The 140,205-nt window shown below is 43.6% G+C and overlaps 12 protein-coding genes and 1 pseudogene across 21 annotated transcripts; 7 read left to right on the top strand and 6 right to left on the bottom strand.

Annotated features, from left to right (window-relative positions):
* Positions 1-4,756: 4,756 nt before the first annotated feature.
* On the bottom strand, positions 4,757-6,386 carry LOC127755244 (uncharacterized). The gene is made up of 2 exons (XM_052280903.1): positions 5,327-6,386; positions 4,757-5,213 (listed from the first exon to the last, which is right to left on the bottom strand). Exons 1-2 carry the CDS (start codon positions 6,280-6,282, stop codon positions 5,045-5,047), a joined length of 1,125 nt encoding a protein of 374 aa, XP_052136863.1. The 5' UTR covers positions 6,283-6,386; the 3' UTR covers positions 4,757-5,044.
* Positions 6,387-30,685: 24,299 nt separating this feature from the next.
* LOC127755049 (uncharacterized) lies at positions 30,686-34,095 on the top strand. Its single transcript, XM_052280682.1, has 3 exons — positions 30,686-31,123; positions 31,235-31,786; positions 33,470-34,095. Exons 1-3 carry the CDS (start codon positions 30,725-30,727, stop codon positions 33,701-33,703), a joined length of 1,185 nt encoding a protein of 394 aa, XP_052136642.1. The 5' UTR covers positions 30,686-30,724; the 3' UTR covers positions 33,704-34,095.
* A 3,087-nt stretch (positions 34,096-37,182) lies between these two features.
* On the bottom strand, positions 37,183-39,010 carry LOC127754920 (peroxidase 1-like). The gene is made up of 2 exons (XM_052280526.1): positions 38,662-39,010; positions 37,183-38,174 (listed from the first exon to the last, which is right to left on the bottom strand). Exons 1-2 carry the CDS (start codon positions 38,887-38,889, stop codon positions 37,395-37,397), a joined length of 1,008 nt encoding a protein of 335 aa, XP_052136486.1. The 5' UTR covers positions 38,890-39,010; the 3' UTR covers positions 37,183-37,394.
* Positions 39,011-45,695: 6,685 nt separating this feature from the next.
* Positions 45,696-56,095, top strand: LOC127754493 (uncharacterized). Of its 2 annotated transcripts, none has more exons than XM_052280046.1 (27): positions 45,696-45,934; positions 46,037-46,145; positions 46,235-46,356; positions 47,701-47,817; positions 47,922-48,059; positions 48,205-48,899; positions 49,268-49,389; positions 49,522-49,613; positions 49,689-49,944; positions 50,035-50,086; positions 51,253-51,401; positions 51,474-51,544; positions 51,633-51,806; positions 52,094-52,162; positions 52,280-52,384; positions 52,461-52,550; positions 53,039-53,114; positions 53,193-53,289; positions 53,376-53,445; positions 53,539-53,718; positions 54,185-54,307; positions 54,395-54,478; positions 54,566-54,750; positions 54,841-54,979; positions 55,066-55,170; positions 55,295-55,399; positions 55,477-56,095. In XM_052280046.1, the coding sequence occupies exons 1-27, from the start codon at positions 45,839-45,841 to the stop codon at positions 55,588-55,590; spliced, it is 3,735 nt and encodes a 1,244-aa protein (XP_052136006.1). In that variant the 5' UTR covers positions 45,696-45,838; the 3' UTR covers positions 55,591-56,095. The 2 variants fall into 2 exon arrangements, with proteins under 2 accessions (XP_052136006.1, XP_052136007.1); XM_052280047.1 differs by having other exon boundaries at positions 45,697-45,934; positions 55,066-55,125.
* Positions 56,096-56,549: 454 nt separating this feature from the next.
* On the bottom strand, positions 56,550-59,535 carry LOC127754496 (ADP,ATP carrier protein ER-ANT1). The gene is made up of 3 exons (XM_052280049.1): positions 58,743-59,535; positions 57,475-57,843; positions 56,550-57,385 (listed from the first exon to the last, which is right to left on the bottom strand). The coding sequence occupies exons 1-3, from the start codon at positions 59,046-59,048 to the stop codon at positions 57,071-57,073; spliced, it is 990 nt and encodes a 329-aa protein (XP_052136009.1). The 5' UTR covers positions 59,049-59,535; the 3' UTR covers positions 56,550-57,070.
* A 202-nt stretch (positions 59,536-59,737) lies between these two features.
* On the bottom strand, positions 59,738-66,178 carry LOC127754495 (auxilin-related protein 2-like). The gene is made up of 8 exons (XM_052280048.1): positions 65,345-66,178; positions 62,964-64,350; positions 62,742-62,877; positions 62,517-62,614; positions 62,264-62,329; positions 61,972-62,061; positions 61,053-61,229; positions 59,738-60,224 (listed from the first exon to the last, which is right to left on the bottom strand). The coding sequence occupies exons 1-8, from the start codon at positions 66,010-66,012 to the stop codon at positions 60,186-60,188; spliced, it is 2,661 nt and encodes an 886-aa protein (XP_052136008.1). The 5' UTR covers positions 66,013-66,178; the 3' UTR covers positions 59,738-60,185.
* A 12,141-nt stretch (positions 66,179-78,319) lies between these two features.
* LOC127754756 (pentatricopeptide repeat-containing protein At4g14050, mitochondrial-like) lies at positions 78,320-84,805 on the top strand. Of its 9 annotated transcripts, none has more exons than XR_008012892.1 (6): positions 78,320-78,654; positions 79,468-81,421; positions 81,961-82,085; positions 82,156-82,206; positions 82,505-82,572; positions 83,997-84,800. XR_008012892.1 is itself a non-coding variant. In XM_052280322.1 (3 exons), the coding sequence occupies exons 1-2, from the start codon at positions 78,330-78,332 to the stop codon at positions 81,372-81,374; spliced, it is 2,232 nt and encodes a 743-aa protein (XP_052136282.1). In that variant the 5' UTR covers positions 78,320-78,329; the 3' UTR covers positions 81,375-81,421; positions 82,505-84,803. The 9 variants fall into 9 exon arrangements, 3 of the variants coding, with proteins under 3 accessions (XP_052136282.1, XP_052136283.1, XP_052136285.1); XR_008012893.1 differs by having other exon boundaries at positions 84,326-84,798; XR_008012889.1 differs by having other exon boundaries at positions 81,956-82,085; positions 82,505-84,805.
* A 9,269-nt stretch (positions 84,806-94,074) lies between these two features.
* LOC127754977 (translationally-controlled tumor protein homolog) lies at positions 94,075-96,302 on the top strand. Its single transcript, XM_052280590.1, has 5 exons — positions 94,075-94,218; positions 94,540-94,613; positions 95,314-95,442; positions 95,530-95,687; positions 95,926-96,302. Exons 1-5 carry the CDS (start codon positions 94,191-94,193, stop codon positions 96,041-96,043), a joined length of 507 nt encoding a protein of 168 aa, XP_052136550.1. The 5' UTR covers positions 94,075-94,190; the 3' UTR covers positions 96,044-96,302.
* Positions 96,303-97,880: 1,578 nt separating this feature from the next.
* Positions 97,881-100,212, top strand: LOC127755857 (uncharacterized). The gene is made up of 4 exons (XM_052281480.1): positions 97,881-97,913; positions 99,065-99,217; positions 99,404-99,610; positions 100,033-100,212. Exons 1-4 carry the CDS (start codon positions 97,881-97,883, stop codon positions 100,210-100,212), a joined length of 573 nt encoding a protein of 190 aa, XP_052137440.1.
* Positions 100,213-110,121: 9,909 nt separating this feature from the next.
* Positions 110,122-110,949, top strand: LOC127755856 (sex determination protein tasselseed-2-like; annotated as a pseudogene).
* Positions 110,950-114,793: 3,844 nt separating this feature from the next.
* Positions 114,794-118,299, top strand: LOC127755311 (uncharacterized). Its single transcript, XM_052280965.1, has 4 exons — positions 114,794-115,178; positions 117,060-117,165; positions 117,250-117,460; positions 117,702-118,299. Exons 1-4 carry the CDS (start codon positions 114,847-114,849, stop codon positions 117,722-117,724), a joined length of 672 nt encoding a protein of 223 aa, XP_052136925.1. The 5' UTR covers positions 114,794-114,846; the 3' UTR covers positions 117,725-118,299.
* Positions 118,300-119,011: 712 nt separating this feature from the next.
* Positions 119,012-130,720, bottom strand: LOC127754137 (uncharacterized). Its single transcript, XM_052279611.1, has 5 exons — positions 130,483-130,720; positions 128,546-128,647; positions 120,265-120,402; positions 119,969-120,156; positions 119,012-119,637 (listed from the first exon to the last, which is right to left on the bottom strand). The coding sequence occupies exons 3-5, from the start codon at positions 120,395-120,397 to the stop codon at positions 119,230-119,232; spliced, it is 729 nt and encodes a 242-aa protein (XP_052135571.1). The 5' UTR covers positions 120,398-120,402; positions 128,546-128,647; positions 130,483-130,720; the 3' UTR covers positions 119,012-119,229.
* A 927-nt stretch (positions 130,721-131,647) lies between these two features.
* On the bottom strand, positions 131,648-134,337 carry LOC127753718 (WD repeat-containing protein VIP3). Its single transcript, XM_052279143.1, has 2 exons — positions 133,891-134,337; positions 131,648-132,504 (listed from the first exon to the last, which is right to left on the bottom strand). The coding sequence occupies exons 1-2, from the start codon at positions 134,236-134,238 to the stop codon at positions 131,881-131,883; spliced, it is 972 nt and encodes a 323-aa protein (XP_052135103.1). The 5' UTR covers positions 134,239-134,337; the 3' UTR covers positions 131,648-131,880.
* Between the last annotated feature and the right edge of the window lie 5,868 nt (positions 134,338-140,205).

Below are 140,205 nucleotides of genomic sequence, written 5' to 3'. Positions count from 1 at the left end.
TAGTGTAAAATTTGGTACCTCATAGGAACTAGGTACCAAGAGATATCAAATTTTCAATATAAAAAGTGGTACCTCATGGTACCTTCTCAAGAACTGTAAAATTACTCATTTTCGTAGTATATGTTAAGAGGCTTGCAAAGTCCTGCAACTAATTAATCTTGACAAACCTAACACCCAGCTATTGCATTAAAGTTGTAAACAGAAATTGTTCACGTGCAGAGGCAAAAAAAAAAAAACATCCAACGAGTTGATGGTTCCACATGAAGTTCTAAAATTTCATAACAAATGTTCTCCCTAGAACAATTCATAGCCAATGTTCTCCCTAGCAGATGCTTATATCTGGCAAAAGATATATGACAAATGGGCAGACACAGCCAAACCTCAAAACAAAGCACACGCATAAGAGCTTTTTTACGGTACATTCTACTGCTAGTATATACTACAGTATATTTGATCTGACGGTGTAAATTTATCTGATTTTCCTCCCAATTATACTGCAGTATAAATTGGATAGGGTATGTTTGTCTTTTTATTTTTTTGCGTGGGAGGGTATTTTTGTAAATTAATGCGAACTCACTTAGTCAGATCCGTTTCACCACATCGACTCAAACCGAATCCGCTCAGGTCGCATGGGCGACCGCCGCCGCTGGCTTCTATGGGCGCTGCCCCCTCCGCCGACAGCCACAGTCGCCGCCGCCACCGGGAGCCAAAATCGGCGCCGCCGCCATCGAAATCGATTCGATTTCCCTCCTCCTTTCCTCCTCTCGTGTCTTTTCCGTCCACCCAAAACCCTATCTCTTCCAAAAAAATCCTCAAATCGGCGCCGGCTGCTGGGTCTACGAGAGGGCGCCGGCTGCTGGGTCTACCGGAGCGCGCCGACTGCTGGGTCTACCGGAGGGCGAAGCCTGCTGGGGACCTTGCCTGCCGCAGCGGCAGGGGCAGCCGGCCGGCGGTAGGTGGCAACGGCAGGGCAGCATGCCGCAGCAGTAGCAGGGCATGGCTGTTGCGGGGCAGACCCTCTTGTTCGGCGCGGGAGCGATGTGCGCCAGGAGCAGCAACGCTGGAAACGCGAGATGTATCGAGAAGAAGCAGATGACGACATCCATAGAAAAAACTAACGAAGGAAAATTAATCCGGGTGAAATTAATTCTCTAATTTAAATGACCAAAAAGCCATTTTCAGACTTTTACCTAATACCAAAACTACCCTTGTATATACTGGTAGTATATACTAGCAGTAGAATGTACCGTAAAAGTCCTCACGCATAAAACAGTCGAAATTTGTAGTTGCCGTACTAAACACACAAAACATTGGATCATATAAAACATTGAATCCTTAAGGTACAAGGATACACATACCAAACGGGCAGTTGCTTCAATCTGTCCATGAAGGCTTTTGTGAGACAGAAAGAAGAACAAGCTTGCACACATGAAGCATAGCTCTATAAACAGGCACAAAATAGTGTCATAGATGACGAAAATGGTATCCTTGTTAACCCCCAGCACGAACACGAACATGCAGGTCTTGAGATATGACGAGCCCATTATCGATCACCAGTGTTTCACCTCCAAAGCAGTCGAACACTCTCGTCCAATTCTTCGTAACACCAAAAGCAACCCTGAAAACCAGAAATAAAAGGAAATGATCACAAACCACGGATCGATACTTCGATAGATGGGTGTTCTCAGCTTTCCTAGCTGCTAGCTAGTAGTAGGTACGTAGCCCCAAGAACTGAAGCAAATCCTGTCCTATCCCACGACGTCCGTCCGGTACTCCGGTGCAGGCATCGGCGCTACGCCTGCACCATCAGAGGCTACGCTGATCAACAAGCAGTCGCTATTCGCAGTGGATTTGGATGGAGGTGACATCCACCAATTAATGACCTAGCTACAGAATATACTCATGAAAAAATAGGTTTTTTTTTAGGAAATTTCATTCAAAAAACAAGTAAAAACTTTTGATAGATCTAACTGAGGAGGAGGACTAAGGTGGTGTTTGGATCTAGGGACCAAATTTTAGTCCATGTAAATTTTGAAAAAAAAAAAAACGGCCGAAGAACAAGCCAACCAACGCATACAACATACCAAAAAAAACAAAACCCCATCTGCGACATACTGGTGTGTATAGCAACCCCAAGAACTGAACAGAACGCAGAACGACCGAGCTCCTCGATCGTAGCTAGCTAGCTAGCGTTCTCGATCGACCGGTGCATGCGTCGGCGCCATCAAGAAGGTGCTCCGCCGCATGCACATCTCCTGATGTGATGCTGCTACATCGATCAGAAGCTACACGTACACTGTGATGAACAAGCCTGGCCTTCTTCTTGTTGGCGCAAGAAGCGGCCGGCCGATCGACGAGAGGTTCGCCTCTCACTCATCCGGACAACAACCTGAAGCTAAGCTTTCTCTGGCCGGGTTTGAACCCTATCTAACCGCGAGTGACCGTTCAAAAGCGAAACCAACCAAATCGATCCATCGAAATAAGGAGAAAATTTCCTCCAAAAGGAAGAACAAGATAGATCTAACTGGGGACCTAGCAAGAATCAAAACCAACAGATCGAAAGGGACACACACACACACACACACACAAAAACACACAAGAACAAGAGCCAAATAAACACACATGCGCAGTACTCAACCAAATTAAAAAACCCACAATGGCAAGATGCTACTGGAGACGTTGGCCAGGTTGAAGATCCACGACACCCAGTGCATGAAATCCGCAAAGGAGGCCATTGCGTGCAAGTGCAACGGGGGACGAAGGGGAGAGGATGGGGAGGCGCTAGCTATAGCAAAGCCCTGCCTAGATAGATGTTTTGGGTTTGGGGAGAGTTTGTGGCGGAGAAGGTGGTGGTATTGATCCAAGTCGAATAGCTTGAGAAAAAAGTCACATGCTTTGACGCCTGACGCAGCTGCGATTCCCTTCTCGGCTCTCCGCTCTGTGCGGCGGCCTGTAAAAAAGTCGAGCTGCAGCAGTGCAGTGGAGTGGAGAGGGCGAGACACAAGAATTTTCGAAGGCAAAGCTACTGCAACATTAATTTTCACAAGCTAGCGTCGACAGCTGCACCTCTCTCCAGTGCTACTGGCCATTTCTCTCTCTCTCTCTGACAGCCACTACTCGTACTCCTACCTGTGTGAGTGTGAGAGACAGACATGCTCAGCTCTCAAAGTCTCTCACTGCTGATGCATTGAGGCTGTATTTAGTTCCTGAAATTAGGGAGAAGTTCGAGGAAAGTTAGTAGTTTGGAAAAAAAGTTGAGAGTTTATGTGAGTAGGAAAGTTTTGGATGTGATGTGATTGTGATGGAAAGTTGAGAGTTTGGGAGAAGTTTAGGCTATGTTCAGATTAGCCTTAGAGACGATGTGACTAAAAAGTTGTGTGTGTGTATGAAAGGTTCGATGTGATGGAAAGTTGAAAATTTAGAAAAAAAAAACTTTGGAACTAAACACACCCTTAGGCTTAGGCTGTGTTTAGATCCAAAGTTTGGATCCAAAACTTCAGTCCTTTTCCATCACATCAACCTGTCATACACACACAACTTTTCAGTCACATCATTTCTAATTTTAACCAAAACATAAACTTTGCGCTGAACTAAACACAGCCTTAGTGTGCACTAAACAGGGCCTGAGTTGAGTCGACACGTTGCGTGAATAGGCGCGCGCGCACACACAAGTTCATCTGCCCGCCCGTGTAATGGACGCGCGCGGTGGGTTTTTCTCATCTGCCCGGCCCGTGTCACGCCAACATTGCTGCTACTACTTTGCAATATATCGGTGTACAACTTTCCACTTCCTCTTTTGCAATGGGAGTTACCTACTAGTAGTACTAATTAACTTCGTTTTAGCATAAGTTTATTTTTGGGTTTATGTATCAAACATTTATAACAGTCCATCTTATATAAGAATTTTATGAAGAAGGAAAAAAAATAATCACACATAAAATACTTCTTATGTTTTATCATATAATAACAATGTAAAAAGTTAATTATAAAAAAATTAAATAATATGAAGAGTCAAATGTTGTATCCAAATATTGAAAAATTAACTTTTTATGGGACGGAGATGATGGTACATTCTAGTGGAATTTGCATCTTACATTTCAAACCCTGTTTTTTTAAAAAAAATGTTCTTTTTTTTGCCTTTTTTTTGTGAAAAGCTATTCGCATCTTAGACTTCAAACCCTGTTTCCAAAAAAAAAAAATCGTTCCTTTTTTTTCCCTTCTTGTGAAAAGCTAGGTTTCTTTCTTTGTTTCAGCATTTATAGGTGACCGTAATGTAAAAGCCGCGGACATATATTTATTGGTGTGGATGACAGAAGTTGTGCTCTCACTATATCTTAAAAGAAAAAAAGGAAAAAAAATCATATGTTTCATAAAATAGTACTAGGAGAATGAAAGATTGCAATGGCATCTTATAGTTACAGTGAGTTCACATTGTGTTTAGCAGGAGCCATTTTACAGTTAATTAGTTCTGGTAATTTCAGTTCATTTTAGCTTGTTTGATCGCTTAGCTAGTGTTGATTGTTAAGCTGTCAACAAACATGCCTTCTCAAGCCATATATAAGAACAGTAAAATCCAAACCAATTCTAGTAACATAAGAAGTGTTGATTGTTAAGCTGTCAACAAACATGCCTTCTCAAGCCATATATAAGAAAAGTAAAATCCAAACTAATTCTAGTAACATAAGAAGCATAATATTCCTTTCAAACCAATTCTAACACAGAAGCATAATATTTCATTTCAAACATATAGTAAGCATAGTAGTACTAGCTAGCATGCTTATAGTCACACACAGTAATTAAGCATTACACTTAAGGTAGCTGCAATCATTCATAGTGGTGAGTACTCCAAAGTAAGGCATACGATTAACAGTAGTAATACTGATCAAGATCTACTAGAACTAGTGGATAACTGGATACTAGTACTAATAAAGGACGCAGAAGCACAAAAGCCGCAATGACAACAGAGGTAGTAGTCTACTACTGCACAATCATCTTCTACTACTAGCCGCTCTGCTCCTCCGGACCGATCTCATCTTCGATCGATCTAGTGGTGGGTTGATGGCGAACCCTCAGCTGACGAGGATGCAGATGAATGCGGGTTGCTGTGAACGTGGGTTGATCGTCCGGGGGAAGATGTGTGCTCCAGCTTATCCCTGCTGATCTCATCAAGCTCTTTCTTCTCTGCATCCGCCTTCTCAGACGGTGGCTGGCTGCTGCATGGAAAGCAAAACAAACAGCATTAAGATCAAGTGGAACACATCACATAGATCCATCACAGATTAAGAGCGAATTCAAAGGAGAGGAGGTGGTGGCTGGCTCATAGTACCTCCTCATCGTCTGAATCTGGGTGTAGTACGAGTAAATGGCGACAGAATATCCAAACAAGACAGCGAGCGCTATAATACCGAGCCAAATCACAACAATCCCAGCAACATCGCCGAAAATACCAGCGAAGAACAATGGTAAAACTGTGATGATGGAGAACACGACGATAAAAACGTAAAATCTCCCATCTCCAAGAAGAGCCCCTCGCAAGAGGTGCCGCGTGACCAAAGTGGTCGCAAAGAAGAGATAAGCCAAGATGGTATAAGAAAGATCACGCAGAACATCCTCCACAGTGGTGGCGTACGGGCACAGAATCATCCAAGAAACATAGGCGGTAGGAAAAAGCAAAGTAATTGAGATCACCGCCGCCGACGAGATGAGCACGGCGCGCGCGTACTCCTCCTCCTCGTCGTCGGCGAAGGCGGGGACGTTGTCGGCGGATTGCTCGGTGCCGTCGCTCCGGCGGCGCTCGGCGAGGGCGTAGCCGGCGAAGGCCGCGGTGAAGATGGAGTTGAGGTAGATTGTGACCGTCCCGATTCTTGTGCCCAAGACGTGGTCGGCGTAGTAGGCGAGCAGGGCGCCGAAGTAGACGTCGACGACGATGGCGCAGAAGCTCTTGGTGACGAAGAGGACGTTGGCGCAGAGGAAGAAGTAGGTGGAGAGGAGGAGGGAGAGCCTCCACACGAGGAGCGGCGCCGGCGCCTCGCCGGCGGAGAGCCAGAGGAGGATCGGCATCGCCAGCGCGAGGAGGAGTGTGAGCACGATCAGCGTGGCCTCCCGGTCCCTGCGGTCCCTCTCCGGGTCCTCGCCGAGCTTGCTCAGCTCGGCGCGGCGGAGGCGGATGGCGCGGCGGCGGAGGAGGTCGCTGGTGTGGCGCTCGTGCTCCTCCCCGGCCGCCGCCGCCGCTGCGACGAGGCTCGCCTTCTCCCCCAGGTCGGAGTGCTGGATCTCGGTCATGTCGGTGGTGCGCGGCGAGGCGGCGAGATTAGGGTTTTGCGCGAGGGGAGGGGAACTGAGGATGGGGATTTTTTTTTTTGAGGGAAGCTTCGCGGCTGTTTCGCTTCGACTGCACTGTCCTCCTCCTTTTCAGCCAGCCATTGGCCGCAATAAATGGGTTGGGGGGGGGGGGGGGGGTAGGATTTTCGGCTTCCACCGCGGGCGTCACTCATGTGAAGAATTTCATTCCAGTATATTTTTTTTTTTTTGAAAGCGCTTCATTCCAGTATATAGCTCCTCGGGCAACAACTGGAAGAAAAAAAATGGTGCTAATACTGTCGTAAGATCCTAAAAAATGGCATTAAATTAAACATATCAAAAGAATTCAATAGTACAGTATCAACCTATTAATTATAATTGACCGATATGGTTCGTTGCAACATTATTACCTTCACCAGCAAATTTGTACAATTAGACGCTGTTTAGATCCCACACAGAAATTTTACACCCTATCACATCGAACGTTTAAACACATGCATGAAGTATTAAATATAGACTAAAAAATAACTAATTATATAGATTGCGACTAATTTGCAAGACGGATCTTTTAAGCCTAATTGCTTTATGATTTGACAATGTTGTGTTACAGTAAATATTTGCTAATGATGGATTAATTAGTCTTAATACATTCGTCTCGTTGTTTACTCACGGATTCTGTAATTAATTAGTTTTTTATTAGTGTCCGAACACCCTATGCGACACCTTATATAATACCCGATGTGACACTACTACAAAAGAGGTTTTTTGCATACGGGCGTGAGAGAATTTCGCCAATCGCATGCGAAAATCGTCTGTGAAAATCGCCATCTTTGCATGTGGTCAGGGCACCCGCATACGAAAATCCAATTTTCGCATGCAGGCGCTTAAGCCGATCGCATGCAAAGAGAAAAAATCACGAAAAAAAATAAAATTCCAAAAAAACCTAGCCGTAGGTGGCGGTGCCGCCCCGCCCTAGCTCGCTGGCTGCTCCCGCCGCCACCTACCCCCGCTCCCGCCGCCCGCCATCCGCCCCGGTTCCGCCGCCCGCCATCCGCCCCGGTTCCGCCGCTGCCCGCTAATGATGACTTAATTAGACTTAAAAGATTGGTCTCGCGGTTTCCAAGCGGCTTAACTTTGGGTGAATTCATCTTCAGGCTCAGGTCAAACAAAGTAATTATTTAAAAGTAATCTTTTGCCAAAGTAATTTTTTACTCTTGTACACTCGTTTATACCTTCATTTTTTCCTTTCAGCTCACGTGATATGTGTGTGTTATGATCAAGTCAAGGATATACTCTCTCCCTCTCTCTCTCTCACACACACACACTGTACATTAGTTCGCACATCACTGCTATGTAAATTATTGAAGCGCGTCAGCTTGAATTGCAGTGAACAAAAGGGAAAAAAGAAAAAAAAAAGAAGAAGCACCACTTCGTTTGGTTACACTCTGAAATTAATACAGAGGAAGCACTGTTCAAAGCAGGACCCCATTTTTTTCGCCAACCATGCGAAAAGATCGATGCCACTGCTAACATTGCAAAATGCCATTTCACTTAAATGCAAAGGAGAACGCTAGCCTTTTAGTTTTTGTCTTTTCTCCAGCATATGCACGGTTCACTTAAATTCTGTTCTACCCTAATTTATATGTAAAATATTCTATATATGTCCTAAGGGATTTAAAAGCTAATGTTGAGAAATAAACTATGATGAAAAACCCTTAAAAATCAATTCTAAAATTAGGGTTTTGTAAAACAATGTTGGTTACAGCTGATAAACCAGAACTCAACACGATGAAGTGTTGATTTGGGGTTTGATATCCTACTAAAATGTTTGGTTCTACTAGATAGTAAAATTTGGCGCAAATATAAATAATCATGATGATACTATTTTTAAGTCAAAATAAATTGGCACCGTGAAAGGCATCAACCCAAATATGCTCGAAATAACAGAGGGAAAAAAGATTTCAGATCCTTGTGAATTGTAACTAACATCATTAGACGCTTTAAGGGGCCCTTTGAATCTTGGGATTGAAAAAAAATAGAGAAATAGAAAAACCACATGATTCTAATAGAAATATAAGTGTAAAACAGAAGATACAGGAATATCCGTTTGATTGGACTGCAAGGAAAACGTAAGACTTGAATAAGAGCGATAGACTCAAAGAAAAATTTCCAATAGCTCTTATTAAGTTTTTTTAAAAAAATTATAGGATTGTCTATATATTCTATAGGAAATTCAAAGGATAAGATAGGATTCACAAAACACGATCCACCACTCGGAATTGCCATTGGAGAAAGAAACTGATACGAGCTGTGTTTCTGGCATCCAAGGGAGAGGATGACATGATGAGCAGTTGAGCACATGATGGCGACCAATTCGTTCGTCCGCGCGCGTACGTCCGTACGTCCATCGATACATCCATCACACTGAAGTTCTGGAGCCTACAGGCCGGGACCCATGGTTTTTTAGGCTGTGTTTAGTTCCTTTCAAAGTTGAAAGTTTGGGTTAAAATTGGTACGACGTGACTGAAAAATTGTGTGTGTATGACATGTTGATGTGATGGAAAAAATTGTGAAAGGCCGAAGTCTGGGTTATTGCTCGATTAAACGAATTTATTTTATGTGGTAGTACGGTCACATTTGCGTGCATCGCTTTTCCGTACACTAGGAAGGTAGCCCGCGCGTTCACGCGGGCATGCGTCGTACGCTAAGTTTGAGACACTCATAAGAGCGAAATATTAGCCGGAGAAGATATCCACGGTTTCTCCGTTGTTTTCATTGGCATTAATTGTTTTTATAATTTTCTAACCTATTAGCTTTATATTCATGTTGTGATGTAGGAATGATTGCAGAGTACCATGTGAATAGGTAGCGTTTGTAGAAAGTTTAACAAACTTTTAGTATATAATAGATAGATGGATTATAATGTGTTGGTTATCTAATGTTTGATTTTAATTAATCTTAAACTTTGCTAGGTAGAAAATTAAAAGATGGAAAGTATATATAACAGATGATAGGAGACAGATGGAGGGACTGACGTACGTATGTTACGTAGGTGATGATTGGGAGAGGATGCCTAGGAGGTGGTGGGGTAGGGGTGAGATGAGATTTATGGATGGGTTGTTGGATTTTGTTTAAAGATAGATCTAATAGTGAAAAATGATGGATCCACTGTATTAAATAAAAATTAAAGTTTGGATGTTTTGTTTTTTTTCCTCGAAATTTCTTTGATTTCTCTAATTTATTAAAGCGTCGAGCAACGATTTAGGAGTGTTTGTAGTACATACGTATTTTCTGTCGTACGTTTTCCATGTGAACTTTACGAACGTACGCATTTTATCTCTCACGTGGCTGGGGATCAGGAAGGAAAGATTACTTTTTTATTTTTTTTAAGTATGATAATCTAATGGTCTAAAATATTAGGTCAGTTAATTTAAGTAAAAATAAATGTTACATTTTTCTTGGAATACCAATGATTTTCTCTAATTCATTGGAGTGTTATGTAGTGATGTAGGAGCGTTTATGGAATACCGCGTGACGGATTGGTAGCGTTTGTAGAAGGTTTAATAAACTTTTAGTATATGATAGATAGATAGATTATAAGCTGTTAGTTATTTAATGTTTGATTTTATTTAATCTTAAACTTGGCTAGGTAGAAAACTAAAAGATGGAAATAGTAATCGACGATAGGAGATAGGAGACAGGGAGGGACGGACGTACGTATGTTAAGTACGTGATATGATGATGGGGAGAGGATGCCCAGGAGGTGGTGGGTTAGGGGTGGGATTGGATTTATGGATGGGTTGTTGGATTTTGTTTAAAGATAGATCTAATGGTGAAATAATTTCTTCGATTTCTCTATTTATTGGAGCGCTAAGCAACGATTTAGAAACGTTTGTAGAAAGTTTGATGGATTTTTAGTATATAATATATTTAAAAAATTCAACAGGATCATAAATTAGATACTCCCTCTATCCCATAATATAAGGCGTGGTCAAAGTTAGCACGGTCATCAAAACTAATCTTTAGCTTATAACTTTTCATATACTATAAGATTTGTAGCAACAAAATTTTAACCATATGAAAGTAAATTTTAATTTCAATTTAATGATATATTTTTAACAAATAAAATTCATTTTATATTATACTAAGTGGTAGTCAAATTTTTAAATGTAAAATCTTAAAGTATGTGTGCGCCTTATATGGTAGAATGAAAGGAGTATATTTTCTTTTAAAAAATTAAAAGATGGTTTAAAGCACGTTGATTGGATATTTTATATTTTTTATTATGGATCCTAATTTTACTACATATCTATATTTGTGAAGTAATATACTCCGTATTTTATTTTTATATTGTAAAAAATAAAATAGACCGTCAATTTTTTTTCCTCCAGGCAGCAAAAGGAAAGCTTCGTTTTCAATAGTAATGTACGTACTCAAGTTTTTGTTTCCAATCATACGTACGTAGTACCTACGTAGGGAGACAGCCCATATGTAGTCGGAGGAAGTTATTATTTTTTAATAATAAATTTAATCTAATGGTGTAAAATAGTGGGTCCACAAATTAAGCGAAAATCAACGGTACGGTTAGTACGGGTCCACCAATTTAAGTGAAAATCAACGGTGAGATTAGATAGTGCCATGTGGCGGCTTAAGAATGTTTATAGGAGTGCCACATGGTGGCGTTAGAGCGTTTATAGGAAGTTTAATGGACTTTTAGTATATAATAGATAGATAGATAATAGATTTGCTAGTAGCCTCATGATTCACTAATTTTTGTGTACGTTGATGTAAAGAAGAGCTAACTACTAGTAGCACAGTAGTAGTAGTTATTACAGAACTTAATAATTTGTATCAAATCAAAGCACAATAAAGCTATTTTTAATTTGAACATGCATGTGTATTAGCTCTAAGTTATAGAACGAGATATTCGCCTATACATTTTTGCTTTGGTCCGTCCATTTCCTAGGGGAGGTGTACAGAAGATATCCAGCACACACATGCCAACTTTTTAAAAACCGATCGAGAAGAGATCATTCATATATACTCCCTGCATGCATGACGCAGACACATATCGTATGTAGAGCGACTGATCCCTGCTGCTGCATCTCTGCTGGTGCTGATGGATGGGCACACTACAGTGTTGCCTCCTCCTTGGGAACCCAAAATTTAAACTCAACTTTTGCTTCTCCTCCTCTCCAAATTTCTCCTCCCTTTATTTGTTGCAGGGAAGAGGCAATGCACGGTGCAGCTTAGCAATTCAAGCAATGCAATTAATGGATGGATCGATGGTCATGGATGATGGATGGATCGATGGAAATGGACGCCCTCGCTATCATGTGCACGCCATCCTCCGGTGGTTGTCAGAACACTTCACCGGCCGGAGACCCGGAGTACCCGTATCAGTATGACGAGAGCTTCTCCAGTGCTTGGAAGTTATCTAGTCCATTGATCAATTAAAATCTAACGGTCTACAAACAAAGGTTCGTTAGGAAAGGTAGTAAGAAAGTGGGCCAGGTACTTAATTTGTAGATTAGGTGGAAGGTTAAATAGGTAATTGTGTGCCTCTTATCAAATTAGATAACTAAGAGATGGCAAATCACGGTGTATGTATTTTTTCTTTTGATAGTATGCTATACGTATGCGCCAGGTTATGGAAATTAACTATGTTGTGCCACTACATTCCCAAATTTCACGTCAGTTGATTGTGGGGGAAAAGTCCACTTAAACGTGTGAATGCTTAAAACTTTGACAAGAAAAAAAAAGGTGAACACATGTAGATTGTGTAACGGGCGATAAATACCAGTTGATTATCTAGTATAGTCAAACAATACTAAATTGTTGTTTTATAGGAAACACAAGTTGGTTGATGCGTATTTTATTATTGTAAAGAAAAGAACAACGAATTTAATACACTGATCATGCATAATTAATGATAAACTAAGTAATTAATCAATAATTGTGTATTTCCCTTCAATCTATACGATCAGATTCTAGTATTGTTCCCAGATAAAGAAAATATTCTCATATCAATTTGTCATGCCTTATGCTCACACGAAACGGGAACAAATAAACGATCAATTTCATGCATGAGCCGGAGATGCAGGTTAATTTAATTTTGGTGAGCAACGGATGCCTGAAAAGTAGATGGATAGTTATGGCTAAGAGCTATTACTAAACTACCCATGTTTTTATAATTTTATTTACAAAATATTCTCATCGAATCAACGGTGCGTATTTACTGGAAAGGGAGGTACCCATGGTACCTCTCAAGCACACTAAAAGACCTCAAGTATGACAGTATCTCTCTCCCCCAGCTGGTCGATCGATTACAAGTTTGCACAGGCTAGCTGCGTCTGAAGCTAATTCACAAATATCGGTTTCACCAATCCGTTCCAAGTGAGGGATAATAAGATTTAACAGTACTTAACTCCGTCTGGAGATAATTTTCCATGAAATCAAAGTTACTCTTGAAAAAAAAAATCTAGTTTGACATGATTGGGATTAGTGTGATATCAGACTATCAGAGACAGTAATGGAGACTGAAATCGATCGTACAAGGATGAAATTAATACAGATATGTATTTAGTTGCCAGTACGTAGTACAATTTATCACTCTAAAGTTTGACAAGTTTAACTAGCTTAATTAGTAGTTGTTGTTTGGTTGGAGGCGCACTTGGAACAAAATTATCTTCAAATCATACAATGTCGACGAACTGAAATAAACTGTGCTAACATTTTCTTAAGGTTACTGAGGTGTAGTTAAGAATTTGATCATCTCGATCAACTAATTAATTAGACAAGTGTGTTCAATAATTTAAAAAGCTTAGATAAGTTATGGTAACTTCATTAATATATAAATGACGAAAAAAGTTAAGCCGGCAAACAACCTCATCAGATGGCTCGATCACTTAATCTTCTTCAACTGCATCTAGAGATGATATTGTTGGAGAGCAAATTTTCTTTGTTTTTGAAAACGATTAAGAAAAAGATGGATATGTTTCGACGCTTGGAGCAGTTCATGGTCGCATTGTCTGATGCAGCACTAATAAAAGGTTCCAGTCAATGAACTCAATAATTGGGATGCGACTACTACTGGATTCATTACTCACTTGGTTACTCAAGGAGATTATTGTACTTGTTATGTTACCAGCTGACTGCAGGTTCATGTGGATACTCATGCTGTTGAACAAGAAAACCGTGCATATACGCCTGATTGTTTTTTAAGAATGGATCATGGCATGATACTGGTTATACTCCCTCCGCATTTTAATGTATGACGTTGTTGACTTTTTGACAGATGTTTGACCTTTCGTTTTATTCAAAAAAAATTATGTAATTATAATTTATTTTATTGTGACTTGATTTATCATCAAATGTTCTTTAAGCATGGTATAATTTTTATATTTGTATAAATATTTTGAATAAGACGAGTGGTCAAACGTTGGTTAAAAAGTCAATGGCATCATACATTAAAATACGGAGGGAGTACAATAGAAGGAAACATACATGCTTCCAAAATATATATGAATATCGAATTTCCCGCTTCCTCCTAATAGTACTATCAATTGTTACGATTACAAAAATATGATTTACCTTTTTTTTTCTTTCAGAAGTTCACACAAGTTAATCGGTAAGCACTGAATAATCCGTACATGCGATATGCTTCTCTTTGCTTATCCATCTAGGCTAATTATATTCAGTCTGCACAAATTAAAGTGCAGCACAGCACCTATGCTGCAATTGCATTCATTGGGCATAACAGGGCCGGCCGGAGACCGAGCTGATCGACAATATCTGCCTACAGCCAAACATTAGTTGAGAAGAGTTTTCCTTCAGAGTTTCTCCCGTCTTACCAAAGTGCGCCTTCATTTTAGTTCACTGATTTTTATATTTTTTGGATCAAGATAGCTTTAGATTAGGTTAGGGATGTAGTACTAGAATATATGGTACTGATTTTTATTTTTTTTTAAACATCAAAACCGCTTTAGAGCGATGAGCATATGCATGCATGGTCAGAGCAATGCATTGTTGCATTGCCTGCAAACGTACTACTCCTGGTACTGCTTGCAAACTTGCAAAAGGAGAGGTTTGGAGAGGAGGAGAAGCAAAAGTTTTGGGTAGGTTCCCAAGGAGGAGGCAACTCTGCACTGCAGATAAAAGCACTTTCTGCATCAGCTCGCAGCAGAGATGTCTGTGCATGCATGATCGGTTTTGTTGGCATTGTGCACTGCATATCTTTTGTCCACCACCACCACCAGATATCACCTCATGCATACTACAGAAGTACTAATGATATGGACCAATGATATGCTGACTGCCTGAGCGGAGTATCAACCACAACTTAACATCTGGAAATGTTTGATGAGTTGTGTTTGAGAACTTGTTTCATACTAAGGCTGTGTTTAGTTTCACGTTAAAATTAGATGTTCGAGTAAAATTAGAAATTTAAAGAAAAAAATAAAAGTTTATGTGTGTAGGAAAGTTTCGATGTGATGAAAAAGATGAAAGTTTGAAGAAAAAATTAGAAACTAAACTCGGCCTAACTTATTGGACTCTTATGAAGTCCTAAAAGAAAAACTTACACTGGCTATTGTCACTTTCTTTTTTTTTCTAGGTTTTCAAGCAGTTCATATTTCAAGTTTCAACCCTAAACTAAGGTCCTATCATTTTTTAGCTAAACGGGGTGGCAAACTTTCAGGCAAAGGCCACATGATGATAAATTGGACATCAGCGCCTCTACTGGGTGCTTGGTTATATTGCACTTTGATTTGGAGGATTTAACTATTTACCACTATTTTATGTTTGTTAATTATCCAAATATCTCTATTAGATTTGCCCCCTTTTTTCACTCTTAAGATGTAGTTTCTTAACCATTTATCATTTTTCTCATGTGACGTGCCAACGTAGTAACCCTGGTGAAAAAGCGGCGTGGGACTCACTAGTCGGTCTCACTACTCTTCCCTTCCTCTTCATTCGCTCCGGTGTGCAACGTCTCATCGCTCCGGTGTAGAAAATCCAGCACTCTGCTTCTATGGTACATAGGTGTAGAAAATCCATATCCTCAAGGGGAAAGTATTTTCTACACCTCAGTTTAGTTAAGGTTATTAACCGAGCATACAAATTAAGTTCGTGAAGGAATTCTCTTTGAGAATAGTCTTCCTGAAGATCTAACTTAGCCAGTTCAAATGTTAATTATATATATAGTCAAATTTGTGCAGCTAGCGTTTGAAGATATCTAGCAACGTACAATTACTTTGCCGTTTCTAGGATGTATACATGGCAGGCACCCTTCACTCGCGCGCGGTCCAGCGACCTTGAAAAGTCCTGAACTGCACTATCTTTGTCACGAAATAAGTTAATCTAATAAGGATGTGTCATTTCCTGTATTATATCAACTTATTTTAAAATAGATGGAGTAGGTAATTACTTGGCTAGCTATTTCAAATTCAAACTCAGCCATTGATCTTCTCACCGACAGATCGATGCCAAAAACAACATATGTATACGCCTCAAAGAGACAAAAGAGAATTCTGCCAAGCTGGCTCATACGAAATACTAGCAACCAGTACTGATTCTTTTGGGACTATATATATACTGCTTGGTGTCCAGCCTTGTTTGCATGTGGATGATGAGAGTCAAAATGAGATGCGAGAGATCTAGCTAAACTGTGGGCCGGGCAGCCATTAGAACAAGTATAACAGGAGACTATAAACTAGCTACAAACATTCTTTTACACATGTGGAGCAGAGAGAATGTGCTAGCTATCTCGATTTACATACGCTTCCAGAGAATTGCATTCAATAGATAATTGTTAGAGATCAGAGAGGGTTAAAATAGAGACAACTCTAAGGGCTAGCTAATTGTTAGCTCTACTACTAAAACTTGTTTTTTGCGCTAGCCAGGTCTTATATGTGTAGGAGTGCCGGATAACAGCATGTTACCTTAGTACCTCAATAGGGGTAACGGGGTACCTGTCTACTGAGAAAAAGAAAAGAGATACTCTTCTATAACTACAATGTCAATGCTCTTCCTTATAGGGTGTGTTTAGTTCACGTCAAGATTAAAAGTTTGGTTTAAATTAGAATGATGTGATGGAAAAGTTGAAAATTTATGTGTGTAGGAAAGTTTTGATTTGATGGAAAAGTTGGAAGTCTGGAAAAAAATTTTGGAACATAGTAAAAAAAAATAACTTGTACCAATTGTATGCTCCCGGTCTGTTGCGTGCAGTCTTTGTACTAGTACTACCAGAAATTGTGCAAGGTTGAGGTTGTCCAATGTATGTGCTGGTAATGCTGTACACAGAGATGAAAAGCTGGCATATGATGGATGGATGGACGGACGGGACGAAGAGGGGTCGCCTCGCCGTCATGTGCTCGATCATCCTCCGGTGGTTAATGGTCACAAACACTTCACCTCCGGTAGTCGATCCCAACTGGTGCATTTAATTTGTTGTCCCCTTCGCAAAGGCGCCTGCAGCTTCAGAAGCTACTACTACGGCTAGAGTTAAGAACTCACTTTTGAAATACGTAAAATGGAACCATCCGATTAATTAAGTACTAGTTTTTTTCTCGAAAAAATAATCAATATAATTTTTAAGCAATTTTCATATAGAATTTGCTTTATAAAATATACATCGTTAGTACAAGAAACTTTCATGTGAAAAACTAGAAAAATGACTTGAGAAAGCTAGCAAAAGAACGCAGCCGTACAAATTGGTTTTACCGAGTCGTTTCATTTAAAGCGTGTACTGTAATGTTGATCACAATTCATGCACAAAGATGGATCTGCTGAAACCCTGATTTATTTTTTTTCCCCTTCCCAAGAAGGTTCATTTTGAATTGGCCTTTTCTCTCATTCTCTCGGGATAAAAGAAAGACAAAATTTGCTATAGGATATTCAAAGTTTGCAGTCTTTAGTGTAAGATACCCAAAGAACGTGTTGCACAGTGAGCTAGTGAGATTAGTGTTTTAGGGTTTTGAGCAAGGTGTGGGATAGGGAAATTTTCCGGGAAGCTTATCGCTGTCTCTTATTTCCATTCCAACTAATATAATAGCGCTGGGAGCATATGGAAAGAGAAACGATAAAACAAGATTTGGTGTTAACATAATTAATAAGAATCTTGAAAAATGGTAATCCCTAACATAAGAAAAAATCCACGACTGAGTAAAATACCAATCATCATCAATTAATTAATTGACCAATAATATGTTTAGTTATTAAGAAAAAGTGCAGCCCAGAACTAGGAACATCTCGATCGACCATCCATCTCCCTGAACAACTCGACAAGATGATCGTGTCCTTCTCGCCACTGCCCTCGCCGTGTGCTCTCTCTACTCGCCAATGGCAACCTCGTCGGCGTTGCATGTACTCTTCAACTACGATGAGTCCGCCGTACGTGGTGCTCTTCACCGGCTAGCTAAGTTCTCAAATTGGGGGCACTAGCTTGATGGGAGATGGTAGAGGGGGTCGAACCCCATTGACATCAACAACGTCACTGAAGTAGTTACTCGCCGGTGTGCCGTTGGCCGCGTCATGCATGGTCGTCCCTTGCTGATCCCCTCACAAGCTTTCTTTCCTCGTACATGGCTCCAGACTCTATCACCATCGCCATTGCCGTTGGCTCGCGGCCATTCGAGACATTGATGTTTGACACATAAAGGCAAAGTCGTCCGGCCTGACTGTTGGATTGTGCCTAGGCCTTTTCCTTGTTGGCACAATATGCCAGCCCGGTACGACCCGGTCCGACGATCAGGAATGCAAAATAGACTTATTCTAGTCATAAGAGATAACAACTCAACTAAACTTCTGTCAGGAGCAACGACACCATATTCCTTCTCTAAACAAAGCACGTACGCAAGCAAGATAGAGGCTGCTTGCCATTGTCACTGCGAAGTGAATCTGGTGAGCAAGATCGACAAGGTCACAAGGCGGAGCAGAGGGCTCACCGAAACAAGAAGCGCTGCCATGAGCTGGACGACGACGAGGACCCAACGCTGCAGGCGAGGACGAACATTCTCAATGAGGTCCTCGACCAAGCGCTCGAGCTCGTCGAGTCGAGCTCTGGGGTTGGCGCCGTGAAGGGCGGCCAGCGAGCGGTGCACAGTCTTCTCCTCTCCGCGGAGGTGGGGCAAGACCTCCTCCTCTTCACCGCGCCGCGAGCTCGGGGCCGGATCCGCCGCCGCGAAGATGGGGGAGGCCGACAGGGAGGGCAACGACTGTGGCAGGAGGGTGGGCATGGATCTGCCTGTGTCGGTGCTCGGGCAATCCCCCACGACGGTGAAGGAGGTGGATCCGACGACGGCTCCCGCAATGACGATGACGGCTACCGCGACACCAACCCCCTCCCCTCTACCGCCTGGCGACCACGGCGTGTGCTTCAGTAGGCGGCGGACACGACGAGGTGTCGCGACAGCCACTGGCGGTGCTTGCGGCTGTGGCGGCTGGTGGCACCATTTTGAACTTTTTTTATCCCAAAATTGTTTTCACTGTCGGTGCACTTTATTTTGCCTAGTGAAAATAATTTTGAGGATAAAAAAATTCAAACCATTTTTGCATAGCCTCGCTAGCAACTAATTTGCCGCTAGTGAAAACGCATTTTTTTTCACTGGCCTTTAGTCTCCGACGGCACCTCTAGCCGCCAGCGAAAACACATTTTGGCCACCAGCGAAAACTACTTTTGTAGTAGCTAGTGTATAATAGTAAAGATGACGAACTGTAGTAGAACATGATAAAGTGGCAATTATCGATCTATGATGTGGATACTAATATACGTTAGCAAGCACTAACTAGTACTAGTAGCTGTTCTAAAAAAAAGTACTAGTAGCATATACATTATAGATATGTTGGTAGTGAATAGTGATCTTGTCTCCGATTCTCCACATCAGATTCAGACCTCAAACTTCAAAAAAAAAAAAAAAAAAGATTCAGACCTCGATCACACAAAGCTCAAGCGTTGTACACCCATCTCCTCGCCGCTCCGATTCAGGAGAGGATAGGCTCCTCTGGGTGAATGTATGGTGGGGAACCAGCTGATGGCGGTGGCGATGGCACCGACGATGCGTCCACCGGTTCATGATTATCATCAGCTGGTGTATCCTTGCTCTTGGCCAGCTCTTGTTTCTGGTCGTCCAGTTTGTCATCAGACCTGCATATACATATATGGCAAGGAAAACAAAACATTACAAGTACAATATATATATATTCAGCTCCACCATCTGTACTGTGTACTTCTACATGGCAAGGAAATTTGAACAGTACAAGTAAGTTTCTTTTGCGAGATTGCACGTCAATTAATGTTTTAGAAGAAGCGGTTGAAATTAAAGTAATTCAGCTCCACCATATATATGTCTCCATAAAAAAAAATCCAATCCTGAGGATATGCACGTTATCCAGATGAGTTGTTCCGGTAAAAAAAAAATATCTCGAGGTACCGGAATCTCACAGTACCAAATTGCTTCCGATCATTGGATCTAACAATTCCCATCCTGTACAGCTAAATCCAAAGATCAAAAACGATTTAGTACCGTGAAGTACCGATACCTCGAGATATTTTTTGTTGGACTGGAGCAAATCTCTGTCCAACAAAAAGTAAGGTACCGGTACCTGTAACGTCCCGCCTTCCCCAGGCCAGGCCCACTTATATCTGATAGCTTTCATAGGTCATAGACTGCCCTCACACACCAACACATGTCTTTTCTGCACACTTTGTCCTCACTCGTGTGCACCCGGGAAGAATTTAACACATGTCTTTTCTGCACACTTTGTCCTCACTCGTGTGCACCCGAGAAGAATTTCCCAGTCGGTCACCCATGTCTTAATAACCTCTGCAGAGGGGGTACACTTTACCCACACGACATTACTAACCCGGGAAGAATTTAACACATGTCTTAATAACCTCTGCAGAGGGGGTATACTTTACCCACACGACATTACTAACCCGGATCATCCAGCCCGTGCAGAACGGCCACGACTAGAGACCTTAGGGCTTTCATGACAAGGCATTTCGAAAGCCGACACAGGTTCGCCATATGCCAACGAGAGGGGTCCCAGACCAACACCAGATTAGGTCCCAGACCATACTGTGCCAGGAAGCCCAGGGGTCCTCCCCGACACCACCCCGGCGAATCCACATGTCTCTTGGCATCAAGGCTCCCCTGATTAGCTAATTACTCAGCCAGGGGTGTCCCATTCCACCCATGTGGTCGTACTTGCCTTATGTTCGGATGAAATTCCAAGGAAACGGTCCTTAAGTGCAAGAGCGGGAAACCATACTCCCGGTACGTTCCCCGGTCCGCGATTTTGGAAATTCATTTAGTTCGCAAGCACCGACCCAGGTGTCGGGTTTTTCAAGTCTTTAATAAAACCCAAGTTTTACTCATCATTGGATATTTTAAATTTGAGGGGAGGTGTTCCGATGCCCGTGCCCGAAGGCCCATGCATCGAAGCACAACAGTCGACAAAGGAGGTTTAAGTGTTCAATAAATCAAGGAGGGTAATTGCAGCAATTAGGGTTGGGGGCCGGCAGGCTATCTCGCGAGCCGCGGCCGAATTACTTGTGTAAATCCTATTCATGCAAAATTTGTGGAAAGAGATACTTAGATTTAAATTATAGGTGCAAGATGATCAAAGGTGACTTGCCTTGCTCGAGATCTGGAGCTTGATCCTCGAAATCCTCGCACTGCGGATCTTCGGGCTCCGACACTACACGCGAAACGGGACAACTCAACAAACGGCGAAAATAAAGCCCTATTATTGACCTCTAAGCGTGCCATTAGATAGATCTCGAGATTTGAGGAATTTTGGAAGTTGAACGGAGTCAAACGGACTTACGGTTGGGAAGATATTGAATTTCTAAGATTATTGGATTTTTGGTCTAAAGGAAAAGGATTTATTTAAATCCTTTTTGAAAAAGAAAAGAAAAGGAAAAGAAGGAGGGAGGGAAATTAGACTTCCCTCGGGTGGCTAGGGCGCGGCCCGAGAGAAAGGGGCGGCTCGGCCAAGCTTAATGGGCCGGCCGGCCCAAGAAGGCGGCCCATGGTGCGTGCGGGCGGGGAAGGGAGAGAGAGAGCCGGTGGGCCGGGTCCATTCCGCGTGGTCCCGGGTGGGACCCGCTTGTCAGCGACTCGGCTCACCGTGAGCGAGGTGCACGCGGGCGTGCTAGGGTTTGGGGAGGGAGGCGCGACGCATGCGTGCGGTTTGCGGAGGACGTGGTGCGACGGGCCCACGCGCAGCCTCACGGCTCGCGGTGGACCGCGCGCATGGGGAGAGAAACGGAGGGGGCGGCTGGCCGGGTCAGCCGATCCGGTCGCGGCCGAGGTGGCGCCGACGTGGCGCCTACGTGGCTGCCACGCGGATCGGCGGGAGGTAGACGACGACGCCGGCCGAAACGGACGGCGGACGACAGTGGCGAGCGGTGGAGCGAACCACGGCGATACAGGCGAAAGCGAGCACACCGGGAGGTTGCACGGGACGAGAGGAGACGAGCCAATGGCTCGGATTCGCCGGGGGATGCTCGACGGCGGCGGATTGCGGCGGCGGCAACCGGCGGCGGGAGAAGAGGGAAACGGCGACGAGGTCACGAGGGGTCGATTCCCGACGGTGAGAGCATCTACGCGGCTACGGGAATCCGTTGCTAGCGACGGATTGGGCGGAGCTATGCCGAGCGGGGCCGGCGACGAGCGGCGCTTCCGAGCTCGGGCGGCGACGGCGGCGAGCACGCGACGAGCGATGGCAGCAGTCGGGGCGGCGCCAACTAGCTACGGAGAGGCTACTCGTGCTACTACCCGAGTCTAAGGGGAGGAGATGGAACGAGAAGGGAGAACGGAGGGAGGCACTACCGTGCGGGGAAGGGGGCGCAGTGACGAGAAGCCGACGGCACGGGAGTGATCTCTCCGGCCTCGGGCCGGGGAAGAGGAAAAAGACGAGCGCCCGGGGTCCCCTTCCGCGTCCTAGCGCGCACCGGCTCCTCCGGCACACGCGACGGCGGCGGTCGGCGAGAGAGATGGAGGGACGGCAATGGCGTGGGTGAAAAACGGGGAAGATTGGGAGGGGGAAAAAGGAAGGGAGGCGCTTGGGTTTATAGGGCGGCGATGTCGGTTTGGGGGAGGGGAACCGACATTGGACGGTCAAGCCAGCGAGCTGGCGCTCCGGCTAGCGGCCAAATCGGCGACAGGGAGGAGGGGAATGACGCCGGCAGAGGAAGAGAAAGAAAGAAAAAGGAAGGGAGAAAGGGAGCTTGTCCCTTGCCACTTTGGGAAAAGGAGGAGGGAGCGGGGGCGACGCGGCAGAGAGGGGGGAGGGGCTCAGCCTCCGGCCCTTGGAGGCACGCGCGCGAAGAGAGGTGGGACCGAGTCAATGACGACGGCGATGACGGCGGAGGCGGCTTGGAGCGGAGCGGCGACACGGGCGGCAAGCGCGGGCAGGTGCGGCAGAGGCTGACGGCGGGGGCGACCAGGCGGTCGGCCACCACGGCGCGCGGGCGGGAAGCAACGGCGCACGGCGACGATTTGGCGGCGTCGGCGGGAACGGCAGCGGGAAGCGGGAGGGAGGGCTCGGCTCCACGCGGCTCGCGCGTGCAGCGCTCGGGCAGAGCGGGGAGAGGGGGAGAGAGAGAGAGAGAGAGAGAGAGAGAGAGAGAGAGAGCCGGGGAGGGAAGGGGAGATGGGCCGAGAGGGATTCGGCCCATCGAACCCTAGGGAGGCGAATTAGACTTTTGCGGAGGGATTTGATTTGGGAAGGATTTGGATTCGGGATTGAACTCGACGATGGCTCGGGGATTTGAGATCTGAGATGGCACGGACACTAGACAACAAGAAAAGAAACGGATTTCGCAAATAGGATTTTTAAGAGCTAGTTTTCCCGCTAGGCGCCACGACAGAACGGGCGCTACAGTACCTCATGGTACCAAGTCGTTTCCGATTATTGGATCTAACAATATCCATCCTGCCCAACTAGGTTCAACGATCGGAACGATTTAATACCATGAGGTACTGGCACCTCGTGGTACTTTTTGCTGGACCGGAGCAAATCTTCAAGGAAGGAATGCATGCAAAACAGCAGTACAAGAAGGTTCGTAACAAGGCAACCAAAACATAGAACAACATTACTAGGGAAAATTGTTTTCACCCCTCGAGGGATGTCCCCTCATTGCTTGCATAGTTGCATGTCATCTGAGGTTATTGTTTGGTTGCAAGGATGGGATGGGATGGGGCGAACTCACTTTTAGGGGTGTTTGGTTAGGGGTGGACGGGATGGGTTGGTCCCTGGAGAGGAATATTCCTCTTAGATCCGGGATCAACCGAGCCGCAAATAATTATCAAGAAATTAAAAAATTGATAAGATAGATTAATATGAAATATATCGCTCCAAAAAATTATAAGTTAAAATTCAACTTCCATAAATTGTAACAAAAATAACAAATATATATATATAACTGCGAATGTACTATAACTATTTTCAGTTTAATTTATTGTTTTTGTTGTAACTTGTAGAAGTCGAATTTGGTCTTTCATGTTTGTGGAGTGATATATTTCATATTAATAGCTTTGGCCTAGGAAACAACGAACTAATGGAGCAGCAAACTCACGCGTAGGGCCTGTTTGGCACAGCTCCAGCTCCAGCGAGCTCAGCCAAACAGATTCAGCTTTACCAAAATTGGGAGTGGAGCTGGGTGGAGCTCTCTCACAAAATGAAATAGAGTTGTGGAGCTGGGTTTAGGCAGCTCCATAACTTCACTTCTGACCCAACTCCTGAAGCTAAATTTAGTTGGAGCTGTACCAAACAGGCCCGTAGTATGAACACAACACACAGTAGCAAATTTGAGTCACACACGCAAGAGATTTTGGCGACGAACGCCGGCGACGACGCCGCACGTCTGGCTTTCTGTATTGCCACACACACACACTAACAACCAAGTGATACACGACTTAAGTAGCCTCGTGTACGACTTGGCCGAGTCATACGTATGTATCAGCCATCCTCGCAAGTCACGTTCCAACGTGCTCCACTCATATGCATGCAGCTACCGATTCCACCGCGCACACCACTTGCTGATCCTATAATCTAGAGCTAACAACCTGAGACTCACTCCTACTACACATGCAACACACGAGCACATGCAGTTACTAGCTAGCTAATTGACCCATCTATGCTTGCACACTAGTCCAGTACATGACATACATGAATACTACTAGATGCCTAATACGTGAACACATCACATATATCTAACTAATACAAATTACCTTGTCAAGATTAGTGCTAACACATATCCCATTACCAGCATTTGTAAACATACGAGTATAGTAATATAAATCCACAAAATGTGCAATGCCAAGGTTAAAATATACATAGAATCTATTATATCTAGTAGTACCTCGTCATCATCATCACCTTGTGCTGCTGGTAAGAAGAGTAGAGTCGCAGGCGATATCCAAGGAGAACAGTCAAGGCAAGGATACCAATCCAGGAGACTACCATGGCAGCAACATCACCAAAGACGATGGAGAAAAATAGGGGCAAAGCTGCGACGACCAGGAAGACGGCGATGATAGTGTAGAAGTGGCTTTCCTCTTCGATTAGCAGCAGCAGGAAGCAAAAGACATAAAACATGACGACGATGGACAGGTCGCCGACGATCTCGTCGACGGGGAAGTCGGCGATGGTGAGCCACCACGAGATCAGCTCCCACGCGATGAACACCGTGGGGGCGACCAGCATCAGGAAGGAGAGCACGGCCATGGTGATCCGGCAGCAGCGCGCGTACTCCTCCTTGTCGTGACTCAGGGTGGGGATCTCGTCGGCGGATCGCTTGGCGCCGTCGCTCTGGCGGTGCTCGGCGAGCGCGTGGCCCGCCATGGCCGCGGCGGAGACGGAGTTGAGGAAGACTACCACCAGGCCGGCGAAGTAGGCAAGCAAGGCGCCGTAGGAGAAGTCGACGGCGAGGGTGAAGAGGCCCCTGCTGAGGGAGAGGAGGGCGGCGCAGAGGAAGAAGTAGGCGGTGAGGAGGAGGGAGAGTCTCCACACGAGGAGCAGCGGCTCGCCGCCGGCGGAGAGCCAGAGGAGGACCGGCGTCGCCACCGCGAGCAGCAGCGACAGGAGGATCAGCCTCGCCGACCGGGCGTCGCGCTCCCGTTCCGCCTTCTCCGCCTCCCTCAGCTTCCTCAGCTCGTCGAGGAGGCGGCGGCGGAGGAGGAGGAGGTCGTCGCTGGTGTGCGACTCCCCGGCCGCCGCTGCTTTTCTCCTATCCCCGCTCCGGTCAGCGTCGGCGAGGCTCGCCTTCTCGCCCATCTCGGAGTGCAGGATCTCGGCGGAGTCATCGGTGACGGTGGCGACCGGAGATTCGGCCATCTCGCTGGGGAGGGGCCTGCGCGGCGAGCCGGCGAGATTAGGGTTTAGGGTTTTGAGCGAGATGTGGGGATAGGGAAATTTTCCGGTAAGCTTTTTGCTGTATCTTATTTCCATTCCGACTAATAATAGCGCTGGGAGCATATGGAAAGGAAAAAAAGGATAAAACAAGATTTGGTGTTAACATAATTAATAAGAATCTTGAAAAATGGTAATCCCTAAACTAGGAATCCACGACTGAGTACAATACCAATCATCATCAATTAATTAATTGACCAATAATATTGTTTAGTTATTAGAAAAGTGCAGCCCAGAGGAACATCTCGACCATCCATCTCCCTGAACAACTTGACAGGATGATCGTGTCCTTCTTCGGCCTCGTCACTGAAGTAGTTGCTCGCCGGTGTGCCGATGGCCGCGTCATTCGTGGCCGTCCCTTACTGTTCCCCTCACCAGCTTTCTTTCCTTGTACATAGCTCCAGACTCCATCACCATCGCCATTGCCGTCGGCTCGCGGCCATTCGAGAGCTTGATGTTGACACACATAGGAGAAGTCGTCCGGCCCGACGGTTGGTTTGTGCTTGGGTCTCTTCCTTGGCACGATATGCTGGCCCGGCACGACCCGGTCCAACAATAAGGAGCTCAAATAGACTTAGTCTAGTCATATGAGACACGGCCCAAAAAGATGAGGGGCACAAAGTAGACTTATTCTAGCCTTATTCCGTACGGTGGAGGGCTAGGGAGCAGGCAGAGTAATCGATAGACGCGCCGGTTGAAGGGGTTTTGTTGCTCAAATTGCAACTAGGGTAGAATGGTCCATTACCGTCGGTACCGCGGTTACCAGTCTTACCGCGGCATACGGTAATAGAAAAACCGCAGTAACCTCCTTAAATTCAAATAAATTTGAAAAATAACTTAAATTTTTGCACGGTTTCGTGCGGGTTTTCACGGTTGCCGCGGTTATCGCGCGATAACCGTGCTTACCGCTGGGGCGCGGTAACCCCGGCCCTGACGGTTTGGGAAACCCGGGGTAGATAGAATACACTGTTTCAAAACATTTTGGGTCCTTCAAATATACCGGGCATGATTTTTTTCCCTCTTCGTTGAGCTTAAGTATAATATGAAACAAAGTACTCACTCTATTTCATATTATAAATTGTTTTGACTTTTGTAGTTAAACTTATTTAGATTTAACTAAGTTTATTACAATATTAAATTATTTTTTATTCAATATATTTTGATAATATATTTGTATTATGTTGCAAATGTTGCAATATATATATATAAACTTTATCAAACTTTAGAAGATTTTACTAAGAAAAAAGCCAAAGCAAATAATATGAAACGGGTGGTGTAGTAGTAGATTATCAGTTGAAAATCTATTACTACCTCCGTTTTTTTAATAGATAACGCCGTTGACTTTTTCTCACATGTTTGACTATTTGTCTTATTCAAAAAATTTATATAATTATAATTTATTTTGTTATGAGTTGTTTTATCACTCATAGTACTTTAAGTGTGATTTATATCTTATACATTTGCATAAAATTTTTGAATAAGACGAATGGTCAAATATGTGAGAAAAAGTCAACAGCTTCATCTATTAAAAAACGGAGGGAGTATCTATCTTCTATTTCTATTATATACTAAAAGTCCATTAAACTTCCTAGAAACGCTCTTAGACCATCACGTGGCACTCCTACAAATGCTCCTAACTCGCCAAATGGCACTATATAATCTCACTGTTGATTTTCACTTAAATTGATGGACCCGTTATTTTTACACCATTAGATTGCATCTATTATTAAAAATAATAACTTCCTCATGTACGTATGAGTTTGTACGGCCACTGCTTTCTTTCTGTACATACAAACGTTGTACGTGATTGAAAACAAAACTTTCCTAATCATAAAAAAACAAAACATAAAAAAGATTGAAAAAACATACATTCTTTAAAATCAACGGTTTTAAAATATGATTTTCTACAGTATAAAGATAAAATATATTACTTCACAAATATAAATATATTTAGTTAAATTAAGATTTATAATAAATATCCAATCAATGTTCTTTTAAACCATCATCTAAATCTATCTATTATATACTAAAATTACATTAAACTTTCTCTCAAATAAATTAGAGAAATCCTAGAAATTTAAAGTAAAAAAAGAAAACCATCCAACCTTCAATTTTCACTTAAATTAGTGGACCCGCTATTTTAAACATATATCTATTATTATATACTAAAAGTCCATTAAACTTCCTACAAACGCTCCTAACCCGCTATGTGACGCTCTAATAAATTAGAGAAATCCAAGAAAATCTGAGAAAAAAACAAAACATCTAACCGTTAATTTTCACTTAAGATGGTGGACCCATTATTCTTCACCATTAGATCTATCTTAAAAAAAGTCCTAAAACCCAATCCATAATCTCCTCCCACCCCAACCCCACCACCTAACGTATGTACGTGACCTCCTCTCCCCTCACGTACGTACGTACGTCTCTCCTTCTCATGTCCTTCCTTTAGTCGTGCCATTTACTTCCAATCTACCAATTTTCTACCTAGCAAAATTCAATATGTAAATAAAAGCAAATTATCTAAATGATTATAATTTTTACAATATTTATTTATCTACATTGGCCATGTTTGGATATACAAGAATATATCATTTGGAAAAAAAACTCCTATCTTTTACATGAAAAATAAAAAGTTATTAAATATTAAATTAATAATGTGTATCTGATCTTCACTCCTCTCTCCTTGCTCACTTTCTCCTCCCTATTTTTTAGCTCGCAACTCAGTATAAAAATAAAAAGAGTAAATTTCACAATATTATATCTATCTATCTATCATATACTCCCTCCGTCCCAGAATATAACAACCTAGGATATAACAACTTAGGATGGGATGAGACCCATGCTAAGACAATGTATATGGACATGAGCTAGGATGGTTCTCATCCTATCCTAGGTTATTACATTATAGGACAGAGGCAGTACTAAAAGTCTATTAAACTTCCTACAAAAGATACTAAGCCACCACGTGGCGCTCTAATAAATTAGAGAAATCTAAAAAATTATGAGAGAAAAGCAAAACATCCGAGATGAACCACCATACCTAAGGCAGCTAATGTGATTTACCAAGATCATCACGAGTGTCGCAGCAGTACTGATTTGCCAAGGTGAAGATGAATCAAATCATCAGTGTATAATGGTTTGTTTTGTTAATAACATGAAAACAAATTGAAGGTGTGATGATAGAAAGAAAAGAATCAAGCACCGAGGTTTGAACCATTGGATCCATCCTTTTGTTTTCTTATGTTAGTAAAAAAACCACATCTTTCCCACTCTCTTCGGTTCATCCCTTTATCTATGTACATACATATATATACGTGCATCGGTACGTGTATTGACACCCCTACACCATCCTAATCATGCAAGTCTCTCCTTCCTTCTGTTCTATCTCTTATTTTTATGCAATATTAATTATCTCTTATTTTCATGCAATATTAGTTAGACTATTAGACCAACTTTTATAAGAAAACAAATCCCTTTCACCTTCACCATCCTCCGTATTGTCATGACCATCATTTTTTTTAGAAATTTCTTTACTTTTTAATTTATTTATAATTTATAATTAAAGCAACCTATATTGCTCATATTTTGGCTATATATGAAAATATGTCGTATGACCTAGAACATATCCTTTATATGACAACCAAATAGTAATGAAATATCAATCTATATATTATATACTAAAAGCGCTATAAAACTTGCTACAAATGCTCTTAGTGGATTCCTGCAAAAACTTTATCTCCCCGCACGGAAAATGAGGTAGCTCATCAACGCATGGTTAGTTAAGTATTAGCTTAAAAAACTTGAAAATGGATTAGTATGAATTTTTACGATAACTTTTCTATATAACTTTTTTGTAAAAAAATGCACCATTTAATAATTTGGAAAGCGTGCATGTGGAAAATAAGGGAGTAGATGTTGGGAAAGCTGAAGAAAGAACACAGTGGCCACCACGTGGCACTCTAATAAATTAGTGTAATTCCAAGAAATTTTGAGAGAGAAACAAAAGTCTAACCGTCGGATTTCATTTAATCTTGTGAACCCATTTATTTTCAACCATGAATCATTTTGTAAAATACCCTTATCCCCTGCTGGCCCTACAAATGCTCACATACTCGGTTTGAAAAAAAAAAGTATGCACATATTCTGTTATCATGGCGCAACACACCTCTTCTCTATTGTAAGGTGGTTAATTGAGATAGAAACCTACCATTTAATATTTCTTGGATAAATGAGAAATATTAGGCATGTGCCTTCGTGTGGCTTCCACCACACATGCAAAGAAACGCAAGCATGTAATCCAATCCCTCCATGACTCCCACCCGTGCCCTCTAATCCCCTTCCAAATTCTTAATAGACAACCGATTAGAAAGAGACCTAGCTTAATGGTATAAATAAAACACATTATTAGTAATAGTAGTTTTCCATGATTTACTTAAAAAAAAAGAGACCCTAAACATTCGACAAAAAAATAATATTTAATTTACGCTTAATTTATTAAACATGATTTCTTAACAAAAATAAGTCTACCTTCTTTTTCGATAACGTGGTCAGATAATTACTCATAGGGATGAATTAAATATTTTGTTGCATAAAACAAACAAATAGCTTATAAAAATTATCAAAGCAATATGGTTGAAAAACATTCGTAGAGAAATACTACTTTTAAAATTTGAAACGTAGAATGTACTGTCTGGTTAATATTCTAATTTTATAAGTTTCTTAAACACAACTTACGAAATATGCATGCGCTACCTTGCTAGTTAGGGTAGAAACAGCAAACATATGCACGTCGCTGGCGGGGCAAACGCGATTGCGCGGGCGGCATACGCGCGAAGCTTCGCGTATACCAGCAGTGCTTAAGTCCAGTCCACCACATCACAGTCGGAGCTGGTTGGCGATTTTACTTTACAGTTCACACTTTTATTCAATCGAGAGCTCCTTGCTCCTTTAATTTCTATCCTAATCCATTAAGCGAGTGGTCTCAATTCGAGTTTCGAGATCCATGGAGCCGGCGTCGTTGTTCAGCTTCGTGAGCGCGATGATAAAGCTGGCGATGATGATCGCCACGGTGGCGAAGAAGGCTCGCCAGAACCAGACCAAGTGCATGGAGCTCTCCGACCGCGCGCGGCGAGTCGCCGGCATCCTGAGCAGCTACAAGCCGGCGGCCACCGGCGAGGCGGCGGCGACGCAGGACATGCTGGGCAGCCTCAACGAGGCCCTCGACGAGGCGCACAAGCTCGTCAAGTCCTGCTGCGGAGACGGCCAGATGTACAGGCTCGTGGGCAGCCGCGCGGTGGACGCCAAGCTGGACAGCGTCAATAACAAGATCAGCAACTGCCTCACCGACCTCATCGCCATCTTTGTGGTCGTGGATCGCAATCACCACCCTGCAAGCAATTCGGTACGATATATAAATATAGATAATCAAACTGGAGTTGTTTTCTTCGTTCTGCTGATTGAGTTGACCAATTAATCGGTCATCGATCATCGATCTTCTCCTTTGTATTGTTAGAACGCCGGCGTCCGCGAGGATAAGATGACCAGTCATCAGCACGTCGCTCCTGGTTATAGCCGCCCAAACAATTCAGAACGAATGAAGCAGAACACCGCCGGCATCATGTTCGGCAACCACACCGCTTCCGATCATGGCCGCCGCTTAAACAGTTCAGTAAGATCACTGAGAGTGATGAACCCGGCTCTCAGTCATCACCAGCTGGCAAACAATTCAGCGTGGTGGAAGCAGAGTGAGATCAACACCGGCGGCATCCGCACTGCTTCCGATCGTGGCAGCTCAAATTATTCGGTAAGATCGCTAGGAGAGAGCAGCTCTGCCAAGTCGTCCTCGGGAAGATCGTGGACAGAGATCAACTCTGCCAACTCTTCGATAGTAAGATCGCGGACAAAGATCAGCTCTGCTCACTCTTCGATAGTAAGATCCCAGACAGAGATCAACTCTAACAGGTCCTCGATAAATTCGGTGAGAGAGATCAGCTCTGCCAAATCCATCCACAAAGAGAAGATCGACCCTCTCCTTGCTCACAGTCATCACCAGGCAAACAATTCAGTAAGATAACTATACCATCTCCGTCACTCACTCTCTCTCTCTCTCTCTCTCTCTCTCTCTCTCTCTCTCTATATATATATATATATATATATATATATATGTATGTATGTATGTATGTATGTATGTATGTATGTATGTATGTATATATATATATATATATGTATGTATGTATGTATATATATATATATGTATATATATATATATATGTAAATATATATATAACCAAAAATTATTACTACCTCCATTCTAAAATAAACGCAGCCATGAGTTTCCATGTCCAATTTTGATCATCCGTTTTATTTAAAATGTTTCATGATTAATATTTTTTTTATTATTAGATTATAAAATATGAATAGTACTTTATGCGAGACTTATTTTTTAAAAAAAAATAAATAAGACGGACGATTAAAGTTGGACACGGAAACTCATGGCTACACTTATTTTGGGACTGATGGAGTATATTTTAGGACGGAGATAGTGGTAAATATGTAGTAATTATGGGTAAGTTTTCATGGCCCCTTGTTCGATCTGCCTTAGTATCAGAGTTTTTTTTTTCCTTTTGCTGTTTGTATATTGTTATGATCAATTAATATGACTTGCTGGAAATTGAACCTATTCTAGGCCATGTCTGGAAGATTAGCCTAGAGCTAATTTTGAGAGTTAATGTTTAGTCTTAATTGGTAGACTAAACATTAGTCTAGAGTGACATGTTTGGATCCATGAGTTAATTCAGGACTAAAAGGTTAAGAGAGAGAAAGAGGAGAGAGAGAGGGGGAGATAGCGCTACTTTTTATGGTCCCTACAGAAAATTAGCCCTATTAGCACCCTCTGTAAGTGCTAATGTTTTAAGGGGGCCTAATTCACTTTAGCCCCAAATTAGCCAACATGTTTGGATTCTTGGGATCTAATTCAGGGCTAAAAGGTGGGAGCTAATAATTAACCCTTAGAGCAGGTACAATAGCAGGCTATAAGCCAGCTACAAACATATTTTAAGGAGACAAATAAGGAGAGAGAATGGCAGCGGGCTATAGATTTGTAGCCAGCTGTAGCACGGACTCCAAGAAGCAGTGTTTGTATGATAGATGGGATCAGGTATTAATAGTGTAGTATATAACTATTGTATGAATGAGCTATTAGATTGGCTATAAATGAATTGGAGCTAGTAGTATATTAAACTTGCTCTTATAACCAAACAGGGCCCTAGACTGAGTTTAGTGTTTTGTTAGTTCAGCTTTGAAGACAAATTAATAATCAGCGATCTGTAACAGACGTGACTTTTGTTCTAAATCACTATAATAATTCATAAAAATCAACATATTCAATGTATAGCAGTTACAATTTTAATATTAGTAACAATTATAGCCCGTGACCCATGTAGTGTGCATTGGATGACAGATAGTACTACTTCCGTCCCAGAATAAGTACAACTGTGATTATTCGTGTCCAACGTTTGACCCAAAAAAAATAGTCATACATAAATTACTATTCATGTTTTATCATCTAATAACAATAAAAACAATAATTATAAAAAAAATTAAATAAAAAAAGTTCAAATATTAGACATAAACCGTACAAAACTTCATTTATTTTGGGACGGGAGAGCAGTACGCATTATTAATTTCATTCCTTGAGGCGTGAGTTGATTGAGCCTACCTATGATCTTCTTCTCTCTATTGTTCGAAGGTTAGGGTGAGCTACACCTGCAAGAACGGCAACAAGAGCGTGCAGCAGAACGGGGTAAACAGCCGCAATTCGATGAGAAGCGAGAAGGCTTCCACCGTGGCTACGGCTAGGCCGCCATTGCAGGGCTCCTGCTCTGACGCCGGCGTCGCGTGCTACCCGAACGAGCAAGGGCAAGGCTACGCTCTCTACCAATATTCCATTGAGGATGATCCAACCTCCTGCGCCGTAATGTGATCGATGTGCAGAGCAGAGGAAGCCATGAATCTAAGCTCCGGCAGAGGACCCTGCATCTGCATGATTCCTCGAACCGATCGATGAGGCTTCATTTTTTTCTCGCGTATTTCGGGTGCCCGGAAATCCATGGATTATGTGATGGTTCTTACATTACGCATGTGTATTAATCGCGACATCACGCATCCATTTGGGTAGTGGCATCTCGGGATTGTAATGTTGCGTGTTTGGATGTCCGTGTAATTTTTTCGCCGGACGCATGTCTGGTGTTGTTAATGACTGTAGGCTCCTGTAGTAGCAAATGACAACAAGTTTTTTTTACTAAAGTATGTACTATATGCCTATACGATTAATATCATTAAAGAAATGCTTAAGGACAGTATCCCGTTTGGATGATACCTCGAAAATATAGGCGATACCACATATGTATCATCCCATCCGTACTGTCGTATAACTTTCACCAGAAAAAAGGTTGTGGGATGCAATGGATTTTTTTTTTTTGAAAAGGATGCATTGTCTATCTTTTATTTTTGCGAAAATGATGCAATGAATTTTTTTCCCGGAAAATGATGCAATGAATTTTGACAGATTAGATGTGTCACGCTCTAATCCTTCTCGCTGAATAGAACAGGGCCAATCCCAGCATATATGTAGGCCGAAACAGGAGGAGTTACCGCGGCCATAAGAGCCCAATTGCTCGGGTGCATCAGGAGCTCCATCTAGCCCACCAAACAGTCATGGACCATATCGGCGTGACAGGCCGAGTCTGAACCTAATTCTCATCTGGACCACACAAGCCCGATCCAACTGCCACGAGACCCCAAGGGCCAAGGAGGGGGCATGGGGGGCTCAGAGTTTTATTCTCCGAACCCCCTCGACGACCTATGTAAAGATTCCAAAGGGGTTCAGAGTTTTCTTCTCCAAATCACCTCGCCCTATACACAGCCTCATGCTCGCCTCGTTGGAGCACCGCCGTCACGTGCTGGCCGCCTGGCCGGTCGGGGACGTCGGTGTGGTGACTGGTGACAGCGTGTGCGCATGATGAGCAGACAATGCGGCGGAGATGATGCAAAACCTGATTGACCTGGTATCATCCTCATCATCGGCTCACCGCATGCAACGGCAAGGCACACGCGTAACTATATCAGGATCAGTGGCATAAGTCTATTTGCCTCCCTCAACTCATGCCGCTGGTTGAATCGTATCCCTTAACCGCAAAACCGGGTATAACTCGTCCCCCAACTTAAAAAACTGTAGCAAATTGACTCCTCAGGCGGTTTTGTCCTACGTGGCACGGTTGACTTGGTCTTCAACCCATATGGCATCGACATGGCACTTACGTGGCACTAAAATAAAAACAAACCTAAGTGGCCCCACGTGTCAGCTACCCCCTCTCTCTCATCTCTCTGTCTCATCTCTATCAGGTGGATGGCAGTAACTGGCAGTGAGATGGAGCACGGGGGCCACACGCCGCCGCCCCCCTCTCCACGCCCCGCCCCACCCTCGACGTCCCCTAATCTCTCCGCCGTAACAGCGATGGAGATGCAGGCGGACGCTGGCGGCGACGACCTTGCCGCCATGCCCCCATCTCCGCTCCCTATCCTGACATCCCCCGATCTCTCCGCCGCAACAGCAATGGAGGCACAGCCTGGAGGAGGCCATCGGTTTGCACCAGGAGACACTGATGGGCCTCGTTGCCTTGCTCCAGCGCCACGTACCGACCTCATCCCCTCCCTCGACCATTCCTGTGACTTTCCACCGCATAACAGCAATGGAGGCGTAGGCAGACGCCGGCGGCGATGACCTTGCCGCCATGTGGGAGTAGCACCGGAGCAAGGAGGAGGCCATCGGCTTCCACCGGAGACACAGATGGGTGGCGGGCCTCGTCGCCTCGCTCCCACCTCGAACCCTGGCGCCAGCCACGGTAAGAGCCCCGCCGCCCTCAAGCCCCACCACCGCCACGTCTCCCCGTCACTGCCTTCGTCACCGCTGCCCCTGGAGCTCGTCCCCTTCGTCGAGATCGACACCACCACGCTCGCGTGCCGCCTGCAACAGAGAGCTCATCAGCGGGCATGTGCCCCCTAGAGCTCGTCCTCTTCACCAAGATCGACGCCGTCGCGTCGCATGCGCCTGCGAGGCTGAGCAGACTGCTCTTGCTGACCTAGCGGCGGCTCGACGGCCTCTGCCCGTGCTCCGTCTCACCATCGCCACCATCCACGAATCCACCGCCGGTTGCTGCCATCACCTGAGAAATAAAGGGTAAAGAGGGAGGAGAAACGGCAGCTAACACGTGGGCCCGAAATTTATTTTTATTGTTTTACTCATTGATATATGAGTCCCATTTAAGTTTTGTTTTATTTTAGTGCCACGTAAGAGCCACGTCGATGCCACGTGGAATATAGTCATATAGACCAAGTCAACCTGCCATGTAAGTACCACGTAGGATGAAACCGCCTTCGAAACCGCCTAGGGGGTCGATTTGCTACGGTTTTGGAAGTTGGGGGACGGATTATACCTAGTTTGGGGGTTGAGGGATGCGATTCAACCAGGGCTTGAGTTAAGGGTGAAAAATAGACTTATTCCAAACGTAAGAGCCCGAGCCAAGCAGTGCTAGGCCGCATCGGCTCTACTGACAGATCTCAAGCCCAACTGTACCACCTTCCTCGGCCCAAGGATGACACACCGTGTGAATCGTCTGGGCCGCATTGATCCCAAAGGGGTTCGGAGTTTTCTTCTCCGAACCCCATCCCCTCTCCCACCACTGCCGCCTCACGCCACGTAGCTCGTCGCCGGAGGGCCGCTGTCGGTAGCAAAAAAGCGCCATTGCGGACACGCAGGAGACAGCATTGCACACCCTGCATCGAGAGGTGCTAAGGTGCAGAGTACATCAGAATTCAGAACACGATCTCGTCTTGATGACTTGTGTTGAGTTGTGATCCAAATTCATTTGCACTTAATAAAGGCTAGCTTCTGCCGTAGCAGAGCGAAGGCTGAAGCTGGCCCATTGGGCTGTGCGCCTAGGGACGCCCGGGGGTGCGGGGGCGGAGCCCCCGCGGTACGGATCATCATCCCTTTTAGGGTTCCACTATATATATATACCTCTTGTAAGCCGCCGTGCGGTGATGTAACCTCACCTCAGATATAGTGAAGATATTTTGCTGGCTGGCGCCCGTGGTTTTTTCTCTCCTATTTTGAGAGGGTTTTCCACGTTAAATCTCGTGTCTTTTGTGATTGATCTATTGTTCTTTATCGTTTGTTCGCCTATCGTTTCCTAACAACTTGATCGTCCATCACCGCAACAAACGCCTGCATCTTTCCAAAGCATTTTTTATCCCATGTTCTTGTGCTGATAGAAGCGGTATGGATATAGGGCAGAGAATTTTGAATGCAAGAATTTTGAAGCGGTCGTCACCGACCCAAGGGGTTTCGGTGTTGAAAACTCCGACCTCCCATGATCCTTCTCGAATGAAACGAAATGTATATAAGTGTGCAATACTTGATTCATTATTTGATTAATTTCTTAGTTACATTGCATAATAATGCATTTAATGAAGAACAAAGTAATCCAAGCAAAACTAGTATACATCGATATGCCGCCACCACTCTACGCATACATCAGTTACAAGCATGATTAATTAGGGAACATGTAATAACGAGCTTAATTGCTTAATTAAGCTATGCTGAAGATTTGTTATTAGTTGATGACGTAGCACTTCTTCCTGATCTCGCCTTCGCCGCCGGTGAGCACGCCGACGCCGCCCATCTTCACCATCGACTCGGCAAAATCCCTGAAGAACTCGGCGGCGTACATGCCGGTGGCCTGCCGCCGCACGTAGCCGGCGGTGAACGCGTCGGCGAGCAGCGACGAGTCGGAGTGGAAGAGCCCCCGGCGCCTCGCCACCAGCCGGTAGTAGCCGGCGTCGAAGGTTAGGAAGCTCCCGGGGTCCATCTCCGCCAGCGTCGTGTTGTCGCCGGCGAGGCTGGTGCACCGCGACCGGAGCCGCGCTAGATAACTCCGGTCTAAGGCGGGGTCGACGTCGCCGGCGTTGTTGGCGCCGGTGAAGTTGTAGAGCCTGTCCGTGAACGCCGAGCAGTGCGCCGTGCCGAGCGTGTGGCCGCCGGAGAGCACGACGAGGTCCTTGAGGCCGAGGCCCTTGGCGGTGAACATCCGGGCGAGCTGCGTGATGTTGGCGGTGGGCGGCGGCAGCTGGGTGGTGGTGTCGTTGGCGGCGGAGACGCGGCCGTCTCGCCGGCCGAGGGGCACGGCCCAGTGGGGGCCACCGGAGAGGGCGACGGCGTCGCGGGCCATGAGCGCGAGCACGTCGGCGCAGGAGACGGTGCCCGGGCAGGCGGCGTCGAGCCTCGCCTTGATCCGCTGCACGGAGCCGAACCCTCGCAGCGTCTGGTTCGGCGGCGCGTCCTTCTCCGCCGTGTTGCTCGCCGTCGAGTCGATCAGCACCGACCCGTCGCAACCCTGCATCATCAATGCAAATAATGTTCGAATTCAGCAAAAATGTTGGGAAAAAATCTCTTACATTTTTTTTTACATAATTAAAAATGATTTACATCTCTGCCCTCTACTATATACTACCACCATTTCAGATTATAAGTCGTTTTGATTTTGGTTAAAATCAAACTACTCTAAATTTTATCAAGTTTATACACAAATATATTAATATTTATAATAGCAAATTAATTTCATTAAATCTATAATTTAATATATTTTTATAATATATTTGTGTTGGGTTGAAAATATTACTACTTTTTTTTACAACAACTTATAATCTGAAACGGGGGTATAAGACATATAGTCAATAAGTTTTGGTATCTAAAAATAAAGCCATAATTTAAGGTGATGGGTGTTGGGACAAGCTAACCCTCAACTCTCTCTAAATAAGTTCAATCCACATCGTTTTTCATTTTTGCATGCACACCAAGAACAGTATGATCAATGTGCTTACCCTGACGAAGCAGTCGTGGAAGTGGAGACGGAGGAGAGGGCCAGCGAGGGTGGGGGCGACGGCGAGGATCCTGATCATCTCCTCCCGCACGATCTCCTCCACCTTGGGGCACGTCTTGCCGTAGAACCCCACGTCCAGCTGCCCCGTCGCCGGCGAGCTGGACGACAGGATCACCGCCATGGCCAAGCTACTACAGATCACCACCAACATCGTCGGAGACGACGCCATTGATCCTACTAGCTAGCTAGCTTCCTATCAGTTGCAGTTTATGCTCTAGCTTCTTCACACGATTGAGCTCACACAATGGGATCAATGGCAATGGCAGGTAGCTAGCTAGCCTTGGTATAGCTCCTTATATAGGGGCCTACATGCCACCCTACCACCCCATTGACAGCCTAGTGATCACCTCAATCAATGGACAATGGTGGTAGTAAGTAAGTAGGCCATGGAGCCATGCATGCATGCATGCATTTGATTTGGTGAGCATAGGGTGGTTAGCTATCTAGCTAAGCTAGGAGTAGGTTGCTAGCCTAGTTCTAGTACCATTCTTTTGGAGGAGAGGAAGAGCAAGGTTGAACGTGGATTTTAATCCCTTGAGGAATGTTCCATCGTATACCTTTGTCAATCAAATTCAATGTAAATCGTTGTGGGATATTCTACGAAAATTTGACAATGTACAGTACAGTGATACCTATCGCTCGACCTAAATATCAAGTTCAAAGTTGATCTACATACTGAAAAGAAAAAAGAAAAGATAAATTCGAATGTGAGTAGTATATAAGTAGTATTGGTATGTTGGATTTGTCCTTTTCATTTCTCTATGTGAGAGTTGAATTTAGACTTAAAATTTTGTCTAATACTACATGTATGATGGCAAACGAGGAGAAGTCCCCATGAGAACTAAAACAAATTTCCCAAACAAGGCTGTTGTGTTGTACAATTGAGCCTTTTTCTTAAATTCCCTGGTCGGTGAGTTGACCTGTCGACAAGTTTAATGAATTAATTAATCTTGTCACCCTGGAATCAATAATCAACTCTTCCATAGTTCCATGTACGTACAAGTATAATTATTGTTCTGGAATGCCAAGTGAGATACAACTACAAGATTGCATTATGATATCGATGATCCTAGGTAGCCACCCCCCATGTGATTGTGTATTAGTCTTGTGGGTGTCGTTTCTGATTGAGTTTCAGATGGTTCTATGCATGAATGCAAGTATTATGCAAAGCATGGTCCTGATAAGCCATCTGGGTGTAGTAGTACTGTGACACTGCACATTTGAGCTGTTCATTCAGGCCATCCCCATGCATGTTACTTCCACCAAACCATAGTATACATAGGTCGTTTCTGTTGCCATCTGTTTGTCTGTCACTCTATCCATGCATGTAAGTTAATTAATCCAAGATGAAACCTGACCAGGACAAGCTAGTCTAGCTCCAATTAAGGTGATGCATTTCCTCAATTCATGGATAACTGTCACCTTTGGAACAGTTGAGAGAGAGAGAAACACTGGCAGTTACAAAGAGAGAGAAAAAAGTTGATTGAATTATAATTGAATAATGGATCATTGAACAGAATGATTGGTGGAAGATTCAGAATGAAGGAAAGTGGAGCTAGCTAGAGAACAAACAGGCCAACAGAGATCTTGGGGCCTGACAGTACAACAAGCAGAGAGGTAGAACATGCACATGAAGCAGCATCTTCACACAATCTGGAAACTTGCAGCCTGCAGGTAGTTGGCCACAGAAAATGGCTCAGCCTACCTGTGAAACTTCCATGAGAAACCATCCAGGTCACTGACAAATGGGTCCCACTGAAGTCATCTACTGGGTGGGCCATAGCTGTCAGTGACCCTATCTGGTTTGCTTCGGCATTGCATGTTGCTTGGAAGACAAACTGCAAAGCATGCAGCTAGCTCTTTGATCTCTTTGCCTGCCCTGTGAAAAAACTGAAAAGTGTTGTTGCTTGGAAGGCAACAGGCTATAGCCAACAGCACAAGACTGTCCATAAACAGCGAAAAGGCCAAAGGGTGTTCTTGATCTGAACACTGTTCATATGCCAACTTTGGTTGTTGGAGACTTGGAGTTGGAAAGAGAGCACAGGCGTGCTTAATTTGGACTGTTTGGTTGTTTGGATGTATTGTCAGGGAGTAGATTTTACAGCAAGTTTTAACTGTTTTTTCACCAATCTCTTGTGACAAGTTTTGTCCAAGCCAGTTCAGTTATATATGCTTCTGATCACAGTTAATCTGGTAACTTTGGTTGTTGGAGACTTGGAGTTGGACAGAGAGGCCAGGAGTGCTTAATTTCAGCATGTTGGTTGCTTGGATGTACTGTCAGGGAGTAGATTTTACTGCAAGTTTTAACTGTTTTTCACCAGTGTGGTGGTGTTGAAATCTTTTTGAGAAGTTTTGTCCATGCAAGTTCAGTTATATATACAGGGCGTAAGTTTTGTCCAAGCAAGTTCAGTTAAATATACAGGGACGTTAAGTTGGTAAAAAGAATGGCTGGATTTGGATGATGTGTGTATGTACCCTGGATGACTGGAATGACAGCATTTGATGATGAGACTAACAACTACGTCTGATTTCTCTTTTGGAAGAGTTTTTTGGAGAAGTGTTTTTCTTTTTTTGGAAGAGTAATTATCGATGTTGGTTTTGAATGTGAAGTTTGAACCAGTGCACGTTTTGAGGTGAACTCTAAAATATAGTGAGTGGTACTAGTCATTGTCTAAAACTCAAAGATGTATGAAATGAAACTGCATCTGATGCTAGTAGCCTCCGTTTCATATTATAAATCGTTTTGTTTTTTTAATCAAACTTCTTAAGGTTTGATCAAATTTATAGAAAATTTAGCAACATCTACAATATCAAATTAGTTTCATTAAATATAATAATTGATAATATGTTTATTTTCTGCTAGAAATGTTGCTATACTTTTTATATATTTGATCAAACTTTAAAAAGTTTAATTTAAAAAAAGTCAAAGCGATTTATGATATAGATCGGAGGGAGTATATTATTTTACATAAACTTTGATGAACAGAGAGCCTCCTTTTGCAAGGTTAGAATGCAGTTGCGACTCGCAACATTTAAAGATTCAGTGACCAGAAAAAGAGCATCCATTTGCATTGTAGGATCTCTGCTTGATCGATCGAGAATAAATAGCTCACCGCTCAGTCCACCAAAGAATACTAACCCTCGTTCCCCCATTGCCTGTCGGCGATATCTCCACCCGGCGTCTCGCCGCCGGCCACACACATCGGCGGCGCCGGCCCGGTGGAACGGATCTCAGCGACGCCGGCCGGATCGATGCGGAGTGGCGGGTGACGCCGCTCGTCGGCGAGGCGAGCTATCGCGGCGGCGGCGGCGAGCTTCTTTGAGCCTGAGAGAGGCAACGCGGCAACGGCCGTTAACTTGGCCCCACATGTCAGTGAGAGGAGAGACTCTTATATGGGCCATTCTGGGCCGCCATGGCCCACAGAGGCCTCTTCACTATGGGCCCTCTTTTCCTTTTTGTCTTCTCTTTTTTTCAGAGAAGTATCTCCATTGGCTTCAGACCTTCAGTGCTACTGCTACTGTTTCCCCCAAGCAAATTTTCAGAACTCGTGCACGTTTGCAGTGGACGATAGCCTTTGTCTAAATGGCTAACTGCTCGTGTTAGAGTGGCCGGGTGATTAAGATGGTTCTTGAACTTGATACAATCTTTCAGTTACAGATTGTTGTGTTACTTTACAAAAACTAGACGGCTAGAGTGTCAACTATAACCGTATGAAACTGACAAACTGTATGCATATTATGCACTTGCAATCAATTACTTCTTTCTGGAAACCTACTGAAAGTTCTGATGAATGGGAACAGTGTCCTAATCTTGCAGTAATCTGTAATCCTACACAAAGTTGTGCATATATACATACTTGGATCTTTTGGGAGAAGATGCTGTCAGTGTAAAGTAGCTCCAAACTTGCAATGCCAAAAGATTCAGTACATAAACTCTCTGCAAGATCAAATAGATATTGTCATATTAAAAATGAATCTAATTAAGCATCTGCAATTCGGCAGAGAAAATGCAGTAGCTGCAACCTGCAAGCCTGCAAACGAGCATACTGTGTCTTGCACTCTTCTTGCTCTTGCAGAAGATGTGACATTTGGATAGTTCATAGTTGGGTTATAATTCTGTAACTGCACGAACTTTCTGGCCCAAAACAAAGTCGAATCCCTGTCTATCTGGGCCAAAAATCCATCACATTCTCTCTATCTTCCCTTTCACTTTTCTTCAGAAAACGCATCTCCACAGTTGCACTCAAGCAAAGATTCAGACTTTCTTTCTTCAGATACCATGCAATCGATCAGCCTGCTTTTAGCTGGACACTTGCTGTCTGTCTGTCTGTCTGTCTTGCCGATAATTAAACTCTACTACTACACTTTGTAATCTGTACTTGTAAGACAAGGTAGCTACTTAGCTTAGCTAGGTTTGGAGAGAAATTATATATGCGCACGTTTTCTTTGACACATCCCTTTTGGGTGTAGCTATAGCTAGATTGCTGCTGCCTGAAAAGGCTGAAAGCTGATTACGACATGAGAATTTCTTTTGAAGAACCCCTTTTTCATGGTATGAGTGGACCATGGGACACTGCATAGTCACATTGCCCATAATGTATAGTGGAGTCCATGCTGCACACAATGCTATGTCATTTTAATAACCTCTATTTGTTCGAGATCATCCGGGTTTAAGTTCTTGACTGACTCTTTCTCGTGGGGATTCACATTATCATCTTTGTTCTCTGGTTAATTTAGCACTTTTTGTGAAACTTGTTTACAAAAAGAGCAGTGCTATACCTACTTAAAAAAATCTCACAAGCTCCTTACTGACAAATATTTCAACCATTTGATTAGTTAGTTAGAAGATAAAAAAATTAATATTTAATCACATCGTGACACGTGAGTGTTTGTAAACAAGTTTAACACAAATTGTATGCGTATCCTTTCCCTTTCTGGGAACACGTTTAACACAAAAAAAATGATTTGTGCATTAGGAATTGTGGTGAGAAAAAAAACAAGAGAAGTAAGCTGAATGTATAAAATGAAATTAAGTGAAGAATTTGGTAGTTGCAAATTGGTGAGACTGTGTGGCAACAAAGAAGATGGTTAGATGGCAACAATCAGTGGTCCATTGGAGTTTTGGGAGGGAATATGAGAGAGGTAATGTTAGTTTAGTAAAATGCTGATTCATAAGAAGCCATAGTGGTTAGTTAGCACAAATCGGGTATGGTTGACCTTACCATATCAGGTATACTGCCGCAATAAGAAAAGTTTCAAGGGAATAATCAACTGCCCTGCTCTCAGAAAGTTGATGCTGATATAATTTGTCGTAACCATTTTACTGTGGAAAATTTATCTTTTGCCTATAGATAGTCATGGAGTTACAACGGATTTGTACTTTTTCTTTTGTCCCAAGGGCAATGTATATGAAAAACATAAATACAGAAAATTCATAACTCATATATTTTTATTGATACTGTTCAAAAAAATGCTGGGAGTTCATTTTTTTTTCCTAACTAAATATACCACTTTTAGTTTGTAAAGAAGCTTAGATAAAGAAAGACAATTATACGGTAAGCAAACTTTACACAGACAAATAGCTCGCGCACCGTCAACAAACGCACAATTTTCGTCATATATTTTTCAGTACGATGACAAATGTATCACAATAGATTGATGAAAAACGCCAAGAGTTTTCATGTCAAACCTTCAATTCTTTATGTTCTAAATTGAACAAATAGGTACCCCTTAAATTATTCTACGCTTCATATGTAGCCCCAAATATAATAAAGAAAATACGTTGCCAAAAGAACTTGATAACATAACATGTAAGTAGGAGGTTTTTCAGAATAAATTTACACGGATCTAGATAAAAATAAAATGGATTTCATACAGAACTCTTATTTTCTGTTTTCATGCATACAATTTAAATAGTATAATTAGATTTGATATATAACCGTCAGCTTATATTCTCTTTTCCTCAAAATATAGCTATATTTAGACTTTAGCTTTGAATCTAGACACCTTTTATGACAGAAGTATTTTTTTTATAGATATATAAATGTAGATTATATCTCATGAACTACTCATACCGACAAAGAAGATTCTTTCACTCTGAGTAATGTCACAATTTATAATCTTTATAATTGACTTAGAAAAAAAGTACCCGTGCGTTTGTAACGTGTGAATGTTATTTTAATCTTATTATTGTTATATGGTTTAGTTAAGGTGAAATTCACTGTGAGAATTCGCTTGGATATATATTTTTATAGAAAATCATGAGCTGCAATTAGGAGTGCGATCATCTCAATTTCGCATGCGAGTTTTTAAAGAGATATCTTATACGACTCCTTTCGTATTTTAAAAAGCGAACGATCTTAAAGCCCGACTCAAATACGGAACCATAATTCCAAAATCAAACGAATTTAAGAACCGGCTCATGTATGAACAACGTACCAAAGTACCGGCAAAAATATTTTTAATTTTTATAATAGTAGAGATAGAGATAGAGATATAAGATAGAGAAGAGATAGAGATATAATAGATATATAGGTATGAAAGCAATAAAAAAATACGAATACGGAAAACAAATGACTCAAGGAGATACCTACAAATGTACCATTGTCCGTCCTACTATATTACAATACTTTTATATTTCACTACCGTTTTATAGAATGAATGAATTTTCAATCCATCAAACCAATCAATCAGATTACAATTCTAATAAAAAATATAAAAAAAACAGCATAACATCACGAATCCAACATGATAGAGCACGTGTCCTATTCAAGAAACAACCCCTCTCTCTCTCTCTCTATCTCTCTACCCCCCTGCCTTAAATCAGCACAATCATACACACTCATACGCCACCCAAAACATAAAAACGAAAAGAAAAAAAAAACCCATATATACACTAGAAGAGAAAAAAAATAAAACAAAAAATCTTATAAAACACGCCGTATCCTCTTCCCCTCCTTTTGACACCGAAAAGCCAAACAAAACCCATTTCCAATTCCAGACAAGGAAAAAAATAAAAAAAAATCCCTCCTTTTTTTTTCTCCTCCTCCTCCTCCTCGCGAGAGAGGAAAGAAGAAGAAGAGGAAGAAACCCTCGTCGCCTCCTCCTCCTCCTCCGCCATGGTGGAGACTCGCCGGAGCTCCGCCGCCGCGGCGTCCAAGCGCTCCTCCCCGTCCCCTTCCTCCTCCTCCGCCCCTCCCCCGAAGCGCCCCAAGGTGAGATGAGAGAGATACTTTCTTTTTCTTTCTTGATTTGATTCCTCTTCTTGATTTGATATTTTTCCAATCGGGGTGGGGTTTTAATCCGATCTGAATCAGGCGGAGGCGGCGCCCGCGTCGCCGACGGCGTCGGTGCCCGGGAGAATCGAGGAGGATTCGGCGGCGACCAAGAGCGCCGGCTCGGGCGAGGACGCCGCGGCCAAGAGAGGTGAGGGGGGATTTCCTTCTATTTTTTTTGGGGCGCGCGCGCGTGGGTTTGTTGGATCGAGCTGTTAGGGTTTTGATGCTTTGTTGCAGATCAAGGAGGGGATAAGGCGGCTGTCGCTGTGGTGGAGAGCTCGCGCAAGAAGAAGGAGCAGCAGCAGCAACAGCAGCAGCAGGCGACGCCTTGGGCGAAGCTGCTTTCGCAGTCCTCACAGGTACATGGGAAAAAAAATCTATGGGGTGTAATTAGGAGTATGGGTATTGCAGGGTTGGAAGTTAAAATTTGGGGCTTTTGGATGCTGAACTCTGTAAATATTCTATCTTGAGGATGCCTAGGGTAGAATTTAGTGTACATGTGGTGTTCTGTAGGAGCTTTTGGATGCTGTTCTTTGTAAAGGTTTAATCTTGAGGATGTTTAGAATGGAAGTTAGTATGGGTGTGGTGATTTGCAGCTTGATTGATTAGTAGTTTTGTTATTTACTTGTTTAGAGCTTTGCAGCAATAAGACTTGGCAGTCTGTCCTGTTGGCTGTTGCCCACCCTGAATTAGTTGTTTGATTGGTTACTGCATTGAATTTGTAATATGTTATCTGTTTGTGTTGTTTTACATATTCTAGTGATTACCAGTACTGTAGTAGCAATTCTTGGCATATGGTCTTCGGAACCTTCACTTTGTAAGAACGTAGGAAACTGGGATAATCAGAGAACATATTAGAGCTGGTTAAAGTTTTATCTTGAGAAACTATTTTGCAAGTACATTAGGTTGCTTAAGTTTTGCTGTTGTAAGGCAGAGGCTGGCATTGCTGTCATGGTCAAATCTGTGAAGAACAGTGAAGAACTGTTCAGATACTAACCGAGGCTGGGCTAACCTCAATGACAGAACACATGCATATTGAACAAGAAGATAAACAAATAAACAAATAAAGAAAAATATATTCTTTTCCAAGTGAGTTAAAACACATGCTTACTTCAAACTCCTTAGTGAATCGAGTAGCGGATTGAATTGCTCTTCTCTTTCCTTTAACCTGGTTTGCCATGCATGGATAGACTAATGGTTAAGTGCAGCAACTTCTCTTATGCTTTGTAACTTTTCACATGCATGGGCAATCTATGTAGTTGACACAGGTGACAGGACATGCTTGTCACAAAAAGTTTTCTTAAGTCGACTAGGCAAATCTGATGTTTAGGTTTGATTGTTTGGAGCTTCCACGTTGATAGATTTGATGTACTAGTATTAGCAATTCCAAATTAATGGCAACTTACACAAATGCTCTCTGAACTAGAGAAAGCCATTACCTTCTTGATGTACGCATCTCCCTGTTTTTCTCATGCAATGATACGGTCAAGGCTAGGGTTTAATCCAATTGATGGTACCGACATTTCACATTTAGAGATGCTAGTAGCAACAATTCAATCCTTTAACCGTCTATATTGGTTGTCTCCTTTCATTCTTTTTCTTGCAGATTTGTTGACTCTAAATTCCTTCTACTATTGTAATGCGCAATAATGCATGGATTATATTGTCACTCAATGCTGATACTAAATATGTGTGCACTGCAGAGTCCTCACCTTCCTATCAGTGTTCCTCAGTTTTCTGTTGGTCAGAATAAAAGCTGTAATTTGTGGCTGAAAGACCAACCTGTTAGCAAAATTCTTTGCAGGTTGCGGCAACTCGAGGCATGTCTTTTTTTTTTCTCTGGTGCCCTTTTTCTTTGTGCAATGTGCAGCAAAATTGGCAGCACTTGCTTATAATGTTTTGTTGATTTTTTATGTTCTTTCAGCAAGGTACATGTGAGCTAGAAGTTCTAGGCAAGAAGGGTACGGTCCAATTAAACGGAAGGTCCATAACTGCTGGCACAAAAGTTCCCCTTAAAGGAGGGGATGAAGTTGTTTTCAGTCCATGCGGCAAGCATGCCTATGTATCCTAATCTTCTTCTTTATTCATGCAATCATACAGTTCCTTTCATCAATTTTCCTTTCTTTATTAGTTTAGATGTGCACAGTCTGGAAATAGCTCTATCTATATTTTTGTTTTACCTTCTGCTTTCCTTCACCTTCCTACAGATTTTTCAGCATCCATTGAATGACAAAATTCCTAAAATGGTGCCACCATCTCCTGTCACCCTTTTAGAACCTCCAGTTGCTGGTGTCAAGCGTCTCCGGATGGAGAACAGAACAGGAGACACTTCAGCTGTTGCAGGGACAGAGCTATTAGCATCCGTATCTGATCAGTTGAAGGACCTATCAGCTGCACCACCTGCATCAGCTGGAGAGAACAATCAGAGATTAGTACGACCTATGGCATCATCCGCTTCTGATAAATCAAAAGGAAATGGCATCATCCCTGACAAGGAATGTGAGAACGGGGAAAATGCTAATGAAGTTAATTCTAATGTTGAAGATTCTCCATTAGATGTGGCTGCAGCCCCCGTAATATCTCCTGATGCTGTCCCGAACGACATCAGTCAACACAATGGCTTTGGATCTGATGCTCATCTTGGTGCTGAAATCGGTAAGATTGCAACTTATAAGATAAGGCCAGTTCTGAGGATGATTGCAGGAACAACTATATCAGAGTTCGATTTGACTGGTGATCTTTTTAAAGCTCTTGAAGATCAGAGGGATCTCATCAGGGATCTTAACTCTTCAGCCAGTTTACCTCCAAGCAGATGCCAAGCCTTTAAGGATGGGATGAAACAAGGAATTATTAGTCCAAATGATATTGATGTTACATTTGAAAATTTTCCTTATTACCTCAGGTAATATACTTTGGATTAATCTTCCTTCCTATATTCTTTAACTTTTATTCTGTTTATTTTGTGTTCTTAATATGCTTCATATCTGCGATGTTACATTGTTAAAAAAAAACTAAAATAGCATTCATTAGTTAATTCTTAATTCGCTATATTCTGTATGATTAGTTCATACCAATATAGCATTCATTAGATAATAGGCACAACACGGTTGATAAAGTAGTTTAAATGTAGCATGATATTCATTGCTCTCTCACATGTTCATATTCTTACAGACTTCCACTGACTTAACTTTAATTGTAGCATGATATCTGTTCTCTCACATGTTTGTGTTCTTGTATTCATGTGTTGTTCATCAACTCCATTTCATGCAGCGATAACACAAAGAATGTGCTCTTATCATGTGCATTCATACACTTGGAAAAGAAGGAATTCATCAAACAATTCTCAGAAATTTCATCAATAAACCAACGGATTCTATTATCTGGTCCAGCAGGTACCTTTTATGATCTCATTGCATATTTATTGTCTTCGGAGTTAAATTGAGGTCCTTGAAGGTAAGGCTGTGTGCATCCTTTTTTGCTGATTCTTGTAGGCATCTGATTTTTCTAATGCAAACATGCATCAGGTTCGGAGATTTATCAGGAAACATTGATAAAGGCACTTGCAAAACATTTCGGTGCTAGGCTACTTGTTGTTGATTCGCTTTTGTTGCCTGGGGTAAGTTATCCATGTAACTTGTGCTTAAAACTACTTGGTGTCAATTATTATTATTGAGAGCAAAATTCTCTTTAGGCGCCTTCAAAGGACCCAGAGTCGCAGAAAGATGCTGCGAAGTCTGATAAGTCAGGGGATAAGGCTGGTGGTGAGAAGTTGGCAATTCTTCATAAGCACCGCTCTTCCTTGGCAGACACTATGCACTTCAGGAGGCCAGCTGTACAACCTTCTAGTGTGCATGCTGATATCGTGGGTACATCGACTCTGCATTCTGCATCTTTGCCCAAACAGGAATCATCAACAGCTACATCCAAGAGCTATACTTTTAGAGAAGGTTTTCTACTATGATATTATCTCTTGTTTATCGATAGATCATTTTCAACTATGCTATACTTACTCGAACATGACTGCACTGCCATTATAGGGGATAGGGTAAGATATGTGGGTCCAGCTCAGCAATCGTCATTGTCGCAAAGGTATCTTACTGATTGTCATGCTCTGATATTTAAACCAAAGTTTATTGCTTGATTCTTCCTTGTCTTTCCATCGAAACCTCATTGATGCTATGAACATTGTGGATGTGCCATTAGGTTGGTTGTTTCTTTGGATGGTTTGGGAGAAAGATATTGTCTGTCCCCTACATTTAACACACAAAATAATTTTGATGAAATTCACGACCACATTCATAAATAAACAAATACAAATAAGAATGTTGGTATGCTAGAATACAAATACGAACATAATTTTACAACAAATGCAAATACAAATATCACCCACTCAATTTGGTTGTATAAAAATATCTATTTCCCAACCTAGAGTAACAAAGTGTGGAAATAAAAGAAACATTTGTTTTTAAATACCCAACTAGTTAGACAGAACTGAACAAATGCATGTCGCCTTTGATCAAATTCAAATTCAAACATGAATAGTTTTGGATGATATAAAATACTGAATAGAAAATCTATTTAGTTTTTCTGGCACATACAATTTTGGATAGGGGAAGTATTTTTTAAAAATCCTGACTGTATTCAAGTTCTTAGAGTAATTCCACTGAAAATACGGTTTTTTAGCTACTTTTTTCGGTGTTTGACATCCCTAGGTGGGGTTGTCTCACAACATTTTAGGCCACATGTCCACCTGTTCTTGACTAAATCATTTGTATTGCTCTCTAGCACTTCGTTTACAACTTTACATGCAATATTTAATAGTGAATATAATTTGTTATATTTAATCTTGGAGTATCGTAGCCAACAACCTAGAATTTACTTTCTACTTATGCTACATTGCTCCTATTGTGTTACATCAGAGTTAGCTTGACACGCTTTTTGATAAACCTATACTCCCTCCGTTTTTTAATAGATGGCGCCGTTGACTTTTGAACACATGTTTGACCATTCATATTATTCAAAAAAAATGCAAATGTATAAGATATAAATCATGCTTAAAGTACTTTGACTGATAAAACAACTCACAACAAACTAAATTATAATTAAGTAATTTTTTTGAATAAGATGAATGGTCAAGTGTGACAAAAAGTCAACGACGTCATATATTAAAAAACGGAGGTAGTAGTTTTGTAGCCATAACATGCTTTCAATTTATTTTCTTTATAAATCATTTGAATATTTGATTGACCTTTCAGGGGACCCAGTTATGGTTATCGGGGCAGAGTGATGCTTGCTTTTGAAGAAAATGGGTCTTCCAAAATTGGAGTTCGATTTGACAAGCAGATCCCTGATGGTAATGATCTTGGTGGTTTGTGCGAGGAAGATCATGGTTTCTTCTGCTCTGGTTAGCTCAAACTTTTGAATCCCAAAAATTATGTTAGTTCTTGCAGGTTCTGATAAATTCTTGTTTCTGCAGCTGACTTACTTCGCCCTGACTTTTCTGGTGGTGAAGAGGTTGAAAGGCTAGCAATGGCCGAGTTAATTGAAGTACAGCCTCTTATCTAAAACTCAGAGTTATCCGAATATAAATTTGTATTCTTTCTATTGTTTCATAATTGTATGGATTGTCTGTCAGGTCATCTCAGAGGAACACAAAGCTGGCCCTATGATAGTGTTACTTAAGGATGTAGAGAAATCATTCACTGGAATTACAGAGTCACTTTCATCTTTGAGGAATAAGCTTGAAGCGCTTCCATCTGGTGTGCTTATTATAGGATCTCACACTCAAATGGACAGCCGCAAAGAGAAGGTACATATATTATATCTCAGAGATTATGCAAATTTGTTCTATGAGGGCTTGTTTATGGCAATGTGGCATTGCATAGCTTGTCTTTTTTTTTCATTTGATTTGAACTGTTGTGAAAACTAACATTGGTGGCATTGGGTATTCAGTTCTAATTGGTTGGTTCTGTCTCTTTGACACTTGGGTGTTCGTTTGCATGCAATCTTTGTTTTAATTTTTAATCCTTATCATTTGTCGCTTGTTAAGTACACTATAAAATGTATCCTGATGTTGTGCTATGGTGTCTGTTGTAGGCCCACCCAGGTGGATTTCTTTTTACAAAGTTTGCTAGTAGCAGCCAGACGCTATTTGACCTTTTCCCGGTAACAATTTTCATTCTTATTGGTCACAATGTTCTTTCTATCAGTGCTTATAAATGCACTATATGAACCCATGGTTCTGATATAACTATCTGATGCATTGTTATATCTAAAATGCAGGATAGTTTTGGTAGTCGGTTGCATGAAAGGAACAAAGAAAGTCCGAAGGCAATGAAACATCTAAATAAACTTTTCCCTAACAAAATTTCGATCCAACTTCCACAGGTGCTAATATCCCTTGTTATCTTGTTCAAGTATTATGCTCAAGTATATTATCTAATCCAAGCAACTGAATTTGCAGGATGAAACATTACTCACGGATTGGAAGCAACAACTGGATCGTGACGTTGAAACCCTTAAAGCTAAATCCAATGTTGGTAGCATTCGCACGGTAAGCTGTGCAGATAACACAATTTCACATATCATGCTTGGCACTTTGGGTTTTGAACCGTGTATTCTGTATATTCCTCTTGAAACTGAAATTTCTTGTGTGCGATGCCTAGCCTAGACAGCTAGACCCTAAGCAGTGTTTTGTTTTAAACGACACTTTGCTCTTTTCCCCTCAAATGATCAATCATGCATGCATAAAGGTGTGCGATGCCTAGACAGCTAGACCCTAAGCAGTGTTTTGTTTTAAACGACACTTTGCTCTTTTCCCCTCAAATGATCAATCATGCATGCATAAAGGCACCTTTCTATAATTCTGTAGTTACTCCTACATGTTTTATTTTCTCTCGCTGTCAATTATGATGTATATATTTACCCTCTTAAATGACTTTTATTCCACTGCCCGAATGGCCTGTATTTGATTCTCCTATGCTTATAGTTGTTGAATGCTTGCTAGCTATTTATGTGAATTTCGTTTGCTTTGTGTTGCAGTTTCTGAGCCGCAATGGAATTGAATGCAGTGACCTTGAAGAATTATTCATCAAAGATCAATCACTGACCAACGAAAGTGAGCATTTTCTTGTTGTCTTAGCATTTTATCCATGGAATTCTGTGTGTTAAATCGTGTTGCTCCAAAATTTCTTAGATGTGGACAAGATAGTTGGCTATGCTGTTAGTTATCACCTTAAGCACAATAAAGTCGAGATCTCCAAGGATGGTAAACTTGTATTGGCGAGCGAAAGGTAGTTATACTGTTGCTAGTTTATTTTTCCTCCATTTCCTTTTAATGAATCTTCTATAATGCTAAATTAATTCTTCTGTATCACAGCCTTAAGCATGGGCTCAACATGCTGCAGAATATGCAAAGTGATAACAAGAGCTCGAAAAAATCACTGAAGGTTACTCTCCATCTCATCATATTGCAAACATATTATCATACTCACACAGTTGGAATCTCACAGTGCTTTACTCTTAAATTACTTTCTCCTTAGGATGTTGTCACAGAGAACGAATTTGAGAAAAGGCTTCTGGCAGATGTTATACCACCTAATGACATTGGAGTCACCTTTGATGATATTGGAGCCTTGGAAAATGTAAAAGACACATTGAAGGAGCTGGTGATGCTTCCTCTGCAAAGGCCTGAATTGTTCTGCAAAGGACAGCTAACGAAGGTAGAGACGTTATGATGAATTATCCATGTCTCATACGCGGGTGTAAGATTGTTCTATCTCAATTATAGGTTGAGCACTTGATTAGAGTGTTTTGTCAAGTAATAAGGCCCATGATGTGATTAAGTTTCTGTTGGCTAGTAATGAACCCATGATGTTTTCTCACCTAACAGTAGTGAAATCTATAATAAGTTATTTTCCTCTGTTCTCCAAAGTTCTGTTCTAACACATTATGCCAATTCGGCAGCGTTACTTGTCTTAGGTTTTCTTGTTCAAGTTTTTAGTGGTGAATGGGTAAATTTAAGTTAATTAGACATGTGGGAAATTTGGTTATCAGTACTTCCTCCATCCCAATCTAGTACTAGGTTGCTATATTTTGGGACGGATGGAGTATTATATGTTGGCTACCTAATTTTCTCTATTTAAGTCCTATCTTAAAAATTGCCTCTGGTAAATCTGTTACTTGCAGCCTTGCAAGGGAATATTGCTGTTTGGACCTCCTGGTACTGGGAAAACCATGCTTGCTAAGGCAGTAGCAACTGAAGCAGGTGCTAACTTCATTAACATATCAATGTCAAGCATTACATCGAAGGTATGATGGCATCCAAATTTTGCATTAATGAGGTGTACAGTGTACTATGTGATTCTCAAAGCTAAATGCTGTTTTTTCTACTTTCAGTGGTTTGGCGAAGGAGAGAAATATGTAAAAGCTGTTTTCTCATTAGCAAGTAAAATAGCTCCAAGCGTTATATTCATTGATGAGGTATGCTTGAGCATGTGGGTTGGTTTTATTGTCATTAGTGATTTATTTGGTCATGGTATGATCCATACAAAATGCAACATTTGGCAGGTTGATAGTATGCTAGGAAGGAGAGAGAATCCAGGGGAGCATGAAGCGATGCGCAAGATGAAAAACGAATTTATGGTGAATTGGGATGGATTACGCACTAAAGATAAAGAACGTGTACTGGTTCTTGGTGCCACAAATAGGCCTTTCGACCTGGATGAGGCTGTCATTAGGAGGTTCCCGCGCAGGTGACAGCTATAACCTTGTGTTGGGGTTGGGATAATGAAAAATTGCTGTTTGTTGATTTCTAACCATTTGGTCGTTAATTACTACTGTAGGTTAATGGTTAACTTACCTGACGCGTCGAATAGAGAAAAGATTCTGAAAGTAATATTGGCAAAGGAAGAGTTGGCTCCAGGTATTGATATGGATTCTCTTGCCACTATGACCGATGGATATTCAGGAAGTGACCTGAAGGTATGCTTGATAATGATGTGCTTCCCAAATAACACAAGTGATTGGAAATGGTTGCACAATTTTCACTGACTTGCTTGTGTTCCCAGAATCTATGCGTGACTGCAGCTCATTACCCCATTCGAGAAATCCTTGAGAAGGAAAAGAAGGTTGGCATTGCTTGTACCTTGCTGTCAACTGAAGACCTAGATAAAGTTTGTTTTTTGGGTTTATGCTGTCTTTATATGCACTCCTTATTCTTCTACTACAATTATACTGTTAAGTGACAACGATTTTTATTTTATATGCTAATATGGGGTTCGCTTCCTTTCTATTCAGGAGAAAAATGTGGCAAAAGCAGAAGGCAGGCCTGAGCCTGCATTGTATGGTAGTGAGGACATTCGTCCTCTGACCTTAGATGATTTCAAATCTGCCCATGAGCAGGTGAGACCAGCACATTTTATATTTATTTTGAGCTCTTTACTTGAAAGTTCATAATCTGATCAATTTATTTACCACAGGTTTGTGCAAGCGTTTCATCTGATTCAGCAAACATGAATGAACTTCTTCAATGGAATGACCTATATGGCGAGGGCGGTTCGAGGAAGAAGAAAGCACTGAGCTACTTCATGTGAGAGCGATTCCATCATAACATGTGAGAGAGATTAAGACCCTGCCATATTGATATTGTACAGTCGCTATACCACCCCTCTTGGCAAGCGCTTCGCGACTTGGCCGGCCAAAACCAGTCGGGTTTTTTCCTCTTCTCCCTTCAGGAGCAGCGGCCGCCCTACCTTCGTCCTCCATCGTGTAATTAAATTGTGTACTGAAACCAGTTCAGGTTTATTTGTCAGCTGTTTGTTGCTCGAGTTAACTTGTAATGTTATCATTGCCTTACCCCAATGCCACCTCTTTTTTACCCCCCTCTTCTGCATCCTTGGCTGTAGTAGCATATAGTCCTTGTGTACCTCTGTACATGTTGAAATGAAAGGACATGGGAATAAGAACATTGTCCTGTTGTCGACAGTATAATGATTCTGACTAGCCATGGGTTGTTGACATTATAAGGAGGAACTAAGACGTCTTTGCGTCTTAATTTTTTTTCTATATATATCTTGAGCTGATAGATTATCTAGTGGATCATGCTGGAGTATTGAATTATAACTGCAGTAGAAGCGATTGCAAATAATATAACCTACTACTGGACCGTACAGAGAAATATGAGCCGGTTGCACCTTCAAAAAGATATAATTTTGTTTCACCTCAGCACAAATCCGTAGTACACTATACTACTGATGATTAAGTTCGTGTCAAACAACTAACTGCATAAATATGGGTTGATCTCATGGCTAACAGCCTCAAAGAAACTACAGCTCAGCTCAGTCATGCATCATAAGCCAGCCAAGTTCATAAGGCAGCCTAGACAAGGAAGCATCACAAAGGTAATATGCATTCTATGTTTAAGCCAGAGAATGTTTTGCATAGTGTACAAGCATAATCTAAATCAGATCACAGATCAAAAATACAATCTAGGTATATCTATACAGTGTAAAAGAATAACACCATCAACGGACGAATCAAGATGGTACATCTCTTTTGGTCGAATCAACTATCTTGATTTCCTGCGGGCCATTATAAACAGGATGGTGTGAAAGATTCTGATGGTATGATTCTCGCTTTGGGACCCGACTCCTCCTCGGAACACCCAGAGGTTTGTTATTAATTTGTTTTTGGCTATACAGTAGTACAAATGTGGTATACTACACCAGAAAGGTTATTCAATGGAGCAATTCCACAAGTTCTATTTACAGTTCACATCAAGGCATTGGTAGCGCGAGTACGATCTAACTTTCGATCGATATTCACACTTCAAGAATCAGGTTTCAGAATTATTGACATTCTTTCTACCGCAAGAGCTATCTTTTGATTCTGACTTCATCTCCGCTCCTTGAAAGTATACATCCTGCAAAAGCTGTTCTCTTCGCCGTCAATCCTATCAACTGCAGGAGTATCTGGAGTTCTGTTTCGCCCGCTTGATTATCCAAGCTCATACATCCCATTTGGCCAATCCAAACTTCAACCAAGGATATGCCTCTATTTATCCCCATTTGCACATCATTTCAATGCCCCTTTCATCTTGCTCTCAAAATTGTAACCATGTTGACCTGCAAACCGGTGGAGCTGGTCATACCCAGCAAGAACTCCAGCTCCTGCCATTCCTGAGAGAATATTTGCGCCGACCCCTCTGAATAGTGTGAAGAACCCTTCAGTAGAAACTATCTGTTTTGCTGCATGGAAGGCGTTCTTATATTTCAATGGCTGCCCAGAAGTTAACATCATTCTGCGACGGAGTGTATCAAATGGATAGGCGCAGGCTCCAGAGAACGTAGTTATTGCCCAGCCCAAGGCAAAACTGGCGAAGAAATTTTCCTAGAATATAAACCAATAGAAGTTAAAGATGCTACATGATCTAGCTGAAACGTCTCTGTGATGTGTCACAAGAATGGTGTTAGTGTTACCTGCAGTGGTCCCACTAGAATAAGAGGCTTCATGGTATCATAGATTCCGAAATAGAGACCTCGATATAGAGTGATACCCACAATGGACACACTGAAACCTCGATATAATCCACGAATACCATCAGTTTTAAGTGTCTTTTTGTAGACATCAAGCAGCCCACTGAACTGACGTTTGCTTCCCTGTGATTCAATTGCATCAGTAGCTAGCCTTGTCCGTGCATAATCCAGATGATATAGCAAGGATGAGGTTGTAGCCCCTGCAGCACTGCCAGATGCTACATTGCCAGCTAACCATTTCCATTTTCCGTCTTTCTCCTTGTCGTAGCCAAAGATGCTCTTGAAGTAGCCCTTGAATGCGAAGTTAAAAGCCTGAACAGAAAACACACAGGTGAGGATTCGTTTTAGTTTCGAATCGTAACTCATGAGGTTTTTCAATGATAACAGCCTTATTCATCCATTCAATGAGTAAAGGGTATGTACATGTTCTGAGGGTCATGCTTGATAATTGAACATGAATGGAGTTTTTGCTGTTATTATATATTGCACAGAACCTTCAGAAAATAATAGCAAAAGTAGAAATATTGAGTTTTTCTTTCTTTTTCCTTTGGCAATAGCAACCATCTAAGTATCTAACATCAGCTATATAATAAGTAGCCATACAGATAACAAGGGTTCCTTATATAGCTCAACTGCATTACGATTCATTATAAACATGCGACCGTGTGAGACTTAATCCTTTGGTCTGTTGTTCATATGGTTGGCACAAGCGAGCATTTACCTAGTTTTGTCTATTTTGAAGACTTGCTCTACTGATAAATGTTTCTATGTTTGGCCCTTTCACGGCTAACTGATGAGATCACAACCATTCAAATTCGCTTGTGCTAAGTTCTTTTTGGAATTGACAAAAGGCACAATAGTCAATAGATTATGACATTCTGTGGTGAGGAGAAGAGCAACCAGATAGAGCTGAGCACAACTAATGCCATACAAAAACATGTGGAAGCGGGAGTACAACCACAACCACCACTCATTGGTTCGTTCGCTGGGGAAAAAAATGGTAATCCATGTTAGATGCACAGGTTTGTTTAAACCTAATTAATTCGGTAATTAACACAAAATGTTGGCCTCACACCAATCAATCAATCAATCAATATATATAATACCAATAATAAGAGAGCATCGAGCGAGCAATATCCGGGAGCAAAGCAATCGATCGAAGTGAAAAAATGATTTGAGCTGGAGGGAAGGAAGCGGATCGAGCACCTCACCTGCGTGGGGAAGTATCGGATGACATTGGCCTGGTTGCCGCGCCAGAGCGCCGCGACGCCCTCCTCGCGGAGCACGCGGCCGAAGGCGTCGGCGATGCCCCTGTAGGGGCGGGTGAGGCTCCCGCGGCGGAGCATCTCGGCCTGGTTCTGCAGCAGCAGCTTCACCCGCTCCACCGGCGCCGCCCCCGTCTTCGCCACCACCGCCGCCGCCCCGCCCATCGCGAAGTCCGCCGCCGCCGCCCTCGCCGGCGGCATCCCCACTAACCGCCGCTTACCCTTGCCGTCGCCCGCCGCGGCGGATGGCATCGTCGACGGCGGATTCGGAGGAGAGAGCACGCTGGTTGTTCGATTCGGTGGGAGGAGTCTCCTCGTCGTCACGCGCGGGAGAGAGAGAAGGGAGGGAGGGCGTGGAGAGGTGGAGGTGTTCGGTGGAGTGCGTGGCTTTTTCGCGAGAAGGACCTCGTCCTTTTCACGTTTTAGAGCCTACTCCTTCCTTTCCATATTTTTGAAGTGCTTTGGCTTTGAATAATTGCACTACCAAGACATCCTTTTGGGTGGATTTTAATGAAATTACTTTGATGCTTGAAATTTTTCGAAAGTATATTGACTTAACTAATTAACTTGGTGTTTGACTTATGTTTTGAAAATATGGTTTGTTCGTAATTATCCAGCGAAACGATGGTTTTTCTTCAAAATTGAATGCTTTGAGGTGTAATAATCGATTCGAATTTTTTCTATTCAAACTTTTTTAAGTTTGACCAAATTTATAGAAAAAATTAGCAACATTCAAAACACCAAATTAGTTTCATTAAATCTAGCATTAAATATATTTTTAATAATATGTTTATTTTGTTTGAAAAATACTACTATGTTTTTCTATAAACTTGATCAAACTTAAAAAAATTTAACTAGCAAAAAAGAAAGTCAAAATAACTTATAATATGAAATGGATAGAGTATACCTCAAGAACTTCTTGCAAACAAAATTCTCAACCATTGGATTTAATCAGTTAGAAAGCTATAGGAATCAAGATTCAATACAGCGGTCCACAATAACATTTGTAAAGTATTTGTAAAAGAATTTTTTGTACACGTATCTTTACCCTATTAATATGCTTGTATAAAAGCCTTCCCAAAGAACCGTGCCATTACTAATCCAATGAACAGAAGAAGAAGAAGAAGCTACATCCATGTACACCGCCGCCGTTGCCCGTGTGAGGTATAAGTACAAGTCTTGAAGATTCGAAGTATAATGGAGTGAACAAATACGATCATGAGAGCAAAACACAATGGTAAGGGTGTAAGAACGAAACAATGATAGTACTGTAATTATAGCAGAGTTTTCACTTGATCACTGCACCGTTTCTCTGCTTTGTTCCTCCTCCAGTTCTTCATGTGGGTATAGTTAGGCTGAACATTTATATCCATTCATATGGTGGATGGTTTAAAAGAGCTCTTCAGAGTTGAATTTGTTCCATGCCTCCTGTTTTATGCAAATGAAGTGGAAGATAAGTGAACGGCAGACATCTAATAAAATATAAGACTTATAAACAGCAATAGCATGATGAGCAAGAGAAACAATGAATGATCAGAAAAAGGTAACATGGAATGCCAACTTAACCTTAGTTGTTACAAAAGGTTAAATCAATTACCGGATCATTTTGACAATACAACTTCATGCCAGAGCTCCTAGGTGCATTCAGCAAATTGAGCCCATAGGGAGCACTTTGTTAGGTCTAATCATCCAAATGAGGCCTTATGGATTTGTTGGGAATTTAATAAGAGATATAGACTGCATGTTGATGGTCAACTTGAATGAATAGCAACAAAATTAGATTTTGGGGCTACATATAAGTACAGATTATGTACTCTGAAACATCAGTTCCTATGTTAAGGTGTATCTAATAGATCGAGAGCTGTATGTGCAGGTAGAATCTGGGTTGAAACAAACAAGTATATTTTCGAGTGTAAAATCAGCTGAGGCAGACAGTAGATTCCAGACTACCATCCAGCTATACAGGTGAACTAACACAAACTGCATTGAAACTAGATTTTACTCTATGTATTGACTTTATACTTCAGACCAACATCACTCCATTAAACCCCAAACCACTTTAGATGCATCACATGTTGGGAAGTTACTGTGCAATGTTGAATTAAACCAATTACGGCTAGCAAATCAATTTACCCTATTTAGCATATTATTACTTGCTAGTTGCCAGTGTGCAATAATGATAGTTCTTCTGCGTGAAATATTGAAGTTTCATATGGCATTTCAATATTTGTTGCGATGCAGTGATACTATACACACCTTAAGAATATCAAACACCTTCTCTGCAGTATATTTCTGCTGAAGATTTGCACCCTTCTGTTGCACCTTGTCAGGATGGATGCATAATGTTGCCTTTCTGTACTGCTTTTTAACAGCGGCGCCAGTAATCAAATCAGTCAAGGATACTGCTTGCCATCCACATTCTGGCCAAAGTATCTGTTTACAAACAAGATACGTATTAATAGAAGAAAGATTTCAGAATAGCCTGTACTGAAGTATTGAATTAAATGAGCAATTCATATGACACAATTTTCAATTTAATGTTTGATACTGGTTAATCTAGATTTCCATTTGTCACATGCTTCAAAGAAACTACTGGCAGTTGAAAAGATAAATGAATCATAACCACATGAAATTTGTCAGTGTTATATTGAGATGTGGATTATCAAGAATATATTAATAGAGAAAACTTACTTTATTGATAAGTAAATTGCACTTTCATACTTGAAAGTTGAAAGGTGAATGGTATTATAGTATTATACCTAAACCAGTTCTATACTTCTATGGCTATGAGAACTATTTAGCTGCTAGTACGGTCCACTGACCAAAAACTGGTCTTCCAGGTTACCAGCTTTGATATTAATAAATACCATAATTAGGTTAGATAAAGTCCAAAAGCAATTTGGGAAACTTTAGTCATGCAAAGAACTTGCAATTGAAATCATTACAGGGTCTCAAATGGGAGTAGGATATCCATAAAAGGAAAATATAAAGGGAGTGTAACACATTCACTAGGTAGGACATAATGTTAAGTCAAAATTAAAAAGATAATCATTAACATGCAGATGGAAATATTGAGCATCTCTACGTAATGGAGCAATGCATAGCATCCAAAACCAATAAACTAGATAGGAACACATTGAGAGTAGCTTCAGTTACAATAGCATCAGTGACTCACATATTGTAAAGTTGATAACAAAGCACGTAAGTTGCCCTCTTTTCCAGCTGCCCACCTCCTGATTTCAAAGTCTAGTGTGTCCCCAATTCTCTGGAATTCAGAAAGTGCCAACAGCACCAATAGCACCAACTAGTATTAGTACGCAAGAAAGCTGTGATTACCATGCAGCTAAAACAAAAGCACTAGCAAATCCATGAAAAAATTGAAATAAATAGATCAGAAGAAAATGAAGACTATTTACTTCAACTAAGAAAAATTAAGCTGTCAAGTATATGGACAACATGACACTCACGTCTCTTTCTGCCTGTTCCCTCTGAACCTGCATATCTCGTTCGTTCTTCTCAGCCAGAGCTTTTGCCTGGAGTGTTGCATGACGAACAGTAATAAGAAAAATAAAGAATGAGATGTCCAACATTTAGTTATAATTAGAGAAAGTGATACTGTTATACATAATTAGCCAAATAGATCAGTGGTGACATCTACTGAAATAATGAGTATTCTATTTTCTAATCTTCTTTTCTAGTTTGGAATTGAAATCACATTACCGCTCGTTCACGGGTCCTCTGATGGCGTTCTAATCTAGCACGTCTTCTTTCTTCACTCTCTCCCTCAACTTCTTGGAATACATCAGATGATGCAGGGGCTGAAGAAAAACAAGAAAGAACATGTGGATTAAAAACACTGCAAATATAGGAAACCATATAATTGCAGTTAGAAAAACTGCTAGTTAGGTGCAGTTAGAAAAACTGCTAGTTAGGGAAGACTAGTACCTCCAAATAAATCAGATAGATCATCCCCAATATTTGTGGCTGACGGGGCTTTTCTCATAGATGCTGAGGTGGAGGCTGATCTCTGTGATCCATTCGTGGTTGCTCTAGATTGAGGTTGAGAATCAAACATAGAATCCTGAAACATCAAATTAGCAAAAAGTAACACATTAAATGTCATCAATACACAATTTTCGATGATCATATTTCGGGGGATGTACTCACCACTGTTGGAGTCCTCTGCTTTGGCGCACTATTTGCTCGGGCACCCGCACCAAAGAAAGACTCAAGATCATCTGCTGAGCTCTGTTTTTCTCTAGCAGCAGCTGCTGCAGCAGCTGCCTGTCTTTCCCGAGCCTCAGCAGCAGCTCTTTCCACTGCAGCACGTTCAGCTCTCTTCCTTGCTTCTTGCTGAACTCTCTCAGCAGCAGCTCTTTCTGCTGCAGCCCTCTCTCTCTCCTTGGTTTCAGATGCAGCCCTCTCCCTTGCTTCTGCAGCAATCCTTGCAGCTTTTTCTTTAGCCTCAGCTGCAGCCCTCTCACGAGCTTCCTGTTGAGCCCTTTGCACAGCAGCGCGCTGTGCACGCTGGGTGGCCTCCCTTTCAGCCTTAGCACGAGCTTCAGCAGATGCTCTCTCTCGGGCCTCCTTTGTGGCCCTCTCCATGGCTTGTCTTTCTCTTTCTTTCTGCTGTTCCAATTCTCTCTCCTTTTCAAGTCGTCTCTGTTCTCTCTTCTTTTCCTCCATCAGTTTCATTTCCTGTTCTTGCTCCAATCTGGCCTGCCTCTCTTTCTCTTCACGATCTGATGAAGTTCTTTCAGATTGTTCAGCTTCACCAAAAAAATTGTCGTCATAAGAAGGCATTTGGGACTTGTCCTTCGCAAAACCTTCCATCTCATCTAGTGAAGAAACCTCTGCTTGATCTGGCATGTCTCTGTATTGGTTGTGATTTTGGTTTGATTGCCGCACATACCCATCATAATTACCATTAGCTTTTGCTTGCAGAGGTCTTTGTTTAAGAAGAGGTGGTGATCTTGAGGGCGGTGGAGCATTAGTTGGCTGTGTGAAGAGGGGAATTTCAGAAACTGTAAGCCATATGTCATCTTCGGATTCAGTAGATCTTGGTGACTGATCCCCAACGCCATTAGTAGCATATCTGTCTGAACTTGAGCCATCGACATAAATATCAGAGTACCTTGCAGACTGTGACTTTGTCTTGGCATCTCCTAAGTCCTCCGTAGAAGATCCCCGTGCTGAATTTCCATTCATTGAACCATGTAGAGGGTTTGAGTCTCGGGCTTTGCTTGGTGGATTCATATACTTTGTATCACCATTGAATTCTGAGGTAAACAAGGGATCTGATTTTGGAACCTGGTTAAAGGCACTTGAATCATCAGGCAGACTATCATTATCAGTAGTATTATCAACATTCTTGCCTTTAGAGCTTGCAGAATTATTCAGATGTTCCAAGGGATCCGTGAAGCTGCTAGGGGATGGATATGTTGAACCTGAGGCAGAATTTGTTTCTAGAACAACAAATGGGTCATCTAATACACTGGCTGTTGATTTAGAAGTTCGAACTGCTGGCTCATCTTTGTTATCATCAATAATCTTCCTGAAAATTAAAATGAAAGTGAGAAAACCTACAAAAACATGATCACTATCAGGAGATAGTGCAAAACACTAAGAAGATTTAGAGGAAAAAAACAGGTTATTTGCATAAACATTGGAAGTTTATGGCAGGCACCATTTTCAATCACACGGCTTGTGAGATATGGACATGTATTATTCATCGTAAGCTTTGGTAGAAACAATAATTAGGATGAACCTTCCTCATCCATCCGAATAAATATAAAAGATATTCATTAGGCAACAACGGGAGTTGAACCTCTCACAGGTTGACAATGCATATGTAATGGCATAGCCTTATGCAGTACAAAAGTGGTTATTTCAAGAATGGAACATATTGCTATTGAGTCAACTGGATAAGGAAACACAATGACTGAAACATATTATCAACTTAAAAGCAAGAATCACCACCCAAGCACATAACTAATCTAACAAGAGCAAGGCATGACGGGAAATTAATACTATAAACATACCCTATACTTCTTTTTGTATAAGGAAATGGCATAAAATTATCACACTTCAGCAAAATTTTCAATTCTAACCCTATGGCCTACACTCAACTACTCAAGTGTATCTGAAGCTTTCTATAATCCTACTGTTATTTCTCATCTGCTCTCCTTTGCTTCTTCTAGGGCCCAGGCCTCTCCATGTTACACACACTATGATTGGTACACACAAAATTTTCTTACATTTCATTGATCAACTTTACACACACAAGCTGGTTTTAACTTTTTTTTAAGGTTAGCTGGAGTAGCAAGTAGTAACATGGTAAGGCACGTGGAGAACACGAATAACAAGATTTCCTCCAATGTAAGTAAAATTGTACTCCCAAGTCAGCAACATTTCCAAAAAAATTGGATCTAGCTTGCACATTCCAGTTCAGTTCGTTGAAAATGACATCATCTAAGGTTCTGATCCAAATGAACTTAAACTCATGCCCAATGCAGATCTGAATGAACAAAGGCTTTCAACTTGCTCACCTACTCCTCTGCGGGCCGCTCCCAGAGAACCCCGGGATCAGATAATCGAATCCGTTGCCCCCATTAGCCTTCTCCACCACCACCGGCTTCTTCTCCGCCTCCGAATGTGGCTTCCTCCCGAACCCCCCGAGCAGGTCGTCGTCCTCAACCACCACCGACCTCTTCCCCTCCCCCGCCTGCGGCTTCACCCCGAACCCACCTAGTATGTCGTCGTACGAAGGCGCCGCCGCCGAGCGGTTGCTGGAGAACACGTCATCAAACGCGGGGGACGCCGCCGCGCGCCGGCCACCCCCAAACACGTCGTCGCCGTCGTACCGCGCCGCGGAGGAGGACGCCGAATTGGAGCTCGGCCTCAGCCCCGGGACCGCGCCGAAGATGTCGTCGTCGTACACCGTGGCCCTCGCCGCCGCCGACGACGAGGAGGAGGAGGAAGTAGGAGGGCCATTGAACAGCGAGTCGAACGGGGAGGAGGTGGTGGTGGTGGCGGCCGCGGAGGGGGGCGCGCCGAAGAGCCCGTCGTAGGACGGCGCGGGCGCTGGGGTGGATCTAGGGTTGGGCCAGGCGGATCCGGTGGTGGTGGTGGAGCGGGAGCGGGAGGCGGCCATGGGCGCGGCCTTCCCCTGCGGCCGCACGCCGAAGTCCGCCAGGAGTCCCTCGATGCCCTCCATTGGACGGGCCGAGGGGGGGGGGGGGAGGCGCCGCGGGGTCGGACACCGGCGGCGGCGACCTCGCCGGAGAATCCGCCGGCGACGAGGGAAGGGGAGAGAGAGGCGGGAGACTCGCGCGAGGAGATCGGAGGAGAGAAGGAAAGTGGTGGGAAGGGAAGGGTGGTGACGCGTCTCCCTCTCTCTTGGCTGTCTGGTCTGGTCGGTGTGTGTATCGAGGTGGGCCCCACAAGCGGTTGGCGTGTACTTCCTCCGACCCACGATAGTTGTCGCTTTGACTTTTTCCTTATAACGTTTGACCATTCGTTTTATTTAAAAATTTTATGCAAATATGAAAAAGATAAGTAATACTTAAAGTCTTTTGATAATAAAGCAAGTCACAAAATAACTAAATAATAATTTTAAATTTTTTTGAATAAGACGAATGATCAAAATTTTTTTCAAAAAAACTCAAAGCGACAAGTAATATGGAACGGATGTAGTAACAACTTGTATTTGGTTCGATTTTTTATTTTTTGAATTTGATTTCAAATCGAGCTAATCTAACCGGGTTTTTTTTCCTATTATTCGGAACACTCCCTTCCAACGCATGAAATGAAGTTGCGGATTAACACATCATTGATTAATTAAATATTAGTTAAAAAGTTTAAAAATGAATTAATATGATTTTTTAAAGTAACTTATCAATATCAACAAATGAATTAACACATCATTGCGCGTGAAAAATAATGGGGTAGAAGTTTGGGAAATTGGAAAATATAACACGTCCAAAGACATCTAATCGAATATATATGTGCAACTTGAACATGGGGAGTTCTGCAATTTTTTCGTTAAAAATGCCATAGGTCCATGTGTGTGTCCATGATCTCTGCAACTAACACTAGTTGTGTATGGATGTATGATGATCATGGGCAATTTTTAATGTACAAATTGCGCATTATCAGGAGTGAAAATGGTGTTCCCTCTGAAGTTAATTAATGTATTTTAATCATACTGCACTTTCAACATCAAGCAAGACAGCAAGAAAGAAAAGGAGATGAATTCTGAACCAAGTTCAGACATCAGGAGCAGCAGCAGCAGCATTGCTGTCACTGATGCCAAGTATCAGATAGTCTGATGAACTTGACAAGATAGTGTCAGCTGATAATAGGCTCCAATACAAGCTCCTGGAGTGTGTTCCCCAGTAATGAAATTTACAGGAAATAGACGCATGCATAATCCACTCCGGACTTGCTCCCCAGATTAATGATATTGCAGCTGAGATATGGCACTGTAAATATTGGAGGCCATAGCAATCTGCCAATCTTGTCTGCAAAACTGCAACTGTGTCCATCCTGGTAAGCCTAATTAAGCTCCTTGACCTTGTGGCAACTGGCAAGTCAATGCTGAGCATGTGAGCCATGGCAATAACAGATTTTGCAATGTTTACACAGTTAAGCCATGGTCTATACTGTGAGATCGATTTAACTAATGTTTAGCTTCCCCGCCAAAAAAAACTCATGTTTAGCTATTCTGCAATCTGACAAAGATTAGCTTTCCGATGAGAAATGGAAAGTAACATGTCCAGCTTCGTAGTCCTAGGATGGGACCCATCCTAGGTTGCTACATTTTGGAACGGAGGTAGTAATGAGAAAAATCAATAGTGACAGGATTTTGAGGTCTCAAATTTCTTAGTGCATTAGAAATTTTCTTATGAGATACCGGTTTATAGGAAACAAAGTTTTGATCAGGTAGAATCTGAGTTCATGCTTGTTTATGGTTTGCAGGGTTCAGAGGCTCAGAAATTTCAGGCTGCCTCCTTTTAAAGCAGCATAAAACCAGTGAGTTGCTATCGATTAAAGGCCGCTATATCACTGAAATGTGTTGGATTTATGATCTTTTGGTTTGTAAACCTATCTGCACAATGTTTCGCTCGATTTGGGTTCTGTTACAGGTAAAGAACTCCAATTACCCTTCGTATAGCCCATGTTTCGGGGAAAGAAGAAAAAAAGGTTATCCCAATTGTAACATGCAAATAAGTTGTGAAATTGCTCAGGCAAATCTAGTAACAGCTTTGGCGACGATACACAGTGGAGTAGCAGGTGAGAAGGATATCCTGGCGACGATACGCATGCATAGATCTCCTGCATCTGGAGAGGTTGCTTCTCAAAGGTTTGCATCAGGCTCATCATCCATAGATGTCAAACCTCCATGGCCTCACAGAACACAACAAAGGCATGTATTCAAGTTAAGCTACATAGCTAATAACCACAACAAATTCACCATTATCTTTCTCCAGCCATCACAAAGCAAATTAAGGAGCTCATGAATCCAATAATCCGGAGGTTTTTTTTTTTTTAAAAGGACTCATCTCAGCATCCATAACAGGCAAACGATAGTTGTTTCCGACACCAACATTGGACCATAACGAGTCAACTGACAACCATAGACTAGACCAAAAATACGGCGGACTGCGTAGATAAAACATCCAGTGTCGAGCAGAAGGAACAGCTCGGCACTTGACCTCCTTCAGCCCATGAGAGAAGTACAGGAAGGTTGGGTCGGTGGCTCCATCCTTGTAGTAGGCCAACACCAAGCTGCCATCATCGTGCATGTTCTCACCAAAAAAGCTGAAACAGATCACGAGACACAGCATAAGCAGCAGGTTGGAAAACAAGTCTTACAAACAGAGCAATGTAATGGGAGGAGCCTTGCTCTTGTATGGACTTGATTGGCTGTGTACATTCTTCGGGATGTAGAAGCCGGGTTTTATATAAATCCTTTATCTTAAAAAAAAACAGAGCAGCACGAGTCATATCATATATAGCGGAGCTTTGTTCTTGCTTCAAGAATTTAATGTGATAGAACATAGCAAATCAATCAAACTGGAATTTGTAGGCACTAATGGCTGAGACATGTTCATGGCTGGTGACCACGATACAGTGAGTTTTCTCCTTCCTTTGGTCTATCTCCATCTCAACCTGGGCAAAGCCATATTTTTGGATCTTACGGCTATACTGAAATATGTAAATTTATGGACAGTTAACTCAATTTTGTTGTCATCTCAAATCTTTTGAAGACATTTGCAATTTGTTCGACAGTCTGGTTTTGAGCCTATGTGATTTATATGTCTTTTGCTTTCAAGTTGGGATAGGATAAAGAACTTGTTGAAGAAGCACATGCAGTTAGATTCGTTGGAGTGAATTGAACTGATTTGTAGTAATGTCATAAGCTGCTGATAGATAGAAATGTCAGTGTAAGGAGCAGGGTTTCTGGCTGCTTAGAATCTGGTTAGAAACTATCCGGAATGAGCCATTTTAGAAAGGTAGCCTTTCATAGAAAAAGTATTGGCCATTTTTATGAATAAATATATATTTCTTAACTCTTCAATCTGACAGAGGATTTGCTAGAATACATCGGTTTCTGTTGCTTTTTCCTATATACATCTGTACAAATTAGAGTTGAGTTTAATTGACAATGGTATTCAAAATATAGGTTGATCAACTTATGCTTCCAGCAAAAATCTTTTATGGGTTGTTTGATTCGAGGTTATTGTAGTCAATCCAGCCATGAAGCATGTTTTGGTTTTGAATTTCTTTGACCTTTACACAACATTATTTTCAACATTATTAAAATACTTTGGTAGTGTACGTGATTCTTCATTCAGAAAATTTATCATTTTAAGTATTGTAACAACTGTTGTAGTGAAATATGAGATATTTTGGAGGTTTTGGGTCTGCATAAATGGGAGGAATATAGAGTAAGACACTGCTGATAATTTATGTTGTTCTGCCTATGCAAAACTCAGATTCATGTTGCTTCGCTCAGGTCTTGTAGCTGTCAGCCTGGCACCTGTAGCTTCTTGAGGCTACAGGTTTAATCTCCATCATTGGGCATGTTCAATCTCCATCTTTCAATTATTAGCATGAAAAATTCAGTGTGCTATTGGTTGTGTTTAGGAAGTATTATGGTTTCTACATTTCCTTATAGCATAGTAAAATAAAAAGTTGAGGCCAATAATCTGATTTTATTTTTTATAGATACTCTTTCTAGTCATGAATATTTTTCATTTTCAACATGCATTTGGCTAGAGTGTTGAAAGTTTAATTTGATCCTTTGTCTTTTGCTAAATTTATGTTTATGAGACCATGTTGATTGTGTAGATCATGGGTGGTGTCGGTACTCGATGGAAGCTGTAAAATCAAAGTTGTTTTTGATTATTATTCTGTGATGAACAATTGGGCATTAGAGATTATTGGTTTTGTTATTTGGAATTTATTCACGAAGTGGTTTTGGAGATGATTGGAGTTCACAGGTGAATCTACAGGATACTGCTGTTATTTCATGTGACCGGTCAGATCGGGCAGTGGTTGCTGGTCAGACCGGCATGTCTCGGGCGCGGTCAGACCGGCCGATGCTGTGTCGGTTTCGGTTCCAGGTTGTGTGTTTGGATATCCATGATTATTTCATGATTATGGCTTCTAGATGGATACTATACGTATGTAATACTATTGTTTGCTGCTAATGAGTCAAGTTGGAGATAGCTTGGTCTCGGAATATGGTTTCTTTGTTTGTTCCATGTGTAGGTGACTCGATGCCTCGGGAGAGTATTTACGGTGATGGACCGGGAGTCGGCTTGGGGATAAGACGACGTCCGTGGTGGTCAGAGATCATGCGGGATACTTAGGCTAGAGTTAATGCACGTGGTTGATGGAGATTCCATATGGCATACGATGGAGTTATTGTGTGCGTATGGGATGCGGAGTTGAATTTGGAAGGAGTCCAAATTTGTTACGATTGGTTATGTAAAGTTTCTTTCTTGTACTAGAGGGTTTCCTAAGGTGTTTAGGACTCCTAGTATGAGTTTGGTTCATGGCTTTAGGCTGCCTACCTCGGGTATAAATAGAGGGGGAGCGTGAGGCTTCTCGGTATCGCGTTTGAGAGCAATTGAGTTGAGTTTTGAGTTAGGGTTTCGAGTTTAGTTGAAATTTTTGTAAGGAGTGCTGTTGGTGCACTTTGTAAACACAGAGAGAAGTAATAAAGTCGTCATCCACTTTTAGAGTTCTTCGATTTGTGTTTCATCGGGTTTCGGCGGTTCAACCGGCGACATACCGGCGGTCAGACCGGCAGGCAGTTGGCGGTCAGACCGGCGGCGGCATTAGGAAGCAGAGGCGATCTCAGAGCGGTCGGACCAGGCAACCTTCATCGGTCAGACCGACGACACAAACTCGGTCATATCGACAGGACTACTCCGGTTAGATTGATTCATCGATTTTGAGGGTAACTTTTATTTCCGCTAAAAGTTTTTGGTTTTTGGTATACCAACCATTCACCCCCTCTGGTTGGCTTAGTTCTTGTTATTCGATCCTATAGAAGCCATAACCAAGGTGCCAGCAATTGAGATTTTATCCCTGGATTTGTCAGATGGAAGGCATGCCTTTTGGAATTGTGTTTTCCATTTGAGGATGTCCGTAGGTATAAGAAAACTGAAGCTTACATCATGGAGACCTCAGGTTAAATATATATTGTCTTGTACTACTTTGGTTGTGGGGAATTGATGGAAGCATTTTAACTTTTGCATGATGGCTTGATCTGGAAACAATCAGGACTCAATGGTAATATGAAATTTCACCATTTGTGGTGTTCATTTGATACTCTGTAATTTATGTATGAGAGGTAAAGATTAAAGAGAACTGAAGATATTTTTTTCTCAATTTGATGTGCATCTCCGTATCTTTATACTAAACCTGATGATTGTAATGATCATATGTTGAATTATCAAAGTGGTTAAATTTTTTTTTGCTGAAACTGAAAGACAGCTAAATGTTTTGGGTCACTATTTTCACCCATGGTCCATCATGCTGCCAAATATATGAACATTTTGATCTGTTATGAGTTTTTGTGATGGTTATGATCTGAATAAGAAATACAGTTCAATTTAGGATTCTGAAACATTCGCAGAACAAAAAACTTGCTAATACAAAACAAAAAATCTATAACTATGTCTTGGTATTAAACTTGTTATTATTATATAGGACTTTGAAATGTGTGGGATTTTGAAATGTAGGTGGCGGCACTCTTTCTTTTCTAGGGGAAATTGGAACCATGCCATTATAATTTTGCAAAATTTAAGATATGTCATCCTGACCCACATGTCATTGACTCATGTAGAATAATGAATATGCAGGCTGGATGTTTATTTTCTTGTATCCTTGGCATGAATCTGTATCTCTGTATGCCTGATTGTCAAAATATAATATCATCATAGTGTTAGGACGGGCATATTAATATATTGGTTTGAAAGAAAATCTATTTTATAATATTTCATTGGTTCACATGGGCTAAGTTCGAAAAGAGGGGCTAGGAACCCCTCCTCTTTAGCATGTAGTAAAACAGAGCACACATTGGTGCATGATTAATTAAACATTAGTTTAAAAAGCATGAAACAAATTAATATGATTTTTTAAAGCAACTTTTCTTTATATTTTTTTTACATAAATTACACTATTTAGCTGATCGGAAACAAGTAAGTATAAGTTAGGAAGATGAAGTAAAAAGCACACCCTTAACCCACTAACCTATGTTTTGCCTCATTGTACCCTTCAACTACTAAAATCGGTTTGCTCGAGCATTTATCTTCTTCGTTTCTTTTTATACGAGTCATATTCTAAAGCTAACATTTTGCAAGGCCATAACACCATTATCAAAGCTCTAAAATATTTTCAAAATTTTCATGACTATTGTTTGAAATGTAAAACCACAATGTTTAAATCATGCTTAGTGCTTGAAATATATGTATACGGTGGTAAAAAAATATGAAAATGCTGGGAGGTAGGTTATAATGTATCTATATATCAATCCTACCAAATTTCATTGCAAAATACGACTTATATAGTTATATATCTTTATCTACTTAAAACATTAATAGTGTTTTTGCCGTCTGTCGTAGAAAAGTGTCACGCCCCGAACTAGCCCCGAACGGAACTAGCCCGTGACGTTCCAAATTAACCTGTTAATCGATACCAGTCCCAGGAAACAGTGCTGGTATCACAGGAAGACAGAATATCACAGCAACAGAGGTCTCTTTATTATAGAGTAGGAGTACAGTCATGTTGGGCTGCGGACAGATCCCGAGCTCACAACTGCATTACAAAAGGGAAGCGGAAGCCATGACTTGGACCAAACATCACAGGCGCGACTTGGGAACTAGGCCGAAACCCTAAAACTCATCGTAGCCGACTTGCTCCTGGAAGATCTCCTCGTCAGCGGGTTCCACTTCATCTTCTTCAGCAACTGGGGGGGATTATTTATATAGAGCAAGGGTGAGTACAGGAATACTCAGCAAGCCATGGGAATTAAGTGTTTAATGCAGGCTTCAACAGGAAGGCGGTTGTTTTTGCAATTTGATTTTATTTAAACTCTTTTCTGAAACAACTAAGTGAGTGCTTCTCAAACGACACGGATGAGACAGTGCGTCTCGTCCGGTCGGAGTATGTGCAAGGTATCAGTCTTTTGAATTGATCAAGGTTGGCATCCGGCCAACAGCTTTCAAACGGCCACCCGGGCTTGGCTGATCCCATCAGCCGCAGATTTTCCAAACATCGAACCCAAACCACAATAGCAAATTTCACAAAGCAGTAGTCAAACAAAGGTACGCTAGGAATCACCTCACATCCGCCCATGACCGTGGGCACGGCTGTTCGAACAGTTTAATAACCTCTACAGAGGGGGTACACTTTACCCACACGACATTACTAACCCGAATCACCCAGCCCGTGCAGAACGGCCACGTCTGGTGACCTAATGGTTTTCATGATAAGGCATTTCGAGAGCAGACACAGGGTTGCCATATGCCGACGAGAGGGGGTCCCAGACCAATAACAGGTTAGGTCCCAAACCATACTATGCTAGGAAGCCTGGGGGTTCTCCCCGACACCACCCCGTTGAATCCACATGTCTCTCGGCATCAAGGCTCTCCCGATTAGCTAGTTACTCAGCCAGGGGTGTCCCATTCCACCCATGTGGTCGCACTTGTCTTATGTTCGGATGAAATTCCAAGGAAACGGTCCTTAAGTGCAAGAGCGGGAAACCGTACACCCGGTACGTTCCCCGGTCCGTGATTTTGGAAATTCATTTAGTTCGCAAACATCGACCCAGGTGTCGGGTTTTTCCAAGTCTTTTGTAAAACCCAAGTTTTACCCATCGTTGGGTATTTTATATTTTGAGGGGGGGGTGTTCAGATGCGCGTACTCGAAGGCCCGTGCATCGAAGCACAACAGTTGACAAAGGAGGTTTAAGTGTTCAATAATTCAGGGAGGGTACTTGCAGCAATTAGGATCCGGGGGGGGGGGGGGGGGCGGCAGGCTATTTCGCAAGCCGCGGCCGAATTACTTGTGTAAATCCTATTCATGCAATATTTGCGGAAAAGAAATACTTAGATTTGAATTATAGGTGCAAGATGATCAAAGGTGACTTGCCTTGCTCGAGATCTTGAGCTTGATCCTTGAAATCCTCGCACTGCGGGTCTTCGGGCTCCGAAACTACACGCGAAACGGGACAACTCAACAAACAGCAAAAAATAAATCCCTATTATTGACCTCTAAGCGTGCCATTAGATAGATCTCGAGATTTGAGGAATTTTGGAAGTTGAACGGAGTCAAACGGGCTTACGGTTGGGAAGATATTGAATTTCTATGATTATTGGATTTTTGGTCTAAAGGAAAAAGGATTTATTTAAATCCTTTTTAAAAAGAAAAGAAGGAGGGAGGGGAAATAGACTTCCCTCGGGCGGCTAGGGCGCGGCCCGAGAGAAAGGGGCGGCTCGGCCGAGCTTAATGGGCCGGCCGGCCCAAGAAGGCGGCCCAAGGCGCGCGCGGGCGGGGAGGAGAGAGAGAGAGAGAGAGCCGGTAGGCCGGGTCCATCCCGCGTGGTCCTGAGTAGGACCCGCTTGTCGGCGACTCGGCTCACCGAGAGCGAGGTGCACGCGGGGCGTGTTAGGGTTTGGGGAGGGAGGCGCGGCGCACGTGCGCGGCTCGTGGGGGACGCGGGTGCGGCGGGCCCACGCGCAGCCTCGTGGCTCACCGTGGACCACGCGCACGGGGAGGACAGAGGGGAGCGGCGGACCGGGGTCGGCTCGACCCGGTCGCGGCCGAGGTGGCACCGACGTGGCGCCTTCGTGGCAGCCACGCGGGCCGGCGAGAGGAAGACGAAGGCGCCGGCCGCGAACGGATGGCGGGCGGCGGCGGTTTCTTCGGGACGTCGTGCGACGACGAGGGGCGACGGGGTGAACACCGGAATGACAAGGGGGGACGAGAGGGAGCGAGCCAACGGCTTGGATTTGCCGGAGGATGCTCGACGGCGGCGAATTGCGGCAGCGGCAACCGGCGGCGAGAAAAGGGGGAAACGGCAACGAGGTCACGAGGGGCTGATTCCCGGCGGTGAGAGCATCTACGCGGCTACGGGAATCCATCCCTTGCGCCGGATTAGGCGGAGCTACGCCGAGCGAGGCCGGCGACGAGAGGCGCTTATCGAGCTCGGGCGGCGACGGCGGCGAGCACACAGCGAGCGGTGGCAGCAGTCGGGGCGGCGCCAGCTATCTACTGGGGTATTACTCGAGCGACTACTCAAAGCTAAGGGGAGGAGGAGGAGCGAGGAGGGAGAACGGGGAGGATGCACTACCGCTGCAAAGGAGGGCGCTGAGACGATGGGCCGACGGCACGGGAGTGATCTCTCCGGCCTCGGGCCGGGGAAGAGGAAGAAGGCGAGCGCCCGGAGTCCCCTTCCGTGTCCTAGCGCGCACCGGCTCCTTCGGCACACGTGGCGGCGGCGGTCAGCGAGACAGAGGGGACGGCAATGGCGCGGTGGAGCGAGGGCGAGTGAGAGAGGGAAAGGAAGGGGGGAGCTTGGGTTTATATGGGCGACAATGTCGGTTTGGGAGAGGGGAACCGACATTGGACGGTCAGCCAGCGAGCTGGCGCTCCGGCTAGCGGCCAAAACGGCGACAGGGAGGAGGGGAATGACGCGGGCGGGAGAGAAAAGGGAGAAAGGAGGAGAGAAAGGGGGCTTGCCCCTTGCCTCTTTGAGGAAAGAAGGAGGGAGAGAGGGCGATGCGGTAGAGGGAGGAGGAGCTCTGCCTCCGTCCCTTGGAGGCTAGCACGCGGCGGGGCCGGGTTGTGATGACGGCGATGACGGCGGGGGCGGTGTGGAGCGGAGCGGCGACACGGGCGGCAGGCGCGGACAGGCGCGGCAGAGGCTGACGGCGGCGGCGACCAGGCGGTCGGCCACCACGGCGTGCGCGCGCGGGAAGCAACGGGCGGCGCGGGCGGAGGGCGCTCGGCTCGGCGCGGCTCACGCGCACGCGCGCGCGGCGCACAGGCAGAGCGGGGGAGAGAGGGAGAGAGAGAGAGAGAGAGAGAGAGATGGGGAGGGAGGGAGAGATGGGCCGAGAGGAATTCGGCCCATCGAACCTGAGGGACACAAAATAGACTTTTGCGGAGGGATTTGATTTGGGAAGGATTTGGATTCGGGATTTGAACTTGACGATAGATCGGGGATTTGAGATCCGGAAAGGCACGGAGACTGACTGCAAGCGAAGAAACAATTTTCGCAATTAGGGTTTTTAGAAATTACATTTTCCCGCTAGGCGCCACGACGAAACGGGCGCTACAAAAAGCGTGTCTCACACAATTTTTCATCCGACATGTGAATTGTTGGTCAGTTTCCATGTCCTCCGCAAACGTCCGACTCTTCCGCTCACGTCAAATGGAAACAATCACTTATAAAAATTCAGTTTCTAATCCGAGCATGACAACATCACGCCCAGGTTCATGAAAAAAGGCCCCCAAATATCCATCATCTAACTCTCCGCCACCGTACATGAAAAAAATAATATATGTAATTTGGATTTCCTATCTCAACGCACGAGCATCTTTACTATTCTTAAAAGAAAGAGAAAAGAGAGAGATGAAAGGAAAAGGTACACTTGAGGTCCCTTATCTTGTCGTCGAGTTTCAAAATTGTCCCTGAACTAAAATACCAGATATAATAGATCCCTAATCTTGCAAAACCAGGTCACATTACGTCTCAAGGCACTATTGCTCCCCGGTTTTAGTGATGTGGTGGCTGAGTCAGCGTGGGGCCCATGTGGGTCCCACATGTCAACCGATAATCTTCTCCCACGTATCTCCCCTTTCTTCCCGTCTCAACCCAAACCTTCAGGGCAGCTGACAAGAGGTGGGGAGAAGAGTGGCGACCGACGGCTGCATCATGGACCTGCATGGTAAAGAGCGCGAAGAAGTGAAGTAGGAAGGGCTCATGACACGTTGTCCCCTCAGGTTACACTGCCACATCGTTGCGTGGCAGCTCGCCGCGCATCTACGCCGCGTCCGTATCGTGGTCATATGTCAGCCACACCGTTGAGATTGGCGAGAGGATCTCCAAGAGTTGGGAGATGGAGTATCGTTGTGACGCCTGAGCATAGTCGCGAGCACCACTGACTCAATGAGTGTTCGTGCATGCACAAGAAGAGGAAGCCAGACGCTAAATCGTGGGAGAGGTGTGTGGTGGCCGGTGATCAGCAGGGAGAAGGGTGGCGGTCGTTGGGCGGCGGCGGTAGGTAGAAGCCCGACGATGGTGCCTGGCGATGGGTGGGGAGAAGGCTGGCAGCCAACAAGAAGCTTAACAGTGGCGAGCGGCGGGGAGAAGGGCGCATCCGTCGGGGACGATGCGACCGCAATGTGGTGTAGATGGAGTTGACCTCAAAGACGATGTGGCGGAACCGCGCGTGCACCTCTGCAGACGAGAGGCGAAGCTCGGGGACACCTAAACACATCAGCTTTTGAGTAGCTCGACGGGGGGCGACTATGAGCTAGGGGATAGGAGCTTGGCCAGTGTGACGAGGCAGAAGCCTCAGCCCTCGTGCATGCAAGTGAAGATGACATTGTAGTTGTAGTTGGGACCCGCGCTGCACCCCCGTGCGCGCAAGTCCATGATGTGAGCGCTCGCGGCCGTTGGGAGCCACGTCAGCCGGCGGCCTCCGCTTTCGAGCTTTTTCCCACCGACCGACACCCTTCTCCCAACCCATTTGGCAGATGCCCTGAAGGTTTGGGTTGAGATGGAAGTAGAGGGGAGTGAGATGGAAGAAGATTGCTGGTTGACTTGTGGAGTCCACGTGGGACTTAGCCGCCATATGAATAAAACCGGAAAAAATACTGCCTTGGGATCAAAAGTGATCCCATTTTAGTACAAGATTAGAGGGTTTTCAAAACTCGACGACAAGATAAGGGACCTTAGATGAACTTTTCTGGGAGATGAAAAAATTGCAGCCTCAGGGGCCTGTGCATATGACCCATCATAGGCACGAGAGCCGACACCGCGGCGGCGCGGCAGCAGAGCGCTGCACGACCTCCGCCTCCGTCTCCTTGCCCGCCGCCCCCCCGACTCCCGTCTCCTCGCCTGCCGCTGGCGCCGATCTCCATCCTGCTAGCAGAGGTGGCGCCGGCGTTCTCCTGCTCCCGCCGCATTCGCTCACCGGTGAGCATCCTAATCCATCCCCATCCGGCTCGGCCTCGAATTTCGTCTCCTCGCCCGCCGCTTGCGCCGATCCCCATCCTGCGAGCAGAGGTGGCGCCCGGCGTCCTCCTGCTTCCACCGCATCGTCTATCGCCGGTGAGCATCCCTCCCTACCCACACCTCACCTCATCAGGTATTCTGCGTTATCCCTCAAAAAAGTTTGGGGGTTCAACCGAAACAGGGTTAGATCTGCCTCTGCCCAGTTCCACCTACTTTCAACTTGTTAATTTTGATTTTTGTTTTTAGCAGATGTAATTTGGTTACTGAATCTCATCCAAACACCCTTAGAATAGTTGCATTAGAACGGAAAATGTAAGCTCACATAATTTGTACTCATCCTAACTCACATAAATTTCTTAAGAAGAATCTATACCACAAACTACTCATAGTCACTCAAAATATCTTTTTGTTAAGGTATATTCTTATAAGAAGTTTTCATTTCATAAAATTTTCTAAAGGACATACTGTGACACTTGGCATTAATCTAATTTAACATTTTTTTATTTATTAGGTTACAAATTTTCTAAAAGACATATTGTGCCACTTGGCATGAATCTAATTTAACATTCTTTCTTTATCAGGTTATCAGGTTAGAAACAATATGAATTCAATATTTTTATAAAGTTTAAGTACGATTCATACATAAAATTAAAGAAAAAATAAATTTATATATAAGTGATAACATAATAAAATACAAGTTAAAATTATTAAAGGAAAAATATTATTAATAAACAATGATATTGATGTATTTCTAAATATTTTCACGTAATATTTATTAAGTATCAATGAGTAAAATGGATGATTTACCATATAATAGATTAATTATTAAAATTGTTTTCATCCGTTACAACACACGGGCATTTTGCTAGTTGAACTCAAACGATCCCTTGTGGCCTTGTGGGCTTGTAGGAGGCGAAAGAAGGAGAATTATTGATCAATCAAGGCTCAGATATTGGGGAGGAAGACACGAAGCGGTCCTATGCATGCTCTCTCCGGCCGCCACCGCCGTAGCCGCCGTCCGTGCCACGGCGGGGTCGCCGGCGGCCGTGCGTGGCATGCACGCGCGCATCCTCAAGGAAGGTCTGGCCCACCACCCTCCGAACCCCGCGGCGCTCGTCTCCGCCTACGCCAAGTCCCACCTCCTCCCCGACGCCCTCCACCTGTTCGACGAAACCCCGCGCCGGGACATCTACATCTACTCCTCGCTCCTCACTGCCGTCTCCCACTCCGCGTCCCCCGAGCTCGCGCTGCCGATCCTCCGCCGCATGCTCTCCGCCGACGCCCTCCACCCCGACCATTTCGTGATCAGCTCCGTTGCCAGCGTCTTCGCCAGGCTCCGTAGCCGCCGCCTCGGCAGGCAGCTGCACGCGCATTTCGTGGCATCCCCATACAACGGGGATGACGTCGTCAAGTCCTCTCTGGTCGACATGTACTGCAAGTGTGGCTACCCGGACGATGGCAGGAAGGTGTTCGACAGTATGAGTGCCAAGAACAGCGTCGTGTGGACTGCCCTGGTTTCTGGGTACGCGTCCAACGGCCACAGTGAGGAGGCGCTGCAGCTATTCCGTAGCATGCCTGGGCGCAATCTGTTTGCATGGACTGCGCTCATCTCGGGGCTTGTGAAGACCGGTGAGAGTGTCGGCGCGGTGGAGCTTTTTGTTGAGATGAGGCGGGATGGTGTCAGGATTGATGATGCATTCGTGCTGTCGATCGTCATTGGCAGTTCTGCAGACCTGGCTGCTTTTGTGCTGGGTAGGCAGTTGCATGGTTCCGCAATGAGGCTTGGGTTCCTGTCCAGCATGATTGTTGGGAATGCGTTGATTGACATGTACTCGAAATGCAGTGATATACTCTCTGCTAGAGAAGTATTTGAGGGGATTACATTCCGTGATGTAATCTCGTGGACGACAATGGTTGTTGGAGAGGCACAGCATGGTCGAGCTGAGGAGGCATTGGCTCTTTATGACAGGATGGTTCTTGCAGGAGCGAAGCCCAACGAGGTGACCTTTGTCGGGTTGATCTATGCTTGTAGCCATGCTGGTCTTGTTCAGAAAGGGCGACAGCTTTTTGAGTCAATGAAGAATGAGTATGGCATCACTCCTGGATTGCAGCACTACACGTGTTATCTGGATCTTCTTAGTCGCTCAGGCCATTTATTGGAAGCTGAAGAGCTAATGACTACAATGCCATATGAGCCTGATGAAGCTACTTGGGGGGCCCTGTTGAGCGCATGTACGAAGTACAAGGATGCTGAAATGTGTATCAGGATTTCCAATAAACTATTAGAGCTACGACCAAAAGATTCTTCCACATATATCTTGTTATCTAATGTTTATGCAGTGAACGGAAAGTGGGATTCCGTAGCCAAGGTTAGAAAGTGCATGATTGGATTGGAGATAAGAAAAGAGCCAGGGTATAGCTGGATTGAAGCTGGAAGAGAATTCCGTTTGTTTCATGCTGGGGAAGTGCCACTTGATATTAGAGAAGAAATTATGGTTTTTCTTGAGGAAATGGTATTGGAGATGCGCAAAAGGGGTTATGTTCCTGATACTAGTTCTGTGATGCATGACTTGGAAGAAAGCGAAAAGGAGCACCATCTCTTCTTGCACAGCGAGAGATTGGCTGTTGCTTTTGGATTAATCAAGTCTCCTCCAGGGTCTGTGATCCGGGTGGTGAAGAACCTTCGGGTCTGTGTGGACTGCCATACAGTAATGAAGTTAATTAGTGAAATAACCCATCGGAAGATCGTTGTGCGAGATTCTAGTCGTTTTCACCATTTTGAAGGTGGAAAATGCTCTTGTAGTGAATTCTGGTAGCAGGTCTGCTGATGTCCAGTTGTGCTTCCAGTCTTCTAGGACTCTAGGTATGACATAAGCTATTGCTTTTGGGGGTCGACTTCTTTGCAATGTCTACTAACTTATTAAGGTCTGCCACAAGTTGGTTATACCAAATGGATAGTCATTTTCCTTTATAACTTATTTGTTGTTTCAGTCCTAGAAAACAATACAGCCATCCTGTTTCGAAGAAAAAGGAATTCATCCATATTCTTCTGTTTTCTCCTTGTACATATCCGCTAAATATAAAGTTACCATGGAATATATGACAACTCACCGGTAGCATTAGTGAGTTAACAAACTAGGATGATCAGCTCAGTTCTTTCAAAGATAATGTTGAAGAACATGTACTTCATTTATTATGTTTGTTCGTAATAGCTCATGGATACAAGGGTTGCAACCCTTTTCGTTTTCATTCTGTTGAAAACTTTGCTTAATAGTATTTGGTGGGAGTTATTCTTAGGTACTTTCAAATTTCTTTATCATGTAAAAATTAAATCACTGATCAAAATATGGATCTTAAATCATAGGACATAAAATTAGACTAATATATAAAGGTAAAGAGCAGGTTGAAGAAAAATCCTTCAATAACTGAGGAGTTTCTACATGATGGTCTGCTCCAACTTCCCTCTCTTGCACACCACACATACACAGCACTGGACTCTCTCTTACTTTGGTTGCATTTTGAAGTTGGTATGTTTCTCCGATAGTATTTAATACACCCTCTCCTAACATGTTGGTTAACTAAAATCTGTATTAATAGAAATGTTGCAGAGGCTACAATGGACAGAGTGTCATCAATACTCTTATCTTGGTGAGCTCTTATTTATATTCCGGCGCACAAGCTTTGGAAGTTGACGCAGTGATATATGACATGATTTGTCATGATTGAATCATGCTTGGAATCTAATTCATTCACACAAACTTAGGATGAAGCGATAACAGCATTTAGCACAGTGATAGGAGCAGCTAATCTTGGTTCTCTCTGTGTCTGTCTCTGCTTTTGAGTTTCAGTAGCCTATAAAGTTGGAACTTATTTTTCCCTATTCATTCTCTAATATTATTTTTTCTGTGCCCTTCTCAAATATGATCCATTTTTCTTGATTGTGCAGGGAAGATCTTTCATCCGGGAGGGAGGACATACTGTTAGTTTATGTTGTTCTGGCATTATGGACTTATGGTAATGCTATTGCTATTCATGCTTAGTTCTATTATTACCTTTCACATTTCCTTGATTATTGCGTTATTAGCTTTATGATTAGGCAATTCCCAGAACTTGATGCTTTGCTTCCAGCCTTTGAGAAAAAACGGATACAATACATATTTATGGTGCCAATTCAAGTTTATGAGGTTCATTCGATCTTGGAGTTTGGACTCCACACTAACCGTATTGAGTATGTTTCTTCTTTTACTTAGTGAGTTAGTGTTTGCTAGGTCTTGGTTAGAAAAAGACTCAGTGTTTGCTAGGATGGTATATGATGATTACACTACATATTCATGCCACATGATCCGATCGGCATAGTAGAATTGGTAGAGCAGCCTCTAGACAACACATATTTTGAATGGTTCCATGACCACAACACAGATACTTCCTCCGTTTCACAATGTAAGTCATTCTAGCATTTTCCATATTCATATTGATGTTAATAAATCTAGATAGATATATATGTGTAGATTCATTCACATCAATATGAATGTGGGAAATACTAGAATGATTTACATTGTGAAACGGAGGAAGTAGCAAATAGAAATAGGCTTCATTATAAATTCTAAATAATGCAAAGCAGTAAACCTAAATACAAAAATCACAAATTACTTATACAACAAAGTTAAAAATGTGAGTTACAAAGGTTCATTTGTGCTATGAGTTGTAGTTGGATTGGGCCAAGCATGGACTACAAATTGTGATGAAAGATAAACATGCATGAGGCTTGAGTGCTTGATAGATGGTTGACATCTAAGTGGCGGTCATATTATTTCCGATGAGAAGGACAAAGAGGAACACCAAGGTTAAGCTTAGGTTAGCAACACCAAATCTAAGAATACAAGGTTGAATATATATCGTACGGGTGGGTGTGATACCAAAATAATTGAAGGTTCTGGTTAATTAGCAGCGTACGCACTAAGGTTTTGTAGTGACTGGCATCAACGATTATCTTACTGACACAAGCAGGAGATGTATTGTCTATCATATTGTTGTATACAAGAGTCAAATGCAGTAAATCAATGTAAGCCATCCATGTCATAAGCATAACACTAGTGTGTCAAATTTCCCATGTATAGGTGCTATTAACTTTGCCAAGTGACAACAAATAGGTTGGATGTATAGGTCAATTTGGCTACAGAAGTTCATGCATGCATGTTTTAATTTTTGTTATGAACTAAGCTAGAAATATATCATATGGTGAAGCGTGCAAATGGAATGATAAGTGATGGCAGAAACAAAGATTAATTGAGCTGTGGACACGCAATGAAATATAAGTTAAATTAATCTGATTGTACATATATTAGTTATTTTAGTCAATGAGGAGAAGCCAATATTTGAGATATGAAGATATTCTCTGTTCAGCCCTGAGTCCGGTTGGAGTTCATTTGTCGTTACAGATGGGTAGTAGATGACAGAACAGCCAGCAACATGCAAAGAAACAAATGGACATGAGAGGCCCAATGATAAGGGAGGTACAATAGACTTGGGGAATGGTAAGTGACTTGGTGCAATTAGTTGTTTTAATCTGAGGGAGGGCCAGACCACGGCAGCTCACATGACCGGTAAGGTGTTCGACGAAATGTTTATCTCCATGCCATTTCAGTTTCCTTTCCTCATCTTTTGCCCTTCGTTAAATCGCATCCATCAACTGCAAAATACTAGATTATAGCACCCTGCCCCAACTTCTCCTTTCTTCTTCTTCCTCCCTTTTATTTCTCTCTCGCAGGCCAAGGTCGCACGCAGCTGCGGGAGGCCAGCACTGATTGGGCCGCGTGCGGCGGTTGGGCGGTGGTCTCCGGTCGCGCTGATGAAATATGCAGTTTGACCAAGGGCAAAAGATGATGGAGGCAAAGTCCCAAAGTTTTCAACTATATGATTTAATTTGTTAAATGTTATATTATAAAAAAATAACCAAGATTCCATGCCATATCAACATTTTCAAACAGCTAGTAACATTTTCTTTTTGCACGTGCAGTATTTTTCGTTGAATTATCCGTGGCTGGACATATCATCAATTGATCAATTTCCTAACCATTGCGATTTTCTCATTTTTCTGAATTTTTTTTTAGCTATTCGGTTGATTAACACGTCGCCGTCTTCTGATTATCGCTCCTCGTGAGCGCGTTTGCAACAGGCAAAACGTGGTTCACCGGTAATCGCACTGTTAATTTCGTGTTTGAGGATGCCGCGTGTCGGGCTTCGTCCACCGCTGGTTTGAAAAAACTCCTTGCCAATGTATAAAATTTTGAACTAACCCTCGCACTGGCTGACAGCCTGTTGTGTTTTTCAAAAAAATAAACTCCTTACCCTTCAAAGAATACAATACGAAGAAAAGAAAATTCTGATTTAGGAGTAGCGCTGTAAACATAATAAACACAAGGGTTTTTATTGAAAAACAACCACACCTACCCCTACCCCCAAGCCCTAAGGCCTCGTTCGGCTGGTGTGTAGTATTTTCCCTGGGAAACCATCACCATGGAGGGAGGGATTGGGTGGATCCCCTCCCACCACCCAATCCCTTTCCAATACCCCTCTAGGGTTTAGCTGGTTTGGCAATTTGGTTTGGATACAGGGGCAGAGCTCAATGGGCCGGGGGGTGCCCAGGAACCCAGCCTAAAATTCTAAATAGCTTGTTACCCCCATATTTTCACCATATAGGCACCCCCAGCCCAAATCAGGGAATCCCCTCACCCCAAAAGCCCAAAATTCTGGCCCAAAACTCTATAACTAGCTCAACTGAGAGGAGGATATGAGAAGTTAGGAACCCCCTTATTTTTCTCTAGCTCCGCCCCTGTTTGGATGGGTAGTGACGGGGATATATCTTTCTCATCTAAAATTCAAAGTTAGGATTTAAATAGCATTTGCAGCAGTTATGAAGTAGCTTTTCCTAAAATATGAAGTAATGTACAGAAAAATTTGGAATTTAAACAGTATGCAAGGTCAAAAAATAAACCTACAGAAAATTCAAAATACTGTAAAAAGATCTGGAGAAAATCAGAAACATTCTGAAAAAGACTAAAAGATCTGAAAACATAACTACAAACTGACTGAAGGACTCGGTTAGTAATCAGGGTAATTGCTCCAATAGAAGAAAACATCAGAAATGTCAAAACAAGTAGAACAAGTAATTAGTACTTGTTACCGCAAATATTTGGCTTGCCCAATCTAACAGCACAGCAAACTGGACTAAATTTGAAGTTGATATCAAACTGGACTAAATCTGAAGTTGACATCAAACTGGACTAAATCTATAGAAGTTGACATCAAATACTAATTGCACATAACACTGCTTTATTGACAATATAGGGTCACAAATATAGATCTTCCTAAAGTTGGCCTTCATGTCATTCCATCTCCACCCAATGAGCACCTTCATCACTGTTAGAGGAAAAAATGTAATTAGCAAAATATGTTCTGAGTAGTGGAGTACAAAAATGCCTAGAAAATTATGAGAATTATAGAAAATAGTAAAATTTTGAAGACTGACTGCAAAAATTCATGCAAGTTGAGTTGAAGTCGATCAGCTATCCTGGCAATTCATTGATGATAGGGATCACGAAGCACATGATCGAATTTCTGAAGCACTACGTGTTTCCAAATGTGTGGCATGCTGACTTAAAAAAAGATCAGTTTTAACTCTACTCTTATAAAGGCCTCTATTATTTTTCAGTCCTTTTTTTTTCTATTCTCGACATTATGTCCAAGCTTAACATACATTTAGAGGTGCTACTGCTAGAACCTGAAAACTATTTCAAAAGAAACCAAGTTTTACTTTATATCCTCTAGCTGTTTCAAGATAAATGTTTTTCAACAATATTCCAAGTTAAATTTTGTACTGTAGTAACAAAAATCAATTGTTAATACAGAAACTATCTCAATCTTTGCATTAGTGTTGCCGTAGTGTTGCTGCAGTGATTTGTTGTTATTGTCCAGTTAAGGCACTTGTGCACATGAAAGGTATGTTTTGTCTTGATAGGGCAACGTCAAAGGATACGATCCGCTAATTCTATCAAATGGGTGATCCAGAAAACATGGCAACCACGCCCAACAATTTTTAGATGCACATGTTATAAAGGCAGCTCTGGACAATATTCTTCCGAGGTCGGTACTAATCAGCAGGATTCCGATAAGCCTAAATTATTATGATTTGGAAGATGATGAGCATATACTCTTTTGACGGAAGTCGTGCTTCTGAAAAAAAAAAAGGCAAGACTGATATGTATAGTGTAGTTGTTACATGTTTTGGTTTTGATGAGGATGATCCTTTCTTTGAGTTCGACTGCAACGGTAATGGGTTTTCAAAGAGGGGTTCAGTAGGGTTTCAACAAGCAACGTAATAGAGATCTTTGGTTTTGATATTTTTCTAGGTTAGGAGAAGATGGTGATTCTTAATTGGGTGCTATTACTAATGGAATGTAGGTGTTGTGAATTCCAATTATTTCCATTATAATCTAGATTAGTGTTGTCCATTGACAAATGCGTCTGCCAAAAGGGCATGCTTTACTTTAATATGTGAAAAATATGTAGAGAATATGTATTGAGTTCTTAAAAATTAGATCCCTTATTACATACCCCTTGGGGTCTATTTATAGGTTTACAATATCAAGGTTACAACCCTATGGTTTCTGCTTACTTGGGAATTAACTTAGTCGCTCTTATGACAAGGATGTTTACATGGGTAATAGTTGTCTTTTGGCCCAACTAACCGGTCTATGGGCCATAAAGGCCCCTAACTGGGCCGCTTGTTGGGCTTCCTGGGGCGAAGGTCTCTGTCAAAGGCACATCCTCCTTTGCCTTATGCTGCTCCTTCATCATATGGTGGCGAAGATCTTTTGCTTCATCGCTCAATGGACGCTTCACCGCTCGAGCATGCCTTGCACTTCGGCGTGGTTTGGTAAGTGTTTTGGCAGTTCGACCGAAGGTCGTCATGACATGCCTCTAACAATTAGTCACTTGAGTTGAGATATTTGTCTCCACTAGATATTCTACCTGATTATTACAATTGATTGTTTTGACAATTGGAAATTGGAATGGCATGTCTACTTGGTTAGTCCAGTTGATTGTTCTGACAATTACAAATTGGAAAGTGTTTGCTGCTAAGGCAGATTTTGGTCATGTGGATTGTCTAACTGTAATCACAATTCACACGTATATTCAAGTATTTGTTTATCGTTTAATAATAGTAATAATCATTTCTTCTGTGATATTTGTGAGTTCTCTGCTTACACAATGGCATGCCTATTTGTTTATCATTCTACTTGGTTATGAATACATGATAATACTAGAAAATTGGCTTGCTTGGTAATTTAACCCATGATAATACTATTTAAATCTTATTTACAATGTAAGATTTTCTTATAGCGATTGGTTCAATATTCATAAATGTCAATAAACATTGTTCATTTTTTAGTTCTATACTTGTAGACTATTGAGAAAAAACAATACCAAAACATGGTAGTAATGCGTGCTACTAACAAACCGGTGAAGATTGTATTTTAAGGATATAAAAGTATATTTTATAAATATTCTATATTACTTTCGTAAATTTAAGGGTATTGAATAAAAGCTTTTATAATTTGTAAAATCGTGAGAAATATTTTTTGTTATGTTTATAGTTGCTATTTATTGTTTCAATTTTTTTTATAGACATGGATATCAACATGGTTAAGTTACCTATTTTGAATTTTAACATAGTCACTTAGAATAATTTTTCACTGACTTTTATTTTTAAAAAAGTAAAGTTTGTGAATTAGAAAAAATATATCTTTTTTCATTTTTCATTCTTAATTGTTTTTAATAATTGCTACTCTTTTGTACATTAATTTTCCTTTAAAACAATAAAATTTGTGGATTAGCCAAAAAATATTTTTTTCATTTTCATTTTTATTTTTAATACTTGCTACTCTTTTTATACAATAAATTTTATTGCTTATATTACTTAAATATACGATTTCTATGTTAAGACTACGGTGTATTAGAATATAAAATGATATTAATCTTGAGTTCTTTCGTAGTATACTATATCAGTAATAACTGAAAAAATAATACGAATCCAACTCTTCTCGTATGTTTAAGATTGCCACATATATAGACTTTGCACTGCATTCCAACTCCTCATGGCTGCATGGATGCAGCCGGTTTAGTTCAGAGTCACAGCTAGCACATCCATGTACTCCATCTAAATAATTTATTCACTGTCAACCATCGGTTAATTAGCGTGGCTAATAGTACGCAAGAGATCCAGAAGGACATGACTAGTTACTCGGCAATTCATCGGATCGCTGCTCAGAACACATCCTTTATCATGTTGCTCCATGTGTCGTTAAATTATATGGCCATTTGGACCAATAAAATGTTGGCTGAACGGCTAGGTTGAGACTAGTAGATTATGTTGGGTATATGAAACATGACTATGACCGTGTTTAGATCCAAATTTTTTTAAACAAACTTCTAACTTTTTCATCACATCAAACTTTCCTACACACATAATCTTTCAACTTTTCACAAAAGAGCTTGTAGCCTAGTGGTTACAAGAGTCTTAGTAGCACCAAGGTCCTGGGTTCGACTCCCCATGGGAGCGACATGGGAGCGAATTTTTCAGGATTTAATGGCGTTGTGCTTTTTCAGGATTTTGTATTGTGTAATTCTAAAAAAAATCTTCCAATTTTTTCTGTCACATCGTTCTAATTTCAACAGACTTCCAATTTTAGCACCAACTAAATACAGCCTATGCTATGAAGGTATAGAGCTGTTGATGAATTTGTTGGGCCGACGCGGTCGCACAACATCCTATGTTTGTGTTAGGTTTGCGTGTGTGCGTTCATAGGGAGTTGTACTGTATAATTCTAAAAAAAAATCTTCCAACTTTTCTGTCACATCGTTCCAATTTCAACCAAACTTCCAATTTTGGCACCAACTAAACACAACCTATGCTACGAAGGCATAGAGCTGTTGATGAATTTGTTGGGCCAACGCGGTCGCATAACATCCTATGTTTGTGTTAGGGTTTGCGTGCGTGTGTTCATAGGGAGTTGTACTGTGTAATTCTCAAAAAAAAAAATCTTCCAACTTTTCTGTCACATCGTTCTAATTTCAACCAAACTTCTAATTTTGGCACCAACTAAACACAGCCTATGCTATGAAGGTATAGAGCTGTTGATGAATTTGTTGGGCCGACGCGATTGCACGACATACTATGTTTGTGTTAATTTCAGGTGACTGATTTTATTGTGAGATTAATTTGCCTAACACGACCAGATATTATGAATCACTGATAAAAATGTGCCGGCTGAGCATAACTCCACCTTTTTGAAGAATAATCACTAGACCTGCCTTTTCCTAATTAATAAAATATATATTCCTCCGTTTCATAATGTAAGTCATTCTAGCATTACCTATATTTATGTAGATGTTAATGAATCTAGACATATATATTAACATCTATATGAATATGAACAATACTAGAATAACTTACAATATAAAACGGGGGAATAGTAGGCATTTAGACAGCTATCAATGACTCGTTTTTGTTTCACGTGCCGATAAGTAGCTCGGCCTAAATGCTCCAGAGAATTCAGCCTTAAGGAGCGTTTAGACTAAGCTACTCAGCGAAAAGAGCTGATGAGGGTTCTGTTGCATAAAAGCATCTATCATTGCTGTAGCAGAGCAATGTTGCACATTAGCATAACACAATGCCCACATAAATTAGCCACAAAATCAACAAGTTAGAACCGCAAGAGTTATTGATAAACATTATCTAAAATTCAAAGAACCGAATAGGGGAACACCTTCTGGCAGGGGATTATGGGAGTAAGGGAGCAATTTTATAGATTCTGTGAAAAAAAGGTGGGGGATGGAAGAATACCCTGTTTTGGGTAGATAATTGGATTGGAGGGAAGCCACTGGCAGAGAAGTTCCCCAGACTGTACAACATTTCCTTTGCCAAAACAAGTAACTGTGGCAAAAGTTATAAATGCCGGCTGGGATGAGGGCAGTAGCAATGCAAGCTGTGCCAATGACTGCCAAATAGGATGAAGCAATTCAGAGCCACGCTCTCCACAGTGCAAGCAACTTGGTGGTGGCACAGTTGTGGCGGGCCCCAGATGACGGCCACGCTTGGCAATCAGTCACTGCGCCAGCCTTTTTGCAGAGTGAGGCGCTGAGGCTATCGTTCCTCTAGTAAGATGCGAAAAACCAATCAGAGATATGGGGCCCACTTGCTTTTTCCTCCACGTAGACGAGGTAACGTGCCACGTACTTGCATTGTGAAAGGCCTGAGAAAGCCTAGTGGCCTGGTGGGGGTGGGGGCCTACTATAACCAAAAAGGTATCTAAAAAAACAATGCAATTCAGTTCCATTAGGATTGGTGTTCTGCTATGATTAATAGAATACACGGTATATTATTTCTGCATGTATGGTTATATTTTGTTCGTGGAGTTCCTCAAGTATTGCTTTTGCAGTCAAATTTTGGTAAGTGTCCTCACTCAACTTCTTCACAATCCCGTGCCAATTGGCAAGAGGCTGTGCTGTCCTGTTTAACAAAAAGAGTATTGGCTTTTGGCAAGGCAAGGGTAGGTTTTATTACCTGTAGTTAAGGTAGTATTCAGCAAACTATTCTGAAACTTTTGATTACTGATGGCAAGTATCCCTGCAACTGCTGTACACATTACACACACACATACATACAAAGAAGATCTGCAGATGTTAGGCCATGGCCAACGCTCCACGCTGGAGCGTGGTCTCACCCCTTCCAAGGGGAATAATCGTGCCACGTCGGAAGGAGCCGCATCCCTGCAGGGTGTGCGAATGCTGCAGGAGGTCCGCGCACCTTGTCCGAGACACCGCTCTGGCACCCGGAGGAATCGATGAGGATGCGCGTTGGGTAGTTGTGTTGCCCCATGCCGTTGCTCCAGCTTGCCACCAACTCGAGCTCCCGCGCGCATTGCCACCATGGTCAAGGTCGAGGTCATCACTGCCGTGCGGATCCGACGAGCTCGAGGCTAGTCAGTGGGGGAGAAGAAGAGCCACCGACGCCTCATTCTGCGCCGATGCCGGCTATTCCACTGTCCCGACCGGCAAATCCGCCGCCGCCACCTCCGCCTCGATCTGCCACCGCCACCTCGATCCTCCACCCACGCCGCCTCGATCTCCATCCCCTCCACCCCGATCCACGCACCGCCGAGGAGACAGGGGTATGGCGGCGAGGTGTGCCCCCGCGTCGTTCCACGCTGCCATTGCCTCGATCCGTCGCCGCCGCATCGATCCCCATCTCCTGCGCCTCTATCCACCGCCACCAGGGAGGGGAGAGGCGGCGATGCCTCCAAGGAAGAGAGCTCGAGCTGGAGAGAGGGAAGAGGGCAGATGAGCTCGGCGGAGCTCGGCTGGTGAAGTGGGACGGCGTAGGGAGGGGATTGGGGTGTCGGTGGGGAAATGAGGGAGAAGAGATTTTATATTAATTTCTGGATTTTGGGGTGTTTAGTGTAAAATTTGAACTTCTATATAAATTGGAAAATTGTGAGGACTACAATGAAAAACACTCGGGACTGAAATAAAAATACGAGACTACCACCTGAAGCAACTTATATGGTGGGAAATTAGCTTTCTGGGGGTGTTGCTGCCCCATCCTAGATGGCACTTGAGGGTACCCCTTGCGTTGGCCATGCCCTTAGTCAGCTCTGTCACATGGGACTGTTTGGTAGATATCCATACTTCTCCACTGGTACTTACTGAAAACAGTTGTCCATATTTCCGAAAGTTTTTACGAAACTAAATGTATACTGTTGGTGCTAACAATCTAATGAGAGGCAAAGGTGACAAAGGTACAGGTACAGTCTTCAGAGAAGATAAAGGAAGCTCTGTAACTGTATCAGACTGAGAAGTAGTGCGTGTAACTTTTTCATGCAAGAATGAGAGAGAAGTGACATAGCAGCTTGAAGTGATTTTGTGCCGTCTTAGCGAAGCACAGAGCAGTCTCTCATTCTGAAGGGATTTACTATACAAGTGTTGTCCAGGTTCAGTGAGCTCAGCTAACCATGGGCCTGTTGAGCTTTCATCCAGTCACAAATTCAGATGATGTTTCAGGCTTTCATCTGAATATGGCAAACGTTATTGCTTCTTTTTTTTTTCTTGTAACAAAATAATCTTCTTGATTCTGAAAACGGCACTAGACAAAGCAATCATAGAGCTGACTTGATGCGCCCTATTAGAACTAGTCTGAAGCATCAAGTACTGTGTACATATCAAAAACTGCAAATTGTCAGTAACATCTGCAGCTTAGTAGTATTTCAGTACTGATTTGAACCGAAATGATTACAGCTGAGATGGTCTTAATCAAGCTTATGTCGAACAAGAACATTTCTGAAGATGAATTGATCAAGCCTCTACAAACTACCATGCTTACAACTGAATGACAAAAGGGCAGGAGCCATGCAAGTTGCTTTGACACCTTTATTCCAAAATGCTCACTTTACTGATCTTTGCCCTGAAAATTATGCTCACTTTACTGTGAAAACCATTATATTTTCTTGCATTGGGATTTGGGAGGTCAGGATTATCCGTCCCTATTCTCTGGGCATGGGGGAGCATGGAATCCCACTTTGCATTGTCTCAAACTTTAGCATCTCCCTTTCGGCTCTTCCCTGTCAGTAAAGTAGGATCTACAAATATTTTAGCAATAGCTGATTAGAGAACAATTTCTCTGAATCTGAGGCTGTGTGGACCAAATCTTCAAAATACTGAAAACATATTACTTTGTGGACAATATATTTTCTTTCCATTGCGAATAGTATCTATACATCTTTGAAGACTCAACCCTGGGTCCAGCATGATTTTGAAAACTAGCACAAATCTCAACTGATCAAATACATATGGTCAGTTTATAAGTTATCAATCATCGAACGGAGCTGTTTACAGGAAAAGAAGCATGATTTTGGAAACTACTCCATCCATTTCATAATGTAAGTCGTTCTAGCATTGTCCAATTCATTAACATGTAGATGAATGTGGATAATGTTAGAATGACTTACATTATTAAACAGAGGAAGTAGCACAGATTTCACATATAATTGTCATTGATAAGGTATCAACCATCGAATTGATCTGTTTAACAGCAAAAGAATTCAATTTGTACTCTCCATTTAGATAAGATTCATGATCCTTTAACACTGAATGATGGCGAAAGCGGGAACAAGTCCGAACGATTCCGTGCCGCCCCCGCTGACCTCCGTTCGGCCGCCACAAACGCATCTGAGCCGTCCGCCTCCGAATATCCGTCCCCGATATCCCGATCGGACGGCAGGCAATCAACCACGTACTCCTCCCGGCTTCTCCCCACTCAAAAGCCCAAACCGGCACAGATCGGAGATCTGGGCCGTCCATCGGAAATATTCCCACGGCATCAGCCAGATCGGACGGCCAGAAACGCGGCCCAGATATTTCGGCCCGCTTATAAATACCGGCTGGTCGCCTCCGCCTCAAACCCTCTCTCTCCGTCCGTCCGCGCCGCTACTCCCCCCCTCGCCGAGAGAGCTCTAGGGTTTCCGCTGCCGATTTTTTTTTTTAATTCGGGGGGAGAGATTTGAAGAGGCGGCACCATGTTGGTCTACCAGGATCTGCTTACCGGTGCGTGGATTGATCATCGCGAATTTTCTCTGGTTTTTTTCGGGGGTAATTTTGTTGTTTTTGGAGTCGGGGATGTGGGGATTTTGGGAATTGGAGGTGGCACGGTTAGATCTGGGCGTTTGCGTGTTTGGATCGGATGATCTAGGGTAGTCTTTGGCTTGCGAACCGAGAATTATTACTGGTAGGAGGTTGTGGTTTCTGATTATTTTTTTCTGATCGAATCGTCAGATCTGCGTGTGTGGGTGGTGGATTATGTGTTGTGTGTTTGTTGATGCGATTGGTTGGACTGAATTTGATGTGTTTGATTTGGATGTGTTGCAGGTGACGAGCTCCTGTCGGATTCGTTCCCCTACAGAGAGATCGAGAACGGCATCCTCTGGGAAGTCGATGGCAAGGTATGTCGCGTTCTGTTTAGTAGGCGGATTCACTAGTTGTATGTGCTTTGCTAGCTTTTGATTGATCTGTTGCTGTCCTCGATTAGATTCAGTGTAACATAGTTATGTGAAATTCGATCATTCCGTTTGGTGAACACTTGGATCTTGAGTGGATATGTCTTTGCATGTTAGATTATTCACTGCTTAATTGCTTGTCACAACATATTTGTGCAGAGTTAGCTTAAATGCTTATTTATGAGCCTTTTGGACATTTCGTAAAAAAAGATGAAGTGCTTGTCTATGCTTCTGAGGCTTTGAATATCATGCATACATGTGGTGCTGTGTTAAGTGGCTTTGACCTTATTAATTGTCGCAATGCATGAGGACTAGAAAGATTTGCATCGACGATTCTAGGTTGATTGGTATTTCCAATGTATCGATTTATTTAGTTGTATCAATGAAACATGTTTTTCAAATCAGAGATCATTATAATATGTTCCTAACCAGTGGAACAATCTTGCTTTCGTTTTGAGTACTAATTTGATGTTTGCTTTCCTTTCAAATTTTAATACCAATGGATGTTTTGATCAACTGCATATATGAATTATTGCAACAGAATGCAGCTGTGGATATCTTTTGAGATAACCACGATTTTGTCTATTACCTTGAAGATGTCATTTGATTCTGTTTGGTTACTTAATATTATGTTGTATCCTTGCAGTGGGTCGTTCAAGGAGCTATTGATGTGGACATTGGTGCCAACCCATCTGCTGAGGGTGGTGGTGATGATGAGGGTGTTGATGACCAAGCTGTGAAGGTGGTCGACATTGTGGACACCTTCCGTCTTCAGGTTGCTCTCTCTTCCATTACCTTGGCTCTTGTATATGATACTGTCTGCACTTTATTTTTGTGCTTACATTCCATGTGTGTTTGGCAGGAGCAACCTCCTTTTGACAAGAAGCAGTTTGTGACCTTCATGAAGCGCTACATCAAGAACCTCTCCGCCAAGCTGGATGCGGAAAAGCAAGAGGAATTCAAGAAGAACATTGAGGGTGCCACCAAGTACTTGCTTGGAAAGCTCAAGGACCTTCAGTTGTAAGTTCACTATAATTGCTTGCCACAGGCCCAGGAAATACTAACATATGCGATGCCATGAACATGTCTCACCATTAGTGCCTACAAATTCCAGTTTAAATGATTTGCTATGTTCTATCACATTAAATTCTTGAAGCAAGAACAGGACTCAGCCATATATGATATGACTCGTGCTGCTCTGTTTGCAAGACTTGTATTCAGGTATGCTTCTTATGCTGTCTCTTGTGATCTGTTTCAGCTTTGTTGGTGAGAGCATGCATGATGATGGCGGCTTGGTGTTTGCCTACTACAAGGACGGAGCCACCGACCCAACCTTCCTTTACTTCTCTCATGGGCTGAAGGAGGTCAAGTGCTGAGCGGTTCCTTCTGCTCGACACTGATGTTTTATCTATGCAGTCGGCGGTATTTTTGGTCTAGTCTATGGTTGTCAGTTGACTCGTTATGGTCCAATGTTGGTGTCGGAAACAACTATCGTTTGCTTGTTATGGATGTTGAGATGAGTCCTTTTAAAAAAACCTCCGGATTATTGGATTCATGAGCTCCTTAAATGTTTGGAACGATATTAATTTGCTTTGTGATGGCTGGAGAAAGATAATGATGAAATTGTTGTGGTTATTAGCTACTCCCTTCCAACCTGGTGGGGATAGGACATGTCCTACATGTCCTAGGTGGTGTCTCATCCTCATTTAGGTTGTTTTTTTTTTTGGGGACGGAGGGACTATGTAGCTTAACTTGAATGCATGCCTTTGTTGTGTTCTGTGAGGTCATGAAGGTTTGACATCTATGGATGACGAGCCTGATGCAAACCTTTGAGAAGCAACATCTCCATATGCAGGATATCTATGCATGCGTATCGTCGCCAGGATTTCCTTCTCGCCTGCTACTCAACTGCGTATCGTCGCCAAAGCTGTTACTAGACTGCCTGAGCAATTTCACAACTTATTTGTGTTACAATTGGGATAACCTTTTTTTCTTTCCCCGAAACGTGGGCTATACGAAGGGCAATTGGAATTCTCTACCTGTCGTATCATACGAAAACGTTCCGAAATTCACAACTTATTTGCATCTTCTCTTTTTCTTCTGAAGAAGACTAACCGCACGCAGTATTATTACTATCTCCGTATCTAAATAAAACCTATGATACAGCACGCTAGTCTCGTGTTCTAAAATAGTGCCCAATATAACAGCTAGCACGCTAGTCTCCGGTGTTCTAAAATACAGCGACACATTCTAGTATTAGTGTGCTATTCTAGTTCTAAATTATTATATTTTCAGATGAAGTGAGTAACATTTAAATAAATTCGCTCACTAGCTGTCCGCCTCCACCACTCCTCGCCGCCTGGGAAACCGAGTAGTAAGCCGGGATGGTGGCGACGGGGCCAAAAAAAACAACGACCCTTCATCTCTGGCGCGTGGGGGGGGGGGGGGGGGGGGGACGGGACGACATGGACGTCGCGAAGCCGCTTGCGGCCTCTGGCATGGTGGCAGTGGATCCGGAACCGCCCCGACCGGATCTAGTGACCCCGTGGCCAGATCTGGTGTCCCTACCTAGATCTAGCCAAGGTCAAGCAGTTGACGCAGAGGGTGGTGGGAGGAGGCGACTCCATCGTGGCTGCACGCAGCGAGCGATGCCAGCGGTAGGAGGAGGCGGATGACTGTTGCGGGAGTAGGGAGTGACGGTTGCGGGATGATGGCGTCGGTGACGTCGGCGGCAGCGAGCAGTTGGATGTGGACGACGGCGCGTGGAGTAGGGAGTCAGTGTGTGGTTGGTGGTGGCTTCTAGTTCAGCAGGAGACCTCGACACAATGGATGCAGGAAGATTATGGGAGTAAACTTAGCTTCTTCGGGCCAGCAACGACGACGCCTGCGGGCGCCGTTGTCCCTTTAGAGCTTTGTTGAATGATCTCTCTTGTCCCTTGATGGATTCCTTTAGGCTAAAAGCAGTCATGAACCCCAGGACAGACGGTGGCAGGGGCATCCTTGGTGTCGCTCACTTCCTAAAGGCGTTACTTAGAAGATCATTTTCCTTCGGACGGTGTGTTCTTCTCTCCTTAGTAGCGGGTCTCTGATTGTAAACGTGTGGTATGGTATGGTTGTTTTCTATAGCCACCTCACCCATGCTAGCTGCTTAGCTGAGCACGATCTTATCGACGATGCGTCCGTACGACGTGCAGGACATGGAGAGCAACGACGATGAGCATCGAGAAGAAGCGCATGCAGCCACCGGTCCGTCGCGGTTACGGACTGATCGCGTGGGCGATCATAACCAAAAAAGTGCGAGACCGGCCATCTCCTTCCACCGCGGCACGCTACTCGGTAAGAATAATTGTCACCCACACACCTACGTATCTCCCTCCCTTTGATTCTGCAAAATGAAATGCTATGTTTGAACTGCAATTACACATGTACACAAAAACACTAATGTTATTATTTTCTTTAAAAAAGATTTTTTTGGGTGAACATGATCGGCCGATAATTGATCATATTTATCTTTTAAACTATTCAGTGTCGACATTAATATGACGCAGAAAGAAATTAAAAAAAATTATAAATAGCCAAAAAAGGGTACGGTCGGAATCGGTACCCCTATACGAAACGGCGATCAATCGATCGAGATTTTCTGTGACCGTTTTTATCTCTAGTATGTACTATGTTACAGACTTGGATGAACTTAACCCCCGATTTAAGTAGTCGTTTCCTGCAATTAAAGTGAAATTTTTTATCATGTATAAATATAGTTGTTTATTTTGGGACGAATGAAGTATGTGAATGCAATATATTCTCTCTTGGTTTAAGAAAATAACTTTTAGCTATAAACCTAATTATGATTTATATCCAAATTTATAGTTAAAAAATTGGTTCTTTTCTAGGTCGGCCAGGAGGCTTCAGCAATGTGACCTGCCACATCCAGTCAACCACGAACACCTCACCTCCTCCCCAATCCCCTTATCCCCATGCTACTAGCCATCCACTCTAAATAAAAAAAAAAGAAGAAAGAAAACGGTGTCAAAATGAGAACTAGTTGAACATGAAGCCATAAATATAGCACCTTAGAGAAAATTCTGCAGTAAAAAAGTTCGAACTCTTTAACCTTAGTTTCTGCATGTTCGAAAAAATTCTTTTTTACCGCAGTTAAAGCTTGCTTGTGACTTGAGCATATAGCCTGTCTGGAAACAGATCGTCTGACTTTGTGTAGTCATATCAACATTAGAGGAGTCTCATCCAGCCTGCCTAGCAGAGATGAAGCGTAAGCAGATCAAGTTACCGCGTAACCATGCATATATGCGTGCGTTTGCGCATCCAAACGGCATGGTGAAAAGCTTAGCATCTGTCAGACGACTCATTCGTTTGACTGTCTCGACACTAAAATCATGCAGATAAAAGTGCAGGAGACCGATGGAGCACCCTTGCAGCCAGGCACAGCCTGCAGCAACAGCACTGATCTCCTACAGCAGCAGCCACTCAAAGCAGAGCAGCAGCAGCAAGAAGAGCATGGGTGGATCACGACGCAGTGCTTTCTCACTCAGCTGGTAATTAATCATCAATCACAGTAATATTTTGTACTATATACTGCGTGCATGTTAATAATTACTCCAGTTCTTGCATGCGTCGATAGATCGAGCCAGCCAGTAAAAGTTTACAAATCTTGTTAATTAGTAGTATTAGTAATTTTGTCATGAAAAAGGATGACAGGTTAGTTTTCATCACAAGTGCAGTATAAAATATGCAGCACAAGCAGCTACTACGACAGGTTCACCGCGCGCTTCGCCGAGCAGGCCTTGGCGACGGCGGCGGAAGCTGGCGGCGACGAGTCGCCGCCGACGCCGAGGCCACTGGATCCGTACAGGTACTCCGAGGACAGGGACACTGACCAGAGCAGCACCTGCGCCAGGATGGCCGTCGACTTCTACAACCGCAACCACGTACGTATTTGGTCATTCGAGTGGATGAATGCATGAAAGCTACTTAAATTGGTTATGAACAATTCAAAATTTAACACACACACACACACACACACACACACACACACATATATATATCACTCCATAAAATATTAGGCCCAAATTCAATTTACAAATCGAGATATAAAAACAACATTCATGGTATAAACAGAAGCATATTGTTCACCTCTAAATTTATTTGTTTTAGTTGTGTTGGTTGATTTTAAACTTGATTTTTGATGGACAAATATGAAATAGATGTTACTAATATCTAGTACATTATCAAAGCTTTTTAGAATACTTTATAGCTATCTATATTAGATTTGAAAGAAAACGATACACGATAGTATGCAGCTCGCTCGATCGATCTTGTCGATAATTAATGGCGTCGGTACGCCGTGCAGGGGCATGGAAGCGGTGGCGGAAAGAAGATGGTCCTGCTCGGAGCGGAGGACAGCCACTGCTTCGACGCCGACGAGTCTACTTCCACGTCAACTTCACGGCGGTGTTCCCGGGCAAAGGTGGCCGGCGCCGCTGCTCCGCCGCAGGAGACCCCACCGCCGTGCTGTGCTTCGCCGAGGTGATGGGCACCAGAGACCCAGAGACTGTCACCATCTGCGTCCCTTTCAACTCCAAAGGTAATAGGTTCTTTCAAAAAACTCCAAAGGTAATACTCCCTCTGTTCTGCTTAATTAACAAGGAATTTAACTCTCTAAATATTTAACCAATAATATTTTATTATAAATTAAGATTTATTTGATAAAAAATAATATCATTTAGTTGACGTTTAAATTTATTTTTATATGATTATGGTTTTATTGCTATAAACATCATAATATTTAGATAAATTCAAGTTCAAGAGTAGCTAGTAATTTATTATGCCCACCATTATCCAATAAAAATTTGAGTCTTTTAATTAAATTTGGAACAACTTATACGCCTAATACAGAATTTTTTCCTAACAAATTTAGTTGTAAGGAAATGCTGAGTTTTTAATTGATCCAATAGAAAAAAAGATGTATCCTCTGTTCTACTTGGAAGATTTTTTTTTCCTAAATACAAACCCTTAAGTTCAAGTTTAACTAGGTTGATAGAAAAAACTTAACGATATTTCAGGCACAAATAAAATATATTATAAAATTATATTCAATGGTGAATTTAATAAAATTAATTAATTTGGAGTCATATATATTACTGTGTATTTTTATATACTACCTCCGTCCTAAAATATAACAACTTTTAGCTTTGAAGATTCATAGCTAAAAATATTTATATTTTGAGACGGAGGGAGTACTTGCTCAAAATTGAAAATGTTTGGTTTATGACATAACCAAAATAACTTACAACTTGGAATGGAGGGGGTATAATTTATAATGTATAATGACTATATTTTGTGTCTAATTAATTAGAGGAAACAATGAAGCGGGACAATTGCATGTACTGCACCGGGCTCAGCCACCCCGAGCAAGGTGGCTTCTTTGGCTATCAGGAACCCCTACTTGTGTCAGGCAAGAACTGAACCCCTTTTCTTTTTCTTTTTCTTTTTCTTACACATAATATCCTTTCATCATATCAATGCCATTTGTTCTAAAAAAAAATCATATATACAAGTTTGGTTGTCTTGTGCCATTGTTATCTTAACATATTGCCTGATCTTTGCAGATGAGGGCGACGATAGCGAGGCGGCAACGAGCAGCGAGACGAGTAGCTAAGCTGTGAATTAATGGATTGGGGAGCTAGGCTAGCTAGGGATATGAATAAAATGGGAGAGGTCGCGTTATGCTTCTTAATTTCAAGCTATTTTCAACTGTCACTGAGTCGGATTTTCATCCTAAACTCAGTTCCAAAGCTATTTTTAACTGTACGTTACTGCTCCTGATCTTCGTTTATTCTAGGCTTCGTTCGAGCCAGCGATTTGCTTACGAAACGAGACAAACTATTAATGCACGATTAACCGAATATTAATTATTACAAACATAAAAAATGTATTTATTTGATTTTAAAGGAACTTTTATATAAAAAACATTTACACCAAACATACCATTTAATCGTTAGAGAAACAGCTAATGGAAGTTAGCCATTGGAGTTGCTAAAAAGAACTACTCCCTTCGTCTCAAAATATAAAAAACTTTGGACGGATGAAACACTTCCTGTTACAATCTAGACAAGGAGCCTGTCCAGATTCATTGTCCAGATTCGTAGTAAAAGTGTTTCATCCGTCCAAAATTCTTATATTTTGGGACGGAGGAAGTAGTTGTGATGATTACGGCAACTTTGAACCTATGTTACTTGGAGCTCATGGGCCACATATCCGTATCGGATACGCCATCGGATACGGATATGCTCCGATACATATCCCATAAGTATCCATAATTACCACGATTTTAGAAAAAGAAAATAATTCGGATACTTGCTAGATACGTGCTGATACGCCCCCATCCCGGAACAGCCAAATCCACGCTCCTTCGCATCACATGGAAGCGCTGTCCCGATCCAATCCACCCGTAGCGCTGCCTCCGCCTACTGTCGCCATCGCCAGTTTCCTACATCGTCCCATCGTTGCCAGAAGCATAGGGCCTCCACCAGCCGGGCGCCGGGTTCCGCCGCCGCTCGCCATCCAAGGCATAGGGCCTCGACCGGCAGCCGAATGCTGCGCCGCCGCCCTGGGCGTAGGGCCTCCGCCAGTCGATAGTCGTTGGCTCGCTGCATCTCCGCCACCATGTGTAGCGTTTTGTAACGACCCGCCTCTCCCAGGCCGGGCCCACTTACATCTGGCACCGCCACCATGTGTAGCGTTTTGTAACGACCCGCCTCTCCCAGGCCGGGCCCACTTACATCTGGCAGCTTTCATAGGTCATAGACTGCCCTCACAGACCAACACATGTCTTTTCTGCACACTTTGTCCTCACTCGTGTACACCCGGGAAGAATTTCCCGGTCGGTCACCCATCCCAAATTGCTCCAGGCCAAGCACGCTTAACCTTGGAGTTCTTTGGAGATTGGCTTCCGGAAAAGAAGTTGCAACTTGTTGATATGAGTATTCTATTAATCCTATTAAGCCCTAGGCCGGGATGTTACACCCTCAATCCTATTAATCCTATTCTACACCAGCCATGCGCACCATGCCTGCGCAACTGCGACACACGCGCCCGTGAAACCGCGAGAGTCGGCTCTGATACCATTTTGTAACGACCCGCCTCTCCCAGGCCGGGCCCCATTTTGTAACGACCCGCCTCTCCCAGGCCGGGCCCACTTACATCTGGCAGCTTTCATAGGTCATAGACTGCCCTCACAGACCAACACATGTCTTTTCTGCACACTTTGTCCTCACTCGTGTACACCCGGGAAGAATTTCCCGGTCGGTCACCCATCCCAAATTGCTCCAGGCCAAGCACGCTTAACCTTGGAGTTCTTTGGAGATTGGCTTCCGGAAAAGAAGTTGCAACTTGTTGATATGAGTATTCTATTAATCCTACCTATGACCGAGCTGTTAAAGAAGGAAAAGAAATTTGAATGGTCAGCAGCCTGTGAAGACGGCTTTCGAGAAATGAAGAAAAGGTTGACCACTGCCCCAGTTCTCACCTTGCCAGATATCCGAAAAGATTTCGAGATCTTCTGTGATGCATCAAGACAAGGCTTGGGATGTGTCCTAATGCAAGAACGAAAGGTTGTGGCCTATGCATCCAGGCAGCTCAGGCCTCATGAAGTCAACTATCCCACCCATGATCTCGAGTTGGCAGCCGTGGTTCATGCTCTTAAGATCTGGAGGCACTATTTAATCGGGAACAGATGTGAAGTATACACCGATCACAAAAGTCTAAAGTATATCTTCACGCAGACCGAGTTAAATATGAGGCAGAGAAGATGGTTAGAACTAATCAAGGATTACGATCTTGGAATTCATTACCATCCCGGAAAAGCTAATGTGGTCGCTGATGCGCTAAGTCGCAAGACCTACTGCAATATAGCTCAAATATGGCCAGACCAAGATCGCCTGTGCAGAGAATTGGAGAAGTTAAGGCTGACCATGGTACAGTCAGGTGTCCCTGCCAGCTTGACAGTGCAGCCTACCCTAGAATCGCAAATCCGGGAAGCTCAGAAGGATGATGAAGGGATAAAAGAATTACTAAAAATAATACAGGAAAAGAAGGACACCAATTTTTCCATAGACGATCAAGGCACAGTTTGGTACGGTCCACGCATCTGTGTACCGGCCAAGAAGGAGTTAAGAGACCTCATTTTAAAAGAAGCTCATGAGTCTGCCTACTCCATTCATCCAGGAAGTACGAAGATGTACCAGGATATCAAGGCATATTTCTAGTGGGCTGGGATGAAACGAGATGTCGCAGAATATGTGGCCCTTTGTGACATTTGCCAGAGAGTCAAAGCAGAGCATCAGAGGCCAGCTGGTCTGCTGCAACCCTTACCGATTCCTGAGTGGAAATGGGAAGAAATTGGGATGGATTTCATCACCGGTTTACCAAGAACCCCTAGCGGGTACGACTCCATCTGGGTAATCGTGGACCGACTCACGAAATCAGCTCATTTCGTGCCAGTGAAAACCACCTATGATGGAAAGAAATTAGCAGAACTCTACATGACCCATGTCGTATGTAGATTTGGCTGTCCCAAGAAGATTGTGTCAGACCGAGGCACTCAGTTCACCTCAAGGTTCTAGAAGCAGTTGCATGAAGCTCTCGGAACCAATCTAAATTTTAGCACAGCCTACCATCCGCAGACCGATGGTCAGACAGAAAGAGTAAACCAAATCCTAGAAGACATGCTACGCGCGTGTGCCCTGGACTTTGAAGGCACTTGGGATCGTTGTTTGCCGTATGCTGAGTTCTCATACAACAACAGTTATCAGGCCAGCATCCAGATGTCGCCAAATGAGGCAATGTTTGGAAGAAAGTGCCGCACTCCTTTGTGCTGGAATGAGGTTGGCGAAGCACTGGTGTTCGGTCCTGACGTACTCAAGGCAGCAGAAGAACAAGTTAAGCTGATCCGAGAACGCTTAAAGACAGCTCAGAACCGTCAGAAGAATTACGCTGACAACCGGAGGCGAGATCTTGAGTTCGAAAAAGGAGACCACGTGTACCTGCGGGTATCACCTCTCCGTGGTATGAGGAGGTTTGGGATGTCCGGCAAGTTAGCACCCCGATACATCGGCCCCTACCTCATAACAGCCAGACGTGGCGAAGTGGCTTATCAGCTTGAGTTACCTGAAGGTCTCGCAGATGTGCACAATGTGTTCCATGTATCCCAGTTAAAGAAATGTCTTCGAGTTCCAGAAGAACAAGTTCCCCTGGGTAATATCGAGCTGGAAAAGAACCTGACCTACAAGGAAAGACCGATCAAGGTTCTTGAAGAGGCAGAACGTCAGACCCGAAGGAAGACCATCAAGTTCTACAAGGTCCAATGGAGCAATCATTCTGAAGATGAGGCAACCTGGGAACGAGAAGATCTTCTCCGCGCCGAGTTCCCAGAGCTGCTCCCTTAGGTGCTGAATCTCGGGGTCGAGATTCTTGTTAGGGGGGTTGGTCTGTAGCGCCCGTTCCGTCTTGGCGCCCAGCGGGAAAACTAGCTCTTAAAAATCCTATTTGCGAAATCCGTTTCTTTGCTTGTTGTCTAGTGCCCGTGCCATCTCAGGTCTCAAATCCCCGATCCATCGTCGAGTTCAATCCCGAATCCAAATCCTTCCCAAATCAAATCCCTCCGCAAAAGTCTATTTTGCCTCCCTAGGGTTCGATGGGCCGAATCCCTCTCGGCCCATCTCCCCTCTCTCTCTCTCTCTCTCTCTCTCTCTCTCTCTCTCTCTTTTTCTCCCTCCCTCTCCCCGCTCTGCCCGAGCGCTGCACGCGCGTGCGCGTGAGCCGCGCGGAGCCGAGCCCTCCCCAAACCAATCTTCCCCGTTTTCGCCCTCGCCATTGCCGCGCCCTGCCCTGTTCGCCTCCGCCGTTCGTCGCCAAAGCGCCGGGAGAGCCGGTGCGTGCGAAGGACGCGGAAGGGGACTCCGGGCGCTCGTCTACTTCCTCTTCCCCGGCCCGAGGCCGGAGAGATCGCTCCCGTGCCGTCGGCCTCTCGTCACTGCGCCCCTTCACCCCGCACGGTAGTGTCGCCCTCCGTTCTCCCTCCTCGTTCCATCTCCTCCCCTTAGACTCGGGTAGTAGCACGAGTAGCCTCCCCGTAGCTAGCTGGCGCCGCCCCGACCATTGCCGCCGCCCGCCGTGTGCTCGCCGCCGTCGCCGCCCGAGCTCGGAAGCGCCGCTCGTCGCCGGCCTCGCTCGGCGTAGCTCCGCCCAATCCGACGCTAGCAACGGATTCCCGTAGCCGCGTGGATGCTCTCACCGCCGGGAATCGACCCCTCGTGACCTCATCGCCGTTTCCCCCTTCTCCTGCCGCCGGTTGCCGCCGCCGCAATCCGCCGCCGTCGAGCATCCCCCGGCGAATCCGAGCCGTTGGCTCGTCTCCTCTCGTCCCGTGCAACCTCCCGGTGTGCTCGCTTTCGCCTGTATCGCCGTGGTTCGCTCCGCCGCTCGCCGCCACCGCCCGCCGTCCGTTTCGGCCGACGTCGTCGTCTACCTCCCGCCGGCCCGCGTGGCAGCCACGTAGGCGCCACGTCGGCGCCACCTCGGCTGCGACCGGGTCAAGCAGACCCCGGTCCGCCGCTTCCCTCCGCCCCCTCGCGCGCGCGGTCCACCGCGAGCCGTGAGGCTGCGCGTGGGCCCGCCGCACCGCGTCCTCCGCGAACCGCGCGCATGCGCCGCGCCCCCCTCCCCAAACCCTAGCACGCCCGCGTGCACCTCGCTCACGATGAGCCGAGCCGCCGACAAGCGGGTCCCACTCGGGACCACGCGAGGATGGACCCGGCCCACCGGCTCTCTCTCTCCCCTCCCCGCCCGCGCGCGCCTTGGGCCGCCCTCTTGGGCCGGCCGGCCCATTAAGCTCGGCCGAGCCGCCCCTTTCTCTCGGGCCGCGCCCTAGCCGCGCGAGGGAAGTCTAATTTCCCTCCCTCTTTCTTTTTCTTTTTTTTCTTTTTCAAAAAGGGTTTAAATAAATCCTTTTCCTTTAGACAAAAATCCAATAATCTTAGAAATTCAATATCTTTCCAACCGTAAGTCCGTTTGACTCCGTTCAACTTCCAAAATTCCTCAAATCTCGAGATCTATCTAATGGCACGCTTAGAGGTCAATAATAGGGCTTTATTTTCGCCGTTTGTTGAGTTGTCCCGTTTCGCGTGTAGTTTCGGAGCCCGAAGACCCGCAGTGCGAGGATTTCGAGGATCAAGCTCAAGATCTCGAGCAAGGCAAGCCACCTTTGAACATCTTGAGCCTATATTTGAACTTAATTAATTTGCTTGCAAAATATTATGCATTGATAGGATTGCACTTAATCTGTTTGCCCCGTCTGCAAGGCAGACCGGTGGGCCTACCCAACTTGTTGCATCTGATCCTTCCACTGTTAATTGTTATACCATGTTCCCTTGTAACCACCTAGTTGCGCCTCGATATTCGTGCACTCTGTGCGAGTATCGACGGTCGCCTTCAAACTTAAAATCTGAGTAAGTTCTTGGGTAAAACTTGGGTTTTTACAAAAGACTTGGAAAACCCGACACCTGGGTCGGTGCTTGCGAACTAAATGAATTTCCAAAACCGCGGACTAGGGAACGTACCGGGAGTACGGTTTCCCGCTCTTGCACTTAAGGACCGTTTCCTTGGAATTTCATCCGAACATAAGACAAGTACGACCACATGGGTGGAATGGGACACCCCTGGCTGAGTACTTAGCTAATCGGGGGAGCCTTGATGCCAAGAGACATGTGGATTCGCCGGGGTGGTGTCGGGGAGGACCCCTGGGCTTCCTGGCACAGTATGGTCTGGGACCTAATCTGGTGTTGGTCTGGGACCCCTCTCGTTGGCATATGGTGAACCTGTGTCGGCTTTCGAAATGCCTTGTCATGAAAGCCTTAAGGTCTCTAGTCATGGCCGTTCTGCACGGGCTGGATGATCCGGGTTAGTAATGTCGTGTGGGTAAAGTGTACCCCCTCTGCAGAGGTTATTAAACTGTCCGAACAGCCGTGCCCACGGTCATGGGCGGATGTGAGGTGATTCCTAGCGTAGTTTTGTTTGACTACTGCCTTGTGAAATTTTTGCTGTTGTGAAATGGGTTTGATGTTTGGAAAACCTGCGGCTGATGGGACCAGCCAGGCCCGGGTGGCCGTTTGAAAGCTATTGGCCGGGTGCCAATCTTGATCAATTCAAAAGACTGATACATTGCACAAACTCCGACCGGACGAGACGCACTTTCTCATCCGCGTCGTTTGAGAAGCACTCACTTAGTTGTTTCAGAAAGGAGTTCAAATAAAATCGATTGCAAAAACAACAGCCCTTCTTTGAAGCCTGCATTAAACACTTATTTCCCATGGCTTGTGGAGTACTCTCGTACTCACCCTTGCTCCATATAAATAATTCCCCCCCCAGTTGCTGAAGAAGATGAAGCGGATCCCGCTGACGAGGAGTTCCTTCAGGAGCAAGCCGGCTACGATGAGTTTTAGGGTTTCGGCCTAGTTCCCAAGTCGCGCTTGTGATGTGTGGTCCAAGTCTTGGCTTCCGCGTTCCTTTTGTAATGCAGTTGTGAGCTCGGGATCTGTCCGCAGCCCAACATGACTGTACCCCTACTCTATAATAAAGAGACCTCTGTTGCTGTGATATTCTGTCTTCCTGTTATACCAGCACTGTTTCCTGGGACTGGTATCAATTAACAGGTTAATTTGGAGCGTCACGGGCTAGTTCCGCTCGGGACTAGTTCGGGGTGTGACACGTTTCCACCAGCCACCAAGCCCAACGCCTTCAGTCTGTCAGCATCTGTCGTTCTTTGCTTAAGGGTGTGTTTAGTTCACGCCAAAATTGAAAGTTTGGTTGAAATCGGAACGATGTGACAGAAAAGTTAGAAGTTTGTGTGTGTAGGAAAGTTTTGATGTGATAGAAAAGTTGGAAGTTTGAAAAAAAAGTTTAGAACTAAACTCGGCCTAAGTCTCAATGTGCAGTGAGTTTTGTTATGTGTTTTTCCTTCATATTTTTTTAGTGCAAGTGCCATCTCTTCTCTTAGAACTGATTTTTGGAATTGGAAGCTTAACTGCTTCTGATGAAGACTCATCACGAGCACCAGTGATTAGCCATGGAAGTTACATGGTGAGCATGATCTGCTGAGATACTGCTATTAGATTTTGGTGCATTGGACCTGTCTGATGACATAGGACTTTCAGCCACATCGCTAAGAATGAATGCAAACAACAATTAAATACTCCATCCATCCCTAAATATTTAACGCCGTTGACTTTTTTAAATATGTTTGACCGTTCGTTTTATTCAAGAACTTTTGTGAAATATGTAAAACTGTATGTATACATAAAAGTATATTTAACAATAAATCAAACGATAGGAAAAGAATCAATAATTACTTAAATTTTTTAAATAAGACGAATGGTTAAACATATTTAGAAAAGTCAATAGCGTTAAATATTTAGGGACGGAGGGAGTATATCTTAGCTATTGAGTTGAACTTGATGTCCTGAACAAGTCTTATTCTAATTATCTCTAGTTGATGTCATGTAATTTGGCATTATGTTTTCTCTCTATTTTTTCAATATTTTTATATATATATATATATATATATATATATATATATATATATATATATATATATATATATATATATATATATATATATATATATATATATATATATATATATGTATGTATCCCTGTATCAGGGTTTTAAGGAAAATGTCGTATCACGTATCCGTATCCCTGTAGCTTTGAACTTGAACCAGCAAACAACATCAATATCTTTCTTACTATTGCTGCGTATGTGTTGTGTTGGGACAAAGGGCATGTTCATACCTTCTTCTAACCCTACCAACACTGACTATTTCTACCCTACCAAAATTTGATGTTTTCAAAAAAAAATTCACTTATGAAAACTATCAAAAATTGATAAGGTTACAAACCAAACACATCTAAAGCTAAAAAAAAATTGGCTATGACAAAACTTTTAGCAATATCAAATTTTTGGTAAGATTGATTTTGGCAGCACACTCGACAAGCCCAGGAGGAATGAATTAAATGTGGAATAAGTTCATCTAAGGTCCCTTAACTTTACACTGAATCCGATTTTCGTGCTTGAACCCAAAAACCAGATACAATCGGTCCCTAAATTGTCAAAACCGGTGCAAACTAGATCCCTCAGTGGTTTGGAAGGTGGTTTTGGCTAACGTGGCGCCTACGTGGCTGGTTTGACTAGGTCTTCGTCCTATGTGGCATTGACATGGCAATTCTATCCCATGAAAATAATAAAAACAGTGGGCCCACATGTTAGTTTAAAAAAATAAAAAAATAAAAAAGATGGGGCCCACGTGGATTCCACGTGTCATTCACACCCTATCTTCTTCCTACTCTCTCCCCATCTCCCCTCTTCATCTCTCTCCCTGCGGTAATGGCCGCCGTCGACTTGATGCCTGACGACGACAACAAGCAGTCATCACCGGCCTCCTCCTCCTCCACCACCAGCAGTACCCCGCCGCCATACTACACAATACCAGGTACCTACCTATCTTCAGTCATTTCATTTTGATTCAATTAATTCTACTAATTGATTCTTCATCCATCCTTCGTACGCCTTAGCTTGTTGGCCCTTACTACGTAGCGTTTTGTCATTATTATGCTTCAATCGATCTGCGAGCAATTCATTCTTTAATTTGCAGGCGGCTGGAGGGGAAGGTGGCCATCATCGCCGGAGGCTCGCGTGGCATCGGCGAATTAGCCATCGTATTCGTAAGGGCCTTCGTTCACCACGGCGCTCTCGTCGTCGTTGCCGACATCAACAACGCCGGGGGCCACGCGCTCGGCCCGCACGTCTGCACCTACATCCACTGCGACGTGGCCGAGGAGGCCGACGTACGTCGAACGCGCCGTAGCGAGCACGCTGGAGCAGCATGGCTGCCTGGACGTGCTGTGCAACAACGCCGGGGTGCTGGGCAGGCGGGCAGCCAAACGCGTGCCGCCAAGAGCATCGGTCCCTCGAAGCCGGCGAGTTCGCCCGCGTGCTGCGCGCGTCAACGCGCTGGGCGCCGCCCTCGGCGTGAAGCACACGACCCATGCCATGGTGCCCCGCCGCGCCGAGAGCATTGTGTCTGTGGTGAGCGTGGTGGGCGTGCTCGGCGGCCTCGGCCCGCACGCCCTAGTGGGGCTCACCAAGAACGCCGCCTGCGAGCTCGGGGAGCACGGCATCCGCATACCGCGGATAGAGATGAAGAGAGGGTAGCTGGGGAGAGAGGAGGAAGAAGAGGACGGGGGTGTGAATGATATGTGGGACCCACGTAGCCCCACCATTTTTAAAAAAAATTGGTATAGCTGACATCTGGGGACCACAGTTTTTAATATTTTTCGGGACATAATTGCCACGTAAACGACACGTCAATGTCACGTGGGACAAACACCTAGTCAAACCAGCCACATAGGCGCCACGTCAGCTAAAACCGTCTTTCAAACCGCCGAGGGACCTTATTTGCACCAGTTTTGATAGTTGAGGAACCGGTTATATCTGGTTTTGGGGTTCAAGGACGAAAATCGAACTTGATATAAAGTTAAGGGACCTGAGATGAATTTATTCCATTAAATGTTGAGGTGCGATCGCCGCGCACGTGCGCAATGAATTGAGCCACAAAGGGATTCAATTTCAGGAATAAGTTCACTTTGTGACCCTCAAAGTGATCAAAATCTAATCAGTGACCCTAAACCACAAAACCGGATATCTCGACCCCTCAACTCTTAAAACTGGTATAATTTGACTCCTTCGGCGGTTTTGGAGGGTGATTTCGCTAACATGGCGCCTATGTGACGATGTTGACTTAGTCTTTGGTCCACGTGGGGTTGACGTGGCGCTTATGTGTTCTAGAATTAAAAAAATATGTGCGGGACCCATTTATCATTCGCACCAAAATAAATGTGGGACCCACTAACATATAGGGCTCACATGTCAATCCTATTTCCTTCTTCCTCTTCATCTTCCTCCTCCCTTCTCTCTCTCCTACCTCTCTTCGTCTTCGTCTTCGTCTGCAGGCAGCGGCGGGCGCTCGAGGGTCCAAGCGGCTGCGGCGGCAAGCGGGAGGGGAGGCAGCAACCCGGCGGCAGGAGGCGGCGTGCGGCGGCAGCCCACTCCCACAGCTGGTCGTGCCGCTCCCGCCGGTGCGCACCATCCCGGAGTAGGACGCCCTTGATCTCCTCACCCACCACGACGCGCTCCTTCTGCGCGCGCTCGTCGGGCGGCCACAGGTGCGACACCGCTGAGGTGGTGGCGGTCGCCGCGTCGAGGCTTTCGAACACGGCGGCGTAGTCACCGGTGGAGAAGTGCTTTTTACTCCTGGTTTGTAACCCTCCTATAGTCCCGGTTGGAAAACCGGGACTACGAATCCGGGACTAAAGATCTTCAGTCCCAGCTAAAGATCCCTCTTTTTAGTAACACCAACCGGGAGTAAAGAGAGAATAGCGGCAGTCCCATATGGTCCCCTTTTCTTTTTTTTTTATTTTCTCCCAAATCAAGTGGGAAGCATATCCCCAAATCAAAGTAACATCCAAAATCCACATCACAAATAAAGTAACATCACAAATCTTAAAGTTACATATACACACAAATCAAATACATCACAAATCCTAAAAAATTACACACAAATCAAATACGTCACAGGTCATCTCAGATCCATCCAATAAATCACAAAATTATACATGTGAATCATAAATTAAAAAAAATAGAGAAAACAACGCCGTTGCCGCCGCCCGCCATGGCCGCCCGCCCGCCGTCGCCTGCCACGGCCGCCAGCCCGCCACCGGGCACGGCCCCGCCGGCCGCCGGCTACCGGTTGGGAAGGGGAGGATGGGCAGGAAAGGGGAGAGAAGGAGGTGAAGGAGAGGGGAGGGGGTGAGGAAGGGGAGGAGGTGGAGGGGAAGGGGAGGATGGGCAGGAAGGGGAGAGGAGGAGGTGGAGGAGAGGGGAGGGGATCGGATGAGGAAGGGGAGGAGGTGGAGGGGATGGATCGGGATGAGAATGTAGGAAGCGGAGGAGAAAGGGAAAGAAGGGGAGATATTCGATCTGTAGAGAAGAGGATAAGGGATAGAGATTATATACTGCTTCGAATTTTAGTTCCGGTTGGTGTTCCCAACCGGGACTAAAGATCAAACCGGTTAGGAACACCAACCGGAATACCAACCGGGACTAAAGATCCTCGGCCCCCTGACATCAATCTGACAAGGGATGAACCGGGACTAAAGATCATATAATGCCTTTGGGGTTTTCAACCGGGACTAAAGATCATTTTTAGTCCCGGTTCTTTTTGGAACCGGGATTATTATGATTTTGGGTCGACCCTCCACCAGTGAGTGGTAGAGCGCCTCGCAGAAGCGCTTCCGGAAGGAGACGCCGTTGTGGTCCGTGTCCTGCTCTGCCACCACCACGATCTTGGGTGACAGCGCACGCACCGCGGACAGCGCCGCCGGCATTTGGAAGCGGCGTGGCCGGGCTTCGGTAAGAGTCGTCGTCGTCTTTGTACTACACACTGCCGCCGCAGTTGCTCAGCAGGAGGCGGCGTGACGCTTAGTACCAACAGCTTAAGTGATTTCTTACTTGTTATACATGGTATATTGGTATGCATCAATGCATCATCCACAAAGGCACACAACACAGTAGCGACATATAGTAAATACTCGGTCTTCGTCTGCAGGCGAGCGGGAGGGGAGGCGGCAGCTCGGCGGCGGCAGCGGCGTAGACAGAAGAGGGAGCCATGAAGGACTCGAGGAAGGAGAAGAGCAAGACCAATTCGTCCTCCAAGGGCTCACCGCCGCCACCGCCGTCCCCGACGCGACAGCGAGGCCCACTATCGTGGTCACGGTCGCCACTGCTACCGCCGAGTCGCCGCCTCCCTTCCCGCTCGCCGCCGCGGCCGCTCGGACCCTCGAACGCCTGCCACCGCCTGCAGAAGAAGAGAGATGGGAGAGAGAGAAGGGAGAGGAAGGGAGGAGGAAGAGGAAGAAGGAAATAGGACTCACATGTGGGCCCCACATGTCAGTGGGTCCCACATTATTTTGGTGTGAATGATAAATGGGTCTCGCACATATTTTTTTAATTCCGGAACACATAAGCGCCACGTCAACTCCACGTGGACCGAAGACTGAGTCAACATCGCCACGTAGGCGCCATGTTAGCGAAACCGCCCTCTAAAACCGCCGAGGGAGTCAAATTGTACTGGTTTTAAGAGTTTGGGGGTCGAGATATCCGGTTTTGTGGTTTAGGGTTACGGATTAGATTTTGATCACTTTTAAGGGTCATAAAGTGAACTTATTCCTCAATTTCAATGGTCCATGTGGTTAATTGGGCCGGAAACGGATCTTGGGCAGGGATGTAATATGTCAAAAATGTTTTGACACAGTGGTTTTGCGGGGCAATAAGTTCACTTTAGGTTTCTTAATTAATCATCGAGTCTAAAATTTATTTCTAAACCGAAACATAAGATATAATAGGTCTCTCAATTTACAAAATCAGATCATCCGAAGTCCTAAATAGTATTATATCTAGTTTTAATTAATGTGACAATTTGAGTCGGCATGTTATCCACGCGACCAACATTTTTAGTTGCTAGCACATTCTTCTTTCTCTTCTCCTCTCTCACCAATCCCCTTCATACGTGCTAACCCACTGGCATTTTGCGAAGAGAGGGGGAGACGAGGAGAGAGAAGGAAGAAAGTGCTAGCCACTGTCATATGGGGCAGTGTGAGTCTCACGATGCCCGTCAGCTAAACCCAGGCGTAATGCTATCTAGGATCTCATTAGGTGATCTGGTTTCGTGAATTGAGCGATTTTTTATATCCAGTATTTTGATCGATTTAGGGAGAAATTTTATACCCGACGATAAATCTAGGGATCTGAAGTAAACTTATTCCTTTGGCAGGTTAGCCACTTTATACTAACTCTTAATTAATTTCAGACCCTAACCCGACGCGGTTACGGGTTGATCCAAGCGCATCGGCGACGTTGGCGTCCGATCCAACGGCCGTAGTGGGGGTTAAGCTTGGCCCAGGGACCCAGGCGTCGCCTAATAAATTATAAGGGCGACACGTCACCGTCTCCGACCGATTCGCCAACCTCGCAACTCAAACCGACCGACCGGCGATGGCGGCGGCGACGTCGAGGCTCCCCATGGCGGCGGCGGCGGCGGCCCCGTTCCTGCACCAGCCGTCGCAGCCGGCGGCGGAGGGGATCGCCGAATCCATTCGGGAGCTGGAGGAGATCATACGGCGGCAACAGCAGCAGCACTGCGGGTTAGGGTTCGTGCTGGCCGGCGGTGATCTCGCTCCGTCGTCTACCCCCACCACGTCCGGCTTCGACGTCGTCGCCGCTCCTCCTCCGCCGCCCCCGTCCCCGCCCGCACTCTCCGGTTCCGGTCCTCTCCCTCAACTGCCGCTCAACATCGAGCATCTCCTCCCACCGCAGCGAGCTACTCGGTAAGAATAATCGTCACCACTTATCTTATTTCCTCCTCGCTTTGATGAACCTATAATTTCTGATGATAAAATGCTACTCCCTATGACGCCGTTGACTTTTTCTCACATATTTGACCATTTGTCTTATTCAAAAATTTTATGCAAATGTATAAGATATAAATCACACTTAAAATACTATGAGTGATAAAACAACTCATAACAAAATAAATTATAATTACGTAAATTTTTTGAATAAGACGAATGGTCAAACATGTAGAAAAAGTCACGACGTCATCTATTAAAAAATGGAGGGAGTATGATATTGTAGTCTTTTCAGTTGACTTGAATGCGAGTATTGTGCAATCATAATTTTTTTTTCCGGAGATACGCAGAAGATCTGTATATCATTGTATTAGGTTGCTTAAACATAGAACCTTCCTTTCTTAGTACAACAATTAGTACGATTTCGCGACTGTACACGCCTTATGTGCGGCATCCCCTGATCCCGTTAGAACTGCAAATCTGCAACACAAGTACTCAAGTACACTACACTAGGTTTGTGTTAGGATTTACATTGAGACGAGACCCACACTTGGTTATGCCTGTCACTTGCATCAATTGACTTATTTTGACGATTTGTGTTAATCCCTCCCTTGGAAAACATAAGGCACGCTGTATTTGCAAAAATCAACATTTGTAGTTTTTGACTAGCAGGAAGCTAACAAACATATATGCCCTTCTGTTCCTAGTTTTGCAAAAAAACAAGCTTTGGATATTCCTAGTTACTATGGCTACCTCTACATAGCCTGCATTGTGTAACCCAACATTTTCTTTACCTCCTACTATATTGACTGATTGTCATGAAAGCCTTTTGCGTGTTTTCAAAAGAGAAAAAGAAAAATATTTATGTTTAATGCAATGCAAGTGGTATTATGGATTCACATTTAAAAATACTTCCATGTGATAGTTGTAAATAATATATATGAAAGAAAGTATTGGCCAAAGTTCAACATTGAAGACCATGTCAAAAACTAATACACCCTATATTTATCAACAGAGGGAGTATGATGTATTTCCTTTTTGGTGATTGTACTGTGACAAAAACCAACTGTAACTTCTTCTCCAAACAAGTTTAACGTCTTTTGGAATGTTATGGGTTTTTGTATCTACACTAATTAATTGCTGATTTATGGCGTTTGATTCATTGATACTGTTAATATGAAATGAACTTGATATTTTGAAGCTGTTTTATCTGCGTTTAAAGTTGAGATGATCTTGTTCATTCTGGGATTCGTATCATACAATTCAACATGTATTTTTCTCTTAAGTGAACATCTCTTCTATAATACCTTATTTCAGGTTTAACTGTGCTTCTGGAGTTGATTTTTGCATATATCATGTCAAAACTTTTGGATCTAGGGGTCAGGCATTTTTTTTAAAAAAAAATGTTGTCTTACAGTCTCAAGCTGCTACTTTTGAGATAGAGTTTGACTTTTGAACCTCCAAGCATTATTATATAGTAAATGGTTATTCATCCTTTGTTTTTTTAAAGAACTTCACTGCCATACTGTCATAATTGAAACAATTGAGATAGCATTTTTAGGTATCTTCATGTGTGCATGTCCTGCATTCTCTTAAAAACTGGCATATTAGGATCGTCACATTTGAGAAACAAGAAAAAACTCCTGTGTGCATGTCCTGCATGTATTAAAACTAGCATACTAATCCTCACGTTTGAGAAACACTAAAAAACTGACATTCTCAAACCCTCCTGACAGTTTAGTTGTTAGACTATATTGTGTTGGTTTTGCCTTTTTCCCTAATTGACATGTTTATCTCCACGTTTATTGAATTCAAGCACCTGAAACTCTAAACTTGTTTATCTTGTTTATCTATTTGCAGGAACATACCACTTTATGCGGATAAAATGAAGGGTTGTCGAACTGTTGCCCAGCAGGCTAAGAGTTTTGCAGAGATAGCACTTGAGCACTACAACAAAACCAAAAAGGTACACATCTCCTGTATGCCGCCGTCCTCTCAATAATAAATGGAAAAATGTTAAACACCATCCTTTTTGTCTGTTTGCCCACAGATCAAGTATGAGCTTGTAGAGGCTACACGGGGCAACTTCATTCAAGGTCTAGACAGAAGGGGTTATGGCCATGTCAACTTCACTGCAAGGCGTAATAGAGAGGGTTCGGTGGAGCAGATATTCTTTGCAGAGCTTTACTATTGTGGTAGAAAGCGGACAAAAACTGGTTTCACTGTGATCTGTTGTGTGCCCTCGGGACTTGATTTCACTGGTATGTGTTTCTTTCCTTTCTCTTGCCTACAATGAAACTGTACTATCTGTTGCATTTATGATTCATGTAATCGTGATATAATTATGTGCCAGATTAATCCCACGTGATTGTCTGATGACCTTTTGTAATGATTTCTACGTTAATAATCAGTTTATTAGCTAATAACAAAATGCTTTTGTTTTCTTTTTATCGGAACACTTTTTTAATACAAAAGACTGAAATGGTTTGATTTATTTTGCAGTTGGACAGCGTGGTGTACAGTGATCCTATGTCAAGCCACTGAGAAAAGACCGTGATTTCAGTTATTGTTACGCTTGTGGCGAGACAATGAAGCATCCAAGAGGTGACTTGTTCGTGGCTGGACATTCTGCAATCCGATGCGCTTATGCCCTTACCTAGGTCATAAACTTATTGCGACTGCTAACTTATAATGCCTTTTGTTTATATGCAATTTCACGAACGTATTTGCCTTACCTGTGAGCAATCAAAACTGCTCGCTGTGAGTGAATCATGTAAAGCAGCATTTTTGAAAAAGATCAAAGCCTCGGTAAGCTTCATTTCTGGGCAAGTATGTTTTTTTTTTTTTCTGAATGTGGCGAGGCTTTTGTGCTACTGAGTATGGTTTTGGGGAGCATATGCTTCTCTTCGTCTCCTCGCTGTATGTGATACCTCAAATGCAGTTTGTTGGTTTGTTGGATTTGGTACAGTACGGCCTGTATTTCTGACCCATGACGGTGTATGGGCCATGAAACTGAGACAATTTTTCAGCACATCCACGGGATTATGCCGGGATTGCATGAACTTTTTCTCGTGTAACGTACTGAGTCTCTTCCAGCTATTTATATGGTTGCCAATTGTCATTACCCTAGTGTTACAACCTTTCAGTGCAGCCCTGCTTGTCTTACTGGCCTCGTGCTAATCAGGTGTTCTCACTCTAATCTTGGTGTTCCCCTGTTCTATTCTTTGAGACGTTTTCTCTAATAATCCTTGTGCTTCTGTTGATTTCGTGGCCAATTTCTGTGGGCATTGTGTTGCAATATGATCAGGTCATTTTATGCCGTACAGTACAGACCCTCATGAGCTATTCTTTGTATGTCCACTGGTAGCTGTATTTATATGCCTTATCATGTCTTGTGAATGATTTTCTAAGGTGTGGTGTTTATACCCAGCAGGCAGATTTTACCAATAATTCATCTTGGCATAATATCCGGTCGTGTACGTTGTTATGCAAAGTGATCACAAGATACATAAAGTCACTTGGAAAAAAATAAAATTAACACAAACAGAGGATATTGACACAAACAGTCACTTGGAAATTAACACCAGAGCCACATGGAAAAAATAAAATTAACACAAACATATGATATTGTTGTGTGACCGCGGCGGCCAACAAACTCATGAACAGCCCTGAGAAACATCAATCCCTTCGTAGTGCAGCCATGATTCATCTACCCAACATGATATTATCATGCATTCCTACGTAATCTTTCCGTATTCAACGATCATCAAATCATGATAAAGAACCATGTGAATATACGTGTGAATCGTAATTACAGTTAGACATTACCACATAACCAAAATCTGCCGTAGCAGCAAACATGTACAGGCCATTCCAATTTCCAATTGTCAAAACAATCACTGGAGTAATTTAAGCCGTTCCCATTGGAGGGAGTAATCAAGTAGTAACTAATATAGATTCTAGAGTACTATGAAATTCAAAACACCTACATTGCACTAATAATAGCATCCAATGAACTATTCAGCTACACCTAATCTAGACAAATGTCAAACCCAAACAACTCTATTACACTTATTGGTGAAACCCTACCGAACCCCTCTTTTGAAAAACCATTTCCATTGCAATCTATGAACTCGAAGAAAGGGACATCCTCATCAAAACCAAAGCCTATCACAGCTATTGAGTGAGTCTCAACCAAGCCTTCCACTAGAGCAGCAGACCTCCCGTCAAAATAATAAATGTGCTCACCATCTTCCAGATCATAGTAATTTAAGCTTGTTGGTATCCTACCAATCAGCACCGACTTTTTGAGAAAATTATCCAGGGCTGCTTTTATAATGTGTTTATCTAAAGTGCTCTGAGGAGTGATTGCAACATTTTCTGGATTACCCATTTGATAAAATTGGTGAATCTTATACCTTCTTGCATTGACAATTCCCTGCCAAAATAAAACCAAACTTCATGTCATTATGTGCACGTGGGCATCAACTGAATGTGGCAACAACAAATCACTACAACAGAATCAATTTAGATACCGGGATAGTTTCTGTATTACCGATTGTTTTTTCCGTTTCCACAATACAACAATTATCTTAGAATATTGTTAAAAGAAATATTTATGTTCGAATGGCTACAGGCGTAAAGGGGAGATTTTACTTCTTTTGGAGTAGTTTCTCTTTCTATGTTCTATCAATGAACACAATGTCAATAATAACATAAATCAACTGGAAAAAAATAGAGGCCTTGATAAGAGCAGAGTTAAAACTAACCCTTTTGAAGTCATCATGCATCATAATTCCATGGTATTTAACAACACGCAACGCCTCAAATATTCGATCCTGTGCATCTTCCCTAATCATTTCACCAATGTATTGCCAAGATAGTTGTCTGACTTTGATTCCACTGGCGCGAAATGCTGCTTCAACTGCGGTTCCAACAGAAAACAAAACACAACTCCCTGGAAAAAAAATAGAATAAACTGATGTTTATAGCAATCATACTATTAACTTGAACTTAATAGGGGTATACCAATCATGCTATTAACTTGAACTTAATAGGGGTTTACCAGGGGTGTCCGTATCCCGTAAACGGGGAGGGGGTAGGATTTTGTGCCGCTTTTTGATATCTTTGTGTGGATATAGCACATCTTTCCAGGTCCAGCGTTCATAACGACGATCATAATTGTCAGATTGTACCATTGTTCCTGTCAATGTTTGTAAACATACTTTCAGCCAAAACGAACACATCTAGCACTTACTAAATAATGCAAATTGAAGCTCACATCACCAATTCACCCATTCCATTACCACAAAAAACTTTCTTTTAACGTCTATGCCTACTTGTTCTCTAAAAAAGGACTACAAATACTACAACCTTGAGCACCTGTTGCTCCAATAATTTATCCTAAACCATTCACAATTGGCTCTTGTAAGTTATAAGAGCTAAACATACCACAGCGAATGCCTTCTCGACAGTTCCTGTGAACAGTAGAGAGAGGTGAATTTCTCTCCCTTCCAGGGGGGGGTCCATTTCTTCAAGTGGATTCCAATCCTGGGGGAGATTGAAGCGCAGCCAATCTTCTAGTGTGCTGCTTTGGTTTTTGAAGGGAACTGTCAGCTATTCTCGTTGGTTCTCTCTCTCTTTTTTCTTGTTGGTGCTGAAGCTGCGACTCGGGACAATTTAGGGGTGAAATCTCGATTCACTGCCCATCCTTGGTCTGCACTTCGAGAGCCTGCAGAGGGGTGAGGGAGCGATTTGGGAGAAAGGATGCCGCGAAAATGAAAAGGAAAGGAGAACTTGAAGATTGTTTCCACGAAGAACACAGACTCGGAAGAAAATAGAATGTGAGAGACAGAGCTTGTGTCAGAGCTATTTGGGAAGATGAACCTGACTTCAAAGGAGACTAAAACCTAGGTTTTTAGAAGACACCAATGAAGCTGATTTGGCCATGGCAAGACATGCAGTTATCGGTAGGGTTCTTGCTCCTACTGTGTTGCATATCCAAATTATCATGTCTGCTATGAGGCCTGCATGGGGTAATCCTAGGGGTTTGGTGGCGAGATCTGTGGGAGACAACCAGTTTATTGCAGAATTTGAATCTGAATTTGATAAAGCTAGAGTTTTGGAAGGGTCACCGTGCTCAGTTGGTCGTCTTTCGGTGGGAAGGCAGTCAATGATACTTCAAGATTTCAATTATGATTTGAGACCATCTGATGTGGTGTTTGAGGAAATGAAAAAATGGGTTAGAATTTCAAATCTCCCTTTTGGCCTTATGAATGTCTTGGGAGACTTAGAGCATCGCGTTGAGAAAATTAATAAAGAGATTGATATGTGTTGAAGACAACCTATATCCCAGTCTAGAATTGATAGGGAGAAAGTTCTAAGGTACAGGCTGCAAAAGCTTGAAATACAGAAAGATATTTACTGGAAACAAAGAAGCCATGTCAATTGGTTGAGACATGGGGATAAAAATACGAAGTATTATCATGCTTTTGCATCTGAAAGAAGAAGAATCAACATGATAAAGAGAATTAGAAATGATGAGGGGAGTTGGGTGGAAGGTGATACTGATCTGAAGAAGTTAATTTTTAGCTATTATTCTGAGTGTTCAAGTCCCAAAGAAATGTGTCAAGTCCAGCTTTCATGAATCAAGTGAAGTGAAAAGTTACTCCACGGATGAATTGCTTCTTATTAGCAGAGTTCACGACAGATGAAATTCAGAAAGCTCTTTGCAGTTTTCTACAAAAAGTTTTGGCACATTGTGGGTGATAAAGTAATGCAGGAAATCTTAAAAGTTCTTAATGGGGGTGAGATGCCAGTAGGATGGAATGATACAAACATTGTTCTAATCCCAAAAGTTAAAAGTCCATCTGTTCTCAAAGATTTGCGTCCAATCAGCCTTTGTAATGTGGTGTATAAAATTATCTCTAAGGTTCTAGCTAACCGGCTGAAATCAATCCTCCCAGAAATCATCTCAGACACGCAAAGTGCTTTTGTTCCTGGAAGGCTAATCACTGATAATGTCCTTATTGCATATGACGCAACACCATTTCTTGCAGAATAAGAGAAATGGAAAAGATGGTTATGCTGCCATCAAATTGGATATGTCTAAAGCCTACAATAGAGTTGAATGGCCTTTTCTACTCCATATGCTGTGAAGACTTGGCTTTGATGAAAAATGGAATAGGTTGATAATAAATTGTGTTACAACAGTAAATTATAAAATAAAAGTCAATGGTGACTATACGGAAGTGATAAAGACAGAGAGGGGTCTACGTCAAGGTGATCCTCTATCACCATATTTGTTTGTTATCTGTGCAGAAGCATTTTCAGCAGCAATTCAGGAAGCAGAAGGTTGAAAAAGAATAGGTGGTTTACGCATTTGTCGAGGTGCTCCTATTCTAACACACCTCTTTTTTGTTAGAATTTCAATGGTTACTCTCATTGAGAAGAGGATGGCACTCGAGATGGGGCAATTTTCTGGTTTTCTTCATTCACAAAACACAAAAGCCATACCTACCCGAGGGAGGTTGGATACATATATATAGCCATAGCTGGCTGCTAGCCTATTGCTGCACCCTCTTAGTTTAAAATTCGAAATTTGAATGGGATGCTGTCCTAGAGGGCATCCAAACTGAATAAAGCATAAAGGAGGCATAAAGGAGATGCTAATTGCTGCTGTCCTACTAACCGCAGCTGTCCTAGCAACTGAAAAATATGCTAAAGGGTAGATGCTGTCTTGAAAAAGGTGAAACTACCCAAAAGCAAAAAGAAGAATCACGACCAAGGACCACAAAGACTTATCCAACATTCTCCCCCTAAGTCTTGTGCGTCGTCTTGTGGGGAAGTTGGGCCATCCCGATCCTGGAGCAGAGCTCGAGGAACTTGATCCTCCCAAGAGGCTTGGTGAGCAAGTCCGCAAGCTGGTCCTTGGTGTTGATGTAGCTCGCCTTGATGCTCCCTTCCTCCAAGTAGTTTCGGATGAAGTGGTACCTCACCCGGATGTGCTTGCTCCGTTCGTGAAAAACGGGGTTCTTTGCCAGGGCCAGAGCGGACTTGCTATCCACCCTGAGCTCCACCGTTCCAGTGTCTCTGCCGAGGAGATCACTAAGCAGTCGAGCAAGCCAGAGCGCCTGGGTCGAAGCGGCGGAGGCCGCCATGTACTCGGCCTCGCAGCTGGACAGGGCCACCACCTGCTGCTTGACCGACTGCCAGCTAACGAGGCACTTGCCGAGGAAGAAGAGAATCCCGTTCGTGCTCTTGCTGGTGTCGATGTCACCGGCGTGGTCGCTGTCGCTGTATCCGACGAAGTGTGCCTTGCCAGGACACCTCGGGTAGTAGAGACCGTGGTCGAGAGTCCCCGCAACGTAGCGGATGATCCTCTTCACAACCTGCTGGTGCTCCGTCGTCGGTCGCTGCATGAACCGACTGACGTAGCCGACGGAGAAGGCCAAGTCCGGCCGTGTGTGGGTGAGGTAGCGAAGGCTCCCCACAAGACGTCGGTACTGTGTAGCATCCACCTCCTCCGCTGTGCTGTCGCGGCTCAGCTTCAGTCTCTTCTCCATCGGAGTGAGAGCTGGGTTGCAATCGGTGAGCCCAGCCAGCTCAACGACGTGCTTGGCGTAGTCGGTCTGTCGAAGCGTGATCCCGGAGTCGTCCTGGTGCACTTCGATCCCCAGGTAGAAGGAGAGAGGCCCCAAATCACTCATCTGGAAGGTGGCCTTCATCTCCTCCTTGAACGCCGCGACCTCCGCATCCTTGGTGCCGGTGATCACCAAGTTGTCGACGTAGACACCCACCATCAAGGCATTTCCTCCATTGCCCCGCCGGTAGATGGCCGCCTCGTGCGGGCTTTGCTCGAAGCCCATCCCCTTGAGCGTGGAATCCAACTTGGCATTCCACTCCCTCGGTGCCTGCCGCAAGCCGTAGAGGGCCTTGTGCAGGCGTAGCACCTTGCCCTCCTTGCCGGGGATCACAAATCCCAGCGGCTGGTGCACGTAGACCTCCTTCTTCAAGTAGCCGTTCAGAAACGCCAACTTGACGTCCATGTGATGGACGCCCCAGCCTTCCTGAGCAGCCAGCGCAAGAAGGAGTCGCACGGACTCCATCCGTGCCACGGGAGCGAAGGCATCGTCGTAGTCGATCCCCTCCTGCTGCACGAAACCGCGTGCCACCAAGCGAGCCTTGTGCTTGACGATGGCTCCGGCTTCATTCCTCTTCAGCTTGAACACCCACTTAAGGGTGATCGCGCGGTGACCACGAGGGAGGTCAGCAAGTTCCCAGGTGCGGTTCTCCTGAACCGCGTCCATCTCCGACTGCATCGCGGCACGCCATGCCGCGTGTTTCTCGGCCTCTGCAAAAGACCGAGGCTCACCGTCGTCGCACGCAAGGTGCAACTGCGCCTCTAGGTCGCGAGGCACCAGTCCCGGCACCGGTTGGTCGCCAAGAAGATCCTCCATCATACGGTACCGTAGCTGCTCGTCGTCGTGGTACGCGTCGATGCGCTCCCCGTCATGGGAGAGCGGAGTAGCGAACTCCACCGGGCTGCGCTCAACACGAGCTGGCGTCGGAGTAGACGTGCTTGGAGGAGTGGCTGTTGGTGCTAGAGCATGTGGAGTCACTGGCTGGGGTGGTGTCGACGAAGAGCTCGTCGTAGTCGAAGTCGTGGCCCGAGGGTGTGTTGGTGTCGGAGTCGGTGGAGATTCGGGGGCTAGGGTAGACACGCTCGGTGAAGAAGAGCTGCCTACTCCCCCAGCTCCCTCGAAGTGGACGTACTCGACAGTGAAGTCGTCGTACGTCGGAGTCGAACCATCGTCCACCGCCTTGTCCCATACCCACCCTCGCCCTTCGTCGAACACAACGTCGCGCGCAGTGCGCACACGCTGTGTCTTCGGGTCGAGGATGCGGTAGGCCTTCGAGCCCTCCGCGTAGCCGATGAACACCCCTGGGGTGCTCCTGTCGTTGAGCTTGCCGATGTGGCCAAGCTCCTTGGCGAACGCGAGGCAACCGAAGACCCGCAGGTGGGAGACCGCCGGCTTGCGCCCATGCCAAGCCTCGTACGGTGTCCTGCCATCGAGGGCCATGGTAGGCGAGTGGTTGAGGATGTAGGCGGCCGTCACCACCACCTCCCCCCAGAAGATGGCCGGCATCCCCCTCTGCTTGAGGAGGGCCCGAGCCATCCCCACAACCATCTGGTTGCGCTGCTCGACGACGCCGTTCTGCTGCGGGCTGTACGGCGTGGTGTAGTGGCGCTGAATGCCCTCATCAGCGCAGTACGACACGAATTCAGCCGCTGTGAATTCGCCGCCGTTGTCGGTGCGCAGCACGCACAGCTTGCGGCCGCACTCCGCCTCTGCAGCAGCCTGCGCATGCCTGATGGCGTCCGCAGCCTCTCCCTTGCTGCCGAGGACCATCACCCACATGTAGCAGGAGAGGTCGTCGCCAAGCAGCAGGAAGTAACGTCGTCCTCCTGGTGTGGCCGGTGTCACTGGGCCACACAAGTCCCCGTGCACGAGCTCGAGCCGCTCCTTGGCTCGGAAGCTCGTCTGCTGGGGAAAGGGGAGCCGCCGCTGCTTCGTCACCACGCAGATGTCGCAGAGCTGCTCCACGTGGTCAAGGCACGGCATGCCTCGCACCATCTCCTTGGCACCGAGCTGCTTCAGGGCCTCGAAGTGGAGGTGCCCGAAGCGTTCGTGCCACTGCCACGCCTCGTCGTCCAGACGAGCGGCGAGGCAAACTGGTTGTGCGACCTGCGCGCTGAGGATGTAGAGTCGATTAGTGCCTCTGGTTACCTTGGCAAGAAGGCGACGACGGCGATCCCAAATCCTCATGAGTCCGTCCTCGACCAACACGCGTGAGCCGTTCTCATCCAGCTGTCCCACGCTGATGATAGAATTCCTCAACGCGTGGATGTAGTAGACTCCGGTGAGCAGCTTGTGCTCACCGGACTTGGCGGTGAAGGTGACGGAGCCAACACCCTTGATCTCCACGCTGGAGGCGTCCCCGAACTTGACGGAGCCTCGGACGCTGGAGTCGAACTCGGTGAAGAACTCCCGTCGGCCGGTCATGTGATGGGTGGCGCTGGTGTCGAGGTACCACCCATCAGCCTTGTCGTTGCTAGAGCCGTTGCAGAGGGAGACGAGTACCTTCGGCTCATCAAGGTGGAGGAAAGCCGCTGCGGCCGGTGCCGCTGGAGGTAGCTCGATGCTTGCGTGAGCCAGGAGTAGAGCCGGCTCTTCCTCCTCCACCCGTGCGACGTGGGCCTGGCCGCGTCGTGGCTATCGACAGTCTTTGGCCCAATGGCCAAGCTTGCCACAGTTGCGGCAGGCGTCGTCTCGTGCCGGCTTGTGGTTGCCGGTGGCAACGCCATGGGCGCCTCTGCGGGCGCCACCCTCGGCACGTCTTCGCGCCCACCGTAGCTGGACACCTCCCCGCGCCTTGCGCAGCTTACGGCCGCCTGTCGGGGAAGATGACTCCCCCTTCCTCCCGTCACCCTAAGAGGCCTCCCACTGCTCCCGAGTGAGATGGAGCTTCCCGCCGATGGTGATGGGCCCCGAGAGAGGCTGTGGCTCATCACCATCGACGACCTTGAGGCGACCTAACGCCTCCTCGATCGACATCGTGGAGAGGTCCAGCAGAGATTCGATCGAGCGAGCGATCTGCCTGTACTTCTCAGGGACGCAGCGGAAGAGCTTCTCGACAGCTCTCTCCTCGTCGTAGGTGTCGTCGCCGTACTGCACCATTTTCTGCAAGAGTGTTGAGACGGAGAGCAAAGTCATCAACATCCTCACCTGGCTTGAAGGCCAGGTTCTCCCACTCCTTGCGGAGTGCCTGCAGTGTGGACTTGCGGGCGCGGTCGCTGCCGATGCGTGCCGCAGCGATGGCGTCCCAGGCCTCCTTGGCAGTCCGCTTCTGGGAAAGCGAGAACTGCATCTCGGGCGGGACTGCAGCAATGAGGGCATCCAGTGCCCGCCGATCCTCGTCGTAGTCGACGTCGCCGTACCGGACTGCCTCCCACATGTGCCGCACCTGGAGCCTCACCCTTATCACCGCGGCCCACTCGATGTAGTTGGTTTTGGTGAGGGTAGGCCACCCACCGCCGGGACCAAAGTCCCTGACCACCGTCTGGACGCCGTGGTGACCATGGCGCCGGTCAGGGGAGAAAGAGCCGCGCTGCCTGCGAGGGCCGCGTGCGGGCTCCGGGCTGCCGCCGGCAAGCCCGCGCCCATCTGGGTTCCCGTCGGCGGGCGCGCGGTCCCTTGGGCTGCCGCCGCCGCCGTGGAGGTGGGCTGCTGCCCACCGCTCTGCCCGCTCCCGTGCCCTTCCTCTTGCCAGCTCCTCAAGCTCCCTGTCGGCGGTGATGTCGCCGGCGATGGAGCCGTTGATGTTGCTGCGCAACGTCTCAACCTCTACCTCCGCCGCACGTGCCGCATCTTCCGCCGCCTCCGCCTCTGCCTCCGCCCTGGCTGCTGCCAACTCCGCTGCCGCCAGTCTGGCCGCCCTCGCTGCTGCTGCAGCGGTCTAAGCCGTTGCTCGCCTGCGCTCTTCTGCTGCGGCGAGCTCGGCGTCCTGCTGACGCCGAGTGCTCGAGGCGACCGAACGCCGAGACGGAGCGTCGGACATGGCGCACCTCCGGGGGGCTGCTGCGTGGAGAGGGGGAAGGGAAAGGGGAAGGAGGAGCAACCGGTGCTGCTGCTGCTGCTGGCTGAGAGCTCAACCGAGCTTGGGAAGGGGTGGAACAAGAGATGTTTAACCTACAGGAAAGTGTTGCTCTGATACCAGATGTTAGAATTTCAATGGTTACTCTCATTGAGAAGAGGATGGCACTCGAGATGGGGCAATTTTCTGGTTTTCTTCATTCACAAAACACAAAAGCCATACCTACCCGAGGTTGGATACATATATATAGCCATAGCTGGCTGCTAGCCTATTGCTGCACCCTCCTAGTCTAAAATTCGAAATTTGAATGGGATGTTGTCCTAGAGGGCATCCAAACTGAATAAAGCATAAAGGAGGCATAAAGGAGATGCTAACTGCTGTTGTCCTACTAACCGCAGCTGTCCTAGCAACTGAAAAATATGCTAAAGGATAGATGCTGTCCTGAAAAAGGTGAAACTACCCAAAAGCAAAAAGAAGAATCACGACCAAGGACCACAAAGACTTATCCAACATTTTTCGCAGATGACTCTCTTTTACTTTTAAAAGCTACTGAATCTGTAGCTAAGGAGATGAAGCAAATTATTCTGGACTATGAGAGGTGCTCAGGCCAGATTGTTAATAGAGATAAATCTGTAGTGATGTTCAGTTCAAACATCGATGAGGAAGGAAAAAAAGGCATTTTCACATACCTTGGGTATAAACTGTATAGCTCGTAATGATAGATATCTTGGGTTACCGGTATTTATTGGTAGATCCAAAGCGAAAACCTTTGAATACTTAAAGGAGAAAATCTGGAGATGCATTCAGGGATGAAGGAAAAAAAATTATCCAAGGCAGGAAAAGAATTTTTAATTAAAGCAGTTGCACAAGCTATTCCAACATACGCAGTGTCTTGTTTTTATTTAACAAAATCTTTTTGTGATGAGTTAACTTCTATGATTTTGCGCTTCTGGTGGGCTCAACATGATAATGACAAAAAGATTCATTGGTTGGGAAAGGATAAAGTCATGAAGCCAAAGAGTCAAGGAGGTTTGGGTTTTAGAGATCTAAATTCCTTCAATATTGCTATGTTGGCTCGGCAAGGTTGGCACCTTATCAAGGCTGCTAAAGGCCAAATATTTTCCTAACTGTAATATTCTTTATGAACAATCAAGGAAACAGATGTCATATTCCTGGAGAAGTATTCTAAAGGGAATACAATTACTAAGAAAAGGCGTAATATGGCGGTTTGGAAATGGAGAGCACATAAACATCTGGTCAGACCCATGGCTGCCAAGAGATATGAGATTTGTCACAACAAGAAGAGGGGCGTCTTTACTTACAAGGGTGTGCGAGCTCATTGATCCAACAACAGGGCAGTGGGATATTGAATTAATCCAGCGGTCTTTCAATGAGAACGATGCCAAATCATAACAAGAATACCACTAAGGGAAGGTCAGGAAGATTTTATTGCTTGGCAACCGGATACTAAAGGAATTTTCTCGGTAAAATCAGCATACAAGCTACATTTGAAGATCCTGAATGAACTGCGAGGACAGGTAGGTAATTCCTGTGGTAAAACCTCTTTTTTTTAAATTGGGAACGTATTTGGAGATATAACATTCCTAATAAGATAAAACACTTTGTATGGAGATTTGCACATAATAGTCTGCCTTTGAGGCTAAACATTAAAAGAAAAGGAGTTGATATTGAAACTTTGTGCCCAGTTTGTAAGCGTTTTGACGAGGATGGAGGCCACTGTTTTCTCAGATGCAAAATGGTAAGAAAAGTGTGGTGTAAATTATTTTTGGAGGCACGCCTCGAGCTTTCGTACTGCCCTTCACCATTGCATGTGCTAGAGGAGATCTGGACAATGGATGATAGCAAACAAATTAAAATCTTAACTATGTTTTGGCTGTGGTGGTCTGCTCTAAACAAATTGGTTGAAGGGGAAGATTATTCAGTTCTGCATGAAGTGCCTTTTCTTACTAACCGATTTATTTCAGATTTTGAAAATTTTCTACAATCTGAACAAAATAAATGTCTTACAAACTGTGCGAACTCATGGAAACCACCTAGAGCTGGAATGATAAAGCTAAATATTGATGGATCTTTTTTCCAACATACAGGAGAAGGTGGTTGGGGTGTAGTGGCCAGAGATACAGATGGATGTCCTCTCATGATGGCTGCTGGGAATTTACAAAATTTGCATAATGCTAACCAAGCAGAAGCTTTAGCATGCATCCAAGCTTTGAAATTAGCTAATGATATGGGAATGGGCCACATTATTGTTTGAAACTGATGCTCAAGAACTGAAAGCGGCTTTGTTGGATGAAACACAGGATAGAAGTGTAAGCGCTCTTATCATTAGAGAGGCCAAATTTTTTACTTACAATGAATTTTGATGTCCATCAAGTTATGTATTGTCCTAGAGAATGTAATCGTGCTGCGCATGAGCTTGCTAAAATTGGCGATTCTCTGGGTCCACTAAGCCACTTTGTTTGGCTTGAAGGATTCCCAGATGTTGTTTGTAATTTGGTACTAGCTAGTGATTCAGCTGGACTACTGTTTAATGGAGTTGTCTTCTTCTTCAAAAAAAAAAAGCGCTAAACATACCATGAAAATGAAAATTGTGAGGACACCTTACCAGTCGTGTGAGCTGCAGTGGTCTGGCCCTCGCTGTCGGAAGACGATGAGACAAACGCAAAACCCTGGTTCCAAATCAAACGCGCGAAGGAATCGGCGACGACGCTCGACGGGGATCGGCCGAGCGGTGGATCGCCGCACCCTCCCGCTCCGACGAAAGCGCAGATGCAGCGGCGCGAGCGCACGACCGAAGCCTGGGGCCGCCGCCGCGTTGAGGTCTCCGTCTCGCAGTACGGCGGCGCGAGCGCGACGGAGAAGAAGGGTGGGCGAGATAGTCACAGCCCCGCACATAGAGAGAGAGAGGTGGGCTTCGATGGGCCTAGAAGGCCTTGGCACGGGCTCTTTCTATTCTGGCCCAACTCGAGATGGGACTCGCTCGTGGAAAGGGGTAAGTCTATGATTGCTCCCTAATCTTTTGCCTTCGTCAAATCGCATCCAAAGCAAAATAGGCTATAGCACCTTCCCCCAACTTCTCCTCTTCTTCTTCTTCGGTTCTTCCTCCCTTCTAATTCTCTCTCTCTCGCAAGCAAAAGGTCACACGCGGTTGCGGGAGGCCAGCGCCGATTGGGCCACGTGCGGTGGCTGGGCAGTGGTCTCGGATTGCGCCGATGAAATATACAATTCAGCGTGTGTTTAGTTCATGTCAAAATTAGAAGTTTGGTTGAAATTAAAACGATGTGACGGAAAAGTTGAAAGTTTGTGTGTATAGAAAAGTTTTGTGTGATGGAAAACTTGGAAGTTTGAAGAAAAGATTTGGAACTAAACTCGGCCTCAATCAAGGGCAAAAGATGATGAAGGTAAAGTCCCAAAGTTCTCAACTGTATGATTTAATTTGTTAAATGTTATTATATTAAAGAAAATAACCAAGATTCAATGACATATCAACATTTGCAAAACAGCTAGTAACATTTTCCTTTTGCACGTGTAGCATTTTTCGTTGAATTATCCGTGGCTGGACGTACATTAGCAAAAGTGCAACATCTTCCTTGAACAAGATTGAATCGTGTCTTGTGATTCTTCACTTTGAAAAATTGAAGCATTTCTATAGCGCATTTCTATGTTTACCTTCAGATACACTGAGGCGTCTAAAAGTTAGGCAAAACTCATAGGCACATATTCACATTATGACTGTGAAAAGAGATTAGAAATTCCAGTGACAAAAGCACTTAATCGGGCTAGAATTGAAGAGATATTTACTTCAAACTGACACAACTTGAGATCACTTGCAAAAGAACAATAAGGAGCGGGCTTGCAACTCTTAGGCCAATAGTGGAAATAAACGCACTCTACTTGCAACTCATGAGCTTAATTAGGATTGTACAACAGGTTTTTTTTTCCAATGCAAGTCACTGGTTGGAAACAGCTGACTACAATGAAGTTGCAGGTTGAAGTGTTAAAACTATGAGTAATCGTACAGGGTGATGCTCTTGTCATCTGACACGCTGGCAAGCCGGCCTGCGCGGACTCCTGTCCCACCCGGTGGTCGGAAGGCGACAGCCCAGACCTGATCATTGTGGTTGCTCATGGTCTGCACCGACGCCCTCGTGTTGATGTCCCAAAGCCGGACCGTGCGGTCACTGGAGCCTGTCGCTACCGCCATGCCGTCTGGGCTCACGTCGATGCTCAGCACCCAGCTCGCATGCCCTGACATGGCCCCAATGAGGCTCTTCTCCTTGGCGTCGTATATGTGGATGTGGCAATCGTCGGAGGCAGTGAAGAGCACGTGCGGGTCCACTGGAGAGAACACCATTGATCTCACTGGCATGTGATGGCCCTCAAGGTGGTGGAGGAACTTCATGCGAACTGCGTCATACACAGCGATGGTGCCATCCATGGAACCACAAGCTAAGAGCTTGCCATCAGGACTCCATGCGACTGAAAGGACAAACTTGCCGCTTCCTGTTTTATCAGGGCGAGCTCCCTCTGGACGCGGAACAGCAAGGCTGGTAATTGGCTTCCACTTCTCTGTGTCCCAGAGCTTCACTGATCCACTGCCACCACCAGCTGCAGCCAGAGCACTACCCTGTGAAGGAAAGCATTTGTGGGTGAGGTAATAATGTCAGCAGCTAGAACAAGTGAAGACCTTCAGTAAAGTGAGGCTACCATAAAAGGAGGTTAATTCCTGGTACTGCAGGTTTTAGAAAAATTAGTATATGTTGTCAACAAAGGTGTATAGAGATAGCACAGTGGAAAACACTGAATGTCCAATCAGTATGCGTAACTCTCAACTGCAAGTGAGAAGACAAGCTTGAACAAGCATCTCCGATTCTCATTGAATTAGACATAATTGTATCAACACGTTTATGGAAGAAAATAATAATGTCTTAAGGCCATAGGTCAATTCTAGCAAGGTTTAGTACACAGCAAAATATCATTTGAGAAAAATAGTATGTTCTGGAAATTAGCAAGATGAATCACGACAAGGCAATATGAAAATGGATTGACCACAGATACGCTACTTTGACAAATCATTTCTGGCAGTGGTTGCAATAGGCGTAGTGATGTTTAGTCATCTTGCACAGAAAGGTGGGTTACCCAAATAGATAGTTATCTTGCATATTGTGAAAAACATGAATACAAATCAATTTTCAAAATACAAAGGAAGCATGAAAACAGGACCTATGCAAAACCCGTAACTATGATAAAAATATGTCCAATGAGTTTGGATACACAATTAATTGTCGCTTAATTTACTGAGTCTGAAAGAGGATCGAAAAGGTAGGATTCAACATTATTCTCAGAGTCTAAGCAACTATGCAGCAAATGTTACACACACTATGCCAGCAATGCATGAAACACCATACTTCACATGATGATCCTCTTCAAATCGATTACTAAATTTGTTGCAGTGCTGAGATGAAGGAGCGCTATTCCACAAAAGTGAGGTACTGTGGTCAATGATAATAAGCAGCAACAACTGAATATACTGTCAGACTTGCCCACCGAATTTAACAACCAAACCTCAGTCATCAATTGCGTATTTGAACTGCTCGAAAATTGAAATGATCACTTTGCATATATTCCTTAACTTTGCGAAAACATTCTTTTAGATTCCTTTATTTTCTTTGAAATCTAATAAAACTACCACAAATTGCCAATCAAGGCCACACTTTTGTCATGAAGTTTCAGTTAAAATGATACTAAAATCTAATAAAACATCTGAGAAAAGCTCACACATTACACTAGTAATAAAAAAAAACCACACTAGACATATTCCAAACTATACAAACCCATTAAACAGATGGGAAATGATGCTCGAATCAACTGTAATTACCACATTATCTCACTGAAATCCCACGCCTCTCACATCTCCCCCCACACAACGAATCTAGTCAAGCAACCTCAGAATGTGAACCGCAAAGCAAAGATGGTGGGGTTGGGGGTAGGATCATCACCCCCATCAACCTACCTTGGGGTGGAACTGGATGCCCCAGACCTCGGAGGGCGGGGCCTCGAGCGTGGCGACGGAGGAGCCCGAGTCCACATCGAAGACGCGGACGTAGCTGTCGAGGGAGACGGCGGCGGCGAGGGCGCCCGCGGGGTGGGCGGCGAGCGACACCACCCCGAGCGCGTGGCCCCGCGAGGGGGAGGCGGCGGCGGAGGCGAGGTCGTCGGGGGCCCAGAGGCGGACGGTCTCGTCGAGGGCGCCCGTCAGGAGCAGCGCCGCGGGGCGGTGGTCCGCCGCGGGCACCCACGCCGCCGCCCAGATGGACTCCTCGTGTGCCCCGTCCACCGACTTGAGCCCCGCGAGCTTCATCTCTGCTGCTGCTGCTGCTGCTGCTCGAGGAGGAAGACGAAGTCGAAGTCGAGGAAACCCTAGCGTTTGATCTGGTTGGGGAGGGGAGTGAGAGAGACGAGGGGTTCGTGGGTTTTAGAGAGGAGGAAGATGATACGAGTACTAGTAAATTTCCTACTTTTTTTTTCTTTTCTTTTCAGATGATTTTAAAATAAAAAAACTAGAAAAAAAATGTCCGTGTGTTGCAACATGTGAAGGCTAATTTAATCTTATTATTATTATATGGTTTAATTTAAGTGAAATTCACTGTAAAAATTTGCTTGGATGTATTTTTTTTAAAAAAAAATCATGTGTTGTAGTGAAGAGTCCGATCGTCTCAAATTAACATGCGAGTTTTTCTAAAAAGAATTTTCTTATATGACTCCATCAGTATTTTCAAAAACAAACAAACTTGAAAATCGAAAGAGAAGATAATAGAATTGGGCATTGAGGAGTAATTGGGCCTGCATTTTTACTGGGCCTTTCAGGATGGGCTGAACTGGGCTGATTTGGCATGCCCATTTGATATGGGTAAAGGCCCATACTATTATCCCTAACCCCCCCCCCCCCCCCTTCTCGAATAACAAGTCCATTTTCATATATTACTGTTTTTGATTTTTTTTAAGCCAAACTTATTTAGGTTTCATCAAGTTTGTATAAAAATTTAATAATAACATCTATACACCGGATTAGTTTTATTAAACCTAACTCTTAATATATTATGATAGTGTGTTTGTTTTGGGTCAAAAATGTTGATATATTTTTGGGTTAAAAGTTTGATTAGAAAAAAGATCAAAGGGTGTTATATATGAAACGAAGAAAGTAGTACAAAGGTATGTTTGTTTTGTTATCACTTTTGAACCCTATCAAATTTTGACATTACCAAACATATTAGACGTGTTTGGTTGTGTTTGCTGCCTATGGCTGCGATAGCATTGGAAACGGCTGCAGACAACAGCGGCCAGCGTATCCGGTCAGCCCCATTGTTACTACCGCTACCCAATCAAATTTAAGTGGTTTCAGAAATTTTCGTTCTTAAAAGCTATACTAAAATTTGGTAAGGTTGCAAACCAAATGCATTCAAGACTATTAGAATTTGCAAACCAAATGCAAACCAAAAGTGTTAAATTTTGGTAGGATTAGTTGAACAGCAAACCAAACATGTCATAGATTCCATTTTTGAATGAAAAGAAAATGAATTGCAAGATTAAACTCCCATTCCAGGGAGAACAAGTTCAAATCCAAGGAAAAGGTATAAATATATCACGTGGAAATAATCCCGCATTCTTGGGACCAATGACAATGATGCAAGAAAATGAAAAGAGGAATAATGCCCACCACCAAACACTGCTATACACTTTCTCTTTCAAATGACGGTGATGGTGATGTGTACTCCTGTTACTCTCTCCGTCCCATAATACTCCTATATGCATGCAACAGTGATTTGGTGAATTTCGGCAATGAGAACTTTTATGATGTTACCTCATTAGTTAAATCCACCTAGACACCTCAAGCACCCCTTAATAATAATCATCATCATTATGGGCTTGTTTAGATACTCCAAAATGATAAAAGTTTTACTGTTTTAGACCACTTTTTAATAAAATGGATCTAAACACTAGCAGCAAAAAGTAGGCATGTTGGCATTTGTCATTTGGGAGTCCATAGTAGCAAATTTAGCCAAGAAAAAAGCATCGGGTCCCGTGCATAAGAGAGGCAGCAACAATTTGGTAAAACTTTACCATGCATCTAAACACCAATTTGTAAAATTGCAATGCCAAATCTTTTATCACCAAAACTTTTAAAAAAAATTGCCGCAGCAAATTGATATAAACAGGCACTATATATTTAGTCTCACCATGCGAACGCAACATCTATTATATTATTAAGACAGCTCGAAAAGGAGGCACCACGTTCGCTGTGGAGGCTAGAAATTTCCACATTAATCAGAGAAAAAGAAAAAAAGAAAAGGAAAGTCCAAGTAGTAATACAATCTAAAAATAGCTGAAATCTATTATATTATTAAGACACCTCGAAAAGGAGGCACCACGTTCGCTGTGGAGGCTAGAAATTCCCACATTAATCGGAGAAAAAGAAAAAAAAGAAAAGTCCAAGTAGGAATACAATCTAAAAATAGCTGAAATTCGGAATTAAAAATAAGCAATATTGAAAGAAGTTTCCATATAAGAACCCAATACGAGATTAATCAAAATTCGAAATAAAAATAAAACAAAATCAAAAATTAGAAAAGGAAACGAGAGTCCAAGTAGGAATATAATCTAAAAATAGCTGAAATTCGGAATTAAAAATAAGCAATATTAAAAGAAGTTTCCATATAAGAACCCAATACGAGAATAATCAAAATTCGAAATAAAAATAAAATAAAATACAAAATTAGAAAAGGAAACGAGAGTCCAAGTAGGAATATAATCTAAAAATAGCTGAAATTCAGAATTAAAAATAAAGAATATTAAATGAAGAGTCCATATAAGAACCCAATACGAGATTAATTAAAATTCAGAATAAAAATAAAAATAAATCCGACACTAGAAAAATAAAATAAAAGAAGAGTTCAAGTAGGAATACAATTTAAAATTAGCTGAAATTCGGAATTAAAAATAAGCAATATTGAAAGAAGAATCCATATAAGAACCCAATACAAATTAATTAAAATTTCGAATAAAAAGTAAAATAATATCCAAAATTAGAAAAATTAAAAGAGAGTTCAAGTAGGAATACAATTTTGAAACAACTGAAATTGAAAATAAAAAATAAAAACATTAAAAGAACACAATACGGTATTGAATAAATTTTTTTAAAAAAATAAATTCTGAAATTAGAAAAAGAAAAATAAGATTTTAATTAGGAATACAATTTATAAATAACTAAAGTTTGTGATAAAAATAAAGACTATTGAAAGAAAATACCATCTAAAACACATGACGAGATAAATTAAGTAACATGCCTATAAAGGAGTAGAGTGGTGGCGGTTGATACGACATATAAAAATTGTTAATAAAACACCAAATAGAATCCTAATGACGATTGAAAGGAGGGACGCCAGGCAGGCCGTGAAGCAAACAAGTAAAGCAGTTGCTGGGACTTCTAGAAAGTAAAAAAAAAAACCCTATTGATAATCATATTCGATTTTTAAAATTTCAATGACAATAAAAAGGAGAAGCAGCGGGCGGGTGTATAAGAGTATAGTTGCAGAGCCGCTGACGATTGACGGGACTTCTAGAAAATAAAAAATGAATTCCAACAATAGTTATGTTCGATTTTTAGAATCATAATGACAATAAAGAGTAGGCGATGGACGAGCTGTAGAGAGGCATAGTGGCATCGTTTGATGGAACTTCTAAAAATTATAAAAAAATAAAACTACAAGTCCAGTTTTTAAAGGTTTGGAACTTCCAAAAAGTAAAAAAAAAACCAATGATAATCAGGTTCGATTTTAAAATCTCAATGACAATAAAGAAGGGAGGCAGCGGGCAAGCCGTAGAGGAGTACAATGGCAAAGCCGCTGATGATTTGGCGGGACTTCTAGAAAGTAAAAATGAACCCAAATGATAATTATGTTCAATTTTTAAAATCTCAATGACAATAAAGAGAAGAAACACTGGACGGGCCGTAGAAGAGTATAATGGCAACATTTGACGGGACATCTAGAAATTATAAAAACGAAACCCAACGTGACAATAAACTCTAAAACTATAAAATCCAATTTTTTAAAGGTTCCAAGAAGAATGAATAAAAATAGTGGTAGATTGAGCAAGCAAATAAAGAAGGAGATGACATAAGGGGTAGCAACTGGTGTGAGTTTTAAAAACTATATAATTAGAAACACGAGGATGATAAGGTTTGGTCTTTTAAAGTCTTAAAACAATGAGATAGCTATTTAATAAATTTTAAGTAAAATCATACTAAAAAGTATATGATTTTGTTTAGGTGCTAGCCGTGCAATTGCGTGGGCCACCTAGCTAGTTATTTTAAAGAAAATGATCACTGCTTTCGCCTACCATATACTACTCCATCCATCCTTTAATAAGTGCCCTTCTAATATTCCAATTAAATTTTATCTTAAGTTATTAACAGTGTATATCTAGAATACTTCTTTCTCCAACAATCCATCATTTAATTTTATTTTCATCTTATTATCTCCAACTCCCCTTTCACTCTCAACACGTCCAATTTGGTCAATTATTTGCTCTTCAGCTTATCCGTTAGTCAAAATTTAAATTTTGAATCTTTAACTTTTGATTTTGACTCATTTTATTCATAGTTTGTTTTTAGCATTAGCTTATACTAAATCGTTAGCAACACACATACTCCCTCTGTACTCGTAAAGGAAGTCGTTTAGGACAGCGACACGGTCTTCAAAACATAACTTTGACTTCTTGTTTCTATAAAAATATTTATTGAAAAGTGATTTATGTATACTTTTATGAAAGTATTTTTCAAGACAAATCTATTCATATAATTTTTATATTTTCAAACTCAACTACTTGAGAATTATTCATGATTTATATTCTCAAGGTTTGACTTAAACATTATTCTAAATGACTTTTTTTACGAGTGCAGAGGGAGTATAAAAGTTTACCTATAAATTAAGAGGCCAATAAACACTTTAAGTCTTATAGTCAATTGCAGCCGAACCAACATGACACTCAATAATTGTGGCTGTCACTGTCTTTACTGTTCTTGTAATAAGGAAAGATCTCCTAAAAATATGGAGTAGTACTAATAAAAATATGGAATAGTACTAACATGGAGTGTTGACCTGTTGCTTCTTCACAGGTCACTCACTAAATTAAGAAAAATAAAGATAAAACAAAATGGCACGATGGCCACGCGATGATGCGACATCAAACAAGTCACGGAGTAGGTGTCATCGTCAATTGCAAATTTGTAATACTCCGTCCGTGCCGCCATGGTTTTCAGCGTTCAACTTTGATCGTCCATTTTATTTAAAACTTTTTTAAAAAAATTTAAAAATATAAGTCGCGAGTAAAGTACTATTCATATTTTATCATCTCATAACAACAAAAATACTAATTATAAAATTTTTTTACAAAAATACTAATTATAAAAAAATTTTAAATAAGACGAACGATCAAAATGGAACACGGAATCTTATGATAGCATTTAAAATGGAACGAAAGGAGTAGTACGGGAGAAAACTACGGGTTTTGATTTGACACAGCAATTTACATTCGCACGAACACGAAACACACGGCTCTTCCCTTCACATGAATGAATTATTTGTGATGTGTGTGTGTTTGTGTGTGTGGAAGGCCTGAACTTGAGCAAAATTTCGTTGGCTATAGCTTTCATATCTCCATCTCGACAAAATTTCTCTAAAACGAAATTAAGCAGGGTAAGTGATCATTTGGTGTGTGCCGTTCTGGTTCTTCCACGTTGTTGCTGTAGAAAATTAGAGGCGTGCTGGACAGTTTGGAGCCAAGAGAAAGTTGGAGGTGACCATGCATGGACAGATTAGTTGTACATGACACTAATTGTGGGTCATGTGTCTGATAATGATGCCTTCCCTTCACAAATCACATGATATGATTTCAAACATCGACTTAACTTTTTCTTTCTTTCTTTCTTTTTAAAGCACGCACACCTCTAGGAGGGTTTAGCTATTCTTTAAGAAAAAAATTATTTTTTAAAAACATACAGTACAAACCTAAGCAATCACAGCACGCGCATACTTACCCATATAAACGTACACACTCTTATGAGCAATTCTAAAAGACTAGACTGATATATTTTAAGATTGATGAAATCAACGTCTCACCGTCGACGGGTAAGTCGTTTATCACTGAAAAAATAGCCACAAATACGAGCACCCATATCAACTCAAGTGAGCTAGTTCCACTGCTATTATCATTAAGTTTGCTTATGTACTACTTCTTCGTTCGGAAATATAAGGAACACATAATTTAA

The sequence above is a fragment of the Oryza glaberrima genome, chromosome 11 (assembly GCF_000147395.1).
Source record: "Oryza glaberrima chromosome 11, OglaRS2, whole genome shotgun sequence".
Lineage (NCBI taxonomy): Eukaryota > Viridiplantae > Streptophyta > Magnoliopsida > Poales > Poaceae > Oryza > Oryza glaberrima.
This window is presented reverse-complemented; position numbering and strand designations above follow the sequence as displayed.

What these genes read in the sequence shown, in the direction of transcription:
- LOC127755244 (XM_052280903.1), bottom strand. Translation starts at nt 6,282, where the DNA reads ATGACCGAGATCCAGCACTCCGACCTGGGGGAGAAGGCGAGCCTCGTC. An exon ending in CAGATTCAGACGATGAGGAG is followed by an intron (nt 5,214 to 5,326) that starts GTACTATGAGCC and finishes CTTTCCATGCAG; the next exon opens with CAGCCAGCCACCGTCTGAGA.
- LOC127755049 (XM_052280682.1), top strand. Translation starts at nt 30,725, where the DNA reads ATGGAGCCGGCGTCGTTGTTCAGCTTCGTGAGCGCGATGATAAAGCTG. An exon ending in ACCACCCTGCAAGCAATTCG is followed by an intron (nt 31,124 to 31,234) that starts GTACGATATATA and finishes TTGTATTGTTAG; the next exon opens with AACGCCGGCGTCCGCGAGGA. An exon ending in ATCACCAGGCAAACAATTCA is followed by an intron (nt 31,787 to 33,469) that starts GTAAGATAACTA and finishes TATTGTTCGAAG; the next exon opens with GTTAGGGTGAGCTACACCTG.
- LOC127754920 (XM_052280526.1), bottom strand. Translation starts at nt 38,889, where the DNA reads ATGGCGTCGTCTCCGACGATGTTGGTGGTGATCTGTAGTAGCTTGGCC. An exon ending in TCCACGACTGCTTCGTCAGG is followed by an intron (nt 38,175 to 38,661) that starts GTAAGCACATTG and finishes TTGATGATGCAG; the next exon opens with GGTTGCGACGGGTCGGTGCT.
- LOC127754493 (XM_052280046.1), top strand. Translation starts at nt 45,839, where the DNA reads ATGGTGGAGACTCGCCGGAGCTCCGCCGCCGCGGCGTCCAAGCGCTCC. An exon ending in GCAAAGGACAGCTAACGAAG is followed by an intron (nt 53,719 to 54,184) that starts GTAGAGACGTTA and finishes TGTTACTTGCAG; the next exon opens with CCTTGCAAGGGAATATTGCT. An exon ending in ATTAGGAGGTTCCCGCGCAG is followed by an intron (nt 54,751 to 54,840) that starts GTGACAGCTATA and finishes TTACTACTGTAG; the next exon opens with GTTAATGGTTAACTTACCTG.
- LOC127754496 (XM_052280049.1), bottom strand. Translation starts at nt 59,048, where the DNA reads ATGCCATCCGCCGCGGCGGGCGACGGCAAGGGTAAGCGGCGGTTAGTG. An exon ending in TCCGATACTTCCCCACGCAG is followed by an intron (nt 57,844 to 58,742) that starts GTGAGGTGCTCG and finishes TTTTCTGTTCAG; the next exon opens with GCTTTTAACTTCGCATTCAA. An exon ending in TTCTAGTGGGACCACTGCAG is followed by an intron (nt 57,386 to 57,474) that starts GTAACACTAACA and finishes TTTATATTCTAG; the next exon opens with GAAAATTTCTTCGCCAGTTT.
- LOC127754495 (XM_052280048.1), bottom strand. Translation starts at nt 66,012, where the DNA reads ATGGAGGGCATCGAGGGACTCCTGGCGGACTTCGGCGTGCGGCCGCAG. An exon ending in TCTATCTGATTTATTTGGAG is followed by an intron (nt 62,615 to 62,741) that starts GTACTAGTCTTC and finishes GTTTTTCTTCAG; the next exon opens with CCCCTGCATCATCTGATGTA. An exon ending in AGAGGACCCGTGAACGAGCG is followed by an intron (nt 62,330 to 62,516) that starts GTAATGTGATTT and finishes GCAACACTCCAG; the next exon opens with GCAAAAGCTCTGGCTGAGAA.
- LOC127754756 (XM_052280322.1), top strand. Translation starts at nt 78,330, where the DNA reads ATGACCCATCATAGGCACGAGAGCCGACACCGCGGCGGCGCGGCAGCA. An exon ending in CACCGCATCGTCTATCGCCG is followed by an intron (nt 78,655 to 79,467) that starts GTGAGCATCCCT and finishes GTGGGCTTGTAG; the next exon opens with GAGGCGAAAGAAGGAGAATT.
- LOC127754977 (XM_052280590.1), top strand. Translation starts at nt 94,191, where the DNA reads ATGTTGGTCTACCAGGATCTGCTTACCG. An exon ending in CTACCAGGATCTGCTTACCG is followed by an intron (nt 94,219 to 94,539) that starts GTGCGTGGATTG and finishes GATGTGTTGCAG; the next exon opens with GTGACGAGCTCCTGTCGGAT. An exon ending in TCTGGGAAGTCGATGGCAAG is followed by an intron (nt 94,614 to 95,313) that starts GTATGTCGCGTT and finishes GTATCCTTGCAG; the next exon opens with TGGGTCGTTCAAGGAGCTAT.
- LOC127755857 (XM_052281480.1), top strand. Translation starts at nt 97,881, where the DNA reads ATGAGCATCGAGAAGAAGCGCATGCAGCCACCG. An exon ending in AGTGCTTTCTCACTCAGCTG is followed by an intron (nt 99,218 to 99,403) that starts GTAATTAATCAT and finishes TCACAAGTGCAG; the next exon opens with TATAAAATATGCAGCACAAG. An exon ending in ACTTCTACAACCGCAACCAC is followed by an intron (nt 99,611 to 100,032) that starts GTACGTATTTGG and finishes TACGCCGTGCAG; the next exon opens with GGGCATGGAAGCGGTGGCGG.
- LOC127755311 (XM_052280965.1), top strand. Translation starts at nt 114,847, where the DNA reads ATGGCGGCGGCGACGTCGAGGCTCCCCATGGCGGCGGCGGCGGCGGCC. An exon ending in CCACCGCAGCGAGCTACTCG is followed by an intron (nt 115,179 to 117,059) that starts GTAAGAATAATC and finishes ATCTATTTGCAG; the next exon opens with GAACATACCACTTTATGCGG. An exon ending in ACTACAACAAAACCAAAAAG is followed by an intron (nt 117,166 to 117,249) that starts GTACACATCTCC and finishes GTTTGCCCACAG; the next exon opens with ATCAAGTATGAGCTTGTAGA.
- LOC127754137 (XM_052279611.1), bottom strand. Translation starts at nt 120,397, where the DNA reads ATGGTACAATCTGACAATTATGATCGTCGTTATGAACGCTGGACCTGG. An exon ending in ACGGGATACGGACACCCCTG is followed by an intron (nt 120,157 to 120,264) that starts GTAAACCCCTAT and finishes TTTTTTTTCCAG; the next exon opens with GGAGTTGTGTTTTGTTTTCT. An exon ending in TGCATGATGACTTCAAAAGG is followed by an intron (nt 119,638 to 119,968) that starts GTTAGTTTTAAC and finishes TTATTTTGGCAG; the next exon opens with GGAATTGTCAATGCAAGAAG.
- LOC127753718 (XM_052279143.1), bottom strand. Translation starts at nt 134,238, where the DNA reads ATGAAGCTCGCGGGGCTCAAGTCGGTGGACGGGGCACACGAGGAGTCC. An exon ending in GCATCCAGTTCCACCCCAAG is followed by an intron (nt 132,505 to 133,890) that starts GTAGGTTGATGG and finishes TTTCCTTCACAG; the next exon opens with GGTAGTGCTCTGGCTGCAGC.